Here is a 144179-nt window from a genome sequence, read left to right as displayed (position 1 = left end):
CCTCTGGGTGCTCCGGTTTCCTCCCACATGCCAAAGACTTGCAGGTTGATAGGTAAATTGGCCATTAGCAATTGCCCCTAGTATAGGTAGGTGGTAGGGAAATATAGGGACAGGTGGGGATGTGGTAGGAATATGGAATTAGTGTAGGATTAGTAGAAATGGGTGGTTGATGGTCAGCACAGACTCGGTGGGCCGAAGGGCCTGTTTCAGTGCTGTATCTCTAAATAAATAAAACTACACCTCTGATGGAAGACCTATGTGACGCCTGCTGCAGCTAAATTGCTATGAATGCCTACCCATCACAGACTATTCAACCTCACCTGGAGATACTTCGAGTGGCATCCAACTATTTGACTCTGGGATACCTCACCATACCAAAAACACCCGACCAGACCATGAACCTCAATTATTTTTAGTATTCCTTAAAAAACAGCTGTAAATCAAAAATCCTTTCTCCCCAGTTAACTGGTTTCTTTTTGAATGTGTGTGTGCATGAGGGTTAAGGAGTTTTTTTTTCATAATTATGATTTATCTCATGAGTAGTTAAGACCTATAATTTCTTTTCTAATATTGTTGTTGTTGTTTAAAGAAACCTGGTTTGGTGTGCTTTATTCTGGGGGGGAAAATTGAGTGTTTAATTTGGCTATTCTTGGTAGGTGGGAAACTTTATTTGATATGCTATTACCTGTGGAGTAGTGGGACTGAATTAACAGTGCATTATTTTCACCTGGGTAGTAACAATAGCATCAATGTTATTAATCCATAGCTGTATTTAGTGTGGTGCGCTAAACAACAAACCAATGCAACTCAGCATAGTTGGGATTTAACATCTTATATTATTTTGTTGAAATGTTGAAAGGATAAATTTATTATGCAATTAACACTGGTGTATTTTATTATTTTTCATATTAGTCCATACTGAGTGCCTACAGAATGTTATTCATCAGACAATATAAAGCATTCCCAAAAGTGATAAAATCACTGCTACAACAAAAGTTACTGACCCCACAAACTGCAGTTTTCAGGACTGTTAAACAGTTTTAAATTTTGACAAGATAAATTTGAACAATTTTGATTTTCAAAGTGATTGACAGTTGTTTGAAAGATGCTCTCCTGCTGGATCAGCAAGTTTAGATTGCAGGCAGTTGAACCATTCAAACTTGGAACGACACAGGCTCAATCTCAGTAGTAGAAGTGATACAATGGTCCTCAGCACCCTTTGGTTAAAGAAGAGCAAATTATCTAAAATTCCTGTTCCTGACTGCTATCCATCAACTGTGTTAGAAATGTATATATGTGAAAAGCAAGTAGAGGACAAGATCGAGCTCAGCATTAATGCTCTCCAGAATCAACTGGCTTGCCAATACTCATTGTTGAGGCTCGTGTTTAATAAGCACTTGGGCAAGGTATAAGAAGGGGTGGTTCAAATGGAGCAAACATTCACCTCAAGAGGAGTAGAGAAGAAAAATGAAGACGGAAAAGTAAAATGTTTAAGTGTTGGAAAAACATGGTTTGGGAAAATACTTTGGTTGTCAATCAGCAGTAAAGTGAACACACTCAGGTGTGTGTGGCAGGGCCAATTTACTGGTTCACACAACAGCTTGGCTAGGAGCCAAAGTTTCATTCGAGTTCCTCAGTGCAGAAGCAGGGCATCAGTGGAAAATACAAGATAATACAGGACGAACTATCCAAGTTGCAGAGGGAAATCTTAAATTACTTTAGCTTATATAAAAATAATCCCAAGGCAGAATTAAATATGGCTTAATTAAATAAAGAATTAAATAAAAATTAAAACAACTCTAGGGTAAAGTCATTATTAAGGAAATACACAATGCCCCTCTAAATTTCATATAAAGACTCCAATGGTGTCAGGAACACAGTTAAGGCTTTTGGAATTGCTGAGGGAAGTGAGCAAGGGTTGGCAGAGAAAGACACATATTTCAAAAAAGCTAACAAAATATTCACATTCCATATTAAATAAACAAAGGCTTTTTTTTCTCTCCCTGGAATTCAAAGCTAAGTCCACAGTCAGAGCGTGACGCTCCTTGTGTGGAAAGTGAATTTTAATTAGCATAAAAATAACTATACAGCATGAATAAAAAAAATCCTATATAAACTGCCATTATATTGGTGCTAAGAACAAAAGTGAAAAGAATCTTTGAACAGTATCATAATTGTAAGAATGACATTGTTTACCCAAATTACTAAGTCTAATGTTTGTCTATTTGAAATACAGTATTGGGACTAATGTTGGAAATGTGCGCTTACAACTGTCTTGTAATTATATTTTGACATGAGACGTATACTTCATTAGAACCCAACTACAATTGAATTATGCAGGCCCACAAAAAATGTATATTTGAAAGAGCTGCAATAAGAGGAGCCCAAATTTGGTTCAGTAATAGCCGTGAGCATATTTCTCATCAGAGAGCCTGTGAATTATTAAGATGTAGTCTGTTTTGAGGAAGTAGGAGCTGGGATAAGACTGTCCAGCTGCTGACGATGTCCTGTTTGATCTAGCCATTCACAGAACTCCTGCTCCACCAGGTTTTGAAACAGCTTGCGTTGTTCTCTGAAAAGAGCAGTAAAAATATTAGCAAAATTCTGAAAACATTCTAAATTTTACACCAAGACAAATCTGTTAGCCAGAAAGTAGGAATCCGTTCCGTTTCCCCAGGTTCAACAATTTATCAAGTAAAGCCCTTGTTCTACCAACCCCACCCACCCTACCATTTTGAAGTTTCACATGCAAATCAAAATTAAAGTTGTGCTACTGTGTGGCATTGCCTTCAGAGATTGGGTACGTTTTGGCAAACTCCCTTCATGGAAGGAAAAAAACAATTAAAATGAGAGTGGAAAAATGTATTTTCCAATCATTGAGTACAAAATCTGGATCACCTGAAACAGAAATTCAAGCCTGCTTTCTAGTAAAAGGGCTCAGACAATGCCAACCACAGTAACAAAAACTGGAGCAATAAAAAAAGCTTTCTGAATCTCTCAATGGAAATTCTATCATTATCCCAGGGTATCCATTACATACTGCAAAATATTGTGGGATGATTTAATTCCATTGTAGGAGCTGCCAGTGTTGAAAAAAAAAATGATAGTTTATAGTGAAGGACTAACAATTACACCATTATTACAGGTTGAGAAATTGCAATTAACAGGAAAGTCCAAAGCTAGTATATACTGTAATAGAGAACTGAACTCTACCGATAATATGGTTTAAATTTAATCTTTACAACAGGAGTTTTATCAAAAATGACAACCAGTGAATGTGGGACCATTCCAGAGATACATTCTCCACTCCACAGGTGCTTGCAGGTATTTTTTTTTTTTTAAATTCATTCACGGGATGTGGGCATCACTGGCTAGGCCAGCATTGATTGCCCATCCCTAATTGCCCTTGTGAAGGTGATGGTGAGCTGCCTTCTTGAACCACTGCAGTCCTTGGGGTGTAGGTTCACCCACAGTACTGTTAGGAAGAGAGTTCCAGGATTTTGACCCAGTGAGTGAAGAAACTTGTCCTTCTAGGTGGTAGAGGTCGTGGGTTTGGAAGGTGCTGTCAAAGGAGTCTTGGTGAGTTGCTGCAGTGCATCTTGTATATTGTACACACTGCTGCCATTGTGCGTCAGATAAGGTGGTGGATGGGTGCCAATCAAGCGAGATGCTTTGTCCTGGATGATGTCAAGCTTCTTGATTGTTGTTGGAGTTGCACCAGACCAGTGGAAAGTATTCCATCACTGACTTGTGCCTTGTAGATGGTGGACAGACACTGGGCAGTCAGGAGGTGAGTTACTCGCCACAGAATTTCCAGCCTCTGAACAGCTCTTGTAGCCACAGAATGTGTGTGGCTGGTCCAGTCCAGTTTAGAATCTCTCTTGTTTGAGGTGGTCATTGCCTGGCACTTGTGTGGCATGAATGGGCCTCAGACATTACCCTGAGGAACTCCTGCAGTGATGTCCTGGGACTGAGATGATTGACCTCCAACAACCACAACCATCTTCCTTTACACTAGGTATGACTCCAACCAGCACAGAGTTTTCCTCCTGATTCCCATTGACTCCAGTTTTGCTAGGGCTCCTTGATAACATACTCAGTCAAATGCTGCCTTGATGCCAAGGGCAGTCACTCTCACCTCACCTCTGGAGTTCAGCTCTTTTGTCCATGTTTGGACAAAGGCTGTGATGAGTCAGGAGCTGAGTAGCCCTGGCAGAACCCAAACTGAATGTCAGTGAGCAGGTTATTGCTGAGCAAGTGCTGCTTGATAGCATGGTCGACGACCCCTTCCATCACTTTACTGACGATCGAGAGTAGACTGATAGGGTGGTAACTGACTGGGTTGGATTTGTCCTGCTTTTTGTGTAGAGGACTTCCTTGGGCAATTTTCCACATTGCCGGGTAGATGCCAGTGTTGTACCTGTACTTGGACAGCTTGGATAGGGACGTGGCTAGTTCGGGAGCACAAGTCTTCAGTACTATTGCCGGAATGTTGTCAGGGCCCATTGCCTTTACAGTATCCAGTGCCTTCAGCCATTTCTTGATATCACGTGGAGTGAATCGGATTAGCTGAAGACTGGCATCTGTGATGCTGGTGACCTCGGCCCTTCAGGCTGAAGATGGATGCAAATGCTACAGCCTTGTCTTTTGCGCTGACATGCTGGACTCCCCCCATCGTTGAAGATGTACAAGACCCGGCACATGAGCCTGATTCATCTACCATATGAACTACAGCAGGCTCACGGGATAGCAGTAAGAAGTGGGAATGCCGGCCAATTTTCTCTCCTTCCTAGTTCAAGATACTGAGGGCAACAGTAGCAACCTTCCACACCCCAAATGAAATCAACTAACCCAGTCCAGGTCAAGGGGTGTATCTGAGACAGGTGCCACTATAGATATTGTGATCCTTGTCAAAACTGTGTGGATAACAGTGTCATATGGTGCAGTGAATAAATAAACTACCTTATCTTTACCGAGCTATACTGATCTGGAGGTTCCAGTTCAATATCAGTTTGTGGCAAGATAGCTGATCTCAGCTGGAGTGGCAGTAGAGGCACTACAAGTGGCCTCACTGTCCTTAGGCTAGTAAAGGAGAAAAGAAAAATCAGTGAGCACCCACCTTCTGATCATCAGTGTGAACGTCAAGCAAACGCAGATTTACAGGTTAATTCTGATGGTCGCACAGATAAAGACTCCTGACAATCACTGTTTTAGATTCAACATATGAAAAATGGCTACTTGGGCCACAAATCTGAGCGCTACTGGCATAAATAAAACCATTCCCAGCAATAGTCACTGTCTTCAGGAAATAAGATGGAAGAGACACTTATCTCAGTCAGGGACATAAAATCTATTTTCAGTGTACAATTACTAACCTGCTAAGTCCTGCTTCCTTAATAGTCTTCTGCCAATTCTGTATTTTCTGCTCTCTTTGTCTTACAGCTTTTTCATATGGTGATGGTAGTCCTCCAGGGATCTCCACAGTGTCTCCCTCTATTTCAAATGGAATCACAAATAAATAAAATTCTTTGGGGGACAGCAGCCGATAGACAGGCATTTCATTGTTGTCCACACCAATACACATTGGCTTATTCCAGTAATTGGGAATTGTGGCTATCCCTGTCCTAGCCATGTGATCCTCCAACAATGGATAGTAAGTATGGTATGGAGCAAATGTTAAGCTCATGTTCCCAGACATGATGAGAGGGTTGGTAGGTGTGAGACAGTGGAAAGTACACGAAGACGATGACGAGACTGAAAGTCTGCGGCAGATAGCTATAACTTTCACATCATCACAGCTATGGACGTGGATGGTTGTTTGAACAGGACCAAGAACAAAGGTTGTATTTCTGCACTTCTCAATACTGACAGACCTGCAACGAGAAAACAATATGCACATAAAGTACACCATGAATCTTCAAACGTATTCACCTTACTCCAATCTAAATTTTCTTCTTCCCCTTCCCAAAGATCTGAATCCCCTGGGAACAAGGCCCCTGCCAGTGCTGCTGTCGAGTAGATCTGATGGGAGTTTATGCATTCCCTGTGGGGACAATGCCTGGACTCCATTTTGTGCCACCACCAGACAAACCAGCTGTCATCAGGGATTCACAAGCTGGGAATCACAAGGACATGCACAAATCTAAATTGTATCACTTCAAGCTGCAACATGTAAGTACATCAATTGTCTGCACAATGCATCTCATTCACTTTAAATTCCTTGGCACTTTTACTGGCATCCTATGTGACTGTGACAAAGGTAAACTATCCCTCCTCGTTCTTCTCGACCTGTCTGCGGCCTTTGACACAGTAGACCACACCATCCTCCTCCAACGCCTCCCCACTCTCTCAGGTTCCGTTCTTATCTAATCGAAGCCAGAGTATCACTTGCAATGGCTTTTCTTCCTGCTCCCGCATCATTTACCTCTGGTGTCCCTCAAGGATCTATCCTTGAGCCCTCCTATTTCTCATCTACATGCTGCCCCTTGGCAACATTATCCAAAAGCACAGTGCTAATTTTCATATGTACGCTAATGACACCCAGCTCTACCTAAACCCCCTCTCTCGACTCCTCAAATGTTGCTAAGTTTAACCAACTGCTTGTCCAACATCCTGTACTGGATGTGCAGAAATTTCCTTCAATTAAATAGAGAAGACTGAAGCCATTGTCTTCATCCCTGTTCCAAACTTCGATTCCTCCCCCTGACAACTGTCTGAGACTAAACCAAACTGTTAGCAACTGTGGTATCATTTTTGATCCCGAGATGAACTTCTGACTACATATTTGTGCCATCACCAAGGCCGCTATTTCCACCTCCGTAACATCACCCGACTTGGTCCCTGCCTCAGCTCATCTGCTGCTGAAACCCTCAATCATGCCTTTGTTACCTCTAAACTTGAATATTCCTATGTGCTCCTGATGGGTCTCCCACATTCTACACTCTGTATCCCTGTGCTCACTGACCTACACTGGCTCCCAGTGAAGCAACATCGTGATTTTAAAATTCTCATCTTTGTTTCCAAGTCCCTCCATTGCATTGTCCCTCGCTATCTCTGTAATCTCCTCCAGCTCCACAACCCTCAGATATCTATGCTAATCAAATTCTGGCCTTGACTATCCCAATTTTAATTGCATCACTAATGGTGGGCTTGTCTTCAGCTGCCTAGGCTTAAGCTTTGGAATTCCCTCCCTACTTCACTTTCCTCCTTTAAGACACTCCTTAAAACCTACCTCTTTGACCAAGCTTTTGGTCATCTGCCTTAATATCTCCTTATATGGTTCATTGTCATATTTAATTTTAAAATGCTCTAGTGAAGTAAGCACCTTGGGACAGTTTATTATGTTAAAGGCAATATATAAATACAAATTGTTGTTGCTGAGTATGTAGGTACTTTACTTAAATTAATACATGACTTTTCTGATAATACAAAAGTAATGCAAAGTTCCTTACAGTGAAGTAATGACATCATTGCCTGACGACAAGTATTGACATAGCCTAGTGTTTTCTACATAATCATTTAAACATTGCCCAAAAAAAACTAAATAAAAACTAGAGTTTCACACAGTAGTAAAAGTATATTGACAGTACCAATAAATCTGTTTAATGAATCAGCTTTATTTTGTCAGTTTAAGACTAAAAATGTCAATTCTTCAACCTTTTTGTTTCATAAACATAAATCTCACCTTAAAGGAGATAGGAGATATATATAGCAGTCATTGCAACGATGAATTTTAACATGAGCTCCAACTAGTTGATCTGAGCTTTTAGCCAGGGTTTGCTTGTACACTTGTGTCATTACCACCACCTTGTGGCCTTTAGGTGCTGTATAGGTATTGCATGCAATCTTTGCCCTCTTTGTCGTACCTTCAACTTAGATAGAGAGAAAGTAGCTGAGTAATATTGTTTGGACTGTTAAATGTTTGAATGTCAAGTTGGTGGCTGGCATGAGCAAACCCACTTAACGCCATAAAATTCGTAAATTCAACTACACAATCTAAATTATAGATCTGATCACTTGGTCTCCTGTAAATTAGTTAAAATGCAAAATAGGAAAATAGTTAGCCATTGCAACTTGTGTTTCAGAAATCACATGGTTGTAATATAGTTACTCTAGTTAACTTGAGCACCAGAACTACTCACAAAAGATTCAACTATTCATTACAGTGATGTGTATAATATATTGATGCCAAGTTAATTTAGTTACTACCAGTAAAACAGGAAAATACTGGTTAAGAAAATAGGACCTCTATAAATGGATTAGTGAGTGAATTTATTTTTTAAAAGTCATTTTCGGGATGCGGGCTTTGCTTGCATGGCCAGCATTTATTGCCCATCCCCAGGTGCCCTTGACAAGGTGGTGGTGAGCTGTTTTCTTGGACTGCTGCAGTCCAGGTGGTGAAGTTATGCCACAGTGCTGTTAGGTAGGCAGTTCTAGGACCCAGCAACAATGAAGGAACGGTGACTATATGTCCAAGTCAGAGGTTGTGTGACTTGGAGAAGAACTTGGGAGTTGTTGGTGTTGTCATGTGCCTACTGACCTTGTCCTTCTAGGTGATAAACCATGAGATTGGCAGATGCTGTCGAAGAAGCCATGGCAAGCTGCTGCACTGTATCTTGTATATGGTACACACTGCAGCCTAGGTGTGCCAGTGGTGGAGGGAGCGAATGTTTAAGGTGGTGATTAGCGTTAAGCTTCAAATGTTGTTGAAGTTGCATCCATCCAAGCAAGTGGAGAATATTCCATCACACTCCTGACTTGTTCCTTGGAGATGGTGGAATGGCTTTGGAGGGTCAGGAGTTACGTCACTTGCCGCAGAATACCCAAATTCTGACCTACTCTTGTAGTCACAGTATTTATGTTGCCGGTACAGTTAAGTTTCTGGTCAATGGTGATCTCCAGATGTTAAGTGGGAGATTCAACGATGGTAATGCCATTGAAAGTCAAGAGGAGGTGATTATTCACTCTCATTTGATATGGCATTGCCTGGCACTTTTGTGGCATGAATGTGGCTTGCCACTTTTCGGCCCAAGTCTGGATGTTGTCCAGGTCTTGCTGCATGCGAGCAAGACTGCTTCATTATCTGAGGAACTGCGAATGGAACTGAACACAGTGAAACCATCAGCAAACATCCTGACTTCTGACCATAGAGCCGAGCATAAAAATCTAGACTGACACTCCAATGCAGTACTAACAAAATGCTGCACTGTCAAGGGTGCCATCTTTCAGATGAGATATTAAACTGAAGCCCTGTCTGCCCTCTCAGGTGGCCATAAAAGATCCCATAGCACTTGTGACAGAAAACACACCGGCCTAATGGAAACATATTAATTTTGTCACATGGAACACTATTTGAACTTTTACTGGACACTGAACATAACTTGTTTAAAAAGACCAGAGAGCTGAACAGCTGAAAACATGGCTGCACATTTACGAGAGACAATGGGAGTGCTCCCTGATTCAATTAGCGAGATGGGTTTTGTCAACAGTGATGATCAAAAGACATCGAGAGCCATTGCCTGTGTAAGAGCCGCCACTCCCCCTCCCCCTCCTCCCCCCCATGTGTGATTGCAGAACTTTTGAAACCAACAATCTTTGCAGACGATGCTATTTCAAACAAAGAGCTGGTCACAGCATTAACCTGCTGGCCAACCTGGGGACTTTTTGAATTGTGCCTGACAGAAAGGTTTGGGGCAGATTGCAATTTGAAGACAAAAAGAGAAGGAAGCTATCTCCTTGTCTCTCTCTCTCAAGCAAAGTTCTAGGGACCGACGGAAGCAACTTAAGCCTCATGACAGAGGACCTCTTCAGCCTTCTGGTACCAGCGAAACAAGTTTGCAAGTGTACACTGGGCCCCTGTGAGAACTGCAAGACTTAGCTCCAATCAAGGACTTTACATCCAAACTAAAGAAAGTAACTGAATTCCATTTACTACTCCAACCCCCAACCCTTTATTCTTTCTTCCCCTCTGTATCTATTTGTGTGTGTGTTTATCTCGTATGCATGCTAGCGTGGTTGCGTCGTGTATTTTAGTAATTTTAACTGAGTTAGAGTGATAAGGTTAATAAACTTACATTGTTCTTGTTCAAACCTAAGAAAGCCTGTCTGATTGCAATTGTAAATGAACCAACTAGAGAGCAGTGAGCAAGGACTCAGAGGTTAAGCTAAAAACATGATGTTTTAAAAGTTAAACCCTGTTATGGCCAAACCAGGAAAGGGGCCAGAAGGGAGCTAGAGACCCTTTCCTCACCCGGTCGTAACACACTATATTGAAGAGCAAGGTACTTATCCCTTGTGTCCTGGCCAATATGTTTTCCCTCAACCAACATCACAAAACAAGGTTATCCAGTCATTATTACATTGCTGTTTGTGGGAATTTGCTGCATGATAATTGGCAGCTGCATTTCCCATATTACAACAGTGACTCCACTTCAAAAGTACTTCATTAGTTATGAAGCACTTTGGGATGCCCCAGGATCGGCAGAGGTGCTATGTAAATGCAAGTATTTTTATGGTGGAGAGTAGGACATTGATGAAGCAGCTGAAGATGGTTGGGCCTAGCATACTATCCTGAGGAACTCCTGCAATGATGTCTTGTAATATTTGTATTTCTTAAAACAAAGCAGGATCCTTTTTAAAAGATTACTTACATTTGATTTTAAAAATTGTGTGTGATTAAATTAAAAGAGGCTTTACACATTTAAGTATTTCTCTCATTTCTGCCTCTCAGGCTGTTGACTGGGTTGAGTTCCACACGTGTCAGTGACCCTCCCATACCTTCTTCAAGTGATCCTAATTGAGTTAAGCCAGTGAGCTTTGGTAGTCTACTTCATCATGGAGGCCCAATAAAGAAATGACAAATGTTGTTCTCCAATATCCAAACACATGCCCTTTCAATTAAGGGTCATTGGCCTGAATATTGCGTTGTAATGATGGTGAAACTGCCTGTGTTTGCCGTCATTATAACCATGAAACTGACAATGTCTGGTGTTCACACATGCGCAGTTAAACACGAAAATCCAGAAGCTTCTGGTCAGTGATTCTCTGCTCCTTCAAAGGGTGCACTGTTGAATTTCCCACAGGCAGAAATCTTAGAAATCACAGGATCTAACGTGAACTTCAATTATTTATGCTATTCGCGACACTGTAAAAAGTCTGGAAAATGTTACATCTTGTTGGATAAGGTATAACTGAGTATTTCGCAGCCTACAAAGTCATAATTACTGCTCACCAACCTCTGACCCAAAAAACTAATTTCATATGTGTAATGTCAAATTTCTCCAAGATAAAAAATGCCATAGATTTTAAAAATAAAAATAAAGTTTATATTTCAGCTTCTATCTTAAGCCTATGTGTATGTCCCTATCATTACTTTGCTCTCTAATCAGTGCTTTTTACTTCTGTTTTGCTATCTGTGAGATTTCAATATGATTTAGCCTGCTTGATGACATCACTGCTGCTAAATGCCAGAGATCCCCAATAGCTGATGCTGGAATGAAATTAACGCTGGGAAGGGGGGGGGGGGGGGGGGGGGGGGAATAGCTAGATCTTTATGGGAAGCTTTTTTAGATCAAAGCTTAAATCTGTTCTTTTCTGGTTTGTATGGCATAGTATATCAGGTGATATGTTTATTCAGTGGGGAAGCTTTCCTCATCCAATCTTAAAAAAATATATAGCATGTTGATATGTGTAGTTGCATATCAAACATGCAAGGCAACATAATAGTTACCAACACAATACCAAAAAAAAAAAATTTCAAAACCTGAAATATTGTTCTGTTTTCAAACCTGCCCTGACAGTCAAGTAGATTTTTGGTGATATGCACTCTGGCAGCTTTTAATATTGTTAAAATTGTTTCCAAAATTCAGTTACACACAAGGCCCAATTTTCGCTCACTCAAAACCGACTTACACAAGTTAAAATCGGGCCCTATATGATGTCAAATTCATCGACAATTCAAAAAGGCAACTTTAGAAAGAATTAAATTCAAATTGTTTTTTTATTACAAAATGTATTAATTATTGAGTAAATTAGCTCAACACAAGACATATCACCATAAGCTAACTGAAATACTTTGAGCATGTGAAGGAATGCACTGAGTCCACTTCGATGGAGTATGCATCTACAGAATACTGAACTCAGGAATTTGGTGAGTGAGTGAGGGAATTTGGTGCAGTGGAGGGAAGAGGTGCTCTTCTGGTCTTTTAAAAAAGGAGCAGCCCAAGAGAGGGAGTGAGAACTGAGAGCTGAGGTCTAGAGGCATTATTTTGGTAAGCATGTAGGTGATTGGTTGATGAGTTTTACGGTTTTATTTTCTCTAAACCAGGGAAGTAGTTTAAACTAGGACTGGGGCAATACAAGTACTGTATTAAATTTATAGTGTAACTAGTTAAACTACTTAATACAGCTACAAATAATTGTTGAGTGGCATTTCAAAACTTGAAACCCTAATTAGTTAAATAAAATAGAATAAAGATTGCAGGGCAGGTGACGTGTTGCAGCTGTAGCATGTGGGAACTGGTGGACACTGGTGCGATCCACAGCAACCACATCTGTAGTAAGTGTCTGCAGTTTGAGGAACTTCGGCTCAGAGCTGATGAACTGGAGTCCGGGCTTCGGTCACTACAATGCATCAGGGAGGAAAAAAGTTACCTAGACATTTTGTGTTCGAGGAAGCAGCCACGCTTCTTAGGATAAATACTTCATTTGGTCTGTGGTCAGGGACAGGAGGGTGTGACTACCAGTGAAGCAGGCATGGGGATCCAGAAGGTAGCACTGGAAGAGTGTCAGCCCTTGAATTTGTCCAAGTATGAGATTCGTGCAGCTTGTATGGACGAGTAGAGACTGCAGGGAGGTTGAGCAAACTGACCACAGTACTGTGCAGGGGGCCATTCAAGTTGGGGGGGGGGGGGGGGGGAGTAAAAAGGAATGTAGTAGGAGTATTAAAGGACAGTATAGTTAGGGGGATAGATACTGTTCTCTGCAGCCGAGAGCATCAGACCCGAAGGCTGTGTTGCCTGCCCAATGCCAGTAGTGAGAAATGATGTTGGCTCAGAAGATCAAAACGTAAAATCAGTTTGGGTGGAGATAGGAAATAGCAAGGGAAAGAAGTCACTGGTGGGAGTTGTTTATAGGTCCCCTAACAGTGGCTACACTGTAGGACGGAATATAAATCTAGAAATAATTGGGCCTTGTAAGAAAGGTACCACAATAATTATGGGCAATTTTAATCTTTATGTAGATTGGACAAATCTAACTGGCAAAGGTAGCCTCGAGGATGAGTTCATAGCATGTATTTATTTGGGATAGTTTCTTAAAACAACATGTTGTGAAACCAACCAGGGAACAGGCTATTTTAGACTTGGTAATGTGTAATGAGACAGGATTAATTAATGATCTCATAGTAAGGGATCCTCTCGGGAACGGTGATCAGAACATGATGAATTTCGCATTCAGTTTAAAGGTGAGAAACCTGGGTCTGAAACTAGTGTCTTAAATAAAGGCAATTACACAGGTATGAAGACTAGAGTTGGCTAAAGTGGACTGTGAAAATAGGTTAAAAGGTAAGAAGGTAGATAAGCAGTGGTAGACATTTAAGGAGATATTGCATAACTCTCAGCAAAGATAAATTCCATTGAGAAAGAAAGACTGAGAGAAAGATGAACCATCTGTGGCGAACTAAGCAAGTTAAGCATGGTATCAAATTGAAAGAAAAGGCATACAATTCTGAAAAGATTAGTGGTAGGTCAGAAGATTGGAAAAGTATTAGAAACTAGCAGAGGATGACAAAATAAAACCGAGAGATTAAAATATGAGAGTAAACTATAAAGAAATACAAAAAGAGAGTAGCTAAATTAAACATTGGTCCCTTAGAGGATGAGACTGTGGAACTATGAATGGGAAACAAGCAAATGGCAGAGACTTTGAACAAATATTTTGTATCTGTTTTCACAGTAGAAGACACCAAAAGCATCGAAGACTGGCAGAAAAATCAAGGGGCAAAAGGGAGGGAAGAACTTGAAACAATCACCATCACTAGAAAAAAGTACAAGGAAAACTAATGGGACTAAAGGTTGACAAGTCCCCTAGACCTGATGGTCAGCATCCTAGGATCCTAGGTTGGTTGTAATCTTTGAAAATTCCCTAGATTCTGGAAAGGTTCCAGCGGATTGGAAAAGAGCAAATGTAACGTCCTTATTCAAGAAAAGAGGGAGACAGAAAGCAGGAAGCTATAGGCCAGTTAGCCTAACATTTGTCGCTGGGAAAATGCTGGAATCCATCATTCAGGAAGTAGTAGCAGGACATTTAGAAAATCGTAATACAATCAAGCAGAGTCAACATGGTTTTATGAAAGGGAAATTGTGTTTGAGAAATTTATTACAGTTCTTTGAGGATGTAATGAGCAAGATTGATAAAGGGGCACCAGTAGATGTAGTGTATTTGGATTTCCAAAAGGCAATCAATAAGGTGCCACAGAAAAGATTACTACACAAGATAAGAGCTCACGGTGTTGGGGGTAATATATTAGCATGGGTAGAGGACTGGCTAACAGGAAGCAGACAGCCTGGATAAATGGGTAATTTTCAGGTTGGTAAACTGTAACTGGTGGGGTGCCACAGGGATCAATGCTGGAGCCTCAACTATTTATGCTCTATATTCATGACTTGGATGAAGGGACCGAGTTTATTGTAGCCACATTTGCTGACGATACAAAGATAGGTGGGAAAGCAAGTTGTGAGGAGGACACAGAGTCTGCAAAGGGATATAGATAGGTTAAGTGACTGGGCAAAAAATTGGCAGATGGAGTATAATGTGGGATAATATGAGGTTATCCACTTTGGCAGGCAGAATAGAAAAGCAAAATATTATTTAAATGGAGAGAAACTGCAGAATGCTGCAGTACAGAGGGATCTGGGTGTTCTCGTACATGAATCACAAAAAGTTAGCATGCAGGTGCAGTAAGCAATTAGGAAGGCAAATGGAATGTTGGCCTTTATTGCAAGGGGATAGAGTATAAAAATAGGGAAGTCTTGCTACAACTGTACAAAGCACTGGTGAGACCACACCTAGAGTACTGCGTAAAGTTTTGGTCTCCTTATTTAAGGTGGGATATACTTGCATTGGAGGCAGTTCAGTGAAGGTTCACAAAGTTGATTCCTGGAATGAAGGAGTTGTCTTATGAGAAAAGGTTGAGCAGGTTGGGCCTATACATTGGAGTTATTCTCAATTCTATTCTCCATTCCAGTTTCCTTTTCCCCAACTCTCTGTCCCTCTCCACCTACCCTCTCTCCCCCTCTCCACCTACCCTCTCTCCATATCTCTCCGCACCCCCCCCCACCCGTGTCTCCAGTGTTCCCCGCACTGTCATTGTCACCACTCTGATTTCCCCCCCCCCCCCTCACTGTTCCCCCTTTCGCTGTTCCCTCCTCTCCCTCTCGCATAGTTGCAGAGAGTGGAACACTCAGGAGATGGCTGGTCAATTCTTTTTAAAAAAAAACAATTGCGCTGTCAATTTCACAGCTGACAGCTGCTGACATTGGGAACAGCCATTTCCCAACAGCCTTGGGGTTTTCCAATGGGCTTTTTAAAAAAAGTCAGAACCCATCAGAAAACCCCCCGAGTCTGTTGGTAAACAGCTGTTCCCAATGTCAGCAGTTGTCAGCTGTGAAACTGACAGCGTGATGTTTTTAAAAAGGTTGCTCTGTAAGAAGATGACAATGGGAAATTTCTCATCTCCAGTCACGGTGAGGATGAGAACGGCCCCGGGAACAGTTTACATCCGGGGGCAGGATGGAAACGTTTGGCGGGCTGGATGCTGGCCCGCGGGCCGTATGTTGGACACCCTGCTTTACAGTATAGACAGACTATACATCTCCAATATAAAAAATATATATTTTAAATGACCAGGAATGCAGTATACTGTTTAACACAGTGGACTACAGAACGATCGGGAATCACAGATGCTAATTATTACCCCAAGGTAATTCCAATTCAACTGAGCTGTTAGAGCTGCTGAGCAGAAGGCATGCGGTACATACTTTAAGCTAAAAGAAGGAAAAAGAGGACAAGTCACCGTTCAACAGCTCCCACACACTTCCTTACTAGTTATCACCACCAGTAAATGCTTGAGAGCAAACTTCCTGCTTTCACTTCCCAAACATGATAATTTATAGTGGTGAGAGATGGGAAGAGAGTTTAAGAGAAGAAAAGAGGAAACAAATTATTGGCAGCCTTGACATATTGTGGAAGTGTTTTCAGGAATTTGTAGCTAAAACTTTATGTGGGTCAGTGAAAACTGCATGAAGTACTACCTGAACTTCAAAAAATAGAACCTACACTTACTATCCACCTTTCCCCCCCACCCCCCAACCCACCCAAAAAAAAAGAAACTATATGTAAAACAACTTGTCACAAATATTTTGCTGTTTTGGACTAAAAGACAAACTCAGATTACAATGAATTCTCCTGTTTTTACTTTCAAGATCTAGTCTGGTTAAATTACCTTGCTGTGCCCATGCTAGTTTCTTCCCTTTTTGGAAGCAGACTGCAGTACCGAATGGATTTGGTCCCAGCACACTTCTCAACCAGGCCTGTAGTTTATGGAAACAGAACATCTTGGAGAGCCTGGAGTAGCCAGATGCAGCCAGAATTGGTTGCCAGAGAGCCAGTTCATGCACAGGATAAATTAATTCATTCCGACCTATACTACCTTCAATGAGAAAGTTCAATGCTTTAACTGCTTCTACAGATACCATACTGTCATGGGCTGTGTGGGCTGAAGCGGTGAGTTGCTCTGGGTCCAGTAGGAGCTCCAATAACTCTGACAAGTGGTTCAGAATAAATACCAGATGGTTATGGTCATCCATATTCTGGATTATACAAAGACAAAAAACAATTTTCAGCAATTTATGATGAAACATTTCAGTACTAGAATACTTTTTTACTTAAAACATTTTACTAGATATAAATTTTGTTTTTATTCATTCAGGGATGTGGACGTCGCTGGCTCGGCCAGCATTTATTGCCCATCCCTAATTGCCCTTGAGAAGGTGGTAGTGAGCTGCCTTCTTGAACCGCTGCAGTCCATTTGGGGTAGGTATACCCAGAGTGCTGTTAGGAAGGGAGTTCCAGGATTTTGACCCAGCGACAGTGAAGGAATGGCGATATAGTTCCAAGTCAGGATGGTGTGTGACTTGGAGGGGAACTTGCAGGTGGTGGTGTTCCCATGCATTTGCTGCCCTTGTCCTTCTAGTTGGTAGAGGTCGCGGGTTTGGAACAATATAAACAATAGAAAATATGTACGAGCTGCAGCTTGGAAAATATTCATGATTTGTTAAATTATAGCAAGTAATTTGGCACAGACCAATTTATGCTGGCAATTTCACAAAGAAACACTAAGGACTGCTGATGTAACAAGAAAAAAATCCTGGTTTTCTTAAAATGAGATTAAGATAAATTGCAAACTGAGAGGACGTTAAGTAACTTGCCAGCAGTACCTGATCAGAGTGTGCTTGGTGCTGACATTGGGTAACATAGGAAAAACATCAGTGCAAATGCATCTGTGTTTTACATGTGCAACAGTAAGTGCTGATAAAACATAAGAGATTCTGTGCCAAAATTAGGTTTCTTGATAGGGGGTGGAATAGGAAGATGGATATCAAATTGGCCAAGAGAGTAAACAAAGAGTGTTTTTAAATGGTGTAGCTTCCCAATGGAATTCTATCACAAGTAGGGTGCCCCAAGGTGTGTCGTTACATCCTCTTCTGTTTGTTACACTCATTAGCGATCTGGAGGAGGACATTAGTAGCACAGTAATTAAATTTTCTGTTGACACCAAATTATGTTGCGAAATCAGACCTTAAAAAGAGGATAACGTTACAAATGGATTTGGATAGATTGGAGATAGATGTTTGCAAAAAGCTTTCTGTACAACCAAATATGAAGCTGTCAACTTAAGTGCACTTAATTAGGGCATGAAACATAATATGATTGGTCTTGTTAAAGGTAACAGATGGGGAAAAGCAGGAACAGTGACCACTGACTGCTCCTTCAAAGCTTCCAAGAAAAAACGATTGTATTGTTTGAACCATTTATAAGAAAATTAGAACCATAATAATAGGTTTATATACGGCTTTATCTTCATTTAGAGTTGTATGTCCAGTTTTGGTGCACGCATTTCAGGAAGGACATTCTGAATTGAGAACTATAGATACTTACAGCATAGAATAAGGTAATTCAGCCCATTGGCTCTTTGCTATAGCAATGCAACAAGATCAGCAATGATCTTATTGAATGGCGGAGCAGGCTCGAGGGGCTGAGTGCTCCTAATTCACATGTTCATATGTAACAAGGACAATCCCCAGCCCAGAAGCATTGAGCTATAAAGAAAGACTTGATGTGGCAGATTTGTATTCACTGGAGAACTGGAGAGATCGAGGCAATCTGATCCAGGTATTAAAGATGGTTAAAGGTAAAAAGAACATTAAGGTGGTAGTGTATTTTGAATTGATGGAGAAAGGTAGAATATGGCTACCCATATAAACAGAGGAACCATGGAAGGCGGCTAGACGCCTGGAAGCTTTTCTTTTCCCAGAATAATTGACCCTATGGAACAGGATTCCAGAGGTAGTTAAGACTAATTCTTTACAGTCTTTCAAGGAGGCAACAGATGAACTTCTGAAAAAAAGAGGCCATTGTAGCATGAGGGAGGCAAGAGTCAATTATTTTGGATAATAATTAATATGTCTGGGACATACATGGGAACAGTGAGGATTTTTTGTAAGGAGCCCAAATTGGCTACGGGAAAAAGTAGGAGGCAAGCTCAGATGAGTCAAGGCTTTTTCTGGTCTTTGATACACAAAACAATAAAAAAGAGCTTAAAACACAAAACCACTCAGAAACTAAGCTTAATGATAAAACATCAATTTATTAAACTTTATTTTGTGAAGACTTAAAAGAAATACATCTAAAGTTGTCACGATATGGTTGACTAAAATTCATGTTTTACCTAAATAAACAGTAAACTGGTATAATCAAAAGTATAGCTTTTAACACTACAGGAAAATGTTAACTTTCTAACAGTTATAATCAAAAGTCAATAATGAACTGCAAGTATTTATTTGGACTGAAAATGAATCAAGTACTGATGGAAAATATCAGCAGTAAACCAGCATGCCCCATTTGTGAAAGGGACACAGAGAATTACTAACAATAGTTAGTATTTAGAGTGAAGTTTTTGAATGCAATGCCGAAAACTCCATTGCAATTACTGACAAGACAGTTTTTGACACAGGAAAATGCAGAATTGTTTCTTGACCTATTTTGCTAGATTTACTGCCCATTAACTAGAAAATTTAGTTCAATTTAGTGAAGTCAAGTTTATATTCAGTGTGTTGAACAGCTTTTTGTTAGACTAAAAAAAAATAGATTTATACAAAATTATTTCCTTGTTTGTGCACCAGCTCTTCATTTTCCAGGTGTATGCAGCATTTTACTTGTATTACAAAAGCCTACCTTGTTCTGAGAATTAGATTTTCCCTCCAGATCAGGTGATCGTGACCTGGGACTTGGCCATTCCTCTCCAATCAAGGATGTCCGTAGAGAAACTTTGTTCAGCTGCTGAACATACAGAAACAGCAGGAACTGCAGCGTGTCCACTGACAGCTATGGGGATAAAAGTTTCAATTTACATTAGTGTTTCTTAAAATCGTATAATATATAGATACTTTACATAAAGTATCTTGCAAATATATAATGTTTTTTGAAAACATTAGTCTTTATACGAACATACGAATTAGGAGCAAGAGTAGGCCACTCGACCCTGCTCCACCATTTAATAAGTTCATTACTGATTTCTCCACATTTCCACCTACCCCCGATAACCTTCCACCCCCTTACTTATCAACAATCTATCGACCTCTGCCTTAAAAATAGTCAAAGACTCTGCTTCCGCTGCCTTTTGAGGAACAGAATTCCAAAGACCCACGACCCTCTGAGAGAAAAGATTTCTCCTCATCTATCTTAAATGGGCGACCCCTTATTTTTAAACAGTGACTCCTAGTTCAAGATTTTCCCACAAGGGGAAACATCCTTTCCACATCCACCCTGTCAAGTCCCCTCAGGATCTTATATGTTTCAATCAAGTCGCCTCTTACTCTTCTAAATTCCAGCGGACACAAGCCTAGCCTGTCCATCTTTCTTTGTAAGACAGCCCATCCATTCCAGTTATTAGTCTAGTAAACATTCTCTGTACTGCCTCCAACGCATTTATATCCTTCCTTAAATAAGGAGACCAATACTGTACACAGTACTCCAGATGTGGTCTCACCAATGCCCTGTATAGCTCCCTACTTTTGTATTCAATTCCCTCGTGATAAACGATAACATTCTATTAGCATTCCTAATTACGTGCTGTACCTGCATACTAACCTTTTGCGATTCATGCACTAGGACACCCAGATCCCTCTGCATCTCAGAGCTCTGCAATCTCTCACCATTTAGATAATATGCTTCTTTTTTATTCTTCCTGCCAAAGTGGACAATTTCACACTTTCCTACATTATACTCCATTTGCCAGATCTTTGCCCACTCAGTTAACCTATCTATATCCCTTTGTAGCCTCCTTATGTCCTCTTCACAAGTTACTTTCCTACCTTTGTGTCATCAGCAAATTTAGCAACCATACCTTCGGTCCCTTCATCCAAGTCATTTATATAAATTGTAAAATGTTGAGGCCCCAGCACAGATCCCTGTGGCACACCACTCGTTACATCTTGCCAACCAGAAAATGACCCATTTATGCCTACTGTCTGTTTCCTGTTAGTTAACCAATCTTCTATCCATGCCAATATGTTACCCCATACACCATGAGCTTATATTTTCTGCAATAACCTTTGATGTGGCACCTTATCAAATACCTTCTGGAAATCTAAGTACAAAAGATCCACCGGTTCCCCTTTATCCACAGCACATGTAACGTTATAAAACCTATTAAAGCTCTATTCGTTATTCCAATGCAGTTAACATTGAGGCCTTATCACAAGTCTGATGCTGATTTCATTTTTTTTCTATTTATAGAGTTAATGTCATAAAATGATCCATAGTTAGAACTGCTTAATTATTACAGGAAATTAGACAAACTGAGTCTTATCTTCATGTAGCCTTTACTTCAAATCAGGTCTCGGTGGCCTCAGAGGACATATCCTCAATCTCTCCCAACGTTCCTCATATCTAGTGATACATATAATCATCTAATTTCCCAGATTTCTATATTGGCAAGATACCATGCCTCCATGCAGCCTCTTGCCCAAAATGCCTAGCCAATAATACTAATTAATTCCTCAATGGGGGAGCTGTCAAGATTTGCTGGGGCTGAGATTAGAAAATCAATCTGAATTCAACACCAGTATTAACCTTCACTCTTTTTGTAACGAAAATTCTCTGAATTGTTTTTTTTTATATAAGCACCAATTTGTAACCAACAAGATGAGAGCTACTACAGTATAATTCACTGTGACAACCACAGATATTGACTAATTCATCAGAGGTGCCAACAGTAATTAAAAATACTTCCAACTCTACAATTGTTGATTAAGAAAATGCACCATATGGTAAACAGCAGTTCTATGTGGACCAGGAAGCTTTCAGATACCAGCCCGAATCTGTGCCCGAGCAATAAAATTGGGTTAATGTGGAAGGATAAAGCAGCCAGGCTATGAAGATTAGCTAGGGATACTGCAAAATCAGCATTTCATCCATATATTGTAAATCATAGCTTTTTTACCAGGTCAGTGCCAGATGAATTATGGTATCTCTTCTATCACTAACTTCTACAGAATTCAGATAAAATGCAATTTAAAAAAATAAGAATTTTTTTTTTTTACAAACTTAGCTGTATTATGTTATCCATGAAAATTGATATTTGAAATTTATATTACAAATTTAAAAATTGAACAATTTTAAAATCCAATTTTTCAGTAAGACTTAGAGAAAATTTAATTAAGCAAGCAAAACTCCTTTAAACTCACCCCTCTCTGCCCCATCCTACCATTGCTAAGGTGGCAGCACACTTGATCAAAGATGTGTCCAACATTACAGTTGTTGCTCCTCCACCAATGGTCAGCAAATACATTTTTGTGGGTTTGGACAGACATTTTCATACCTACCCCAAGAGACTCACTGTTCCATCTTCTAGCTAAGAATGAATGAGGGCAACTTAATCTGAGTAATAGTGGTGGCTAGGATTAAAACTGAATTACCTGCCATAGATAGGAATCAAACTCTACCATTAGAGGTGTTGGGTTATTTCCACTCCATTGCAATTTTTTTGCTCGTTTTAAAAAGCTAATATCAACTGTATATAGAATAATGGATAAATGAGGTGTTCATAAGGCTGTCCTCTACACGAAGATACCCAGATAATGTTAGAAATCACAAAAGCAACATTTAGGAGATCTATAACTGACATTCTAATACAATCCTGAAATCACTCTGTGGGTTTCTTTTTAATAAAACACATACACAATTTACGGTATATGTGGAGATGTTATTCAGGTTTTGTGCCAGTCAGTGTAATCCATACTCGAGTGTTATTTATCACTACTTAAAGTTCATCAAGCAATAAATAATCAGATTACATGGAATTTCCATGTCTATCTTAAAATGTAAAGCTATGATTTCTCTATTGTACAAAAAATAATGAATTCCCCCCCCAAAAAAGAGGTCCATGCCTTGTTTTTCAGTTTGTCAATTTCCTCTTCCGACCTGCAATGAGATACTGCCTCAGCCCACTCCAGCCTCTCCTCTGCAGTTCTCTCAAGAAGACTGTCAAATGTTTCAAAATACAGCCACGCCAAATTTTCAGCCAGTTGCAACTTCCCACATGCAATGTGCCTCCACATGGGCCAGGAAAGTCTGGGATAACCACCATCTCCTCCTTTTGTTCGAACATATGTCGCCATCTTTCGCAGGTAGTGCATACTGAATTTTGAAGGAGGTGGGATCTGCAAGACCCCAACAATGAAAGTTTCATATTTTACCCAAAGACGGACACTTGGCTGCTCCATTTCTGTTGAAGAGGAAATATATTTTACTTCACAGGTTGGCTTTATGACTGCAACAGAAGCTAAAAAAAAAAATTACATCTTAAAAGAAACAATCAAGACTGACTTTGCTTCATTAATAAAATTGCCCGTATGAAAATGTTGGCTTCATTCAGTTCTATTCGATGAAGTCAGTTAATTCTAACTTTCACCGCTTATCTATTATCAAACCAATGACAATTCTCAGTTTTAACCATGAATAATCCTACAAAAACACCACAAAAATAGCCTACTTCAAAGCCAAGATTAATATTGCAGAACACTGAGATTGAAGTGACAGAAGACCACATAAATCGAGACGTAATGAATGAGGTGATGGCATGCTTCAGTTTTGAAAGCCTTCCAAGTTGTAGGAAGAAGGAAAAAGTGAGAAAGAAGGGATTCAATAGTTTTGAGGGTCTTGGGAAACATGAGTTCAATAAGAAACCAGTTGATTTCAACAATGAAGATTTAGGGAGAAGAAAACATGAACGTGACCATGCATTTGCAGCTTAGGAGCAACAAGAAAAGTTGCTGAAAAATAACCATAGCAAAATTAAACGGAAATACAAAAAAAAATTGGGAGACAACGTTGTTTCCCTCCAAGCTATGGCATGAGCTACAGCGACACAAATCACTCTCTGGGCCAGCCCTCGCACTGCCGCCGGTAACTAAACTCTTCCCTGGCCGGCAACAGGCATCGGCTCAGGGCCGCTATCCGGCCCCTCAATGGCTGCCACTGCCTCCAGGAGTCAGATCAACACCGTGCTCCGTACCCGCTCCGCTCACTGCCTACCAGTCAGGGTGTCCGAGGCCGGGCTCCAAGGCCAGGCCAGGCCGCCGCTCGGCCTCCGGTTCCCGCTCGCCCGGCTGGCCGTTGAGCGCGCTCTCCGCCGCCCTGCACTTTGTGCAGCTGCGCAGCTCCGACCTGTGCACCTGCAATGGGCGGCAAGAAGGGCCACAGCCCACAAGGAGCAGACGCAAAGCCAACATCATCCCGCAGAGCTTCTTGCATGAGGGAAGTGTCAAGAATGCACCTACACACCGGTGTGAGCTGACAGACATTCAATTACTGTAGTTGCACTCACCGCAATATGAACATTTCGCATAAACAAACTCAGGAATGTCTACATAGCTGTTGCAGCTTTACCAACAACTGGCGAATAAAATATGTCAAAGTACGTTACATAAAAGCTTAAATTTGACATTACTCAAAGTGCGATGCAGTTTAATTTCTTTCATTACAGTATGTGGCACTCTTAAGTGTAGTAAGGCACCTCAATTACAGGTTATATTTACAATGTACAGTTCCTGTCAAACACGCAGCCCGAGGAGTTTTACACGGGTGTACTTCAGCAGGAGGGCCTTAGCAGTGGCCTTTCCCCATTGAGCCTTTGAGGCAGTTAACCCAAGCTTCAGTGCATCCCCCTGCACATAGTCCTGGACCTTGGAGTGTGCCAGTCTGTAATATTTGATCATGGACAGCTTTTTGCATTGGAAGACCAACGATTTTTGGACAGACCAAAGACCACCAGTTGATGATCCTCCAGCAGCCATTGATGTTTGTCTCGGTGTGCATCCCTGAAAACAGCCCGTAGAGCACAAAGTCCTGTGTTATCAAATGATGGAGCAAGCTCAAAGGGCCGAATGGTCTACTCCTGTTCCTAAGTCCTATATTTTTATGATCCTGTATTATGGAGCTGCTCAGGATGAACCTTGACAAAAACCAATGCATTTCTTGCCAGACCTTTGCAAAGGCACTTTCCAAAAGAAGGTGGCTGACGGTGTCTTCCCCACTGCAGCTGCCTCGACGACACTGAGACTCTGGGCGTGCATTAAGAATCTGACAGTGCCCTTCTCACCATCAGCCAAGCTATGTCTTGGTGTGTGTTTGAAAGTTCTGGCGATGAGGCATTCTGCCAAATTACTTTGATGGTGCTCAGGAAACCATCCAACAGGATCCATCATCTCCTTTTCCCACAGGCCTTGAGGATATTATGTGCAGACCACTGCCTGATGGACTTGTGGTCAAAGGTGTTTTTCTGTACAAACCTTTCCACGAGAGACAGGTGGTACAGCATGGTCAAACTGATGGAGCGTTCTGTGGCAATGTGGCCAGACCCATCCTTCGCAACACTGGGGACAGATAGAACCTCAGCACTTTGTGTTTGCATACTAAGAGCTTGATGCAGCCGCACACAAAAGTGGCCATCAGGATGAGGGCAAAGTTGGGTAGGTTTTCCCCTCTTTATCTAGAGATTTGTACCTCATGTCCCTGCAGACATTGTCTATCTTCGATCTCCAGATATAGCGGAAGATGGCTCGAATGACCACCATCACTCATCTTGATAAACACAAAAATTTGGACCACCCCCAAAACAAAAATTAGAGATGTTTCATGAGATAACCTTCTGTAGTAATTTCACCTTCCCATGTTTGTGTTTCTGCTTGCTTATCTTAACTCTTGTTCAGGGAGTTGTCAAGGAAATATTGCGTAAAAAGAAATAAAATATAAATATTGTACCCACTCCAGTATAACAGCCCCTCCCCTCTCCTCCCCTTACCTGGACAGTCCAGTTCATTAGAGGATGATATGAATATGGATGCACAGGAGCTGCGCCCATTGTGATGCACAACATTTAGATAAAATAAAAAGGAGAAAATGTAAATGCTGGAAATCTGAAATAAAACCAGAAGTTCTGGAAATAGGTCTATAAATCAGGAGTCAATTCTGATGAAGGGGAGCACAACTGAACTGTCAAAACCTGTCTTTTCTTTTAAATATGCTGACCGACAATTTTCTCATTTTTATTTCACAATAGTTAGATGATTTCTCATTAAGTCTGAATTAATCCAAATCACAGGCTTGTGGGTAAGGAGGACCGTGGATTCATTTGGAGGAGTTCACTGAGTTTTGTTTACAAATCTAATGTTGCATTTGTATGTGTTTACATAAAAACAAAATCCATTTGATAAGCTGCGACAACTTCCATTTATATTACACCTTCAAAGTAGTAAAATCTCCCAAGATACTTCACAAAGTTGTGGTAAGAAAAAAATTGGGGAGATGACCAAAAGTAGATGCTTTGGAAGGTGGAGGAAAGGTAGCAAGGCAAGAGGAGTTTAGGGAGGTTGTTATAGAGTGTGGTAAATATGTGACAATAACCTCGAACAATAAATGAGACATGACCTCCTTTATATATACTCAGAACCATAGAAGTGTACAGCACAGATGGTGACCATTCTGTCCAGCGTGTCTGTGTCATCTCCTCACTAGGGTAATCCAAAACGAATCTTCACTAGTTCACTCTCTTCCCATAGTTAGTTTCTTATTTTCCCTCAAATATTTATTCAATTTTCCCTCAAAATCTTATACTCTAAGGGTAGTTTCCATTTTTCAGGAAGGAGGCTTTAACACTTTCTGGGCGAATAATGTATCTGCGAGCAAGATGTAAAACAACGCATAAACGTACACAGGGCTGTACATTTTCTAATGCAATAATATTTCATCATTTTGCGATCTCTTTATTCACTTTAGTTTTGTTTTATTGCTCAAATTATTGAAACCTATTCGTTAGTCAACGTGTTATAAAATATAATCTCAATAAATATAAATGCATTTTACAACTAAGATATGTAAATGAGAGTTCCCGCCTTATGTTTTTCAGTTGCATTTTTGACTTATTAAAATTCACCAACCTAATTTCCTGAACATACGCAAAAATACTTCCTCCTCCCTCCCTCCTCAACGAACCCATTTTCTTGCAAATGTGCCTATACAAGCGAATCAGAAGCCCAACAGCCGGATTAGAGGCTGGTCTCCTCCCCTTGTGGAGGTGTCAGTCATGAGGAAGCGGTGATGCTGTTGACGTGCCTCTGCTGGTAGTTGCCGCTCGCCAGCAACTTGGGCAGCTCACAAAAAAAAAACAAAAAGCGAAGGAGGAAAGTGAACAGCATGGCGGCGAGTGTGCGTTCAGTCTGTATGGTGCTGCTGTGCCTGAGCGGGGAGGTGCTGACAGGGTGAGTGCATGATCTAAGGGACATCTCCAGCTCAGATTCCTGCTGGCTTTCCCCACCCTCGCTTCATGTGAATGAACATCGCGGTACTGACGCGCGTTAGACCGGCCCCAGTGCAACCACCGGCTGGGAACTTGTTCAGTTGTCCTTCAGCAAAACTATTGCTGGGATTACCCTGGCATTCCACTTTAGTAAAGGAAGGTGTGTTGATTTAATTGTGCGTATTTTATTTTATTTATATATCTTTTGTGGGAGGACAGGCGGGATTTCTACAAGATCCTGGGGGTTTCTAAAAGCGCCTCGGTGAAGGATATCAAGAAGGCTTATCGCAAACTGGCGCTGCAGCTGCACCCCGACAGAAACCCAGACGATCCGGCAGCGCAGGATAAGTTCCACGATTTGGGGGCTGCTTATGAGGTACGGAGCCGGGGCACGCAGTGTGTGGGGGGTGGGCTGTTGTGAGTATATACAGTGTCTGTGTAGCTGGGTGAGGAAAGGTCAGCTGCAGGTACATTCGGCCTTTCTATATGTAGTGTCTCAGTTACTTTTTTAGTTCTGAGTTGTAATGATGACAAATCAGGGAGACTGTGTGGCTTCACCTCATTGGCTACCAGCGAGGAGGTGAGAGGTCGCTCACCATAATTTAATACAGCAGCTGCCTCCAGCAGTCTGTTGCAAGATTCTCAACTTTCATATTGTTTGAATTACACTTTTGCAGGTCTCATACTTTGGGCTTAATGTGTGAATTTGCTTAGGCTCCAGTTCCTTAAACAATATAACTATTAAACAGTATTTTGTTTCCTAAATAAAAACAGAAAGTGCTGGAAATACTTTGCAGGTCAGGCAGCATCTGTGGAGAGAGAAGCAGAGCTAACATTTCAGGTCTGTGACCCTTCATCAGAACTGACAGAGTTAGAAAAGAATTAGGTTTTAAGCAAGTGGTGCGTGGGGGTGGTGGGAAGGGGGAGAGATATTTTGGTGGGGAAGAGAACAAAAGGTAAGGTATGTAATAGTGCAGAGGGCAGGAGAGATTAAATAACAAAGCTGTCATGGGACAAAAGCAAAGAGGGTGTTAATGCTGTGGTGAAAGACAAAGCATTAGTCCAGAGAGAGTGTTGATGTTAATACAGTTTAATAAGTTATGAGATGAATTTACAACTATTTAGAAATGCACAGTTTTTAATAGTTTAGGGCCCCCTGTCTGCAGCAGTACTGCTGGAGTGTAATTGGTTAAAGTCATGTAGTCCACCAGTTAAGAATGCTAGTAAGCTTAGATGCAACATCTGCCCATTCACATCAATTCATTGCTCATAGTGGGGTCTCCTCTACGTCAAGGAAACCAAACGCAGATTAGCTTTGCTGAAAGACCTCTGATCTGTCTGCAGGTGCAGTCCTGATCTCTCCGTTGCTTACCGTTGCAATTTTCTGTCCCACTCTGACCTCTTTATCTTGAGCTTAACTGAAACAGAGTAGAAGGCTAAATGTAAGCTTGAGGAACAGCATCTTTTTCTACTCAGCACTTTACAGCCCTCTGGCTTTAACGTTGATAACATTTCAAACCTTAACTGTAGCTGTTATTGTCTCTCTGGTAGTAGATGCAGGTATTGTAGAATGGGTGTGCTGGCATTTCTGGGGCAAGGAGCAAGTTGGTATTTCGGGTGGTGTTTGCCTACCCCTGGTGTCCATGTCTTGTTTCCCGCGTAGACTGCCAAGAGCCTGCTCAGCCTTGCTGTTTTTATGCTTCCTCTTAACACAGCTTCCTTTAGTTATTCACACGCGGTTTCTCATATGCCTTTTATTTCTTTGATTTCTCTCATTGTGCTAGCTTTTGTCTCCTGCTGATATCACCTGCCATTCATATAATCTACTATTCTGCACCTAAGCATTTCACAGATCATTCTTTTCATGCATGTTTTCTTTCTCCCTTCCTTTTCCCTTGTTCTGTTCCTTTTTTTTAAATGATCATCTGTAATATCTTCCAATCATGAGGAAGTGCTTATTGACTGACTTCTGTTTCTCATCAAATGCTGCCTGAGCTGCTAAGTATTTTTAGATTTTCCTGTTTTTGTTTTCTAGTAAAGCTTCTTGCAGCCTCTCCGGCTAGGATAACCCTACCCATTGAGACATTGGCTTTTAGGATTATCTGGAGCTAGGTGCTAAGGATCCCTGCCCAGTGACAGGCCTCCCCTCCAGGTTTCATTCATGACTCAGATATTGGATTACTGAGTCTGCCACATAGGATTGAGTTTGTTCCAAATTTCTATCTCAAGGTTATCTCCGAGCCACCTCATCCCAGAGAAACTTCATCCCCCAAGGTTCCCTTAGAAAGTATATGTGAAGAAACCTGACTATGAAAACACATTTATAATTAAAGTGTACCTTGAATTTTTATGTGTCAGAACACTTATATGATGTGCTGAAGAAAATTTGATTTTTTTTCTGAAAGTAAGCATGCATACACAATACAGTACCTTACTGAATTTGGCATACCTCCTGGAAAAAATTAGAGGAGGAGGGAATGAATGAGGTTAAAATTTCTTCACTCATTCTCTAAGATTAATAATTTTTAATATAAATATCTACATCTGTGTATGTATCTCACCTATACCATTACTAATTAATGCCTAGAATAGAGGTAGTTGAGTTTGGAAGATGGCCAACCAGAATGCCCAATACCCACATTTTGTGTGCTTATTAGAAGCATGAGCAAATCAAAATATACAATGTTAAATTAGGAAACTGACCTCAATTTAGAGACGCAGAAATAAATTGAACTGGTGAGAATAGCCTTCACTAATCCTATGTTACTTAATGATACTGAATGACTTATATGATGTTGCAGCCCAGAAAATGTTCTTGGGTGTTTTCTTTCCCTTGCAACATCCAATCATAACTTACTTATTCTGGTGCAATTAACAGTTCTGTGATCTCCTTGTTCTCTAACCAAGGCCTTTTGCCGTGTTGATTTCTAAAGTTCGTCTTTAATCAGATTGTGGGGTATGTGCTAAAATGGGAAGCATGGCAGAAACATGGGAAACGCTGAGTTCACTTGTAAGGCTTACCAGTTCCCTTTGGGTAGAGGATGGAGTTTTCTAGACTGTTTTGTAGAGACATGTTTGTAAAGTCCTGACTTGCAATGCTGGATTTCTGTTAGTGCAGTACAAAATTCTTAAGATTAATTTTCTCTTAATGCACCCTGCCATATAAGTAGGACGCATGCAAGCTCATCTGCTTTGAGTTGGAGATAAAGAGGATGATTTTCAGTTTAGCTTCCCAAATTGTAATCTGCTATCAATGGTTACAGCACAGAAAGAGGACATTTGTACTATTCTCTCCATACCAGCTCTCTGCAAGAGCAACTCATCTAGTCCCACTTCTCTGCCCTTTCCTTTGCCCTGAAAATGTTCTCTCTTCAGATAATTATCGCATTCTCTTTTGAAGGCCTCGATTTAATCTGCCTCCACTACACTCGGGCAGTGCATTCTGGATCCTAACCACTCGCTGTGTTTTTAAAAAAAAAAAGTTTTTCCTCATGTCACTGCTTTTGCCAATTACCTTAAATCTGTGTCCTCTGGTTCTCGATCCTTCGGCCACTGGAAACAGTTTCTCTGCATCCACTCTGTCCAGACCCATAATGATTTCAAGCACCCAAATCTCCTCTTGATCTTCTCCAAGAAGAACAGACCCAGCTTCTCCATCCTATCCATGTAACTGAAGTTCCTCAACCCTGGAACCATTCTCGTGAATCTTTTCTACACCCTCTCTAATGCCTTAACATCCTTCCTAAAATGTAGTGCCCAGAACTGGGTAAAATGCTCGAGTTGAGGCTATACCAGTGTTTTCTACAGGTTTATCATTTCCTTGTTTTTGTACTCTGTGCCCCTAATTATAAAGCTGAGAAACTTTTATGCTTTATTAACTGCTTTCTCAACCTTCCCTGCCACCTTCAATGATTTGTGCACGTATACCCCTGGGTCGCTCTTTTCCTGCACCCCCATTCGAATTGTATCCCTTAATTTATATTGCCTCTCCTTGTTCTCAAAATAAATCACTTCACACCTTTCTGCATTAAATGTCATCTGCCACTTGTCTGCCCATTCTACGAGCCTGTCTGTCCTCTTTAAGTTTATCACCAACCTCCTCACAGTTCACAATACTTCCAATTTTTGTCACCTGCAAATTTTGAAATTGTGCCTGTACACCCAAGTCTTGGTCATTAATACATAGAGAAAAGCAGAGATCCCAACACCAAGTCCAGGGGAACCCCACTATATCCCTTCCAGTTCAAAAAAAAAAAACAACCATTCACAACTACTCTCTGTTTCCTGTCACTTAGCCAATTTCATATCCATGCTGTGACCGTCCCTTTTTCATGCCCTGGGCTCTAACTTTTCTGACAAGCTTGTTATGTGGCACTTTATCAAATGCATTTTGGAAGTCCATGTACACCACATCAATCACATTACCCTCATCAACCCTCTCTGTTAATTCATTAAAAAAACTCAAGTTAGTTAACCACAATTTACCCTTAAATCCATACTGGTTTTCCTTAATTAATTCACATTTGTCCAAGTGACTATTTATTTTGTCCCAAATTATGGTTTCTAAAAGCTTTCCCACCACTGAGGTTAAACTGACTGGCCTGTAATTGCTGGGCTTGACCTTACAGCCTTTTTTGAATAAGGGTGTAACATTTGAAATTCTGCACAGTAAAACTAATTAGACCCTACTAAATTCCCTCTTATACTGACCCCACCTAATGCCTTACTATTTCCTACTCTAGTGCTCCCTGTCTCTCCCAATTCTTTGTGCATCTTGGTTTTCCTGTTTAAATTTACCTGCTAGTTCACACACCCTCTTGAATAGCACTAGCAAATTGCCCCACAAGGACATTGGTCCCAGCTCTGTTCAGGTGCAACCTGTCTGGCCTGTACACATCCCATCTCCCCCAGAACCAATTCCAATGTCTCAGCAATCTGAAGCCCTCCCTCCTGCACCATCTGTCCAACCACACATTCATCTGCCCCATCCTCCTATTTCTATACTGGTGCAAGTAGTACTGGGAGTAATCTGGAGATTACTACCTTTTGAGGTCATGCTTCCTACTCTCTTTCCTAGCTTCCTAAACTCTGTCTGCAGGACCTCACCCCTCTTTCTACCTATGTCATTGGTACCAATATGGGCCACGATTGCTGGCTGCTTATCCTCCACCCTCAGTGTTCTGCAGTTGCTCCATGACACCCTTGACCCTGGCATTAGGGAAGCAACATACCATCCTGGATTCAAGTCTGGGGCCACAGAAATTCCATGAATGTTCCCCTAACTATAGAATCCCTTTTCACTTTTGCTTTTCCAATCTTCCTCCTACCTCCCTGTACAGCTGAGCCAACTGTAGTGCCATGGCCTAGACTCTGGCAGCACAGCCCAGAGGAACCATCAGTATTCAGAATAGAATACTGGTTGGTGAGTGAGATGCACTCAGGGCACTACTGCATTACCTGCCTGCTGCTTCTTGATTGCCTGGCAGTCACCCATTCCCTCCCTGCCTACATACCCTTGAGCTGTAGGTGATTACATCTATAAATGTGCTATCCATGAAACTCTCAGCCTTGGGGATGCAGCACAGTGACACCAGTTGCTGCTCAAGCTCCAAAACGCAGAGCTCGAGCTGCTGCAGCTGATGACACTAACTGCACACATGGGTACCCAGGACATGAGAAGTGTCCTGGAGTTCCCACGTAGAGCAGGATGTACACTCCACTAGTCTGAGCTGCCCTGCCATGTCTCTATTTATTAGGCTATTAAACTTAAATAAGAAAAAGTCTCACCAACTACTTGACAATCAGCTGCTTTTTCTAAGTGGCATCACTTTATAGGGAGGCTAACTAAAATGTTTTTACTCAACTCTTACCTAAAAACCTTAGAATTTAATTCGCTGAAAAATTCAGAATTCTTTAGTTTTACTATCCCCTATTATTTAATTTTTAAACTTTATCCTCTGGATCTGATTGACCACTGATTTTAATTATATGATAGTTTATAAAATCTACTTTAGAGTAACGAATCGATCACGTCTCACTTTATAGTTGATTTAGATTAAATTTAAAAGCTTACCAGTATACTCACCCCAGCCTCTTTTCTGTTCCCTGCTCTTTTTTTTTCTCTCTTTCGCTGCATTGATTATGATGTCACTGTGATGTCACTTGTTTTGTCCCCGCCTGCTCCTCCCCTGTTTTGGTGACTGGGGATTCTCCCTCCCTGCAACTCCTTTTTTAAAGGAGGGGATGGAAGGGGTCGTTGACAGTGCTATCAATCAGCACTTGCTCAGCAATAACCTGCTCACTGACGCTCAGTTTGGGTTCTGCTGAGGCCACTCTGCTCCTGACCTGATTACAGCCTTTGTCCAAACATGGACAAAAGAGCTGAACTCCAGAGGTGAGGTGAGAGTGACATCAAGGCAGCATTTGACTGAGTATGGCATCAAGGAGCCCCAACAAAACTGGAGTCAATGGGAATCAGGCAGAAAACTCTCTGCTGATTGGAATCATACCTAGCACAATGGAAGATGGTTGATTGTTGGAAGTCAATCATCTCAGTCCCAGGACATCACTGCAGGAAGTCCTCAGGGTATTGTCTTCAGCTGCTTCATCAATGACCTTCCCTTCATCATGAGGTCAGAAGGGGGGATGTTTGCTGATGACTACACAATGTTCACTATTCTTGACGACTCAGATACTGATGCAGCCTGTGTCCAGATGCAACAAGACCAGATATTCGTGCCACACAAGTGCCAGGCAATTACCATCTCAAACAAGAGAGAATCTAACCATCTCCCTTTGTTTATTGGCATTACCATTGCTGAATCCCCCACTATCAACATTCTGGGGTCACCATTGACCAGAAATTGAACTGGACTGGACCAGCCACACACATGCTGTGGCTACGAGAGCAGATCAGAGGCCAGGAGTTCTACGGCGAGTAACTCTCCTCCTATCTCTCCAGTGCCTGTCCACCATCTACAATTCAGGAGTGTGATGGAATACTCTCCACTGGATGGGTGCAATTTCAACAACACTCAAGAAGCTCAACACTGTCCAGGACAAAGCTGTCTGCTTGATTAGCACCCCATCTACCACCTTCAACATTCATTCCCTTCACCACCAACACACAGTGGCAGCAGTGTGTACCATCTACAAGATGCACAGCAGCAACTCACCAAGTCCCCTTAGACAGCACCTTCCAAACCCGCAACCTTTACTGTCAAAAAGGAGAAAGGCAGCAGATATATGGGAACACCACCTACGTTCCCCTCCAAGCCACACACCATCCTGACCTGGAACCATATCGCTGTTCCTTCACTGTCAATGGGTCAAAATCCTGGAACTCCCTTCCTAACAGCACAGTAGATGTACCTGCACCCCAAGGACTGCAATCGTTCAAGAAGGCCTCTAGGGCAATTAGGGATGGGCAATAAATCCTGGCATAACCAGCAGTGGCCACATCCCATGAATGAATATAATAAAAAAAAAACTAGCTGGCCACCTCCCTTGATGCTCTGCTCTGAATGGGGTTTCTCCTGCACTGCAACTCTTTTTAAACTGGCTGGCCAACTTCCTCGGTGCTGTGTGCTGATGTATCATGCGTAAATATTTTCAGAGTTTGCTTCTGTGGATTTAGGTAATGCTGAATGGGGTCTTTATTTTGAAAGAATGTTTCTCTTGCGATAGTAGCTCAAATTGTAGTGTGCCTCTAAGATTTTACTCGAGCGTCACTCACGCAGGCTGTGCAGAGGTTAATGATCACTGAACTATATTTTGATAGGTTTTGTCTGATGAAGAGAAGAGAAAACAGTATGACTTGTATGGTGAAGAGGGTTTAAAGGAAGGTCGTCAAGGTTCCCACGATGACATATTTTCACAGTAAGAAGAGCGCTTCTTTGCATTTTTAATATCTGGGTTTAAAATACTCTAGTGCTATGCTATGTTTGTGATCATTCTCCACTTTTAACTTGTGATTTTGGTCAATTTGCATCTGCGAACTTCAGTTTTCACTGGATTCCAAAGGAATATTGAATTTATTTTCACTTGCTATGGAAATAAGTTTTAAATCGCCACAGTTTAAGTTTGATGGAAAGCGCAAGGCTAATCCTTAAACCGGAGGTCATTGTGTAGTGATCAGGCATGAGAACTATGGGTAATTTTACCTCCTTCCGTGTCCTAGCCCAGCAGCACTGCAGCTGATTGTAGCATCCCAGCTGAGATCAGTTAACTTAGCTGAGACAAAGAACTGAATTTGGAACCTTCTTGGTCTTTATGGATCAGAAATGATAACTTCACTTATGATCCATCTGTGGAAGCTATAATGTCTGTAAATGTGGGGAACAAAAATTATAATTTAAAAGGGAGATTACTGAGACTTTGTTTTCATACACTATTTCTTAAATTTTGCACTTTTATTAACTCATCATATTTTTGACATAGCTTCTTTGGAGACTTTGGTTTTATGTTTGGAGGAGGCCCAAGGCATCAAGACCGGAACATTCCTCGAGGAAGTGATATTGTAGTGGACCTTGAAGTTACACTTGAAGAAGTGTATTCAGGCAATTTTGTCGAAGTAAGTATTTTTAAAAAAAACAAAAATACAATACTTAGTAATTGCTGTATTTGTGTAGCTATTCTTTACATATCTGTTGAATATTCAACAATCAGTTTTGAGTGATTACCTCTGGACACTTTGTCCTTATCCATTTATCAACATGTTTCAGGTCACTACTGGCAGCTCATAAGTTCTATCTGATGTTTGAACTTTACTGTTATTTTAGAAGCGAAAACTTTCTAATTTTTTTTTTAAAAGCCATTAATAGAATTAAGATCAACTATCTTTGCCCTCCATATAGTTATAGTCCAGAAAGCCAGAAGGATAGACGGAGTAGATTGGCTCCAGTGCTAACATTTATTTAGAGCGCTATGTTACAAGCATACACCTAACTCAACCACCCCTTGATTTCATTAAGTGTCTTTTTGCTCAAGTGAAATCCTAATTAATGGACTCCACCTGCATGTAATTAAACACAATTAATGTAGAATTAACACGACTATTTTGTATAAACAAAGAGCATTGACAGTAGAATTGACTGGGTCATTAATGCTGACAATGCAAAATTAACGTAGTTGAATGACAAATCATCAAAATATTATGACCTTGAAATGACCTTATATAAAGTTAGCATACTTCAGTTTCACTTAAAGTAAGTTGTGAAATTTGAGGCCCCTCCTTTTGATACATATTTGTGGTTATACAATGCTGTTGTGTTGGTCGTAAAAGCAAAACTGTTAGTGGACAATGTTTAAACAAAAATCAAGTGTTTTCACTGGTGTAAAAATTGTACTTCCAGGTTCTTAAAAACCTGCAATCAAATGCAACTTATGCACTAACTTTTGCAGTAATCAAAGGAAACTGTTATATGTACAATTTTCCCGACAACTTGGGCTGTTTCTGCAAGGAGACCAAGATTCCTAAGAATGAAAAATTATGTCCTTATGCCTGCCATGAATGGAATTGTGTGTCACGGTTGCACTTTTAATAAGGTATAACGAACTGGATTCCACGGGGGATGCCCAGCACACGTTTCATTCTATTCTGCCATTTGGTAAATATCACATTGTCAGACCATTGTGTTCATGCTACAACTGGCAGAATTATTAGCAAGTATAATTACAAATAAAAAGAAATACACAGTACTAATGGTGCAATAAACGTAGAGTCCGCCAACAGAGTATAACTGTCCTATTTGTGACAGTTCAGTAATGTGCAACACTTGTGAAGCTGCCAGTCTTTCATTGACTTGCTGATACAATGCTTGTGTGGGTGAGACAATAATCCTGCCTACTCCTGGAGTCAGTGTCAAAATATACAAAGCGAGATAAGGTTGAACTCTGAACTTGAACACTAGCTGATGTAAGAAGAAGCTTTTTTTTGTCACCAGTGTTAAACTTTAAGATATTCGCAGTGTTCGTTTTGAGATGAACCCATTGGGTAAGATTGGAGAAAATGAATTTATCTACCTCTCCTGATACCATAACTTTGCATTAGTTAATGTATCAAAAGAGGCTAATCCAGATATCAAGTATCATCTAATAAAACTTCTGAATGCAGACAAAGTTATCTAGGACAAATCGCTCTTTATTGAAAAGTGGTTGAAATGAGAGTTTTGATTATTGCTAGCTGTGTTGCTCGAGAGACAAAGAAGCTCTTTCAGACAGGCAGCTAATCACAATCCTGTCTTTAATTCACATTACTCTGTCTATCTAAAGTCCCATAAGCAGGTGTATAGTATTCTAAAAATCATTCTTGTAATGTTTTAAGAAAAGTTAGAACTGTTGAAATAAACTGCAATTTATATCAAAAGTTACAATTGGGAACACTTGCTGTGTTCAGATGGTGAGTTGAACAGTGGGAACCACCCACGTCTCACCACCTGGTCGTAAAATTATTTATATTTAAATTGCACTGTTTCTTATCAAAACAGATGGAACACTACTTGTCTGTTTTCATCTCCCTCTTTCTCAACAATAGATCATTCAGTTTAAATGTGTTGCCTAATTCAGCACATTTCTAATTAGCTGAAGAAACATTGGTGCCTTTGTGGAAATGAGACCTCTGAGGACCTTGTTTGTCACTGTTGCTTCCTCTTTACGTTATGGTGGTTAAAAGGCAGGGTTAGGAGTGTGTTAAAATGATATAAAATAGTTGTAGATCTTCATTCTTGATTTTTCAGTATCTTGAAATTCAATGTTGCAGACTATGATACATCCCCTCTCATGTTTCACTGACATTGGGAGTGCAAGTGACAGTACAAGCATGTATTGCTTACAGTAGGATGATTCATACCTCTATTGTTTCTGGTTAGAAAAGCATGAACATAGTCTTGCTTCGACCACTGGTGCCCAACGGAGAAGGACCTCCTATTCTTATTTTTTTTAGTTAATGCATTTTAACACCAGATGTATTCTAAAAATGTTGCTATGGGAGATGTAGTTGTGTAAATTGTTCTTTGTTGTTGCACCTGTGATCTGTTGTTAGGTTACAAAATTGCATCTCTGTCATTAATCTGCTATAACTGTGTACTTGAGCAGTTTTGGGAAGGAATAGTTCTTTGGTCATTAAATTAACTTTGAGCGTGAATGATTTTTGACATGGAATAGAAATTACACTGCACCATAAGTCTACATTTTCTCTTTGCTTCATACTGTAATTTGACAGACATATTTCACAATGTACTTTAGAAACATATATAAAAATGCAAATATGTGATTAAGGTATCCTCATTCTGCATATCACTATTGATGTCTTGTAAATATCAGCTCAGATGAAACCAATTTTCTTATAAACTGTAAAATCAAATTTGTTTACTTATTAAATTGTGCAAGCATTTTAAAGGTTTCCTTTTTTTTCCTGCCACCCCATCCACCCACCTTTTTTCCTCAAAGCATGACTCTGCTGGAGAATAGTTCAACAGGCATCCTCTAGTACTTCACTAACAAATTTTTTTTTTAAACCTGTTTGTCTCGATTATGTTATTGGACAAATTATTTGTAGCCCAGCAGGTGTGCTAGATGTGATTGGTAGTGAGGATATAATCTTTCTCTCTTTCCACTCCCCTGCTCTCCCTAACCACCGCCCCCCCCCCCACCCCAAAAAAAACATGGGGACCTAGAGATCAGTTGTACTCCTTCCCCACCATCACCATCCTGGCTGAGTGTGGCTAACTTGCCAGAAACCTGTAACCTTCCTGATCCATCTGGCTCAGTGCCATATCGCGTAGTTCATGAATCCGTTGGGCTAGCAAGAGAGGGAACAGTTGACTTCACTATCTTTATAGCACAATACTATGATTTAGACAGTAATTTGTACTTTGTAGAGAAAACAATGGTTTATGTAGTCGTCTGTGAAGCTTTTTAAACTATTTGGTGATCTTATGATAGTATTTTCAAGGACTAATTGTAAGTGTGACTAAACAGCTGTTGTGAACGTTACAGGTTGTAAGAAACAAGCCAGTTGCAAAGCAAGCTCCAGGAAAGAGGAAATGCAACTGTAGACAGGAAATGAGAACCACACAACTGGGCCCTGGAAGGTTCCAGATGACCCAGGAGATGGTTTGTGATGAATGTCCTAATGTTAAGTGAGTATTTTAACAATTTCAACTTTATATTCTCTTAATATCTTATATTCTGGTCATGTGAGCCACATGGAAGATGGCAGGATCCCCAAAGACACATTGTACAGCGAGCTCCCCACTGGTATCAGACCCACCGGCCGTCCATGTCTCCGCTTTAAAGACATCTGCAAACGTGACATGAAGTCCTGTGACATTGATCACAAGTCGTGGGAGTCAGTTGCCAGCGTTCGCCAGAGCTGGCGGGCAGCCATAAAGGCTAAAGTGTGGCAAGTCGAAGAGACTTAGCAGTTGGCAGGAAAAATGACAAAAGCGCAAGGGGAGAGCCAACTGTGTAACAGCCCTGACAAACAAATTTTTCTGCAGCACCTGTGGAAGAGCCTGTCACTCTAGAATTGGCCTTTATAGCCACTCCAGGCGCTGCTCCACACACCACTGACCACCTCCAGGCGCTTACCCATTGTCTCTCGAGATAAGGAGGCCAAAGAAAATTCTCTTAAGAATGATAGCACAAATTACAAAAGAAATGGGACTGATTAAGTATTTTATTCAACAAAAAGAAGCAATTTTTGTTCCTAGATAAAGTGCATCTTTGGACAGCACTATAAGGCCACTGTTCATAGAATCATACTGCTGCTTAACACCTACTCATTTTATCTTCCATGACTCTGGTCATATGACAATTTTGGTATTACAATTTATCAAAGTAAAGTATAAAATTGAATCCTGAAGTGTTTGGAGTAGCAGTTTTTTTTATTGGAAAAAAACTATTTTATGGTTTTTTTCTTAAATACCTTTACTAAGTGGGATCTATTTTCTAAACGTAACCTGTCCCAAATATATATCAATAACATTTGACATTATTTTGTTGTATTAAAGTACAGATATTTAATAAACCCCTGTTTTTTTTTAATGCATACATTCTCTTTTCTATTTAAATCCTAGGCTTGTAAATGAGGAGAGAACACTTGAGGTGGAGATAGAACCTGGTGTTAGGGATGGAATGGAATATCCTTTCATTGGAGAAGGTATGGTTGTGGGATACTAAATCTTGGCCCTATTTAAGCCAGCACTGAACAGCGAGCTGTGTGTGAGCTCCTTGGCTATTGTTATTTAGGCATGCTTTACAAAGTAATGGGATTGTAAGGGATTTTAAGCTGACATGGTTTTCCTTTGTTTGAAACTAAAGGACATGATAACCTGGTTAGTGCCTCAAGATTTGCTTGGCAGAAAGAAGCCTCTATCTGTCCATTTTTTGATCACTTCATCTTAAAGGAGGAGGACAGGGACTGCAATGTTGCTTGTTTGGCTGGCTGAATGGACAAATGGCTTTTCCTCCCACATCTGCACAATCACCTCTAGAATATCCCATGGTTGCACCGTCTTTCCTCCAACCGTGCCTTGTTTATATATGCTGCCCCAAGGAACATTATCTGGATAATGAGCTCAGTTTTCACATGCATGATGGCAACACCTGGATCTATCTCTCCTCCACAACCTGAACCATGACCACCTCTTTGATGTGAGATTGCTTGTCTGACATAAGGTTCTGGATGAGTCAGAACTTCTCCAACCTAATATAAAAGCAAAATACTGCAGATGCTGGAAATCTGAATCACAAACAAGAAATGCTAGAAATACTCAGCAGGTCTGGCAGCATCTGTGGAGAGAGAAGCTGAGTTAATGTTTCAGGTCAGTGACCCTTCATCAGAACCTACCTGATATTCTCCAAACTAATATTGAAGACACCGCAGCCACTTGACTTGACTTTCACCAAATAAATTCCACTCTCCTCCCTAGCTGCTTGCTGAGGTAAAACCCAATAGCTTTATAACCTGGGGGAGATGAGTTTCAAATCCCATATCTTGTCCGTCACCAAAACCGCTTTCTTCCATCTGTACAACATTGTCCACTTATACCTTTACCCTCCCTGACACTGAAACCTTTATCCATGCATTAGTTGTCTCTAGCTTCTATTTCCAAAATATCAGTGATCCCCTGAGCTCCATCTCATTCAAAACTCTGCCAACTTGTATCCAGATCTGTATCAAGTCCTGTTTGCCTGTTGCAGTGCCGTTGCTAACCTCAGCTTCCTCAATGTACTGAATTAGCAAATCAACCGCAGTTTGTCCTTGCCTACCTACTCCAGCTCACTTCAATTTCCTTCAGTCCAGGAGCTGTCAGCCTTTCTGTGCTGATCTTGCCTTGACATCACTTCACCACCAGAGGCAGAGCAGTCAGTTGTCTCTGTCCTACTCTCTGGTTCCTTCCTAAACCACTTCATCATGCTACTTTTCTCTGCTTTCAAAATCCCCTTTTTAAAAAAACTATCTTTTCAACTATACTTTCGGGTCACCTCTCCTATTAGTGTTTGGCATCTGTTTCTCATCTGTGATGTGCCTTAGGATGTTTTACTTTGTTAAAGTTGATACATAACTATAAGCTATTACAGACATAAGTTATTATAAATCTAACATCCAATGTTGTCGTCGGCCAAGCAAAAGAGGAAGGTCATATTTTATTCCCAATGTCTGCTGAGTTAACAACATTTAGGATGCAAAGAAGGGAAAAAGTTATTAAAAGTTCCTAGTCGATTGCTGTCAGTGACCCTGCACTTGAAAATATTATGGTGTCTTCCATCATAAATAAACCTACTGACATTTTCGGTGTGAACTCGTGTTAAACATGGCCACATGACTAAGGTAGTAGAGAGGACAAAATTGGATTTCTTGCCTGAGAAATGAGAACCAGTTAAGGGCAATTTGGTGGGGATCTTAGACACTCCTTTTCCCACCTGATTGAATTTTTAGGCAGGCCTTTAAATGCATCTTTTTAAAATTTGTTCTTGGAATGTGAACTTCACTGGCAAGGCCAGCATTTATTGCCCTTGAGAAGATGGTGGTGAGCCACCATCTTGGACTGGTGCAGTACACCCACAATGCATTTTTCTGTAGTGGTTTCATACAACTGAGTGACTTGCTAGGCCATTTCAGAGGGCTGTTAAGAGTTAGCCACATTGCTGTGGATTTGGAGTTACTTGTAGGCCAGACCAGGTGGGGAAATTAGGATGGCAAATTTCTTCCCCTGAGGACATTAGTGAACCAGATGGGTTATTTTACAACAATCTGGTGGTTTCATGATCTTTAATGAGACCAGTATTTTATTCCAGATTTATTAATTAATTGAATTTGAATTCCCCCAGTTATCATGGGATTTGAGCCCATATTTCTGGACCATTAGTTTAGCCTCTTGTTTACTATTCCTATAACGTTACCAGTATGCCCACCATTCCTGTTCAAGGCAAGCAGGCAACTGTTTGAATATGCAAATTGGGCTCAAATACTTTTAGTAAGGCCCCAGTTTCAATTTTCATAGAGAAATGTGTGGAGCATGTAAAGTGTATGCTAGTTCTAGTTTTTACAGGCATTGAGTGGTCTAACCAGCGATCCTTAAAGGGACTGCTGGAGGCCACTCAAAAAATAGGCTTTTGCTTTTCTTAAAGCTCGGGAGAAGTATTCATGCTCTTTCCTGGTCCAACAAAAATCTTCTGACCACTACTGGCCTATTCTAGTCTCTCCCACATGGGATGTGCTCCTCCTCCCTTCCCCCTTACCAAATGAAGTCGATGATAAAACCGAAGTTATACATTAAAATACTGGCTTCAGATTGCAACATAAAGCCTTTCCATAAAAAGGAACCCAACAGCTGATGAACAGTGGATTAATGGGAACCATTTTATGTATCTAATATTAACCTTTTAGCCAGTCTGACAAAAAAACAGTCAAATGACTACAACTTCCTGTTCCTCACCTCTGTCTTTAAATAGCCAGTATGTTTGTACACTGACTTGTCAATAGGTTAAGGTATCAATTGGCTATTCACCAAATGTTTTAAAATATGTATTTTAATCCCTGCTCTCCCAGAAAAGCAATCTAACTCATTGTCTCCTTAAGTCAGAGGAGAATGCTATGGACCACAAAATTTATCTATGGTGCGGTTAATGGTGCTCTGATTACTGACAGGAAGTGAACGTCTGGAGAGCAGACTGCTTCTGTTGTCTTCCACACCCCATCTTCCTCCTTTTTTTGAGATGTAGTGCTTCATTACATTGTAGTCTTGTGTATCTCAACCTAACTGAGATCTGGCAAAAATAAGTGAAGAAGATTGAATGTCTGCTGAGACTCTGATTCGTAATGTGCTGGTGGTAGCGAACTCTGTGTTGCACCAATTCTGTTTCTGGACCATTGGTAATCTTCAACTATAATGAGTTTATTTTCTCATCGGAGCCCTGATTTTTTTCGAACGTGAATGTAAAGGAAATTATGTAGGTGCATAATGTTGCAGTAATGTAAAGAAAAGGATAATTTGTATTTCTATCCCCTTTCACATGCTCAAAGTCCCAAAGTGCATCACGGGTAATTAATTACTTTTGAAGTGTTGCCCTTGATTTTCTGTAGGTTACATGGCAGCTGGTTTGTATACAGTAAGGTCCCATAAGCTGCAATGAGATAAATGATGAAATAACTTGTTCTAGTGGTGTTGGTTGAGAGATAAATATAGGCTAGGACGTAGGAAATTTTACCTGCTCCTATTTGATCAGCGTCATGAGATCTTTTACATCCAGCTGAAGAGGCAGATGGCCTCAGTTTAATATCTCATCGAAAGATGAACTTTCTGATGACAATGCAGCAGTCCCTGAAGTGACAGTCTAGTTTACATACTCTAATGGGGTTTCTTTCTTTTTTTTGGGCCTCCTTATCTCGAGAGACAATGGATACGCGCCTGGAGGTGGTCAGTGGTTTGTGAAGCAGCGCCTGGAGTGGCTATAAAGGCCAATTCTGGAGTAACAGGCTCTTCCACAGGTGCTGCAGAGAAATTTGTTTGTTGGGGCTGTTGCACAGTTGGCTCTCCCCTTGCGCCTCTGTCTTTTTTCCTGCCAACTACTAAGTCTCTTCGACTCGCCACAATTTAGCCCTGTCTTTATGGGGTTTGAAGTCATGATTTTCTGCCTTAATTGACAGTGTTACTGCTGAGCCAAACTGGCACTTAAGCTGTACCAAAAATTTTACTGGATGAAGATATATGTGCATGTGTCTGTTTTTTTTTTAAACACTTAAATTAAAGTAAAAATTCCAAAACTGGGTTTAGTTCCTTTCATGATTTTGAAAAATGTTGACAGAAACTGTTGGCAAATAGTTTCAGCAAGTGGGTTTTGCATTTATAAAACTGGTACCTTTTAATGTGTGGAGATGAAGTACATTCTGTTTTCTGTACAGGTGAACCTCACATAGATGGAGAACCTGGGGATCTGAAATTCAGAATAAAGGTTTTAAAGTAAGAAATTCTTTGATTTACTTCTATATAAGAGTAATGACTCAAGTGGTGAATTTCCTTTTTTTGTCAAAGATAGTAATTTTCCTTTTCATTCAAGAATAGGGACAGCTATGAAGCTCCAGTGGTAAACGATTGGATGTCCCACCCAAACCCCTGCAACTTTCAACACTAGGTTTAAAGCTTCTTCAAACTTGCCCACTTATATTAGCTGAATTGGTGCAGGTCTCGTTGCATCACTAGATGAAGCATGACATGACATTTTATAGAAGAAATTTAGTGAAATATCATGTAGGAGCTTCCAAAGGCTTTTGTACAAAAATCCATAATTATATTATCCTGAATAGCCAGTATGATACAGTATAAGCAATTGAAAATGTTTTGCATCTTTTAGTGTGGATAAAGTTACATGAATGTCTTCATATATACCCAACTAAATGGTTGTTACAGTAAGTATGCGAAGCAGCATCCATTGTAATAGCAGTGTAGCTTCAGGGAGCAAGTTGATAATTCAGCTTTGTATCTCGGATGTACCTCCTCTGAGGTAATCCCTTGAAGATTGCTAGTGTAAACTCTGTACTTAAACTGCTCCATTCCTGACAGAAAGAAGAATGAGCATGTTTTACTTTATTGTAAGAATAACTAGTTCATCTCCCTTGGCATTTCATGGATAGTCTAGGATCTGAAGCATTGTTGTGATGTTTAGCTATTGAGATTGAGCTGCATATAATGTGACCTGTCTCTTTAAGTCACTGTTACAGTGCTTTAAGTGAGGTTAGTTACAACAACAGCTTTCATTTGTGTAGCACCATTAAACTCGTAAGTCATCTAAAATAGGAGAAAATAACAGAGCAGGTTAGGAGTGTGGGAAGGGGAATGACCAGAGGCATGTTCAAAAAAGCTTTAGAAAGTGGATAGATGGTTAGAAAAGTGAACAGTTTAGAAAGAGAGTTTGAGTTTAGGTCTGAGACAGTTGAAGGCTTTACCATCAAATGTCAGGGACAGGATGCACAGAAAGTCGAGTTTGGAAAAGCAGAGAGCTCCTCCTGATACACTGGGCTGAAGAAAGTTGCAACGATAGGGAGTGCTGAGGCCATGGAAGGATTTGTAATAAGAATGAAGAGTTTGAATTAAGTACCATTGGAGAATGGAAGCTGATTGAGGCCAGTGGATCTTTGCTTGAGTTGGTGTCCATTTGGAGTGAAGCTCAGAAGACTGAGAAAAGGATTCACCAAATTTATCCTGGAGTTGGTGGAGGTGGATGAATGCTTTTGCAACAGGTATGCAGTAAGAGAAGCGGAGGTGATGTTGCAGAGTTGGAAGTAGGTGGTCTTTGTGATGGCTTTGAATCTCTGTTCAAAGTCATTTGGGATACAAACTTTGTGCACTGTTAGGTTTGACCTGTGTGAGGAACCAGGGAAGAGGCACTTTGTTTTTACTCATTTTGAGTTGTAGAAAGTTCTGGCTTGTTAATATATATTAATGACCTGGACTTGGCTATAGGAGATATAGTATCAACGTTTACACATAGAAAGCTTTGAAATGTGAAGAAGATAATAGCAAAAGGTAGTAGTCGTGAGGAGGACATAGACATACTAGTGAAATGTGTAACCAGGTAATTGTGGGCACTACAATTCAGAAAGAATGTCAAAGCCTTGGAGAGGGTGCAGAGGAGATTTACCAGATTGGTACCATGGATGAGGGACTTCAGTTATGTGGAGACTCAAGTTAGGGTTGTTTCCCTTGGAGTACTGAAGGTTATGGGGAGATTTAATAAAGTTGTTCAAAATTGAGGAGTTTTGATAGAGTGGATGGGGAGAAAGTGTTTCCACTGGCAGGAGAGTCAGTAACCAGATGTCACAGATTTAAGATAATTAGCAAAAAGAAAAATCAGGAGATAATTGGGAACATTTATTTTGAGTTATGATGATCTGGTATACATTACCTGAAAGGTTGATGGAGACAGATTCAATTGTCCCTTTCAAAAGGGAATTGAATATATTCTTGAAAAGGCGATATTTGCAGGGCAATGGGAGTAGAGCCGGGAAGGAGGGCTAATTGAATAGCAGTTTCAAAGAGCTGCACAGACCTGATTGGCCAAATTATCATTTTTGTGTTCATTCTATGAATTGAATTATTTATTTGTATATTTATTCATTCATGAGATGTGGGCATCACAATGCCAACATTTATTGCCCATCCCTAATTGCCCTTGAGAAGGTAGCAGTGAGCCATCTTCTTGAACCTCTGCAGTCCATGTGGTGAAGGTACTCCTGCAGAGTTGTTAGGGAATTCCAGGATTCTGACCCAGCGATGATGAATAGCGATATATTTCCAAGTCAGGATGGTGTGCAACTTGGAAGGAATCATGTAGGAGGTGGTGTTTCCACTTGCTTGCTGCCCTTGTCCTTCTAAGCGGTAGATGTCACAGGTTTCGGAGGTACTGTCGAAGAGGCCTTGGCAAGTTGCTTCAGTGCATCTTGTAGATAATACACACTGTCGCCACTGTGCACCAGTGGTGGAGCAACAGAATGTTTAAGGTAAAAGCAAAATACTGCGGATGCTGGAAATCTGAAACAAAAACAAGAAATGCTGGAATCACTCAGCAGGTCTGGCAGCATCTGTGGAAAGAGAAGCAGAGTTAACGTTTCGGGTCAGTGACCCTTCTTCGGAACTGACAAATATTAGAAAAGTCACAGTTTATAATCTGTGACATTTCTAATATTTGTCAGTTCCGAAGAAGGGTCACTGACCCGAAACGTTAACTCTGCTTCTCTTTCCACAGATGCTGCCAGACCTGCAGAATGTTTGTGATGGATGGGTTCCAATTAGGCAGCTGCTTCATCACATGGACTGCTTTGTCACCGGCAACCACAACTTACATTTATATAGTGTCTTTAATGTAATAAATGTCACAAGGTGCTTCACAGGAGCATTATAAAGCAAAATGTGACAATGAGCCACATAAGGTTATATTAGGGCAGATGGACTTGCTCAGAGCTAGGTTTTAAGTAGGATCTTAAAGGAGCAAAGAGAGGTGGAGAGGTTTAGGGAGGGAATTCCAGAGCTTGGGGCCTAGGCAGCTGAAGACATAGCCACAAATGGTGGACCAATTAAAATCAGGAATGCTCAAGACGAGTGCACCTATCTCAGAAGGTTGTGGGGCTAGAGGAGATTACATAGATTGGGAGGAGCAAGGCCCATGGAGGAATTTGAAAGCCAGGATGACAATTTTAATATCAAGATTTTGCTTGACTGGGAGCCAGTATAGGTCAATGAGCACAGGGGTGATGGGTGAACAGGACTTGGTGCAAGTGAGGACACAGGCAGCAGAGTTTTGGATAATCTCAAGTTTACGGAGTGTAGATGTGGGGCCTGGCCAGGAGTGCATTGGAATTGTCAAAAGTCTAGAGGTAACAAAGGCATGAATGAGGATTTCAGCAGCAGATGAGCTGAGGCAGGGGCAGAGTTGGATGATGTTGCACATGTCGAAATAGGTGCTCTTAGTGATGGTGTGGCTATGTAGTTGGAAACTCATCTCTGATCAAATATAACACCATGGTCGCGAACTGTCTAGTTCAGCCTCACAGTTGTCAAGGAGAGGTATGAAGTCAGCGCTAGGAAACAGTCATGGTGGGGAGCAAAGACAATTCCTTTAGTCTTTCCAGTATTTAGTTGGAGAAAACTTCTGCTCATCCTGTACTGAATGTTAGACGAGCAGTCTGACAATTTAGCAACAATGAAGGAGTCGAGTGAGCTGGTGGTGAGGTACAGCTGGGTGTTGGCAGTGTACACGTGAAAACTAACTCTATTTTCAGATGATGTCTCTGAGGGGCAGCATGTAGATGAGAAATAGGAGGGAGTCGAGGATAAATCCTTGGAGGACATGAGAGGTAACGGGTGTGGGAGTAGGAGGAAACCACTGCAAGTGATATTCTGGCTATAATTAGATAGATAAAAATGGAACCAGGCGAGTGCAATTTCACGCAGCTGGACAATAATAGAGAGGCATTGGAGATGCATGTTGTGGTCAGCAAGGTCAAAGATTGCAGATAGGTCGCGAAAGATGAGGCGGGATAGTTTACCTTTGTCACAGTTACGTAGTATGACTTTTGTGACTGATGAGAACAGTTTTAGTGCTATGGCAGGGCGGAAACTTGATGGGAGGGATTCTAACATGGAGTTCAAGGAAAGGTGGGTAAGGATTTGGGAGGTGACAACCTCTTCAAGGATTTTGGAGAGGAAAGGGAGGTTGGAGATTGGGCAGTCATTTGCAAGGACAGTGGGATCTATTTTTGAGGCGAAGGGTGAAGACCGATTTAAAGGCAGGAGGGACAGTATTTGAAGCGAGAGAACCATTAATGGTATCTGTTGCCATGGGGACCAGAAAGGGAAGTTGGATGGCCAGAAATTTACTGGGAGTAAGGTTGAAGGAGCAGGTGATGGATCTCATGGACAAGATGAGCTTAGAGAGGGCTTGAGGGGAGATAGAGAAACTCGGGAAAGATGTGGGTTTAGGGCTAGGGCAGGAGTTAACGTTTAGAGAAAGTTTGGACCGGTGGGCTATTGGGAGGGAAACAGCAAAGGCAGCTGATTGGTTTCAATCTTAGTGACAAACAAGTCCATGGGCTCCTTGCACTTATGGTTGGATGTGAAGGTGGAAGAGAGTGGGATGAAGGCTTTAAGAGGATGTTTTGCAGTAGAAAAAAGCCAGGGATTATCTTTACAATTCAAGATGATCGTGGAGTAGTGAGCATTCCTGGATGGATGAGTTTCTTGATGTTCGAGCTATAATCATCCTGGAGAGCAGAAAGTATTCCATCACACTCCAGACTTGTGCCTTGCAGATTATGGAAAGGCTTTGTGGAGACGAGAGGTTTTTTTATTTGTTCATGGGATGTGGACATTGCCGGCAAGGATAGCATTTATTATCCATCCCTACTTGCCTTGAAAGGAGAAAGGTGAATCAGTCGCCTTCTTGAACCACTGCATTCTGTGGTGTAGCTACACTCAGCGCTGGTAGGGAGGGAGTTCCAGGATTTTGACCCAGCGACAGTGAAGGAACATTGATTATATTTCCATATTGGTGTATGACTTGGAGAGAACCATGCAGGAGGTGATGTTCCCACGAGTCTTCTGCCCTTGTCCTTCTCGGTGCTAGAGGTTGCAGGTTTGGAAAGTACTGTCGAAGGAGCCTTGGCGAGTTGCTGCAATGCATCTTGTAGATGGTATACACGATGTGCCAGTGATGGAGGGAGTGAATGTTTATGGTGGTGGATAGGATGCCAATCGACCGGGCTACTTTTGTTCTGGATGGTGTCGAGCTTATTGAGTGTTATTGGAGCTGTGTTCATCCAGTCAAGTGGGGAATATTCTATCACGCTCTGGATTTGCGTCTTGTATATGATGGACAGGCTTGGAGGAATGGGGACATGAGATACTCGCTGCAGAATTCCCCGCCTTTGACCTGCTCTTGTAGCCAATGTATTTATATGGCTACTCTAGTTGATTTTCTGGACAATGGTGACCCCCCAAAATGTTAATGGTGAGGAATTCAGTGATGGTGATGCCTTTGAATGTCATGGGGAGATGGTTAGATTCTCCCTTGATGGAGATGGTCATTGCCTGGCACTTGTATGGCCCAAATGTTACTTGTCTTGCTACATGAAAACTGCTTCATTATCTGCGGAGTTGCAAATGGAAGTGAATACTGCAATCATCAGCGAACATCCCTACCCTGACCTTATGATGGAAAGAAGGTCATTGATGAAGCAGATGGGGCCTAGGATCCTGCCCCAAGGAGCTCCTGCAGCAATGTCCTGTGGCTGAGATGATTGGCCGCCAACAACCACAACCATCTTTCTTTGTACTAGGTCTGACGCCAACCAGTGGAGAGTTTTTACTTCCGATTCCCATTGAAACCAGTTTTATTAGGGCTCCTTGGTGCCAACTCAGTCGAATACGGCCTTGATGTCAAGGGTAGTCACTCATGTTTCGCCTTGCCTGTGGAATTCATCTCTTTGTCCATGTTTGGACCAAGGCTGCAATGAAATCTGGAGCTGAGTGGTGCTGGTGGAACCCAAAGCCAAGTGCTGTGGCTTTGATGATTGAGAGTAGACTGATGGGATCGGGGTGAGGGTTGATGTAATTGGCCAGATTGTATTGCTTTTCATAGACAGGACGTAGCTGGTAAATTATCCACTTTGTTGGGTAGATTTCAGTTGTTGTAGCTGTACTAGAACATCTTGGCTAGAAACACGGCTAGTTCTGGAGCACAAGTCTTCAGCATGACAACTGGGATGTTGTTAGGGGCCCATAGCTTTTGTTGTATCCAGTATGTTCAGCCGTTTCTTGATGTTACATGGAGTGAATTGAAGTCACTGAAGACTGGCATCTGTGATGCAGGGGACTTGAGAAGGCTGAGATGGATCATTAACTTGGGACTTCTGGCTGAAGACGGTTGCAAATCCTTCAGCCTTCTCTTTTGTACTCACGTGCTGGACTCCACCATCACTGAGGATCGGGATGTTCCTGGCACCGCCACCTGTTGGTTGTTTTAATTGACCACCACCATTCACGTCTGGATGTGGCAGGACTCTAGGGTTTTGATTTGATCCAGTGGTGTGGGATCATTTAGCTCTGTCTGTATGCTACTTCCACTGTTTAGCAATTATGTAGTCCTGTGTAGCTTCAGCAGGTTGGCAGCTCTTTTTTTTTTTAGGTATGCCTAATGCTTTTCTGCGACACTCATTGAACCAGGGTTGGTCTCCTGGCTTGTTGGTAATGTCAGAGTAAGGGATATGCCAGGCCATGTGGTTACAGATTGAGGGTATACAGTTCTACTGATGGCCCACAGCGCCTCATGAATGTTCAATTTTGAGCTGCTCGATCTAACCCTTTTAGTACTGTGGTAGTGCCACACATGGACGCTGTCCGTCATGTGACAAGGGGATTTTGTCTCCACAAGGACTGTGTGGTGGCACTCCTACCAATCCTGTCATGGACATATGTATCTGTGACAGATTGGTGAGGTGGAGGCGGTCAAGTAGGTTCTCTCACCACCTGCCACAGGCCCAGACTGGCTGTTATGTTCTTCAGAGCTCAGTTAGTTGTGGTGCTACTGGGCCACTCTTGGTGATTGCAGTCTCCCACCCAGAGTGCATTCTGTATGCTTGCTACCCTTCATGCTGACCACTTGGAAGGAGCACTGAGGAGCGCTGGTTCATCAGTTGAGGGAGTGGGTAGGTGGCAATCAGCAGGAGGTTTCTTTGCCCATGTTTGACTTGACGTCATGAAGTCTCATGACATCCGGAGTTGGTTGTTGAGGATACCCGGGGCAACTCCCTCCTGACTCTATGCCACTGTGCTGCCACCTCTGGTAGGTCTCACCTGCTGGTGGGATAGACCATGCCCAGAGATGGTGATGGGGGAGTCTGGAACATTAGCTGAAAGGTATGATTCTGTGAATATGAGAGAGTCTGTGAGTAGTGACTGTTACTTAACCAGTCTGTGGGACAGGTCCCAAGATGTTGGTGAGGAGGACTTTGCAGGGTTGACTGCTGGGTATGCCTTTATCATGTCCGAATCTGATGCCAAGTTGGATGCCAGGTAGTCCGTCCGATTTTATCGCTTTTCATAGTGGTTTGGTAGAACTGAGTGGCTTGCTAGGCCACTTCAGAGGGCAGTTAAGAGTCGGCCATATTCCTGGATTCACAGACCGGGAAGGGCGGCAGACTTCCTTCCCTCGAGAACATTAATGAAACAAATGGGTTTTTAGAGCAATCTGGTAACTCCTTGGTCACCATGACTGATCTTAGGTTTTTTTTATTTCCAATTTAATTAACTGAATTTAAGTTACCCAGCTGACTGGATTTGAACGCATGCCTCTGCACCATTCAGGCTCCTGGATTAGTAGTCCCGTAATATAGATACTATGCTACTTTTTAAAAATTCATTCATGGGATGTGGGTGTCACTGGCTAGGCCAGCATTTATTGCTCATCCCTAATTGCCCTTGAGAAGGTGGTGGTGAGCTGCCTTCTTGAACCGCTGCAGTCCATGTGAGGTAGGTACACCCACAGTGCTGTTAGGAAGGGAGTTCCAGGATTTTGACCCAGTGACAGTGAAGGAATGGCGCTATTGTTCCAAGTCAGGATGTTGTGTTGCTTGGAGGGGAACGTGCAGGTGCTGCTGTTCCCATGCATCTGCTGCCCTTGTCCTTCAAGGTGGATGAGGTTGTGGGTTTGGAAGGTGCTGCCTAAGGAGCCTTGGTGCGCTGCTGCAGTACATCTTGTAGATGATGCACACTGCTGCCACTGTGCATCAGTGGCGAAGGGAGTGAATGTTTGTGAATGGGGTGCCACTCAAGCAGACTGCTTTGTCCTGGATGGTGTTGAGCTTCTTCAGTGTTGTTGGAGCTGCAGCCATCCAGGCAAGTGGAGAGTATTCCATCGCACTCCTGACTTGTGTCAGGATGTGAGTTACTTGCCGCAGGATTCCTAGCCTCTGACCTGCTCTTGTAGCCATAGTATTTATATGGCTATTCCAGTTCAGTTTCTGATCAATGGTAAGCCCCAGGATGTTAGTGGGGGATTCAGTGATCGTAATGCCATTGAATGTCAAGGGGAGATGGTAAGATTCTCTCTTGTTGGAGATGGTCATTGCCTGGCACTTGTGTGGCGCGAATGTTACTTGCCACTTATCAGCCCAAGCCTGGATATTGTCCAGGTCTTGCTGCATTTCTACATTGGCTGCTTCAGTATCTGAGGAGATGCGAATGATGCTGAACATTACGCAGTCATCAGCGAACATCCCCAATTCTGACCTTATGTTGGAGGGAAGGTCATTGATGAAGCAGCTGGAGATGGTTGGGCCTAGGAGACTACCCTGAGGAACTGCTGCAGTGATGTCCTGGAGCTCAGATGATTGACTTCCAACAACTGCAACCATCTTCCTTTGTTGTAAGTACGACTCCAACCAGCAGAGAGTTTTCCCCGATTCCCATTGACTCCAGTTTTGCTAGGGCTCCTTGATGCCATACTCTGTCAAATGTTGCCTTGATGTCAAGGACAGTCACTCTCGCCTCCCCTCTGGAGTCCAGCTCTTTTGTCCATGTTTGAACCAAGGCTGTAATGAGGTCAGGAGCTGAGTAGCCTGTGTGGAGTTTGCAAGTTCTCCCTGTGTCTGCGTGGGTTTTCTCCGGGTGCTCCGGTTTCCTCCCACAAGCCAAAAGACTTGCAGGTTGATAGGTAAATTGGCCATTATAAATTGTCACTAGTATAGGTAGGTGGTAGGGAAATATAGGGACAGGTGGGGATGTTTGGTAGGAATATGGGATTAGTGTAGGATTAGTATAAATGGGTGGTTGATGTTCGGCACAGACTCGGTGGGCCGAAGGGCCTGTTTCAGTGCTGTATCTCTAATCTAATCGAAACCCAAACTGAGCGTCACTGAGCAGGTTATTGCTAAGCAAGTGCTGCTTGATAGCACTGTTGATGATACCTTCTATCACTTCACCGAAGATTGAGAGTAGACTGATGGGCCGGGTTGAATTTGTCCTGCTTTTTGTGTACAGGACGTACTTGGACAATTTTCCACATTGCCAGGTATATGTTAGTGTTGTAGCTGTACTGGAACAGCTTGGCTAGGGGTGCGGCAAGTTCTGGAGCACAGGTCTTCAGTACTATTGCCGGAATATTGTCAGGGCCCATAGCCTTTACAGTATCCAGTGCCTTCAGTCGTTTCTTGATATCACAGGGAGTGAATCAGATTGGCTGAAGACTGGCATCTGTGATGCTAGCGACTTCAGGAGAAGGTCGCCTTGTTATCAAACACTTAATAGGGCGGCACAGTGGCGCAGTGGTTAGCACCGCAGCCTCACAGCTCTAGCGACCCGGGTTCAATTCTGGCTACTGCCTGTGTGGAGTTTGCAAGTTCTCCCTGTGTCTGCGTGGGTTTCCTCCGGGTGCTCCGGTTTCCTCCCACATGCCAAAGACTTGCAGGTTGATAGGTAAATTGGCCATTATGAATTGCCCCTAGTGTAGGTAGGTGGTAGGGAAATATAGGGACAGGTGGGGATGTGGTAGGAATATGGAATTAGTGTAGGATTAGTATAAAATGGGTGGTTGATGGTCGGCACAGACTCGGTGGGCCGAAGGGCCTGTTTCAGTGCTGTATCTCTAAAACTAAATACTGGGTAAAGAGTCAAACAGCACAGTGGATTAGATAGTAATTGTTTAGGAATGTTTCTGTAGGTTGGTAGTTGCAAATAAATCTCCAGCTGTTGCCCTCGACAACATACAAGTTTATCTAAGTCGGGGAAAGCCAGCTGGAATTGACTAACTTTCCCTAATTTTTTAATGCTTTTCATACCTTGAGGTGTGATATCTCAACTGTGGTGCAGGCTAGATGCAAGACTTGTGCTTGCAAAAATGTTGTCATTGCTATAATTGAAGATAGAAAATTATACTAAGAAATTATTTAATAAAAAAACAGTTTTGTTCTTATTTGTAACTGTCCTTTGTTTTAGGCACCCAATATTTGAAAGACGGGGTGATGACCTCTATACTAATGTCACAATTTCATTAGTGGAAGCACTGATAGGTTTTGAAATGGTTATTTCGCATTTGGATGGTCACAAGGTAAGAGGATTGTAATTCATACATGGCTTTAGAGAAGGAGGCCATTTGGTCCATCGAGTCCATGTTGGCTCTCCACTGAGCAATTCAGTCAGTCCCACTCCCCTGTTCAATCCCTGTAGCCCTGTAAGTTTATTTCCTTCAAGTGCCCTTCCAATTTCCTTTTGAAATCATTGGCTCCGCTTTTACCACCCCCGTGGGCAGCGAGTTCCAGGTCATTACTGCTTGTTGCATTAAAAAAGAAGTTCTTCCTCACATTCACCCTGCATCTGTTGCCCAAAACCTTAAATCTGTATCCCCTAGTCCTTGTACCATCAGTTCAGGAGAATATGTCCTTGTCTAACTTATCTAAGCCTGTCATAATCTTGTACACCTTGATCAATTCTCCACTCAATCTCCTTTGCTCCTGGGAGAACAACCCAGCTTCTCTAACCTAACCTTGTAACTAAAAAAAAAACACCCCATCACTGGAACCATTCTGGTAAATCTCCTCTGCAGCCTTTCAAGGACTCTCACATCCTTCCTAAAGTGTGGTGACCAGAACTGGACGCAGTACTCTAGTTGGGGCCTAACCAGAGCTTTATAAAGGTTGAGCATAAGTTCCCTGCTTTTGTACTCTGTGTCTTCATTTATGAAGCCCAAGATCCCATATGCTTTGCTAACCACTCTCTCAATATGTCTCGCCACCTTCCAAGATCGATGTACATGCACCTCCAGGTCCCTCTGTTCCTGCACTCTCTTTAGAACAGTGCCATTAAGTCTATATTGCCTCACGCTTCCCTTTCTGTCAAGATGCATCACCTCGGACTTGTCTGTATTAAATTCCATCTGCCACTTGTCTTCCCATTCTGCTAACATATCTATATCCTGTTGCAGGCGGTTCGTATCATCCTCGCTGTTTACCGCACCTGCAAGTTTGGTACTATTGGCAAATTTTGAAATTCTACTTTGTATTCCAAGATCCAAGTCACTTATATATAGCAAAACAAGCAGTGATCCTAGCTCTTTATTTGTTAACATTAATCAGAATTGTCTTTGAGACTAGAGAACATTGTGTGCTTGATGATTTTTGACAAATTTAGTACAGTTGGTAGATCATGCAAATTTTTGCACAAATTTTATTACTGTATAATGTTCACAATTATGTCTGTCATGATTCCTTGAAGTAGTAAATTTATGTACGTTGTAAGCCTACACTTAAAGTTTTATGTTTATCTCTTTAGAAAATTGTTTTTGATTGTGTTTTGCCTCTTTTTTTCAGGTCCATGTAATTAGAGACAAGATTACAAAGCCAGGTGCGAAAGTATGGAAGAAAGGAGAGGGTTTGCCAAACTTTGACAACAACAATATTAGAGGTTCCCTAATAATAACATTTGATGTGGAATTCCCTAAGGAACAACTTACTGGTGACCAGAAGGAGGGCAAGTATTAATTTGTTAAATAGTTCCCTTTCTGTCGTCAAACAACATCAGAATCTAGCCATGGCATAATATTGAACAGGCCTTTTTTAAAAAAAAAAAAATTTTTTTTTTTGAATATTCACATAGAAATAAGTATTGCTATCACCAAATGGTAAAGGGAAGGAAGTACCCAAGAAAGTCAGGCCCTTGCTGTGTCATTTTGATCGAGTGATATTCTTTACTCTCCTCGCCCTACTCCATTGTAGATATGGCCTCCGTTTTCACCTGTATCCAGTACGAGTAAACACTGGGTTCAAATCCACCACAGGATCATTTACAACATTCAGTGGGAGGAACACAGGGATTGCTAGATGAGAAAGGCCATGGTCCATCTAGTTTGACTTCTGCCTTCTTAATACTTACATTATACAACAATAATGAAGTTGATGATGACCATGGCTATCAATTGACTAATGAAAATTTGATTCTTTGACGTCCTAGCTCTGACCATTAATTCTCCTTATCAAATCCTATACAGAAGTAGATAGTCCAACCTGTTTACACTGGACTAGTAAATTCATCTACAACTATTGTTTAAAAAAAAAAAAATCTTTAATCTTATTTCAGCTAATATGACCATGCATCCTGGTCCTACCTAATTCTGTATGAAGGTCAAAAGCTGCTGATGGTCTTTACAATCATTTGTTCTAATTTTAATTTAATTTTGTTTTTTAGTGTTAATGAAGTAAATCTAAATTATTACTGGTGAAATTCAGATGGATGCCTTGCTTAGAAGATTCAAAGTTTAAATTTGTGTAAATAGACCTTTTATCCCTTTAGACTTTAGATTCTTATTGTTTGTAGGCAAAGATCAGCAACTCTTGCAGAGAAATATTGGTGCTGATTCCTACCAATCTGAGGGCAGTGTATGGGTTCACTAACGCATTGAGGTGTATTATTACTCTGGAAAAATGTTTGCTTAAATCAATACAGATTGTGAACACACAGCTTAATTATTGTATTTTTCATCCTCTAGGTGTAAAGCATTTGCTTAAACAAGGACCAGTGAAGAAAGTCTACAATGGACTTCAGGGATATTGATGTTCTAAACACAAATGAAACAGACTTTCATGTGATACTGAAAATTTAATTATTTATTATCTGAGGTTTCTAATGTTGAATGTATTTTTTTGGGCTGGGTGGGTAGGGAATTGCTAACCTTTTTAAAAACTGTGTGTTACATTCTAAGCAGCACAAGATGGTTTTTAAAAAAATTTTGCCCCTTTTTCTCTATCTCCCCTCCCACCCCCCACCCCCCCCCCCCAAAAAAAGGTTGATGTTGGACAGAACAGCAAAGATATTGGCATTTAAGATGAAGAGATGCCTTTCACTGTTTGTAACAAATGGCAAACTGTAAACTTCTCTTCAGCTTAAGGGTGTTCTGTTGCTTGTAAAATGTTTGTTACGGCTGTTCAATTTTGATTGTTGCAAGAAACAAGTATACAGGTTTCAGTACACTTGCAGCTTTATAGAAATTGTTCAGAAGTACTATCATTTAGATTTCTGTTATGTTTTTGAGATGTGGGGGCCAAGTACTGCTCCAGAGGTTAATGATTTGGCTTTTGTAATACCTGATGGAATGTGAAGAATGCAACATTATTTTGCTCAGATATGTCATTTGGGTTTAATCTATTGCCACTTTAAAGGGCTGTGAATTGTCATTGAAATTTTCTGAAACTAGTTTTTGAAGGAACAGTTCAGGTATGACTGCAGCAAAGTTAATCATTTACTGTACAGCGTACAGTACATGAGTAAAATTGTCATGGAAAGATTTACATTTGTGGAAATGCAGACCGTAACAACAGCATTGTTGTAAGGTGCAATTCATTAATTAAAATTGATTGGGGAAGAAAATGCATCCTGTCCTAGGCAGCAAGACCTTTGCATTTCATTTTTGTGTATACATTGTTTCAATTGGGGAATGGAGTATTGAAGTCATTTGTTTCTGAAACTAAATTGTCCAAAAAATGTTAAGTTCAGCCAAAAAACATGAAACAAGATGGATTCTACCATAGTTCAGCCACTAGAAGAGAACATTGACTGAAATAGTCTACACAGACATTGTGACAGGATTTTTCTGCTTTCTTTATAGCACCAATGAATATTCTTCACAAAACTATAGCTAGACTAAAATAATAAAATGACATATCTTGATTGGAATAGAAAGATCCTTCAGTCAGGCTTTAATTTGGTTATAGCATTATATAGTACATAAAGGACAAGGTGCATAGTTTGAAAGGATAAATGTAATTCAGCTGTATTTTCATGTGATGCTCCATTTATGTTATATCCAAACAAAATAGTATCTCTTGATTATTTAATTGAAACATAAAAATAAGCAATGGGTTTGAGCATCCTGTTTTCATAGTCCAAGATTGCAAAATGTTGATCTGCTATTCGATCTGCAAAATGCTATATGTTGCTGTTGATTGTTTTTCAAAATTCATATTTGTGTACTTCCAAATTCAGCCAATTGTTTTCTTTGAACTTATACTGTTCAAGATTTGATAAACTGTTTTTCCATTAATTCGTAGTACCAAACAAGAATGCAAAGAAAATTTATTTTAAAACTTTTTTGGTGTGGAAAGCAGACATTCTTTAAAAACCCACAGTGCTCTGTTAGGGCAGCTTTGGGAAGCCAGCATTTTCACAATTAAAATCATTAAATGTGCATAGAAAATTTTACAAAATATAGTTTTAAATCTGGATAATACAGCTATTTTAGCAAAGGTGTATCTAGTCCAGGTTGCTTTTGAGGTCATCCCACAGTGAATATACCCTGCTTACAAATTCAGGCTTTTTTATATATGAACAAACAGAACCACACATTCCTTTTGTTTGACAAAGTTTGGGTTTTTCCAATGTGCTTAAAATGTGTGAATAAATTAATAGGTAGATGATGTAGTTGAACACACTGTACTTGTAATTGCAAACAGAGGTCAGGAAGGCACATTATATCTATTCTAGTACAGCTCAGCTACTAAAAGAGAAAATTACAATTTATTTTTACTAAATAGATGAGTGTTTGCTTGTATAATCTGTATATTGGTAACTTTTTTGAAACACAGATGTATCTATTATTAAAACCAAGGGCCAGAAAATATTTTTTGTTTTCAAACTAAGTAGAGTGCTTGATTCGCAGATCTTGTGTTGCCAGTCAATCCAAGTTTTAGGAAGGAGCAAGTCTAAGCTGTAACACAAATTATGATTGAGCAGAGAAAAGGCTGATAGGGAGGAAAGTAAATATAAATGTGTGGTCACTCATGAGGAAAACTGGCTTCCATTTGTCAGGGGCAAACAACTATGTAATGTAAAAACTACGGATGCCTTAAATCTGCATAAATCTAATAACTTGCTGTCACCTAGACCCACTTACTAGTCTGGGCTAAATAAATGAAAGTCATGCAGGCCCCCACTTGCCAAGAATGAGGCACATTAGTTTTGCCATATGAACATTGCTTTTGAACTGTTGCTGGAGCTCGGAAATGATTTGTTGAATAGATCAGCAGTGGCTGGAGAAAACATTTGCATACTAAGAGATGGTGCTTGTGCAGACGAGGACCATTCCTTGACACATTCAACCCACAATGGATGTTGATCACTGGACAGTGAGAGGGTGGGGAAGTGCATTCCAGGGTCTGCTGGGGTAATGCAATCTACAGGGGCCAGAACTGGGTTAGACCAGCTGTTCACATGTCTAACCGGCTGTTCCAAGGTTTTTTGAACGAGCCACAGCGAGTTTGAACTCAAAGACTGTTTGCTCCTGGACTGAGAATATCTCTCCTGTCTGCTCCTGTCTCTTTCTCACAAGCCTCTGAATCCACTGAAGACACATGAACCCCAAGAGAGAAATGTCTCCTACAGTGAACAAGGTTTAAGAATACTGGGCTCCAACAAAAAGCAAGATCTACCTATAACTCTACAGTGAGCTCGAAGAACTGTAACAAAACCTCTTCAGCTATTGCCTCAAATGTTTCCACTTTATTTTTCTTCTCTTTTCTGTCTATTTGCATAGGTGTATCGCGTATGCTTGCTAGCTTGGGCGCGTCTTGTAGGCGTCAACCGAAATAGAGCTTAAGTTCAATAAATTTCAACTTTTCTTCTTTAAACCTAAGAAAACCTGTTTGTGCTGGTTTCTTTGCCTTATAATTGAAAAGCTGTGAACAAGGATTCACCAAGGCGGAGCTAAAACAGTGTGTTTAAAAATAAAACCCTGTTACGGTAAGACCAGGTGAAGGCTGAGAGGGTCCCCTAGACACCTTTCTCACCTGCTCGTAACAGAAATTTGGGTGCAAGCGTCTGGAATTGACCCACAGACAAACAAGAGAAATTGGAAGTGGGAAGCCAAATTGTTCCCAATCAAAAAAGAACAAGATTTCAATACCGGTTTTCTTGTGGTTGTGTGTGTTGGAATATTAACATGCCTGTGGCTGAAGCTAGTCGCTCCCCAAGCCAGAGTGAAGTAACTTGGGATGAGTTAAAAGCACTGTCTATGGAGGTGTTGAGAAAAATGGCTGAGCAGTGTGGGATCACTGTACGTGGCAAGGCTAGGAAGTCTGAACTCCTAAGTTTAGTGGCCAAACATTTTTCCCTTGAATCTGAAGAAGCAGAAACAGGGTTAGAAGCAGACTCCGACATTGTTAGCAAAGATACTATTGGAACAGAGGAAACTTGAATTTGAGGAAAGGAAAAGAGAGGCAGGAGAGGGAGAATGAAAGAAAGCCTTCCAGAAGGACCGTGGAGACAGAGGCAGGACAGACAGAGAAAGATCCTTCCAGAAAGAATGTGAAGAAAGAGCGGTGATGCCTTGAGTTAAGTAGGGGGTGACAGAGTAACCCCGGTGAAAGCATAGTCAATACGGAGGAGTGTAATTCAGGGCTGGGTACAAAATTGTTAAGTCTATCTCAACTAATCCCAAAATTAAATGAGGAAGATGTAGAGGTATTTTTTGGTCTTTTGAGAAACTGGCAAGGCAGTTAAAATGGCCAGCTGAGACCTGGCTTCTTTTATTACAAAGCAAGCTAACCGGAAAAGCCCATGAGGTTTATTCCGTATTGCCAGATGAGAGTTATAACTTATAAACTGACACGCTATCCTTGGGGCAGATGAATTAGTACCTGAAGCCTATCGCCAAAAGTTTAGAACCCTCAAGACGTGAGTTGATCAAACTTAACTGGAGTTTGAAAGAAGTAAACAGCTGCCTTTTGACCAGTGGTTGCGGGCTCTTAAAGTACAGCTCAGCTATGAGAATCTCAGAAGTAATTCTGTGAGAGGAATTTAAACTCTCTCCATAAAGACCCATGTAGAGGAGCAGCAGGTTCAGAGAGCCCAGCAACTGGCCGATGAGTTTGCTTTAATTTATAAGTCGCTCTCCCAGGGGCGAACTTTTCTTAATCACCCCCATAAATCCAAAAGGGACAAAGGGTGGGAAGGTGATAGGAGCCAAAGTAGTCCTGGGAGAGAAAGAAAAGCAGGAGCACAGGGGTCCCTTCTCCAGCCAAAAAGGAAGGTGCTGTGAGTCGAAGTAAGACCCGGAGACCTGTGTGCTTCCATTGTAATAAAATGGGGCATTCAAAAGCAGACTGCTGGAAACTAAAGGGAAAACCTGTAGGATTAATCAGGGCACACCTGTTCAGTGAAGAAGGGACCCTGATGGAAAGCACAGCAGAACAAGCTGTGGCTTTAACTGCAGTAAGAGTGAGATCTGGGAAATCTACTGCTGCAAGTGCAGGAAAATTTAATAGGATTCCTGAGGGTTATCAAGATTTTGTGTCTGAAGGGAGAGTAACCCCTTGAGTGGGGCAAGCAAGCCCATTGTAATTCACGGCCACTAGATCCCTTTTACTGGGAAAAGGCCTGCCCTTCCCTGCCACTGCCCCCCCCCCCCTCCCCCAGAGAGTGTAGTGTATGCCTGTACCTGTGCAATGGATGCACCTGGAGTGCAACCTAGTTTCGGGACTGGTGACTGTTGGGATTGTCCCTAGTTTGCCTGTCGGCGTTGACCTCCTAAGTAATGATCTGGCGGGGGTGAAGGTGGTAGACCCCAAGTAGTGAAAGAAAGACCGCAGGAGGTCAGAGACAGGGCCATGACAGGAGACGGACCCCTGCAGTAATGCTGAATCTGTCGTGGATCAAGCCATGATCAAACCAGCTCCCCCAGAGGAGACTGCAGGCAGATAACTAGGTCTGACTGAGACTTTCTTTGGAAAGTTAAGAGATCCAGGGAATGAATTAAATTGATTTTCCCCAGCTGAGGCTCAGTGAGCCAACCCAGTATTGTGAGAGTTAGCACAGGCTCCCCAGTCTGAAAGTGAAGCAGAGGGAGTCCCTTATTGTTACTATTTAAAGAATGGGGTACCGATGAGGAAATGGAGTTCTCCTCACAGACCTGAGAGCAAGGAGTGGACAGTAGTTCGCCAGGTAGTGGTGCCGCAGAGAAATGTTAAGAAGGGCCCACAAGACTACAGTGGCTGTAAATGCTGGTATATGAAAGACCAAAGCCCGCATAAGGGCAGCGCAGTGGTTAGCACCACAGCTTCACAGCTCCAGGGACCCGGGTTTGATTCTGGGTACTGCCTGTGCGGAGTTTGCAAGTGCTTCCTGTGACCGCGTGGGTTTTCGCCGGGTGCTCCGGTTTCCTCCCACAGCCAAAGACTTGCAGGTTGATAGGTAAAATGGCCATTATAAATTGCCCCTAGTGTAGGTAGATGGTAGGGAATATGGGATTACTGTAGGGTTAGTATAAATGAGTGGCTGTTGGTCGGTACAGACTCGGTGGGCCGAAGGGCCTGTTTCAGTGCTGTATCTCTAAATAAATAAATAAAGACAGCAGTTTGACTAGCCAAAACTCCACAATGATGTGGTGGAGTATTGCAGGAGTTGTCACGTGCCAGGGTGAGGGGAAACTCCAACCTACAGTGAAACCTGCACCCCTAAGTCCTGTACTAGTATTAGGAGGACCCTCCAGCAGAGGGCTGGTGAACTGTAAGGGATCCCTGCCGACAACAAAAGGGGACAGGCAGGCACAAGGCTGGCAAAAGGTTAAAAAGGCGAGGGGAAAAAGTGAACAATAGGGCAGGTTAAAGGAAGTCCGGGAGGAATCCCAGATGAAAACCTCTACTGTCCGGTCAGCCAAACACGAAACATTCGAAAAGTTAAACCCCACATCCTCCTATGTAAATGCAGACACTGGAAGCACCCACCAGAGTTGCTAACAGCATTTACAGGAGCCTGCAAAACAAAGAAAGACCTCTAGGGGCCATAGAAACCATAAGGGTGATGCCTCGCCTAGTCGAAGTGCGACAGGGGTGTTCAGTAGTCTGCACGAATACCTGCAGGTAGGCATGCCCCAGAGGACAAAGGGGAGATTAGCAATGACTCCTCCCCCCTACAGTCAGAAAAAAGAAATCCACCCATCCCCTAAAGTCAAAAGCCTTTGCATGACTGAGCAAAGCATTGAAGGAGAGTTCAGGATAGACTCGCCCACTACTGACTCTCCTGGAAAAAAAATTCCAACTTAGGGCTAATTAAACATAACCTTCTCAAAGACACTAGGCAGCCATAGAAATGGGAAAACTGAAGAAAAACCTCCCCAAAGAACCACATGTTTATTGGGATGCCAAAAGGGCAATTAAAGCAGCACTGCCACCAAGAAAAGACAGGCTATAATAAGTTTTAAGATTTATGAATGAATGGGAGAAATGCATGTTTATTTTCTCTTGACCCTTTCAATGAAATGCGCTTTTGTCAAATCGCGTTTCATTCTGTTGGGTGTGGAGGTGTCATGCAGGCCCCCACCTGCCAAGAATGAGGCACATTGGTTTTGTCACATGAACATTAAATTTGGACTGTTGTTGGAGCTCAGAAATGACTTGTTGAACAGATCAGCTGTGGCTGGAAAAAACATTTGCATACTAAGAGACGGTGCTTCTGTAGACAAAGGACCATTCCCTGACACATTCAACTCACAATGGATGTTGATCACCGGACAGTGAAGGGGTGGGCAAGTGTATTCCAGGGCAAGCTGGGGTGATGCAATCCACTGGGGCCAGGACTGGTTAGACCAGCTGTTCACATGGCTAACTGGCTGTTCCAAGGTTTTTTGAACGAGCCACAGAGAATTTGAACTCAGAAAGACTGTTCGCTCCTGAACTGAGATGGTCTCTCCTGTCTGCTCCCATCTCTTTCTCACAAGCCTGTGAATCCACTGAAGACACATGAACCCCAAGAGAGAAAAGTCTCCTACAGTGAACGAGGTTTAAGAAGAATACTGGGCCCCAATGAAAAGCAAGATCTATCTACAATCAAGGACTCTACAGTGAGCGCGAAGAACTGTAACAAAACCTCTTCAGCTATTGCCTCAAATGTTTCCGCTTTATTTTTCTTCTCTTTTCTTTCTCTATTTGCATATGTGTATCGCATATGCATGCTAGCGTGGGTGCGTTGTGTATCCATAGGCGTCAACCGAATTAGACTTTAAGTTCAAGTTTAATAAATTTCAACTTTTCTTCTTTAAACCTAAGAAAACCTGTTTGTGCTAGTTTCTTTGCCTTATAGATGGAAAGCGGTGAACAAGGAATCACCAAGAGGGAGCTAAAAACATTGTTTGTTTAAAAGTAAAACGCTGTCACGGTAAGACCAGGTGAAGGCTGAGAGAGACCCTTAGACACCTTTCTCACCTGCACATAACATGACTCAATTTCACTGAATTCTGGCCCATGCAGTGCTCTTCTGAAGGGTACGTTTATGCTGCAACTGTCCATGTGAATGTAAATGCAACCAGACCTAGTGTTGTGACTTGATCTGACACCAGAATGAAGTGCTGAGATTTCATGGAGGAGGGACTCTCACTCTATTTAAATTTATAGTCAGTTCAGGTCTTTATACACTATCTGCACTACAAGTTTAGCATAGGTGCAAAGAAGTTTTGGCTTCCTATTGGTGCCTGACTTGCAGGGTGGCATGGAATTGGACCATGAAAGAATGAGACAGATTTGAACATCAACTAAAATGTATGAAGTTGTAATTTGTGTGCTTGCATTTCACCACAAAAATAATTTTGTGATCAAAATAATTGTGAAAACAATTACACCAACTCAAAACTCTTGAGCACAGTTGTAGTTGCTAACTAAGTTATTATGCATGGTTTGATCTGCAACCTATGCTGCACTGCATTGGGAAGTACCAAAATGTAGGCTTATTGTATAGCCAGACTGCTCCTTTTTACTGAAGTTTTCTAGTTAAAGACAAATTCTACAGCTAGTAATTAAATTTTAAGTGATTCTGCCACTACCCAGACTTAGATATTTAATCAAACTAAGCCGATTTTTTAATATTTAGGGGAATAAAGGGCTGTCAACGTTCAAACTTTTGTGCCCAAGAGCAAAATGCTGGGTATTTGTGGAAGTACAGTTCCTGCCAGTTAGTGCATTTCACAGCTGACAACGGCCAGCTTCAAATTGCATTATGCAGCTGCTAATCTGAAACTGTGACTACATTACTCTATCCTCATGGCGAGTTGCTTGTTGCCGACTGCGGTTTTTTTATTTGTTTATATCTTGAATTGGTTACTGGAAATTGTATCCGAGGATAAAAATTTGTCACAATTCTGTAGAAGTGATTTTGTGGTCTTTTATCACATGCTTAGTCCTCCCTCCTTAAATCCTAATCTTGCACAGTCACTATGCCCAAATACTGGAGGATAATAAAAGATGTTTGTTTTTAAAAAATGGCTTACTTGGTAGAATTTGCCAATGTGTAGAGGTTATCTCGTCTCTGGTTTAGAGAAACTTTCCATTATGGACCTTGTTAGTTTCAGTTTGTATACAGATGCTGTTACAAGTTAGAAAGAAAGAGTTTGCATCTCTGTAGCACCTTTCATAACCTCAGGATATCTCAACGTTTACAGCCAGTGAAATACTTTTGAAGTCACTATTGTAATGTAGGAAACTCAGCAGCCCAATTTGCACACAGCAAGTTCCCTACAAGCAGCAATGAGATAATGATCAGATAATCTGGTTTTAGTGATATTGAGGAATAAACATTGGCCTCGACAAGGGGAGAATATTCTTGCTTGTGCAAAGGGATCTTTTACATCCATCTGATGTAAGCTTGCTTATCTGACATCCAGTACTGGATGAGCAGAAATTTCTTCCAATTAAATATTGGAAAGACCAAAGGCATTGTTTTCAGGCCCTGCTCCAAACTCCATTCCCTAGCTACCAACTCCATCCCTCACCCTGACAGTTGTCTTGAGACTAAACCAGACTGTTCACAACGTTTATGTCATATTTGATCCCAAAATGAGCTTCCAACCACATATTCAAGCCATCACTAAGATCACCTATTTCCACCTCTGTAACATTTCCTGACTTCACCCGTCTCAGTTCATCTGCTGCTGAAAACCTCATTCATGCCTTTGTTACCTCTAGACATGACCATTCCAATGCACTCCTGCTGGTCTCCCAAATTCTACCCTCCGTACACTTGAGGTCATCCAAAACTCTGGTGCCTGTCTTAACAGGTTCCATTTGCCCAGTGCACCTGTGTTCGTTAACCTACATTGCCTCCCAGTCGAGCAACACATTAATTTTAAAATTCTCATCCTTGTTTTCAAATCCCTCCATGGTTTGGCCTCTCCCTATCTCTCTAATCTCCTTCAGCCCCGCAACCCTCAGATATCTGTGCTCATCTAACTCTGGCCTCTTGAGCATCCCTGATTTTAATCACTCCACCATTGCTATCTATGCTTCCAGTTGCCTAGGCCCTAAGCTCTGGAATTCCCTCCCCTTACCTATCTGTCCTGCTTTCCTCCTTTAAAACCTCTGACAAAGCCATCTGACATAATATCACCTTATGTGGCTCAATGTCAGATTTTGCTTTATAATGCTCCTGTGAAGTGCCTTGGAACATTTTATCACGTTAAAAGTACTATATAAATATGTTGAGGGGGCAGGTTTAACATCTGAAAGACACCACCAGCCAGTGTAGTGCTCCCTCAGTACTTACTGAAATATTACCCTTTTGTACGCTCAAGTCTCTGGAATAGGACTTAAAACACACAATCTTCTGAACTCTGAAGAGTGCTACACCGATCAAACTATTATATAGTTGCCAATCTAAAGTTGTAAAGAAGTGGGTGTATAGTGTACACTCACCGTTTTGAGAGAGATGTGAGCACCTATCCAAACCTAATCAGCTACGTATTTCGACAATTTTCAATCTATCTTAGATCAGCCGCCTTTCCTATTACTGAACACTTTCTTTAATTGGTTATAAAAATATTGAAAATGAAAAATAAAAACACTTTTATTGGTTCTATGATTTTTTTTCTTTCGGGTTGTTCGCAGCAAGCATGTCCAGATTAGTCTTTAATTCCTGGAAACTTCAGGACAATCTTGAAAGGTTGGCAACCGTATATTACACTTAAAGACAGTGTCAATTCTAGGTTCACTTATCATCACGATCTTCGTTGAAAGAAAATGTTTCGTATGTCAGTTTTGAAATAGATTCACAGTCAGTTAATGCCGTGGTTCTTGAGCTGAAGATTCATTACTCTATGTTTACGTCTAATATCACGCATTCAGCAGGGATATTGCACTAGAGGCGAGGAGTGGAGTGAGATTTTTCACTGGACGTTAGTCACACTGTAAAAGCTCACTGATCCTAAGTGTGCTTCCCCCTTCCAGCACCTTATCCAACTGTCCAACCTCATGTGTGAAGCCGGATGATGAACGTTGTGAACTTTAAACCCACTGCCGGTTTGGTTCGCAGCCTGCCTGTCCCTTGAGTCACCCTGCCAGGGAGCGTGATTGCGTCATCGCGTTAACCTCGCACGGAGCCAATAGGATGCGCGTTTGTGCGACGAACAGGCGGGAAAATGTGGGTGTCTCCGAGCGGATTAGCGGCGCGCGACAAGGAGACGGTTGGGATTGGGACAGGAGGAGCGCGCGCGCGGGCGGGCGGTGTAAACAACAACAGCGGCAGCTGGAGCTCCAGTGCCCAGAGCGGCGGGACCATGGATAACTTTCAGAAAGTGGAGAAGATCGGAGAGGGGACCTATGGAGTGGTCTACAAAGCAATGAATAAAGTCACAGGAGAGATGGTGGCACTGAAAAAAATAAGACTGGACGCGTGAGTTAACAAAATGAAAACTAATAAAATAACTCATTGACAGGTCACTTTATGAAGCGTCTAGTATTTTCTGCTGGCACAAAGCCCGTGTACTTTTTGGTTGTCTGACAGCCCGTATTGTTAAACTTTTGAAATCTCGCATTTTATATACGCACACATACATTAATGTTAATGCTCATCTATGTTTGATGCACATTAATATATGTTTGGGATTTGTGTCACTGCAGCGAAAACCAAGGAGAATGGCACTGAGCAAAGGAAAGATCACTAAATATGCTACCTGGAGATGCCTTGATATAGTCCATGTTCACTTTGTAGCTGCATACATCTACTGTCCTACCATCAGAAGCTTTTCTCCCAAACTGACGTCAATGTGCCATTCACAGACCCTTCATCTTATTAAAAAAAGGATTATTCGTCTCCATTCTAAACTTAGTGTAATTATAACTTCTTAAAACATCAGCTTTGTAACTATCGACAAAGATCAAACTTTGGTAATTTGTTACAAAGTACATATACCCACTTGTTCAAGCTGTAACCTCCAAAGCAACATCTGAAGAAATGTACAGGTCTGTACTGCGACAGGTTAGTTACAGTCAGAGTAATACCCTATCCATTGGTTACACATTCTCTTAAAAATGGCAAGAATACATATCTTGATATGCATCATTTGTAAAGAATATAATGCACATCCTGATAATCAAACCAGCATTAGTGACATCAGCACTGTTAATGCTGATTATTTCACATTGCAGGTAGAGCACAATAACAATTTGGATAACACAGAAACAATAAATACAAGGGAGTACATTAAGTTGATACTCCTATTTTAATGCTCAGATGATTTAACTAAAGTTTTGCTCTCAATGTTTTAATATGAACTGCTTAATTCAATTGCTGCTTGCTAATTATTCCCAAGTATCCATTAAGATCTTTTGGGCTGGGTTTTACCAGCCCCTTGGCATTGTGGATCGTGGCAGGGAGGCATATAAAGTGCTTGTGGGAGGGAGCCGTGATGACGCATGAGGCCGCGTCAGATATTAGCAGTGGTGACGAGGCCTCGGTGTGGCTGCAGGGCCTTGATCAAAATGTGGAAATGAGGTTACTTAAAATGCAAATAAGCGTACCTGCTGCTGGCGGCTGTCCCTCGTGGATCTTACGGTTGCCAATCACAACTTGCGCGCCTTCAGAACTCCATATGGAATTCCGAGGTGAGAAACTGGTGGGGAGAGGGGAGGACTAAAATTATCAGGGCCGGGGGTGGGGGGGAGGGGGAAAATGTATTTTATGGCTGTGGGGATGGTGGGAAGGGGTTGAAGGGCAAAAGTGACGAGGTTGGGGGGTAAGTTCATGGTGGGAATAAAATTAATGTCTGTCAGATTGGCATATAAAACAACTATTGGGGTTGGGAAAGGGCCTACTGATTTATTTTTATTTAAAAGGTAATTTTCCTTTAAAGATTCAAATCTCATGAAGGGCTTGAAGCCCTTTAAAAATGGCGCCTGCGGGGTGGTGCCGGATACCGTTACCGGGGACATGGCTGCCCCCTCTATGTCATCGGGGCGGCTGCTCCGCCCCCTGCATTTAAATGAGCTTCTTGCTGTTCAACTATGTTAATGAAAGATTCATTAAAGCAGAGCCATATAAAAAGGAAATCTCATTATTTATGACATCTATAGGAAAACATAATTTGTTTTTTGCAATACTGCTACAATATGAGAAAAAGACCTCCAAATGTAACTTATAGCCATGAAGAATTTGATCGAGCCAGGACCAGCAACAACTTGCGTTGGTGTGGAAAAACATCCCAAGGCACTTCAAAGTAGCATGAGGAAGATGGGCATAAGGCAAAAAAAAAAGAGATTTGGTGTGTTGACCAAAAGATTGGTCAAAGTGGTGGCTTTTAAGCAGGATGTTAATGAAGAAGGGAAGGTTGTGGAGATGGAGGGGTTCAGGTGTTCCAGTGCGTGGAATCTAGGCAACTGGAAGCACTCTTGGTAGTAGTGATGCGAAGGGAGAATTGATGTTGAGGAGGCTGGAGTTAGAGGAGCAGAGAATTTGGGATGTTTGTAATGGGGCTGGAGGAAGTTAAGGAGAGAGGGTCATGGCGATTTAAAGAAAAAGATGAGAATTTTAACTTTGGTTCTGGGTCTCCCAACACCTCACTGTAGGTCATTGAGTAAAAGGAAAACAGGACTTGGTGCAGAATAGAATAGAAGCAATAAAGTTTTTGTACAGCTGAAATCTATGGAGGATGGGGGCCAGTCAGGAGATTATGGTGGTAATCAAGTGTCGAGGTGATAAACGCTTGAAGCTTTCAGCAGCAGACGAACTGAGGTCGGAGCAGAGCTGAGTAATGTTACAGTGGAATAAATAAGGAAGCGATGTAATAGGGACAATCTTGGGTTTGAAACTCAGCTTGGAGTCGAACAGGACGCAGAGGTTGCAGAGAATCTAGTTTAGTCTGAGACATTGGCCAGAGAGGGGCGATGGAGTGACAAACAAAGCAGTTAGGTGCATTTGTGGCAAAAGTGGAGAAATAGTTGCAGGGAGGGAGGGCTCTGCCTACATGAATCACTATTCCTCCTAATTCAAAGTTGGTAATTAAAATTATCTACTGATTACATTTTTTTCGCACTTTGCCATAACATAACATAACATAAGAGATAGGTGCAAGAGTAGGCCATTCAGCCCTTCGAGCCTGCTCTGTCTTTCAATGAGATCATGGCTGATCTTCTACTTAAACACAATTTTCCTGCACTATCCCCGTAGCCCTTGATGTTTTTAGTATGTAGAAATCTATTGATCTCAGTCTTGAACATACTCAATGACTGAGCTTCTACAGCCCTCTGGGGCAGAGAATTCCAAAGATTCACCTCCCTTTGAGTGAAGAAATTCCTTCTCATTTCAGTGCTAAATGGCCTGCTCCTTATTCTGAGATGGTGTCCCCTGGTTCCAGACTCCCCAGTTAGAAGAAACATCCTTCATGCCTCTACCCTGTCGAGCCCTGAGAGAATTTTGTATGTTTGAATGAAATCACCCATCATTCTTCAAAACTCCAGAAAATAAAGGCCCAATCCATTTAATCTTTCCTCATAGGACAATTCCTTCATCCCAGGAATTAGTAAGGTGAACATTCGTTGCACTCCCTTTATGGCTAGTATATCTTTCCTTGGGTAAGGAGACCAACACTGCACATAATATTCCAGGTGCAGTCTCACCAAGGCTCCATATAATTGCAGTAAGACATCTTTACTCAAATCTTCATGTAATAAAGGCCAATATACCGTTTGTCTTCTTAATTGCTTGCTGTACCTGCATGTTAGCTTTCAGTGACTCATGAACCCAAGTCCCTTTGAAATTCAACACTTCCTAGCCTCTCACCATTTAAGAAATGCCCTGTATTTCTGATTTTCCTACCAAAGTGGATAACCTCACATTTCTCCACATTGTATTTCATCTGCCAAATTGTTGTCCACTCACTTAGCCTCTCCAAATCCCCTTGAAGCATCTTTGCATTCTCCTCATAACGTACACTTCCATCTAGTTTTGTGTGATCTGAAAACTTGGAAATTTTACATTTAATCCCCACATCCAAATCATTGATATAGATTGTGACTAGCTGGGGCCCAAGCACTGATCCTTGAGGTCCCCCACTGGTCACAGCCTGCCAACCTGAAAATGATCCATTTAGTCCTACTGTCTGTTTTCTGTCCATGAACCAGTTTTCAATCCATGCCAGTATATTCCCCCCCCCAATCCCCTGTGCTCTAATGGTTATTATTTACATTGCTTGATGCAATTTATTGGGCTAAATTATCCTGTAAAAATAGCAGCATGTTAACAATGCATGCCATTGTTAATGTGCAAATCAGCCAGCAAGTTCAGGGGATTACGAAATACACTATAAATTGTGAATCTCCACAATTTGCTGGGCAATTTACGCTGCTCCACCCTTTGCTTCAGACAAATGGCATTTTCCCCAATCCTCCCTGCTATTTTTATGAACTTGATGGATTTATGCATTACACTCACCGCAGAAAGTTAGGGATGGTAATTAATAGTGTAAGTAACCTTTTACCAACGTAATTGTTAATGTAATGCAAATCAACCTCTCTGTCCCAGGATGGGTACGGTTTTAAGGTAATTGGCAAAAGAACCAGAAGTGACATGAGGGAAAAAAATTTACAGGTCTAGTTGTTATGATCTGGAATGCACTGCCTGAAAGGGTGGTGGAAGCAGATTCAATAGTAACTTTCAAAAGGGAATTAAATAAATATTGAAGGGGCAGCATTTCCAAGGCTTTGGGGAAAGTGCAGGGAATGATGCTAATTGGATAGTCCTTTCAAAGAGCTGATACAAGCATGATGGGCTGAATTGGTCCACTTGTGTGTTGATCATTCTATGGTTTAAACTAATAAGAGACATTGCTGTGCCAAGGATGTAAAAATTGATGTAAAAAAAATTAAATTCTTTCTCTCTTTTTCTATCTTAATCCAGTCTTTCTTTCCCCCTCTTTATTTCTTATTGCTGTACCTGATTTGACTCTAATTCACCCTCCTTCTCCTTTTGCTCAGTTTTTTTCTCAATTCTTAAATCTTGATTACTGAGATAGACTGTTGGTCCCGCCGTTCACTGAGTTCCCTGATGCTCCACATCGTTATTCGCTCGCAATTCCAGCAAGTTACAGCACAAAAATTTTTCGAACTGAAGGGTGCAAGCAAAGGTCTAACTAATGGCATACATTGTGCGATTTCCTGCTCCAGCAAAATTCGAGCCATTAGATTATTTAAAAAAAATTGTGCAGAAAACAACTTTGAATTATCAGGAGTGGACTGTATCCGATTAGCAATTTGTCTATCTGGAGGATGAAGGTGGCTAGCACATCGCAGGCTGTACCCATAGGTCCTTTCACCAAGCAGAAGCCAATCATCATGTAGGTTTTGAAACTTTGACACTTCCTATGAGACCTATTGAATGGTGCTATTTGAAGACCAGCTATGAGAAGACTTGCTCACTTATCCAAGGTTTGGAACCTAGCATGATTGGGTTACAGAGAAACAATTAGATAGATGCTCCATACCTGCAGCTGGTGGAGTATGGGATCTGTTTTTTTTTGAGGGGGGTAAGGGGTATACTTGAAGATGCTGGGGTCGGGATGGGTGCAAGATGACATGGAAGTTTGGAATCAAGCCACCCGTATATGGCATACAATGATCTGATACCTCAGGCAAGCAGGTCAGTGTGCTATTTATTGATAACTGACCAGCCAGTCTAGTTAATTAATGGGACCTGGAGATGTAGATCTGTCACTGGCAGAGGGATTCTCCCAACTTGGCTCTAGATAACTATGCAAGCCAGCACTCTAATGAGCTGAAGAACCGGTGGGAAATTCTTTGCTGACAGGCTGCTTGATTTTACTTGATTAAAAGCTAGCAATGCCTCTATCAAATATAAAATATTGTTAATAGTTTTTCACCAAAGTAAATAAAATATACTCATCATATCGCCATAACTAGCAGCAAGAGATTAGAAACACCTGCACATAATTCCAGAGTAACAAAATCCTCAGGAAATTATTTTGCCTTTTTAATTATTGACATTTAAAGTATCCCTTTCCTGACTGTGATGTTTAAAATGTAACATTCAAATCCTTTATATAACATAAAAATATGAAGATGTGAAAAATATATATAATTTCTAAAGTATGTAGGGCAGAATTTTAAACTGATAGACCTGCTTGCAGTGGGGGCGGCCAACAGCGGGTTGGGAAACTGGAAGATGGTGGAATGGGCTTTGTCATGGCTTTTTAACTCAGCCACAGCATTAACATCCAGTTTCCGGTTTCCCTACCAATCAGAGTGGGCAGGTGTCATCATGATCTGCACCTGTCTGTTCAAGCCTCACTATTTAAAAGGACCCTGGCAAGGTTCAGAATGGATCCATGCTACAACTGCCAGGACATTGACAGCAACTACAATGATGATGTTTCAACATAGGAAGGCTGTCCCCTTCTCTGAGGCATCACTGGGGGTGAAGAGCAACAAAGCCCCGGAGTCAGCGGAATTCCACCCAAAGCCTTGAAGCATGGTGGCCCTGCCCAATACACCAAGCTCCATGAGTTACCTGCTGGGAATAGGCCAGGATTCCACAGGATCTTTGTGATGCTGTTATCATCACCTCGTACAAAAACAAAGGAGAAAAATCAGACTGCTCCAACTACTGTGGGATAACCCTCCTTTCTATTGCTGGAAAGATCTTGGCTAGAATACTTCTCACAGGCTTGTGCCTACCATTGTGGAAGAAAACCTCCCAGACAGCAAGTGCCGTTTCAGAGCAAACGGAGGCACCACAGAGGTGGTATTTGCACTCAGACAATTAAAAGAAAAGTGTCGCGAGCAAAACAAAGGCCTGTACGTCACTTTTGTAGACCTCACCAAGGCACTTGACACTGAGCAGAGATGGACTTTGGAAAATCCTTGAAAAACTTGGATGCCCACCCAGGTTCCTGGTCACGGTGAAGCAATTTCATGAATATCAGTATGGGACAAGTCAAGCAAAACACGTGACCTCTCGAGTCCCTTCCAAATCTCCAATGGCGTGAAGCAGGGATGTGTGCTGGCCCTGACCTTATTCACCATCTTTTTCAGCAGGCAACAGAAGACCTTAAGGAGTGAGTTTACGTACGCTTCTGGACTGATGGAGGCCTTTTCAACCTCAGGAGTCTTCAAGCTCACACAGACACAAGAAAAACTAATTGTGATCTTTTCGCCGATGACTGTGCTCTTCTGGCCCACAGTCAGTCAGACCTGCAACGTATAACAACACGTTTTTCCGAGGCGGCACAACTTTTCGGACTAAAAATCAGTTTAAAGAAAACTGAAGTCCTGCATCAGCCTGCACTGCAAGAAGAATACAGACCACCAAGCATCGTCATCGAGGGAACCGAGCTTGAATGCTGTCAAGCAATTTACCTATTTGGGAAGCGTCATCTCATTTGATGCCACTGTAGACAAGGAAGTGGACAATAGGCTTTCAAAAGCAAACAATACATTTGACAGACTGTACAAACGAGTGTGCAGCAACCACAGTCTCTGAGTACAGACCAAACTCAGAGTGTACAAAGCTGTATTCCTCACCTCACCACCCTTCTGTATGCCGCTGTCTTGGGTCCTATATGCCGACATGTACGCCTTCTAGAGCACTTCCATCAGCACTGCCTCTGCAGCATCCTCAAGATCCGCTGGCAGGACCACATCACAAACTTTGCAGTCCTGGAAACAGCCAACATCACCAGCATCGAGGCCATCCTCCTGCAAAGCCAACGGCGTTGGGCAGGTCACATTGCCCCAATGGATGACAGTCGCCTGCCCAAGATCGTGCTGTATGGAGAGCTGACTACTGGTCAAAGGAACAGAGGGGCCCCACGCAAACGTTTCAAGGAATCCCTGAAGAATTTCCTCTCTGTGTGCCACATTGACCATTGCCAGTGGGAAGCGCAGGCCATAGATCGTGATGCCTACAGATGCTACATCAGGAGTGCAACATACACCTTTCAGACTGAGCAAAGAACAAGCATAAAAGAGAAAAGGAGAAGGATAGATCCATTTGTCCCCAGCAGCGACTACACCTTCACTTGCACCCACTGTAGGAGAATCTGTCAGTCACAGATAGGCCTGACGAACCATGAGCGGGCCTGCAACCGATGAGTACAACCTTCCTAAAATATTCGTCCGTGAAGAAATGACGAGAGAGGTCACGCTGCAGGCTATTAGGGCCTGAAGAGAGATAGTCTTCCCAGCAGACAGGATGAAGAGGCCTCTAAAACGAAACAGGTGTGAGTGGCAGGAGTATAGTCTGTCACTCATGGATACATTGCAGAAAGAGGTTCCACAACCTCATCAGGGTGGGAAAGATGAGTGGTATTCCACATTCAAATGCCAACCCCCTCATTCTGACTTCGCTAGCGTTCTCCTGCACAGCACTCCATGGAACAACACAACTTGCTGCTCTACTCATTCCTCTTTCCAGGCACCTCCTCATATCCCTGAACAGCCAGTGCTGACACGCACCCTAATCTCATTGTCAACTTATCCTTCACAGTCACCCTCCACAAATGTTGTCCCTCCATCCTCATCACAATCCACTTCTCACACTCATAACTCTCTATATTCCTTACAGAAGAGAGCGCAAAACTTCAAGGACAGGCAGAGAACCAAGGGTGGCCCTTCAGTAGACGCCACCCTGACTGCTATGGAGGATTATGCAGTAGAAACCGTCAGACTGACAAAGTCTTTGGCTATTGGAGATGGAAAGATAGGGGTCTGCTAGATCCCTGGTGACAGAATTAGATATCAAACTGTCAAATGGTAAACAACAATCACTCATTGTAACTGAAATATGATAATCTGCACAATGATGACTTTGAACCCTTTTCCTTTGTCATTTCTAATTCATGTCTTTTATTTTCCACAGGTCCTTCAAATGTGATGTAGAAGATGGCACAAGAGGAGTCCTTAGAGGAGATTGCACACTCTTAGGAAGCACTGTCACATGACTCATGTACACCCTGTACCGGCTCAGATATACATACCTAAGTGGGGCCTCCAAGGCAGGTAGCTGGATTGTCACATGGTGAGTCACACTTCACAACTGAATAGATGCTGGCGACAAGGACAGCAGTGGAGAGACCCCGTTGATGGGTGCAGGACCCTCCAAGCTCTGTTCAGATGTATGCAGATGCTGATCCTTTGGGGCCATTGACTGAGAGAACTATTCTGGAGCAGCTACAGAAAATGTCTGTGGTTCTGTCAGCATTTCCAGAGGCACTGCACACCTTTGGAGAGAGATTGGTGGGGTTTGTCTCAAGCAGGAGAGCCATGATGTCTCAGTCCTTTGCAATGGCTTCATGGAAAGAGTGGCCACCTTCATGGAGATGGCAGGCAACCGAGTGCAAGCTAGCCCTGAGCAATAGCTTGCTCACTCAGTCTGCCAGTTTAAGTAGAGTGGAGGAAAGCCTTGCCTTGATCCTTCAGTGCTTACTGAATTGCAGTAAGGTGTTGTCCAGTTCTTGGTTATTAGGAAAGAGCGGGTGGGCTATGATAGGAAGATGGAGAAAGGGCACGTGGAAGTGGGGTCTGTGCTCAAGGTGCTCCCACTCCTCCCCCTCCTTGCCTCCCCTCAGTCAGAGCCCAATATGCTGACTCCTGTCCCGATGGCTGAGCCTGCCCCTGCACATAGGCAGGTGGGGCACTTTTTGGCAGTGTTCTTACAGGCTTCAAAACCACGGGCATCTGAGCAGTCAGAGCAGGGAAACAAGCAGCCTGCCTCTAGCTCTGCTGAAGCCAAAGGGGTAGCATACGTAAAAGTGATAGGAAATGGAAAAGAAAGAAAGGGAAATAACATGGGTGTTTAAAAGTGTGTTAATGTGCCAAATTCATTGTAAATGTTTATGCACCATAAAATTTATTTCAAGTCTTCATTGTCCAGTCATCTCCATTGTTGCCAAATGGACATCAGCCTTGAGGTAAATGGTGTGACAGGAGTGAAATGGAAGGATTATTGACTGTGGGAATGCTTTGCGGTGGGGTATGGGAGGTGGTGCCAGGTGGGTTGGCAGTCGGTTCAGCATTGGTCAGCCTTGTGGCTGCACAGCCTCAGATTAGCTGAATTGTACCTGTATGATGCTGTCTCGAGCATCTTTGACAACTAGGTGAGCGACTGTAGGGACCGTGGCCACATCAGCCTCCTCCTGTTACCCCTCCTCCTTATCTGAGGATGCAGCGCAGTCACCACCTTCCTCCTCCAACAGCTTCAGTCCTCTCTGCTGTGCCATGTTGTACAAGGCACAGCACACCACCATCATTCGGGACATCCTTGTTGGTGCACACTGAAGAGCACCCCAGATCAGTCCAGACACCTAAATCATATCATCAGTAGCCCAATGGCTTGCTCATTAACCACTGTAAGCTCATGTGCTTCTATTGCACCTTTCGTGCGCATCAGTGGTCGGGCTGCTCACAGGTGTCATCAGCCATGTTCTTAGCAGGTATCCCTTGTTTCCAAGGAGCTATCCCCTAAAACAGTATGTTGAAGAACCAACTAGGGATTGGACTATTTTAGATTTAGTATTATGCAATGAGAAAGGGCCGATTAACAACCTTGCTGTAAAGGAGCCATTAGGAAATAGTGACCACAATGTAATAGAATTTTACATTAAGTTTGAAAGAGATAGAGTCTATTCTGAAACTAGGGTCTTAAATCTGAACAAAGGAAGGTATGAGGGGCAAGTTGGGTTGGGAAAATACATTAAAAGATTTAATGGTAGACAGGCAATAGTTAGTACTTAAAGAAGTATTACACGGTTTACAACAAATATACATTCCTTTAAGACACAAAACCCAACAGGAAAGGTGAATCAACCGTGGCTAACAAAAGAAGTTAAGGATTGCATTAGGTCAAAGGAAGTAGCTTATAAGGTCGCCAGAAAAAATGGTAAGCCCGAGGATTGGGAGCAATTTAGAGTCCAACAAAGGAAGACCAAGAAACTGATAAAGAAAGGGAAAAGAGATTATGAATCTAAGCCAGCTAGAAACATAAAGGCAGACTGTAAAAGCTTCTTTTGGTATGTGAAAAGGAAACGATTAGCAAGGACGAATGTGGGTCCATTGCAGGCAGAGACAGGAGAGTTTGTGGTGGAGAATGAGGAAATGGCGGAGAGATTAAACAACTACTTTGTGTCTGTCTTCACAGAGGAAGTCACAGAAAATCTCCCAGAAATACTATGGAACCAAGGGACTGGTAATAATGAGGAACTGGGAGTAATTAGTATCAATAAAGAGGTAGTACTCAAAAAATTAATTGGATTGAAAGTTGATAAAATCCCTGGACCGGATGAGCTACATCCTAGAGTATTGAAGGAGGTGGCTGTACAGATAGTCGATGCATTGGTAGTTATATTTCAAAATTCTATAGGTTCTGGAAGGGTTCCTGCAGACTGGAAAGTAGCAAATGTAACCCCACTATTTAAGAAGGGAGTGAGAGAGAAAACAGCGAAATTGCAGACCTTTTAGTTTGACATCAGTAGTAGGGAAAATATTGGAATCTATTATAGAGGATGAGATAACAGGACACTTGGAAAATAATGATATGATTGAGCAGAGTCGACATGGATTTGTGAAAGGGAAATCATGTTTGACAAACGGAGTTTTTTGAGGATGTTACTTGTAGCATAGATAAAGGAGAACCAGTGGATGTAGTGTATTTGGACTTTCAGAAGGCTTCTGATAAGGTCCCACACAGGAGGTTAGTAAACAAAATTAGAGCACATGGGATTGGGGGTAGTATACTGCAGTGGATTGAGAAAACAGACAGAAAGCAGAGAGTAGGAATAAATGGGTCATTCTCAGGATGGCAGGCTGTACTAGTGGCGTACCGCAAGGCTCAGTGCTTGTGCCATTGCTGATTACAATCTATATAAATGACTTGGATATGGGGACCAATTGTAATATTTCCAAATTTGCAGATGACACAAAACCAGGAGGGAATGTAAATTGTGAGGAGGATGCAAGGAGGCTTCAAGGGGATTTGGACAGGCTTAGTGAATGGGCAAGAACATGGCAGTTGGAATATAATGTGAATAAGTGTGAAATGATCCACTTTGGTAGAAAAAAACAAAAAAGCAGAGTATTTCTTAATTAGTGAGAGGTTAAGAAGTGTTGATGTCCAAAGATACCTGGTAAGAGACCTGGGTGTCCTTGTTCATGAGTCATTAAAAGCTGGTACGCAGGTGCAGCAAGCAATTAAGAAAGCAAATGATATGTTGGCCTTCATTGCAAGGGGATTTGAGTACAGGAGTAAAGATGTATTGTTTCAATTGTATAAAGCATTGGTTAGACTGCACCTGGAGTATTGCCCCTTATTTTTATTTATTTATTTAGAGATACAGCACTGAAACAGGCCCTTCGGCCCACCGAGTCTGTGCCGAGCAAGAACCACCCATTTATACTAACCCTGCAGTAATCCCATATTCCCTACCACCTACCTACACTAGGGGCAATTTACAATGGCTAATTTACCTATCACCTGCAAGTCTTTGGTGGTGGGAGGAAACCGGAGCACCCGGCGAAAACTCATGCGGTCACAGGGAGAACTTGCAAACTCCGCACAGGCAGTACCCAGAATTGAACCTGGGTCCCTGGAGCTGTGAGGCTGCGGTGCTAACCACTGCGCCGCCCACACTAAGGAAGGATATACTTGCCATGAAGGGAGTGCAACGGAGGTTCAACGGACTAATCTCTGGGATAGCGGGATTGTCTTATGAGGAGAAATTGCAGAAACTAGGCCTGTATTCTCTAGAGTTTCGAAGCATGAGAAGTGATCTCATTGAAACGTACAAAATTCTTACAGAGCGTGATAGGGTGGATGCAGATGGGATGTTTCCTCTGGCTGATGAGTCTAGAACCGGGGACACAGTCTCAGAATAAGGGGCAGGCCATTTAAGACTGGGATGAGAGGGTGGTGAATCTGTGGAATTCTCTACCCCAGAGGTCTGTGGAAGCTCAATTGTTGAGCATGTTCAAGACAGAAATCAATAGATTTCTGAATACTAACGACATCAAGGGATATGCGGTAGTGGGGAAAAATGGCGTAGAGATAGACGATAAGCCATGATCTGTTTAAATGGCGTAGCAGGCTCGACGGGCCGAATGGCCTACTCCTGCTCCTATTTCCTGTGATCTGTTTGGAGCTTGAAATATCTCTGGGAGACTTGACTGGCACAGAATTAAGTCATCGTGGCAGCTTCCTGGATATCTTGCACAAACATGTATGATTATCTTCTGTTCGTTACATTGATGGAGCGGAATCCCTTTCCTTTGACGAATACTGCTGGTTGATCTAGGGTGCCTTGATTGCCATATGGGTGCAATTCATGACTCCCTGTACTTTGGGAATCCAGACATTGCAGCAAATCTGAGCACCCTCTAGTTCTGACTGCCCTCATCAGTTGCAAAGTGGATGTAAATGGTGGCCCAGTGAGACATGGCATTGGTCACTTGGGGGATGCACTTGTGCGCAGCAGTTTGTGAAATCCTGCAGATGACACCAGCAGATCCCTGGAAGGAACATGAGGTGAATAAGTTCAGGACTGTGGTGACCTTAACCACAACCTGGTCTACTGGGCAGGAAATCTTTCTCCAGGAGGTGGCAGATTTCAGCAATGACTTCCTGAGAAAGTCTGAACCTCCTGAGGCACTGTTGCTCTATGTTGGGGGTATTACCATCTGCAAGTTGCATCTCTGTGTTTATCCCCTCTACCCTGTGTTACGACCAGGTGAGGAAGGGGTCTCAGGCTGTCCTTTCACCCCTTCTCTGGTTTGACCACAACAGGATTTATCCTTTTTAACACTGTGATTGAACTTACCACTCTCAGTGAGCGCTTGCTCCTGTTCCTCTAATAAAATTGCAAATGAACCAATCAGACAGGTTTTCTTGAGTTTACACAAGAAAGATGTAAGTTTATTATTCTTATCACTCTAAACTGGTTAAAATTACTAAAATATGCTATGCATCCATGCCCACATTCACACAAGAGCAACACACACACACAAAGATTACAGAGGGAAAAACAGAGTTGGGAGGTATGAGTAGAGTCTAATAAATGGAATTTAAATACAGTTCAGTAGTCCCAGTGTTCTTAGTTGAAATTGTAGTCCTGAAGTCCTCGCTGGGCCATGGGCACGGTTGCAGTCTTGCTTGTATCCGAGTTGTTGGTTGTAGGGGTCTGTATTTTTTGCTTTACCAGCTGCAGCTGGGGCTTCTCTGGATCTCTACTGGAGAGAGGGAGATAGATAGCTTTCAGTTACTGTTTGCTTTCTGAATCATAACTCGCAATCTCCCAGAGTTGCCTAAGCAGTCATATGACATGCCCACCTCTTTGTGTTTCATTAAGGTTCTTCTGGAATTCTCTCTGAAATTTAAGGCTCTCTCATCGGGCTGTCCAGACATACTTGGTGGTGGGGGGGGGGGGGGTTGGGGGGTTGGCTCTTTCAAAATCAATGGGCGTCGATGGCTCTTGACGACTACATTAATAAGGCTATCTCTGGTAATTGAATCAGAGAATACCTCATTGTTGTGGCTAGGCTGAGTCAATCAGGTTTGTCTCCAGTCTAATCCTTTGATGTTTCAAATGCAAAATGTCCGTGGCCATCTTGGCTGCTAACTATTCTTTTAAAAAGGTTATTGGTAACAATTTCCAGTAAAAGTTTCAGGCAAAGTTCCAATCGATGAAATTAATATTTCCCATTTGCGCATGTGGTGTTTTCATAACACCTGTGAAGCAACATATGACTGAGGAGACGGCAAGTGTTGGTCCTGCTGCTGGTGACGCCTTTGGTGTTGCTGGTGCTGCTGCTTTTGTTCCTCAACAGAGGTCTAAAGTAGAGTTGCATAAGCTGTTCCCTTGCTACTGTGAAGGCTGGCAGTTGGGAAGTGCAGATCAACGTCAAAAAAGTCCAAGTAGCAGAAATGACCTCCAAAGTCTTGGAAATCATCTCCAAAACAGCAAAAGCACATTCTCAGAACAAGTCCTGTGAGTAAAAGCCTTTCACTTAGACAAAGAAGCAGCTGTCCATGTTCAGTACTTGAAGGCTTTCCAGCCTGTCAATTTCTCAGCCCCATCAATCCCTGCTGTGCTCTTGCCTTGTTGACCCTGGCAAGTTTCAGACAACCCAGGAAACCCGTGCACTGGATGTTAAAGCTAGAATGCAGGGCAAAATCTTCAGTTAATTGCCTTTTTGCATATTTAAATTGCAGATCTGCCTGTCACACTGGGGTTTCCCACACGCCTAAAAATGCATATTGGTTTAATGTGGAAATCAACGGGTTCATATCAGATTCCTGACACACTGGCAATTTTTCCTTCTTTAACCCCAGGCACACAACTACATCTGCCCTCTTGCCCTTACAGGTTAAAATTCCCCCTGTAGTGTCAAAGACCAAAAACTTACGATAATGTGTGTAGTATACACAATTCTTACAAAACCTTATTTCCTACTCTCAGAATTTTGTCATATTTTCCGTTAACTATTCTAAGTTCTTTTTCCACATTTATCATGGAACCTACCTATGTAAACTTGATATACTGTAAGTACACTCTTCTGCCATTAGAGGAGCTGTGGGACTTCAGTTTAGCATCTCCTTTCACCTCAGTCTGTGCTGCAGAGAAACTCCTATTCCCAACCAAATACATGTCCTTGCTTCCCAATTTGTTGCAATTATTGCTATTTAATCATGGAAGTAATATCAAATAAAAGTATTATGTATAAATAAGGATGGAATATATGACTTTAAAATGGGGTAAAATATATCTGTGTATTAAAGATCCAATTATCCCCAATGTTGTAACTCTGCTTCAGCTGAAGACTGCACTTGCTCTTGACTACATGTGTGCAACGCATGGTGGATCACCTAAATATATAAATTTGTCTTATAAGAACGCTAAACTTATAAACATAGAAAGAGTAAAAAAAAGTCAGAGGAACAGTGGGGTCAATTAGGTACCAAAAAGGAGATCTTGTGGAGGCAGAGTGCATAGCTCAGGAACTGAGTGAGTACTCTGCATCTGTCTTCACAAAAGAAGATACTGCCAATGTCACAGTAAAGGAGGAGGGGGAACAAAGAAATTAGATAGGAGGAAAAAGGATACAGAGGAGTAACTTAAAACGTTGGTGTTTCTCAAAGTAGTAGTCATCCAGTCATAATGAAATGCATCCTAGGCTGCTGAGAGAAGCAAGCGTGGAAATAGGTGAGACTTCAGTCACAATCTATCAATCCTCCTTCGATATCGGTGTAATGCCAGAGGACTGGACGGTTGAAAATGTTACATCCCTGTTTAAAAATAAAAGGGAGAGTAGATAAACCCAGTAACTACAGGCCAATCAGCCGAATGTCAGTTTTGGGGAACGTTCTAAAGAACATAATCTAGGACAAAATTAATTTTTACTTGGAAAAAGGTGAGTTAATAAATGACAATCTGTATGGCTTTGTTGGAGGCATATCTTGTCTGACAAGCTTGATTAAGTTCTTCGTTAAAATAAGAGAGGTTGATGAAGGTAGTGCAGTTGATGTTATGTATGTGGATTTGATAAAGTATCCCATAATAGACTTGTTGACAAAATTGAAGCTCATGGGATTAAACAGGCACTGGCATTGACAGCATTAATACAAAATTAACTATGGGACAGAAATAGAGAGTAGTAGTGAATGATAGTATTTCAGAATGGAGGGGAGTATACTGTGGTGTCCCCCGGGGGTCGGTAATAGGACCTCTGCTCTTTTTGATATATGTTAGTGATCTGGGCACAATTTCAAAGTTTGCAGATTGACACAAAACTTGCAAATGAAGTAAACAGGGAGGAGAAAAATAGGACACTTCAGGAGGACATAGACTGCAGAAATGAGCAGTTACGTGGCAGATGAAACTTAATGCAGTGAAGTGTGGTGATGGATTTTGGAAGGAAGAACAAGGAAAGGCAATATGAACTAAATGGTACACTATTTCTCCTCAAATGGTATTACCTTAACAAACACCATGCAACCTTTGATAGCTTTGAATAATTTTATTCTGTTATCATGTGGCTTTCCTCACTATTCAGGTTTCCCTTTGCTATACCTTGGGAGCTCTAGCCATTATTAAAATAGTTAAAAATGGGGAAATTAATCATTAGACCATATTGAACTTGCTTGTTGGAAAATTCTCTCTAAAAATCACGAAGATTGAATTTCAGTATAAAGTATTAACACGAAGGCAAATAAAGCATTGCTGAAGATCACAGCTGGACTCTGAAAGTGACAGAATGTGAAATGATGTGCTCAGATTTCAAACTTGTTTTTTTATTTTGTAGTGAAATGGAAGGAGTGCCAAGTACTGCTATACGAGAAATATCCTTGTTAAAAGAATTAAATCATCCAAATATTGTGAAGTAAGAAAAGTTATTTTTGATTTTTTTAGTCAGGTTATGCATTGCTCTGTTGGACAAGGAAATATGAATAGCTCAGAATAGGCTATAAATTAAAGCATTGTAAGCTGCTTCATTTACTGCTTGTTAATTTTTTTTTGTATATTTGATAGGTTAAATAAATGATAGTTGGTAACTTCTGGGAGTTGCCTAGCTGTGGAACCATTCTTTATTAACAAACTACTCCTGTTTGGATAACATCAGAAGTTCAAGGCAGCACATGTTTGATATACCCACCAGATTGCTGAATCCTGTCATTGATAAGAAACTTGTGGGAAATAGCCAAGTGTTGCTAGTAGGGTTTAAAAGTAAGATTTCAGGATAATTATGTTCTATGGTTAATAATAAAAACAGTTGCTGTCACCAATATAATAAAAAGTAGATATGTTGTACCTTATACATACAGTTGTTGGAGGCAATGTTGCCTCCAAAAGGTTTGGTGATCTCTTTTGTGCCAAACATTTATTTTTCCCCTGAAGTTGTTTTAAGTTTCTATAAAGTGCAAGACATCAAGGCCACTCGTATTACTGAAGACACCCATCTAGCAGAATAGAAGAACCAAAGCTTGTCTCTGTTATGCAGTTCTCTCACCGTCAAACTCTCTCCCTCTCGACCTTTCTTAGCTCTATTTTCTTGCTTTTACGATAGTTATTGTACCCCGGGCTTGTTGCTTTTGTTCTTTCAAAGCTCAAATATGTTCTTCCTATCATCTGCATTTCCATTGTGTTAAAATCAAGATTTGTTGCCTTGTCTTGTACTCTTAACATTCTTTGCTAGCAATTCCTTCTTACATTCAATTTTCCTTTCCTCCTACATTGTATGGTTGGACCCCAAACCTATTGAAGAAGTCCAAACCAAGGCCCATTCAGTAGAACCTAAATTTATTTGCCAGACATGTAGGACACATACACGAATGTTTCTTGTCTGTCTGAATCCTGAAGGCTTCTCCCGTTATATTCGCCAGCCCTTCACTTTTAATTAGCAGTATGTATGAAGTGCTGGTGCTTATTTTGTCTCTGCCCACCTGACTGTGGAGAAACTTAGCAACTGATGAAGTAACTGGTTGGTTTTGCAGTCAAGAGGTCACCCACTCTGCACACTAGCACTTTAATTCAGATCCTAATTTTAAATGGCGCAGGCTTGGAGGGCCGAATGGCCTGTTCCTGTGCTGTATTGTTCTTTGTTCTTAAACAGTGCTGGTCCAGAGCACATCTTGACTACGACCAGTGCCTGCTCTTGATCATTATACAGTAACACCGGCAGGAATAGTTTTTGTGGGCATTAGCTGAGAACAAGATCAGGTTTGACTGCGATGCTCTTGTTGATAAATACCCTGCTGATGCTCACTATCTGGGTTCATACATGAAGAATGGCCAATTGGGTGACTAATCGGAAGGCTGCCAACACGTATTTGGAACTGTGCAGCAGAATGAGCCAATGGTTTCAGAAAAGGATAGAAGAAACCTAAGGGCAGGTGGGGAAAAAGACTATTTTAGCTCAAGTTTTTATGTATTCTTCTTGTTATCCAGAACAAAACAGAGTAGGTATAGCAGGATTCCAGAGCAGCTCACTGTTGTAGAATATAATTTTGCTTCATGCTGCAATTCTACAACTTGTTATTGTTTAAAATTTTTGATATGAGACTGCAAACATGATAAATGCCTATTTTTCATTTCCATTTCACTGTAACAAGAATATTGTGATGAATGTGCTAAAGCATAGTATTGTAATAAACAGTCATGAGTAATATATATTCTCTTGCCCTAGACTGTTAGACGTTATCCACAGTGAAAAGAAATTGTATTTGGTGTTTGAGTTTCTGAATCAAGATCTGAAGAAGTACATGGACTCTGCTCCACCTACTGGACTCCCTTTGCAATTAGTTAAGGTAATTAAGAATTTAACTTAAAATTCATTTGTAGGATTATGTTTTCCATAATTTACACAGGCTAGTCCAGTCATGTGGATTTTAATCACCCAAATGCTGTTGACATTCATTTCTACACATTTTTGATTTTCTTCTCCCCCTGGCACCCCCACTTCAGTGATTCAAGCTGGGCACCATTTTCATTCTGAGAGGACATTCAACTGACTTTTTCGCAGGCCTTTGCCAATTTTTACCTTAAGGCAACCACAAACAGATACGCAGATGAGTTACTTTTTTTCTTTCATCGATGTGGGCATCGCTGGCAAGGCTAGCATTTATTGGCCATCCCATCCCTAGGTGCCCTTGACAACTGAGTTGCTAGCTAGGCCATTTCAGAGGGCAGTTAAGAGTCAGCCACATTGCTGTGGGTCTGGAGGCACATCTAGGCCATGCCAGGCAGGACAGCAGATTTCCTTCCTTAAAGGACATTCGTGAACTAGAAGGGTTTCTATGATGACAGTTTCATGACATCATGACTGAGACCAGCTTTCAATTCCAGTTTTTGTTAATTAATAGAATTTATTAATTAATAGAATTTAAGGTCCACCAGCTGCTGTGATGGGATTTGAACCTGTGTCCCCTGGTCATTAGCTTGGGCCTCTGGATTGCTAGTTCAGTGACAATATTACTGCACCACTATCTCTCCCGTTTGATTGTTTTTTTCTTACATTATTATGCCTCACCATTGGCACAGTCACAAGAAAGAGTAAAACAAAATCTGGAACCTGACATGCAGGGAATTATGGGAATGAACCTACATCATTCAAGTTAGTTAAACACTATTTGCCCTTAACAAATCCTTGCTGACTTCCCTTAATTAATTCATATTTGTCAAAATGATTGTTCATTTTGTCCCAAATTAGCATTTCTAAAAGCTTTCTCACCACCAAGGTTAAAGTGACTGGTCTGTAGTTGCTGGGCTTGTCCTTCCACCCTTTTTTAAACAAGGGTGTAACATTTGCAATAGGTGGAACTGGAATGAGGAACAGAAATTGTAATTAACTAGTGTCAGGAGAAGATGCTGTAGAGCCACAGGAGATTGCAAGTTAGGCTGGAGCAAAACCATGAAGGAATTTAAAGATGTGGATGAAATTTTTTTGGAGAAACTGTGGGGGCTAAGAACACTGGATAATAAATATTTGCTTCTTCACTTGGGATGGGGTACAGGCTTTGTTGGAATTGTGTAGGTTGCACCCAAGCTAGCTAGGCTGTTGATAAAGATTACAATCACTATTTTGACAAGGTAGGAGAGTAAGCAAGAATTATTCTGGACATAGAAGTGGGTGGTCTTGAAAGAATGAAAGACTTGCATTTATAGAGTCATAGAGTCGTACAGCATAGAAACAGGCCCTTCAGCCACTGCATCCATGCCAACCATAATGCCTATCTATACTAATCCCACCTGCCTGCATTAATTCCATATCCCCCTATGCCTTGTTCATTCAAGTACCTGTCCAGATGCCTCTTAAATGTTGCTACTGTTCCTGCCTCCACCACCTCCTCAGGCAGCTCATTCCAGATACCCACAATTCTTTGTGTGAAAAATTTACCCCTTTGATCCCCTTTAAACCTCCTCCCTCTCACCTTAAATCTATGCCCTCTAGTTTTAGTCACCCCTACCATGGGAAACAGACTCTGGCTCTCTACCCTATCTATGCCTCTCATAATTTTATATACCTCTATCATGTCCCCTCTCAGCCTCCTTCGCTCCAGGGAAAACAGACCCAGCCTATCCAATCTCTCTTTATAATTCAAGCCCTCCAAACCAGGCAACATCCTTGTGAATCTTTTCTGCACCCACTCTAGCTTAATCACATCTTTGCTGTAGTGCGGCGACCAGAACTGCACACAGTACTCCAAGTACGGCCTAACCAATGTTGTGTACAACTGTAACATGACGTCCCAACTCTTGTACTCAGTGCCTCGGCCGATGAAGGCAAGCATGCCATACACATTCTTCACCACCCTGTCCACCTGTGTTGCCACTTTCAGGGAACTATGTACTTGCACCCCAAGGTCTCTCTGCTCAAGATCACTCCCCAGGACCCTGGCATTCACTGTATATGTCCTGCCCTGGTTTAACTTCCCAAAATGCATCACTTCACACTTTTCTGCGTTAAATTCCATTTGCCAATCCCTTGCCCGCTTTCCCAGTTGATCTATATCCTGTTGTAACCTTAGACAACCTTCTTCACTGTCCACTATACCACCAATTTTGGTGTCATCTGCAAACTTGATGTCTCAAAGCGCTTTATAGCCAATGAAATACTTTGAAGTGTAGTCACTGTTTAAATGCAGGAAATGCAGTTGCCAATTTGCGGACAGCAAACTCCCACAAACAGCAATGTGATAATGACCAGATAATTTCTCTTTAGTGATGTTGACTGAGGGATAAATATTGGCCAGAATGGATGAAATGTGGCATCTGAAACTCAGTTTGGAGTCAATCAGGGTACGAAGGTTGCATATCAGTAGATTCAGTCTGAGAGAGCAAAATAGAGATTTGAAGAGCTCTTCACTCATTAAGGAAGTTGTTCTGTGCACTTTACAATAAGCCATTGTCAGGAAAACGCAATATGCCAAATGAGAAATATTAATTCATCAGTTGGAAACTTACATTAAACTTTTGTTGGAAAAAATCCGACAGTCAACTTTAAAAAAAAACTGACAACAAAGATGGCCACCGCAATTTGCACCTGAAATACCAAAAGATCCAATTGGAGACGCACATCTAACAAGAAGCCCAGCCAAGACAATGCTTTGGCTAACTGAGTAGATTATCCAGATCACCCTCGTTAGCGGGACATTCAAAGCCATTTTGAGGCATTCATGAGTGGAGACATCCTTCCAGAGGATAAACATTGACATTGCCACCTGGTTTTAGACTTTGGACCTCATTAAAAATAAAGGGGATTGAGTGAACCATGTGACCATCTCCCCAGGCTGTGTAAAACTGGGAGCTTTGGTACACACAAAAGAGACACACAGTAACTGTGCAGCAGCAAAAAAGGCTGTGTGCCTCCCTTTCTCTCTCTCTCTTTCTCTCTCTCCAGAAAACATCAATTTTGAAAATCGTCTGCGACTGTGGACCCTCCAAGTCTACAGATTGTGTTATGAAAGTGCTTTTTTAAAAATATTTTGTGGAGGACTGAAGTGATTCCATAGATGCTGGACTTTTTTTTTGTAAAGGGTCACTGGAAGGACTCTGTTTAAAAACATTTACTGGATGTCACATGTCTTCACCTAAGTAAATAACGGGTGCCTTCTGACTATGGGAGTTGTTTACAAGAGAAGTGACATGTTAATATTTATGGTACTCAAGAGTGGGTTTAATTTTTTGAATACTGTTTTGAGACAGTTGGATTTGTAGCCTGCTAAAAGAAACAACCGGCTTATCTTTTCTTCACCTCTGAGAAACCCTGAAAAAAATCCAGTGTGTGATAGCTGTAACGCCTGATGTCGCATGTCTCCTGCGAAGCTTTAGGAAGACTTCCTCTCAACATCTCCTGAACGAACTGCTTCTGAAAAGATCCCAGTGATCCATCTACATGTACTTGGATGCCAGACTGTATGCCATCTGGAACATAACATATCTTATCCCTTTTCTTCAAGAATTAATAAGTACTTTGGCCAAAGCATCTTTATTTTTCCTTTTAACCTGTGTGTGTGTTGGGTATTTAGAAGGGAATATATAAAAATTTGTATATTTACTGTCATATTTCAAACTGTGTTAAAGCTTCTTCCCAAAATCCACAAATAGGACTGTCCCGGCAGACCCATTGTTTCAGCCTGTTCCTGCCCCACTGAACTTATTCTTCCTATCTTGACTCTATCTTTTCTCCCCGGTCCAGTCTCTTCCCACCTACATCCGTGACTCTTCTGACGCCCTAAGTCATTTTGACAATTTCCAGTTTCCTGGCCCTAACCGCCTCTTCTTCACTATGGACGTCCAATCTCTCTACACCTCCATCCCCCACCAGGACGGTTTGAGGGCTCTCTGCTTCTTCCTTGAACAGAGGCCCAACTAGTCCCCATCCACCACCACCCTCCTCTGCCTGTCTGAACATGTTCTCACATTGGGCGGCACAGTGGCGCAGTGGTTAGCACCGCAACCTCACAGCTCCAGCGACCCGGGTTCGGTTCTGGGTACTGCCTGTGTGGAGTTTGCAAGTTCTCCCTGTGACTGCGTGGGTTTCCGCCAGGTGCTCCAGTTCCATCCCACAGCTAAAGACTTGCAGGTTGATAGGTAAATTGGCCATTGTAAATTGCCCCTAGTGTAGGTAGGAGAATGGTGGGGATGTGGTTGGGAATATGGGATTAATGTAGGATTAGTATAAATGGGTGGTTGATGGTCAGCACAGACACGGTGGGCCGAAGGGCCTGTTTCAGTGCTGTATCTCTCTATGACTCTATTACATTCTATGGCATGCACTTTAGAACTTTTTTTTATTCATGGGATGTGGGCATCGTTGGCAAGGCCTGATCTATTGCCCATCCCTAATTACCCTTGATAAGGTGGTGGTGAGCACGTTCTTGAACTCCTCCGGTCCTTATGTGAAGGTACTCCCACAGGGCTAGTAGGTAGGGAGTGCCAGGATTTTGACCCAGCAATGTTGAAGGAATGGCGATATATTTCCAAGTCAAGATGGTGTGTGACTTGGAGAGAAACTTACAGGTAGTGGTGTTCCCATGTTCCTGCTGTCTTTGTCCTTCAGGGTAGTAGGGGTCTCAAGTTTGGAAGGTTCAGTTGAAGAAGCCTTGGCGAGTTGCTGCAGTACCTCTGGTATCTGGTGCACATTGCATACACGGTGTGCCAGTGATGGAGGGATTGAACGTTTAAGGTAGCGAGTGGGGTGCCAGTCAAGTGGGCTGCATAGACCTGGATGTTGTCGAGCTTCTTGAGTGTTGTTGGAGCTGCATTCATCCAGGTAGGTAAAAAGTATTGCATAACACTCATGACTTGTGCCTTGTAGCTCGTGGAAAGGCTTTGGGGAGTCAGGAGGTGAGTCACTTGTTGCAGAATTCCGAGCCTCTGACCTACTTTTTGAGCTACTGTCTTTATGTGGCTGGTCCAGTTAAATGTCTGGTCAGTGATGAATGTTGATGGTGGAGCATTCCACGATGTTGATGCCATTGAATGCCAAGGGGAGGTGTTTAGACTCTCATGTTGGAGATGATCATTAATAGCACTTGTGTGGCACGAATGTTACTCACCATTTATCAGCCCAAACTTGAATGTTGTCCAGGTTTTGCTGAATCAATGATAATATCCCATCATATTAAGCTGATCATGTTTCAATAACAAAGAAACGCTGATATTGATTTTAACTTTAGCTCAAATAGCAGCCTTGTATGCAGGCTGAAACCTATTCTGAACTGGACATGTTCAGCATAATTTTATTGTGCAATGAGATGAGTACATATTAAAGCAGGAAGTGGCAGATTATTTTGTATATTTAAGTATTTGGTTATATGATACCAACACATCTGTGTGCTGATTAAATAGTTGGCAGTATTTTGTCTGATCCTGTTTCTTTCTTCTCAGCCCCAACCACTTTCTCCCTGGTTCTGACTTATTACTTGGTGATTATAGAAACATAGAAAATAGGAGCAGGAGTAGGCCATTCAGCCCTTCGAGCCTGCACCGCCATTCAATACAATCATGGCTGATCGTCCAAACTCAGTGCCCTGTTCCCACTTTCTCCCCGTATCCCTTGATTCCTTTAGCCCTAAGAACTATATCTAACTCTTTCTTGAATATATTTAATGATTTGGCCTCAACTGCTTTCTGTGGTAGAGAATTCCATAGGTGCACCACTCTGGGTGAAGAAATCCCTCCTCATCTCAGTCCCAAATGGCCTACCCCTTATCCTCAGATTGTGACTCCTGGTCCTGGACTCCCCCGCCATCGGGAACATCCTTCCTGCATCTAGTCTGTCCAGTCTTGTTAGAATTTTGTAGGTTTCTATGAGAGCCCCTCTCATTTTTCTAAACTCTAGCGAATACAAGCCTAATTGACCCAATCTCTCTTCATACGTCAGTCCTGCCATCCCAAGAATCAGTCTGGTGAACTTTCGCTGCACTCCCACCATAGCAAGAACATCCTTCCTCCGATAAGGAGACCAAAACTGCACACAATACTCCAGATGTGGTCTCACCAAAGCCTTGTATAATTGCAGCAAGACATCCTTGCTCCTGTTCTCGAATCCTTTCGCAATGAAGGCCAACATACCATTTGCCTTCTTAACTGCCTGCTGCACCTGTATGCTTACTTTCAGCGACTGGTGCACAAGGACACCCAGGTTTCGCTGCACCTCCCCCTTTCCCAATCTATTGCCGTTCAGATAATAATCTGCCTTCTGTTTTTGCCACCAAAGAGGATAACCTCACATTTATCCACATTATACTGCATCTGCCATGTATTTGCCCACTCATTCAATCTGTCCAAATCACACTGGAGCTTCTCTGCATCCTCCTCACAGCTCACACTCCCACCCTGCTTTGTGTCATCTGCAAACTTGGATATATTACATTTAATTCCCTCATCTCTTCTTTCTCTTTCTGTGAGGCAACTATGGAGTGACCTCTCCATGGCACATGCCTGGGCGAATGTGTGGAGGTTGAGAGTTGCCCAATCGTCAAAACCCCCTTCTCGGCCTTTCTGGTGGGGTCCAAAGGAGTGCAGAGCACGACGTTTGGCACCGGTATGGCTGCAGGAACTGCCGGAAACATGCCAAAGGTGACACATGACCGTCTACGGGGTTCTGCTCCGGATTTTCTGTTAGGGTTTACTCCCTTAGCCTTGGTCTCTCCCGAGACGCCCACAAGGCAGTGGGGTTGTTAGGGCCCCTACACAGGTGTAGGGTGATGCCGGTGGGAGGAGGGGGTGCAAGGGGGAGGGGTGGAGGGAAGGGGGTGCGAGGGGGAGCTGGGAAGGGGGCTGTAAAGGGGTAGGGGGGGTGCAGGGGAAGGGGGTGCAGGGCGAAGATGGTGCGAGGGGGGGGGCTGGGAAGGGGTTGTGAGGGGGGTGCTGGGGGGGTGGTGAGCTGAGAGAGTGGAGCTGGGAAGGGGAAGGGGGGGGTGGAAGGGGAAGTGGGGGGAAGGGGAAGTGGGGGGGGGAGAGGGGGTGCAGGTAATAAGCCATTTCCTCAGTTCCCACCATCAACGCCTGGAAATCTCCTCCGCGTCCTTCGGGAGGTGAGCAACATCCTCGGGCGCCGGTACCAGCATTGCCGACAGTGCGCTGCAGATGCTCTCCGAGCCATCTCCCGCGGGCGCTTTGAAGTTGCGGCCGAGGAGCCGTTTGTGGCTTTTTGGGTGCTCGGGGCACCTTTTCGCAAGGCTTCCCTAGGGTCCCGCTGCTCCTTCTTCTCTTCAACGGACTTACCGCACACCGTGGCCGCGAACACTGGACGGTGAAGATAGCAGGATCGGAGATCAAAGTATCACCAACTGCACTTTTCAGTTTCATCCGGACTGTGATCAATTTCGTTGAGAAAACAAAGAGCAGGTATGGCTGGGGGAGGGCAGTGGGCCCAGGTAACATAAACTAGCTGTTAGCTTGTAGTTAGGGCTAAAATGAACTGATTAAGGAGCCAGGGGAGTTTAAACAGTTTAAGAGGGTAGATTTGGGGGAGAAAACACTAAGAATGGGAGCAGATGGCCATGGATAGAGTTGAACAGCAAGGAAGCTTCCTAGGGAGCTTACAGCCCAGGAGCCATCATTCAATTCCCTCATCTATATCATTAATATATATTGTGAATAGCTGGGGTCCTAGCACCGACCCCTGCGGTACCCCACTAGTCACCGCCTGCCACTCAGAAAAAGACCCGTTTGTTCCTACTCTTTGTTTTTTTTTAGAGATACAGCACTGAAACAGGCCCTTTGGCCCACCGAGTCTGTGCCGACCATCAACCACCCATTTATACTAATCCTACACTAATCCCATATTCCTACCACATCCCCACCTGTCCCTATATTTCCCTACCACCACCCTATACTAGGGGCAATTTATAATGGCCAATTTACCTACCAACCTGCAAGTCTTTTGGCTTGTGGGAGGAAACCGGAGCACCCGGAGAAAACCCACGCAGACACAGGGAAAACTTGCAAACTCCACAAAGGCAGTACCCAGAATTGAACCCAGGTCGCTGGAGCTGTGAGGCTGCGGTGCTAACCACTGCGCCACTGTGCCGCCCTGTCTGCCAACCAGTTCTCTATCCATGTCAGTACCTTACCCCCAATCTCATGTGCTTTAACTTTGCACGCTAATCTCTTATGTGGGACCTTATCGAAAGCCTTCTGAAAGTCCAAATACACCACATCCACTGGTTCTCCCTTATCTATTCTACTAGATGCATCCTCAAAACTTTCCAGTGGATTTGTCAAGCATGATTTCCCTTTCGTAAATCCATGTTGACTTTGTCCGATCATGTTATTGTTTTCCAAGTGCTCTGCTATTACATCTTTTATAATGGACTCTAGCATTTTTCCCCACTACTCATGTCAGGCTAACCAGTCTGTAATTCCCTGTTTTCTCTCTGCCTCCTTTTTTAAATAGTGGGGTTACATTAGCTACCCTCCAATCTGTTGGATCTGTTCCAGAGTCTATAGAATTTTGAAAAATGACCAGCAATGCATCTATTATTTCAAGGACCACTTCCTTAAGTACTCTGGGATGTAGATTATCAGACCCTGGGGATTTATCAGCCTTCAATCCCGTCAATTTCCCTAACACCATTTCCCTACTAATACTGATTTCGTACAGTTCCTCCTTCTCACTAGACCCTATGTTCCCCAACATTTCTGGGAGGTAATTTGTATCCTCCTTTGTGAAGACAGAACCAAAATATGTATTTAATTGGTCTGCCATTTCTTTGTTCCCCTTTATAAATTCTCCGTTTCTGACTGTAAGGGACCCACATTTGTCTTCACTAATCTTTTTCTCTTCACATATCTATAGAAGCTTTTACAGTCAGTTTTTATGTTTACTGCAAGCTTACTCTCATTATTTTTCTCCCTTCTTAATCAATCCCTTTGTCCTCCTTTGCTGAATTCTAAATTGCTCCCAATCCTCAGGTTTGCTGCTTGTTCTGGCCATTTTATATTTCTCCTCTTTGGATCTAATACTAGCCCTAATTTCTTTTGTAAGCCACAGTTGAGCCACCCTTCCTGTTTTATTTTTGCGCCAGACAGGAATGAACAATTATTCCAAGCCTTCCCTTCCCCAAATGGTTATCTATGTGTGAACCCAGACACTGTGGCCCTGTTATTTACTGGGACTTGATTTCCAAGCAGCAGGGAAGGAGTTCGAACTCCACAGCGTGCGTGTTTATTTTTTGGCAGGTTCACTGCCCAGAAGCCAGCCTGATTGACAGGCTTGGCTCCTTACTGGGCGGGAAATGTTTCAGAAGAGGCTGCAGCCCAGGAACTTGCAAACTCCACACAGGCAGTACCCAGAATTGAACCCGGGTTGCATTGATGCAAGAAGTTACTCAGGGAAATGTCATACATACTTCTAACTCAGGATACCTCACCAGTTGCATCAGAAACTGAATAACATAAGAAATAGAAGCTGGAGTAGCCCATTCATCCCTTCGAACCTGCTCCACCATTCAACAAGATCATGTCTGATCTTCTACCTCAACTTCACCTTCGTGCTTCATCCCCGTATCCTTAATTCCCTTGGTACGAAAAATCTATCAACCTTTGACATGAATATACTCAATGACTGAGCATCCACAGCTCTCTGAGGTAGAGACTCTCAGCCCTTTGAGTGAAGAGATTTCTCCTTATCTGTCCTAAATGGCCAACCCCTCATTCTGAGACTGTGACCCTGTGGTCTAGATTCAGGGGAAACATTTTCTCGGCATATATCCTGTCAAGCCCCTTAAGTATGCTATATTTTTCAATTAGATCATCCCCTATTCTTCCAAACTCTGGAAAAATAAGCCTAGACAACTCAATCTCTCCTCATAAGGCAACCCTCTCACCCCAGGAACCAGTCAATGAGTCTTTGTTGCACTCCTTCTGCACTAAGTATGTTTATTCTCAGATAAGGAGACCAAAACTGCACACAGTACTCACCAATGGCCTGTCCAATTGTAGTAAGACTTCTTTATTCTTACCCTAATACCTTTTGTTACAAAAGCTAACATACCATTTGTCTTCCTAATTGCTTGTTGTACCTACATGTTAACTTTCTGTGATTCCTGTACAAGGACACACAGGTTCCTCTAAATGCACACATTTCCCAGTCTCTTACCATTGAAAAAATATTGTTATATTTTTCGACAAAGGTGGATAGACTTCATACTTAGCCGCATTGTATTCCATTTGCCATGTTCTTGCCCACTCACTCAACCTGTTTATATCCCTCTGCAACCTCTTTGCGTCCTCCTCACCGCTTACTTTCCCACCAAACATTGTATCATAAGCAAACTTGGCCACATTACACTCAGTGCCCTCACTAAGTCATTAATGTAGATTGTAAATAGCTGAGGCCCTTGCTTATGCCCATTTCTTTTATAAATTATTTTACTTTAGGATCATAAAACTGACCATGACTCTAGTGGTTTCTAAATTCAATTTATTGCTTGAATTTTAGTATTTAGACATAGAATAAGTGGCTTACAATATTGTGGCTGAAAGTTCCTTTTATTTGCAATCACACTACAGGTGATAGGTCCATAGCTGAATGTGTCAGTCAGTTAATCAAGCTGTTGCTTCTCGTTATTCTTGTAAGGTCCCTGACTTTAGCCAAATTCTTGCACAGGACAAAAAGGGCAACAGACAATGGTTTCGGTGCAACAAGTCAACAGAATTTATTAAGTAAATGCTTAAACAAAATACTTAACAATAGGCGATAGTAGACAAGCCAGTTTCGATCCTTGCTTCTCGAAACTGCCTGGACACAGGTGATGTTGTTTTTGGTTCTGCTCTGATGTTTCTTCTATTCTGGCTTCTTCTGTGTGAGTTCTTCTTCTCCTTGGTGTTGTTCCGGTGCCTCTGCCTGTGCCTATGTGAACTGTGATCCTGAGGACCCTGCTTTTATATCTTTTTTTCAGAGCTCCCAATGTGCCAAACTGCACATACTCTGCAGCTCTACACCTGTTTCCTCTTCCTGACCTGATACCTTTTTCCTAACTTGGCTTAATTTGATTGGCTTCTTTTGTCTCTCCCCAGACTCTCTGGCATATTTCAGCGACCTTTTGCAGCACTTCAGAAGAATTTAAACCTTCATAAAACAATTTTTTGAACAAAACATCTTTAGAAACTACTAATACAAAAAACCTTTCAGTAAAAAACCGTTTCATAAATGACTTTAAATATATTTTACAGTCTTTCCAATCAAAACATGAATTTAATTATATTTACACCTTTTTAGTCAGAACATGAATGTAAACATATTTTACACTTTTCTTCCCAAAAATATACTTTATTCATAAAAATGTGCAAAAATTCCTTACAAAACAGTAAAAACAGTTCAAATTTCACATCTCAGAAAGTACAATAGAGATCAGATTTCTTCGATACAGAACAACATGAAGTGCCTCACAATTCTTGCCATTCCATTTTAAATGCAATGTACATTGGCATTATGTAGTAAAAAACATGTTGGTGCATACAGCCCGAGGGGTTTTACACAGGTGCCAGCCCCTCGGTTAACTATGGCGGGAGGACCTTACATAGTGGCCTTTTCCCATTGAGCCTTTGCGATGGCTGCCCCAAGCTTTAGTGTGTCCCTCAGCACATAGTCCTGGACCTTGGAATGTGCCAGTCTGAAACACTTGGTTGTGGACAGCTCTTTTTTCTGGAAGACTAGCAGGTTTCGGGCAGACCAAATTGTGGCCTTCACCGAGTTGATGGTTCTCCAGCAACAGTTGATGTTTATCTCGGTGTGTGTCCCTGGGAACAGCTGTAGAGCACAGATTCCTGTTATGGAGCTGCCGGGGATGAACCTCAACAAAACCACTGCATCCCTTTCCACACCTGCTTTGCAAAGGCACATTCCAGAAGGAGGTGGGCAACAGTCTCTTCCCACCACAGGCACCTTGAGGGCAGCGTGCGGAGGCAGTGAGATTCCGGGCATGCAGGAAGGATCTGATGGGAAGCGCCCTTCTCACCACCAGCCAAGCTATGTCTTGGTGCTTGTTGAAAGTTCTGGTGATGAGGCATTCTGCCAAATGACTTTGACAGTCTGCTCGGGGAACCATCTGACAGGATCCACCATCTCCTTTTCCCGCAGAGCCTTGAGGACATTCCGTGCAGACCACTGCCTGACGGATTGGTGGTCAAGGTGTTTTCTGCACAAACCTTTTCACAAAGGATAGGTGGTATGGCACGGTTCAACTGAATGGAGCATTCCGCAGCAATGTGGCCAAACCTATCCTTCGCAACACCAGGCACAGATAGAACCTCAGAACGTAGTGACACTTGGTGTTTGCATACTGGGGTACCACATACAGCTTGATGCAGCTGCACACAAAAGGTGGCCATCAGCATGAGGATGTTGGGTACTTTTTCCTCCCTTTATCCAGGGGTTTGAACATCGTGTCCCTGCAGACACAGTCTGTTTTTGATTGCCAGATAACGCGGAAGATGGTTCGGGTAACCGTCACGGCGCAGGAGTAGGGTATGGGCCAGACCTGCGCGATGTACGGTAACAACATGAGCGCCTCGCACCTGATGACCAGGTTCGTACCCATAATGAAGAGAGAATGCTGCTCCCACATGCTCAGTTTATGTTTTACCATGGCTATATGCTCCTTCCAGTTTTTGGCACACGCCTTGGCCCCTCCGAACCATATCCCCAGCAGCTTCAGGTAGTCTGACCTGACAGTGAAGGGAACAAAGGATCGGTTGGCCCAGTTCCCAAAGAACATGACCTCGCTCTTGCCGCGATTTACTTTAGCTCCCAAGGCCAGTTCAGACTGGTCGCAGATGCTCATCCGTCTGCAAACGGACCGTGGATCCGAGCAGAAGACAGCGACGTTCCCCCATGTACAAGGAGGCTTTGGCTTGAGTGCCTCTGCTGTCTGGGATTGTCACCTCTCTTATGCCCACATCCTTCTTAATGGACACAGCAAAGGGTTCAATACAACAAACAAACAAGACAGGGGAGAGAGGACAGCCCTGCCTGACTAGAGTTTAATCGAGAAACCTTCTGATTCCCACCCATTGATGTTTGTGTAGAGCAGTTGGATCCAATTGTGGATTCCCTCCCCAAACCTCATTTTGGAGAGCATGTCCATCATATATGTGTGTGATAGCCTGGCAAAAGCCTTCTCCTGGTCCAAGCTGATGAGGTAGGTGTTCCTCCCCCCGTCCCATACATCGGCGATCCTATCTCTGAGTAGCGCGAGGCTGTCAGAGATCTTCCTGCTGGGTACAGTACAGGTCTGATCGAGATGGATCACCAACTCCAGAGCAGACTTGACCCGACTTGCGATGACCTTGGACAGAATCTTGTAATCTACGTTGAGCAGTGACGTGGGCCGCCAATTTCTGATTTCTGCCCTCTCCCCATTCTGCTTGTAGATGAGGGTGATGATGCCTTTCCTCATGGATTCTGACAGGCTGCCATGCAGAACCATACTCTCGTACACTTCCGGCAGGTCTGGATTGATCCAGTCCCACAGAGCCAAATGCAACTCGACCAGTAAGCCATCGCTTCTGGGAGTTTTACTCGTCTTGAGGGACCTAACAGCCTTTCTCAGCTCATCCAGAGTTAGCAGTTTGTCCAGACTCTCCCACGTTCTATCACCGGAGGTCCTGGAAGGCAGATGACAGGAAGGACTGGGAGGCCATGCTGTCCATGGGCTTCACGTCGTACAACCCAGCATAAAACGATTTGCTAATCCATAGTATGTCGGACTGCGATGACGTTACCGAGCCGTCCTCTTCCCTCAGGTTGCTGATCAGAGTTCTCTCTGTGTACCTTTTGGAAGAAGAAGCGCGAGCACGTCTTATCCTGCTCAACAGAGTGGACTCTGGACCGGAAGATGATCTTGGATGCCTCCACAGCAAAGAGCGAGGCCTGCTGGCTCTTCAGCTCATGGAGATCCTCCTTGACCTCGACGCCCATCGACTGCAGCTGGAGCAGATTTTGCATTCTTTTCTGGAGTCGGGTCATTTCCCCCTGTCTCTCTCTAGCCCTCTGAACACCTTTGAGGATGAAGAACCTCTTGATGTTCGCCTTGATTGAGTCTCCGGCACACTGGTGGGAAGCAAAGAGGGGTTCGCCAACCTTTGTAATTTTTTTTGAGCTCCTCTATGTTCTCTGGGGTCAGCAGTTTTACATTCAGCTTCCATGTCCCCCTGCCAACCTGCTGGTCATCCTGTAAGTGACAGTCAGCCAATAGGAGGCAGTGGTCAGAGATAAACATCGGTGGATCTGACCGTGAATGCACAGGACACAAAAAGGAAGTCAATCCTGGAACGGGCAGACCCATCCAGTCTTGACCAAGTGTATCTCCGCTGCGCTCCGTCTGCAGAGTTTCTGAAGATGTCGTGCAGCTTGGCATCTTTTACTGTTTCCATCGGAAATCTGGACGTAGCGCCCAGTTTGCTGACATCACTGCCAGATCATCCAGCTGCATCGATGATGCAGTTGGAGTCACTGCCTAGAATGACTGGCCTGGATGTTGTCAGCAGCAGTGGGAGCTGCTGGAGGACAGTCAGCCATTTGCTGTATTGGACTGGGGCATACACGTTGATTATCCGGAGTGGACCATTGTTGTACATTATGTCTGCGATGAGGAGGCGACCGCCCACCACCTCCTTAACTTCGGAGATGGTGAAGTTGCCTCCTCGCGGCAGAATACCCAGGCCAGAGGAACGGGAATTATTTCCCCCTGACCAGATCGATGGCCCGTGGGACCACCATCGTGACCATTGCCGGTAAGGGCTGAGGTGCGGTCTCCCACGCTCCTGCAGAAATAGTAGGTCGGCTTTGACCTTGGCAAGGTAACCCAAGGTCGAAACACATTGCGTAGTGGAATTAGCACTATGCACGTTAATGGAAGCAATCTTCATACCCATTTAAAGCTGGATGTCGCTTACCACACCAGGTGTCTTTACTGGTCCCAATCCTTGGGTATTTTCCTGCATACCCATAGTGTACACAAGCGGTTGCACGTTCGTTGGGCTCAGAAAAAACTCCCGGTCACTCATGGAGGGGTTTGTTCCGCTGGGGTGACATCGGGGGGATCTTGTAGGCAACAAGGTTTGGACTGTCCTCTGCTGATGGCATCTTTCCCCTCTGTTCCTCCTCAAGGACGTTTTTGCTCCCAGCTTCCCGGAGCTGGAGTGCGCTGGATGCTTCGCTGCTCTCGGTCTCCTGGAGCTGGGGTGCGCTGGGAATCTCACTGGGTTCAGTAACTTGGGGTTGGGGCGTGCTGGGCCCATCGCTGCTTCCAGTGCCACGGAGCTAGGGGGCTTCTATCTCCTTTGCGTTCAGCTGCTTCTTTTGCGGGTATCGTCTTTCCGGCCCTTCCTCGTCCGATGAGGAGCAGCTGCCGTGGTCCGCCTCAGACGGTAGCCTCCTCTTGCCACTGGTTTGGGTGGTGACCTGTTCCTTTTTTTGGGGCTTCTTCTTTGTGGTTTTCCTTTTGACCACTTGCCACTCATCCAGTTGTCCCTGTGTTGCCTCATCCTCCATTGACTCTGTCTGTTGAGGAGGAGTTTTGCGGCATGCGGTAGGTGTTGAGTCGCTTGTTGCAGCTGCCTCCCCTTCTTAGATGGATTTTCCTCACTGGGGGTGGGGGGGGGGTGGGGTGGGGGGAGGGTTGCTAGTCTCCTTCACAGCACCAGGCGCATTCACCGTTCCTTCCTCCAGCCTTTTCTTGGAATTTGCTGCCTGTGGCAGTGCTTGGAGCAGGACTTGTAGAGATGGCCTGCCCCACCAGACAGGTTGCAGCACTTACTCTGCTTACAGTCCTTCGTCTGATGGCCGTCCTGCCTACATTTCTTGCAGACGACTGTGCCACAGTTGGCTGCCACATGATCAGATTTGCCACAGGTACGACAAACTCTGGGCTGCCCTGCGTAGACCAAGAAGTCTTGACTTCCCCCAATAGCAAAGCTGGAGGGAGGATGGATAATGGCTCCGTTGACATCCACCTTCAAAGTCACCTTGACTTGTCACTTGCTGGTCCAAATCCCAAACGGCTCCTTGACCTCAGTGTTGCTCCCGGCCACCTTGACGTACCTGGCGAGGAAAGTGAGCATATCCATGACAGGAACGTGAGGGTTGTAGAGGTGGATTGTCACCATCCGGTTCCATTACGATGGCAGCGTGAAGAGTGGCTTTGCTGTGAGGATCGACAGCAGCACCTGGTTTTCTCTCTCCTTGAACCCCTTCAGGAGCTTGATGCATCCCGCCATGTTAGAACTATAGAAAAAGTACAGCACAGAAGGAGGCCATTCAGTCCATCATGTCGACGCCAGCCGAATAAAAGTATCCACCGAAATCCATAGCCCTGCAGGTTACAGCATCTCAGGTACATGTCCAGGTACCTTTTAAAAGAATTGAGGGTCTGTGCCTCCACCACCATTCCTGGCAGCAAATTCCAGACACCCACCACCCCTCTGGGTGAAACGGTTTCCCCTCATGTTCCTCTAATCTTCTACCAATCACCGTAAATCTGTGCCCCCTGGTAACTGACCTCCATGCCATGGGAAACAGGACCCTCCTGTCTACTCTATCTAGGCCCCTCATAATTTTGTACATCTCTATCAAGTCACCCCTCAGCCTCCTCAGTTCCAGGGAAAACAACCCTAGCCTCTCCGATCTTTCCTCATAGCTGCAACCTTCAAGCCCTGGCAACATTCTGGTAAATCTCCTCTGTACTCTCTCAGACCAATTATGTCCTTTCTGTAATGTGGTGACCAGAACTGCATGCAATACTCCAGCTGTGACCTAACAAAAGCTCTGTACAGTTCCAGTATCACATCCCTGCTTTTGTACTCTATACCTCGGCCAATAAAGGAAAGCAATCCATATGCCTTCTTCAGTGAGTGGGCAAATGCATGGCAGATGCAGTATAATGTGGATAAATGTGAGGTTATCCACTTTGGTAGCAAAAAAAGGAAGGCAGATTATTATCTGAACGGCTATAAACTGAGAGAGGGGAATATGCAGCGAGACCTGGGTGTTCTCGTACACCAGTCACTGAAGGTAAGCATGCAGGTGCAACAGGTGGTAATAAGGGCAAATGGTATGTTGGCCTTCATAGCGAAAGGATTCGAGTACAGGAGCAGGGATGTCTTGCTGCATTTATACAGGGCCTTGGTGAGGCCACACCTGGAATATTGTATGCAGTTTTGGTCTCCTTATCTGAGGAAGGATGTTCTTGCTATAGAGGGAGTGCAGCGAAGGTTTACCTGACTGATTCCTGAGATGACAGGACTGACGTATGAGGAGAGATTAAGTCGGTTCGGATTATATTCGCAGGAGTTCAGAAGAGTGAGGGGGGATCTCATAGAAACCTATAAAATTCGAACAGGACTTGACAGGGTAGGTGCAGGAAGGATGTTCCCGATGGTGGGGGTGTCCAGAACCAGGGGTCATAGTCTAAGGATACGGGGTAAACCTTTCAGGACTGAGATAAGGAGAAATTTCTTCACCCAGAGAGTGGTAAGACTGTGGAATTCGCTACCACAGAAAGTAGTTGAGGCCAAAACATTGTATGTTTTCAAGAAGGAGTTAGATATAGCTCTTGGGGCAAAAGGGATCAAAGGATATGGGGGGAAAGCGGGAACAGGTTACTGAGTTGGATGATCAGACATGGTCATAATGAATGGCGGAGCAGGCTTGAAGGGCCGAATGGCCTACTCCTGCTCCTATTTCCTATGTTTCTATGTTTGATCACTCTATCCACCTATCCTGCTACTTTCAGGGACCTGTGGACATTCACTCCAAGGTCTCTCACTTCTACCCCTCTCAGTATCCTCCCGTTTATTGTATATTCCCTCACTTTATTTGCCCTCCCCAAATGCAATACCTCACACTTCTCTGGATTGAATTCCATTTGCCACTTTTCCACCCACTCAACCAAAACATTGATATCATTCTGGTCCACAGCTTTCCTCCTCACTTATAACTACACAGTCAATTTTTGTGTCATCAGCAAATTTCCCAATCATGCCACCCATATTTAAGTCCAAATCATTACTTTATACCACCAACAGCAAGGAACCCAACACGAAGACCCGTGGAACACCACTGGAAACTGCTTTCCATTCACAAAAACATCCGTCGACTACTGCCCTTTGTTTCCTGTCACTGAGCCAATTCTGGATCTAATCTGCCACATTCCCCTGTATCCCATGGGCTTCCATTTTACTGACCAGTCTGCCATGTGGGTCCTTGTCAATTGCCTTACTAAAATCCATGTAAACCACATCCACTGCTCTACCCTCATCAGTCCTCCTTGTCACTTCCTCAAAAAACTCAATCAAGTTAGTAAGAAATGACCTTCCCCTAACAAATCCATGCTGACTATCCCTGATTAATCCATGCCTTTCTAAGTGACAGTTTATCCTGTCCCTCAGAATATATTCTAACAATTTACCCACCACCAAGGTCTGACTGACTGGCCTATAATTACTGGCTTATCCCTCGCACCCTTTTCAAACAATGGTACAATGTTCGCAGACCTCCAATCATCTGGTACCTCACCTATATCTAGTGAGGATTTGAAGATGATGCTCAGCGCATCAGCTATTTCCTCCCTGGCTTCCTTTAACAACCTGGGTGGCAATCCATCCAGTCCTGGCGATTTATCCACTTTCAAGAATGTCAGACCCTCAAGCATGTACTCTCATTATGCTTATCATATCTAATATTTCACACTCCTCTTTAACGACAATGTCTGCATCAACCCTCTCCTTTGTGAAGACAGAGACAGAAAACTCATTAAGAACCCTGCCCACATCTTCTGCATCCAAGCATAAGATCCCCTGTACATCTGATAGGCCCTACCCTTTTCTTAGTTATCCTCTTGCACTTAATGTACTGATAAAACATCTTTGGCTTTTCCTTGATTTTACCTGCCAATAATCTTTCATGTCCTCTCTTTGCTTTTCTAATTTCCTTTTTTACTAAACCCACTTTCTATACTCCTCTCGGCTTTCTAATGTATTAAGATATTTGTGATCGTCATAAGCTTTCTTTTTTTGCTTTAACTTACCCTGTAAGCTTTTAGATAACCAGTGGGCTCTAGATTTGGCAGTACACCCTTAATCTTTGTGAGGACATGCCTACACTGTGTCTGTAGTATCTCGCTCTTGAATGCCTCCCACTGGTTTGCCACTGATTTTCCTTCAAGTAGCTGTATCCAGTTCATTTTCGCCAGGTCACCTCTCAGTTTCGTAAAATTTGCCTTCCCCCAATTTAGAACCTTTGCTTCTGTTCTATCTTTGTCCTTTTCCATGATTATGCTAAAACTAACTGTATTATGGTCACTATCTCCAAATTGGTCACCCACTGTTACTTCATCCACTTACCCAGCTTCATTATCGAAGACTAAATCTAGAATTGCGTCCCCTCTCATTGGGCTTGTTATGTGCTGGCTAAAAATGTTCTCTTGAACATAGTTCAAGAATTTTGTGTCCTCTGTGCCCTTCACACTGTTTGTATCCCAGTTGATATTGGGGTAGTTGAAATCCCCAACTATTATTGCCCTAAGGTTTTTGCACACAGAAATCTGCCTACATATTTGTTCTTCAATCTCCCTCTCACGATTTGGGGGTCTATAGTACACTCCCAGTAATGTAGTTGCCCCCTTTTTATTTCTGAGCTCCACCCATATGGCCTCGTTTGATGATTCATTTCGCATATCATCCCTCCTCAAAGCTGTTATTGATTCCTTAACTAATAATGCTACACCCCCTCCTTTTTTATCTCCCTCTCTATCACACCTGAAAACTCTATATCCAGGGTCGTTGAGCTGCCATTCTTGCCCCTCTTTAAGCCAAGTTTCCGTTAAAGCAACAATATCGTGTTGTCATGTGTCTAGCTGTGCCCTCAGCTCATCAGCTTGATTCACTATGCTCTTTGCATTTAAATAAATACCCTTTAACACTGCCAAATTCCTGTGTTGCGCACTTTTTAACCTTTGCTTCTTCTGCCTTTCAGAGTCACTGGCTAATTTTGCTAATTTTCTGCGTCCTGTTCCCTGCCCTGAAATTGTCCTAAGACTGCGCACAGGTTCCCATCCCCCTGCCAATCTAGTTTAAACCATCCCCAACAGCACCAGCAAACCTTCTTGCAAGGATATTTGTCCCAGTCCTGTTCAGGTGCAAACCATCTGGCTTGTACAGGTCCCACCTTCCCCAGAACCAGTCCCAATGCCCCAGAAATCTGAAGCCCTCCCTCCTGCACCATCTGTCCAGCCAAGCATTCATCTCGTATATTTTCCTATTAGTATACTCAGTAGCACTTGGCCTTGGGAGTAATACGGAGATTACTACCCTTGTAGTCCTGCTTGCTAATCTCTTTCCTAATTCCCTAAACTCAGCCTGCAGGACCCTATACCTCTTACTGCTATATGGTTGGTACCAATGTGGACTACGCCCTCTGGCTGTGCACCCTCGCCCTCAAGAATGTTCTGTCGCTGCTCAGTGATATCCATGACCCTTGCTCCAGGGAGGCAACTTACCATCCTGGAATCACATCTGTGACCACAAGAACGCCTATCTGTTCCCCCAACTATAGAATCCCCTACCACTATTGCTCCCTTGTTCTTTTTCCTCCCTCCCTACACAGCTGAGTCACCCATGGTGTTCCAATCATGACCCCACTGTATTCTACAGAGGAACCCTTCTTCCCATCGGTGCTCAGAACTGAATACCGGTTAGAAAGTGGTATGCCCTCTGGGGACTCCTGCAGTACCTGCTCTGACCTTCTTGTCTGTCTGGCAGCTATCCAGTCTCTCTCTGACTGTGCTCTAAGCACCGGGTTGACCACCACCTGAAACGTGCTATCCACAATGTCCTCCACCTTGCGGATGCGCCACAGTGACTCCAGTCGCTGCTCGAGCTCCGAAACCTGAAGCTTCTGCAGCCGGAGACACTCCTGCAGCCGTGTTTGTCAAGGACACGTGGTGCGTCCACGACTTCCCACATACCACAAGAGGCACATTCCACTTGGCCTAACTGCCCTGCTATTACTTAGCTTTACAATCAATTATTGCTAGTGCAAAACTTACCAGTTCTTGAACGTCACATCGAAATAGCCACTGCTGGGGAAGTCCTGCAGGGAGAAGATGTCTGCAGCTTGGAATCTACAGCGTCCAATCAGGATTTTCTTAATGAAGAGGGCGTAGTCGATGGTGCACCTCCTTCACTATCTTTCACCACCACTGTAATGGTGTTAAGCACCCCCTGACCTGGAGCTCTGTTGTTGGTTGCAGCCATTTTTTGCTTGAAGCTTTCCTGGGACAGGCACTAAAACCCCAACCAACAGGAAAACAACAACCACGGTAGATCTCCAATCCCAAAGGGCGAAAACCCGTAAAAATAGCGCCGAACCCCCCCCCCCCCAAAAAATCCAAAACCACCTGCAGGCAAAAGATTTATACAATCTGAAGAGAAACCAGAGAAATATATTTTACACCTTCCCACGCTCTTCCTATCGACCATAAGGGCTAGCCCCAATCATTCTTGTGCTGCAGGTTTTATACCTACAGTGGGGTTTACTGGAATGTTCATTTCAAGTGAGACGGATGCCCAAATACACATCTATTTGCTTCGAGACACTGCCCACTTCCTCCTCTGATTTCCACAGTTCTTTTGTAGTTTCGACCAGTTCTCAATTCCTTTTTGTTTATCTAATCAGAATAGGCCCCCGCAAGTCTCGACAATGTATAGTGTGCAGACAGACATAAAACCTCTGCTAATCAATAGTTTCATCCTGCGGGCAAGCACAATGTGCTGATCACAAGGTTGATTGAGTTACAAGCTGGACATAACAACGTTGCTGATCAGCAGTTTCATCCTGTGGGCAACACCAAGTGATTTGACTTCTTGTTTCCACTGAGCACACACTGTGCTAATTTCCCCTTATCCATCCTACTAGTTACATCTTCAAAAAACTCAACAGATTTGTCAAACATGATTTCCGTTTCATAAGTCCGTGTTGACTCTGCCTGATTATATTCTGAATTTCTACCCACTGAAAAAATTAATATTTTTTCTTTTTCCTTCACTTTGTTTCTTAGTTTATAGTAAGTAGTTTAGTTTGTTTAAATGGAAATGGCATTCATTTGAAAAAATGGCTTTGAAGTCAAAGGTCTAGCAACAAAATTCTATAATGAAACAATGGGGCCAATTTTCATTTTTATGTTTGAGTCTGTGCTAATTTGGATAGCACTGCTTTAAAATCTGCTTGATTTTCAAGTATACATAGCACTCAGTTTTTTGGCCTAACATCATTTGCATAATTATTCACACTCCAGATGGAATCATATGGTTCTAGAGATAACACCATTGGAGGAGAGGATGTTTAATCAAATTTACAGGTGGAACTATTAAAAATAGTGCCACAAGGAACAGAAAAAAAATTAGAAAATCTGTGTGCCATCCTACAAGAATTAAGTTTTGAGATACATTACTTTATTATTTCAAGCACTTTATTGTTTGTTCTTCTGTTCTATTGGTCTGTCAATTGCAGAAACCAGCTTCTTGCACTAACTTCCAGTGATCTTATTTGCAGCATTCAGGTTTATTATTCACCTTAGGCATGCCGCCTCTTAGAGTATTTTATGCATGTCACATTTCAGTTTATAGGAAGCATGGGCCTGTCTGTGGATGCTGTTTGTGATTGACATAGAAATTTTTTTTTTAAGCGAATGCTTGAATTATAATGACTGCATTGAAGGTAATTTCACACTTCCTCTCTGGAGGAGAGGGCTGCTTAACTTATCTGATTAAAACAGGCATTCAGGTCTGTGTGATATTTACCCCAGAGCCATTGGAGCAGCTCTGTTATCTCAATTATGTGCTAGTACAGTAATATTTTCCTGGATTTGTATTGCAATGACAGGAATTGGGTGATACAGATATGGTAATTTGCCTGTTTGAATAGTTTATTTCTGAATGCTGAATATTCACATAACAAAACACCTCTTTTGGCAGAGTTATCTGTTCCAGCTGCTGCAAGGTGTTGCATTCTGTCACTCTCACAGAGTCCTTCATCGAGATCTAAAACCACAAAACTTGCTCATTAATGATGCTGGTGCAATCAAATTAGCGGATTTTGGATTGGCAAGGGCTTTTGGAGTTCCTGTGCGCACTTATACTCATGAGGTAATTATTAAGATCTATCCAGTTTTGGAAATGGTTCATAAAGTTAAGACTTGGATATTAATTTTTACTCCCATTATAATTTTATAGATTTATCCCCTTCTTACACGTGACATTTTAAAAAGTTGCTCAGCCAGGTAATATGAACTTTTGAAAATCAGAATGCTGCATGATTTTACAAAAAAAATGATGTTATGAGGCTCATAAAAAGGAAGCACATATTTATTAGCATTTCCATTTTTAAGTTCTCATGAATTCTAGCTACTTCAAATGGTAACAGGGCTTTAAGCCCTAATACTAAATTGAGAATCTATTTTAAGTAATTTTGGTCAATTTCATTGAAGTCTGTTTTTTTCTGCAATGCCGCTGTTGCTCTCAGCATCAGACTATAATTGTAGCAGTAAAAAAGTAATATTTAGTGTAAGGGAAGCAGAAATGTTTTAGGAACAAGGAAAGACTATTAGGCCTGCAAGGTTGTCCTTTTTCAGAGATCCTATTCTTGCTAAGAGGAATTTAGGGAATTGCATCCCAAGTTCCCAAAAGGAAGCAAGTGCAGGACTGAAAACTGGCACTACAATGTTGTATCCTACCAACTTTCCCTTAAGCTGTGATTCCCTGTGGAGAGCAGAAGATTGGTCAACCTTTTATTATAACGCTGAAAAACCCATTTATTAAATAATATGGATGTTTAGTAGTTAACTGCTAAACCATTAAACTGCCAACTAGGAGACTTTTGCGATAGCTCAGTAGATAATCCATTCCTTGGTGACGTATTGAGGCCTACAGACTAGAACAGTCCTGGAGTTGATTCATGGTCTATGTTAAGTCAACTGATCTCAATCATCTTTAACAGTGGCATAATCCCAATTGCATCCATCAACACTAACCTATCAAAGAGAAAAGTCCTACAATTGGTTTTAGCATCACTGACCTAGGAAGAAGGAAAAAAGTGACCACGGTTTCCACTCTTAATCATTTATCAAAAATAAATTGTGCCTGTCTGGTAATTATTGCAGGAACAGCCTCAGCTGTGATGCTTCCTGAAATATTATGGAATCATTCTCTGCATGAGTCAACACTGTTAAAAGGAGTCAAAAATTAGGAAAGCTAAACATTATCCTGTCCTCATGAGAAGTCCACAAATCCCTGAAAATAGTTAGTGTTCCAGATGCGTAGTGATTTGTTTATTTAGAATGGATTGTGTCTTTATTTAATAATTCTAAATGGAAACAAAGCATCAGGAAAGATGAAAAGCTTATTTTTCTTAATAGGTAATACTTATTTAATTATCTAATAGCAGGCTTCACCTCTTCATTACCAAAAGGTTTGGAACCACAGAAGTCTCAGTTTAAACAGCACTAATTTATCATAAATTGAGATAGATAGTGCCAATTCTACTGTATTCTTGACTCCCTGCTCCACAGAAAACTACAAGGTAGTGCAAAGAGAGACTTCATTACTCTATTTATATAATCAACTTTTGAGCTTCGTACAGACCTCAGTCGCCTTAAATATTTATATTTATAATTAATCACTGAAATCTGCTGATAGTTTATGGCTCTTGAATACTTCTAAAATTTATAATAGACACTGATCAGTCATGTATACTTGTAACATATTTATGTTGAAATCACTTGGGTGAATTGGACTTTCAAAATGTTTATTATTCTTTGATTTTATATTCTTATTTATTTTATTTTTAGGTTGTAACCTTGTGGTACAGAGCACCAGAAATTTTAATGGGATGTAAATTTTACTCAACAGCAGTGGATGTTTGGAGCATAGGATGCATCTTTGCAGAAATGGTATTTATTTCAGAAATACGATTAATTTATAAAGTATATTTGTTTTGTAAATTTATGCCTTCCTGGTATGTTCAGAAGATTGTTTTTTTATTTAAAGCTTAAAAGGCAGATGAGAACATGTTGTACAAAAAAATGACAAAGTATCTCATGACTGAAATGTCATCTACCTATCTATTAAAGGTCTTGAATACAGTTTGCATTTTCTGTACATATTAAATTTTCTTTCTGTGTCATGCTTTGGTAATGGAAAGACCACGGGCAGGACTTTTGTTTTGGGGTTGAGACCCTGATGTCGGGATAAAATGCAGGTCCCGACTCCGCACCATGTCGGAAATAGCCACCCAACATGATTTCCAAAGGAATTGCCAATTAATGGCCAGTGGGGGCGCTTGCTGTCCACTTATGGATGCTGGGTGGGCTCCTAATACTGCAGGGCCAGTAGGAGGCCCTCCAGCATTGAGAGAGTGGCAGCCTGCCGATCAGGTAAGACAGAGAGAGAGAAGACGCCTCAAGATGGAGGCACCCTCTCAGCACTTTTAAAAGTTTTGAAGATAAAAATGGCCACAGCTGCCAAACGCCAATGTGGAGGGGGATCCCCTCCAGAGGGTGGCTGCAGCCACAGCCGTGGCCATCCATCTGCACCAGTGTAGGGGCTTTAATTTATTCCGGAGCTTTGGCCCCCCCACCCCCAGTCTGCCACTTCCTTTCACTATGTGTTTCAGCCACCGTGAGAGGCCCACCTGCCAGCTGGAAAATTCCAATTGGCACTTGAGAGGGTCCTTAATAGACCTCTTAATTGCTTCCATTCATGGATGGGTAGCCGTTGCACCTCTGAGCCAGCCTTCTTGAAAATGGTCCAGAGGTGGGAAGATGCCGGCAAACCAACACGATTTTTCTGCCCCAGCAGCATCTGGTCACACCTGCACAGCCATTTAAAAATCTGGCCCCATACATCAGCATGTCACAATGGAAAAACCCCATGTAAACATTTATATTGCAAAGTTCCTATATCAACATGTTAGCATTTCACTGTCATTTTGTTGCTGGACAAATTAAGTCATTCAGATTGCATCTTAAAAAACATTTTGTTTACTTTTGTTTTCAGAAAATGTCTGATGTCTGATTAGATATTTTTACAGTTGGAAACAGCTTTCACCACTCCTGAGAATGTGCCGATTACAAAAATTTCCCTGTGTGCAATCTATGCACTATGTGTATATGCCAATGCCCTGTACAGTTGTAGCAAGACTTCCCTCCTTTTATACTCCATCCCCCTTGCAATAAATGTCAACATTTCCATTTGCCTTCCTAATTACTTGTACCTGCTAACTTTTTGTGATTCATGTCTGAAGACACCCAGATCCCTTTGTACCACAGCATTTTGCAGTCTCTTTCCATTTAAATAATATTCTGCCTTTCTATTCTTCCTGCCAAAGTGGACAACCTCACATTTCCCCACATTGTATTCCATTTTCCAAATTTTTGCTCACTCACTGAACCTATCTATATTTCTTTTCGGATTCTTTGTGTCCTCCTCACAACTTGTTTTGAAACCTATCTTTGTATCATCAGCAAGTTTGGCTACAATACACTCCGTCCCTGCATCCAAGTCATTAATATAGATCATAAATAGTTGAGGCCCCAGCACTGATCCCTGTGGCACTCCACGAGTTACAATTTACCAACCTGAAAATGTCCCATTTGTGTTGACTCTTTGCTTCCTGTTAGTTAGCCAATGTTCTATCCATGCTAATATATTACCCCCAACACCATGAGCTCTTAACTTGTGTAGTAACCTTTTACGTGGCACCTTTTTGAATGCCTTTTGGAAATCCAGATACATGACATCTACAGGTCCACCCTGCTTGTTGCATCCTCAAGAAACTAATAAATTTGTCAAACATGATTTCCCTTTCGTAAAACCATGTTGATTCTGCTTGATTGTATTATGATTTTCTCAATGTCCTGCTCCTACTTCCTCAATAATGGATTCTAGCATTTTCTCAATCACAGATGTTAGGCTAAATGGCCTATAGTTTTCTATGTTCTTTCTCCCTCATTTCTTGAATAAAGGTGTTACATTTGCAGTTTTCCAATTTGCTTGGATCTTTCCAGAATCTAGGGAATTTTGGAAGATTACAACCAATGCATCAACTATCTCTGCAGCCCCTTCCTTTAGGATGCAAGCCAGGTGACTTGTAAGCCTTTAGTCCCATTAGTTTTCCTAGTACTTTTTCTCTAGTGATAGTAATTGTTTAAAGTTCCTCCCTCCCTTTTGCCTCTTGATTTTCTACTGTTCTTGGGATGCTTTTAGTGTCTTCTACTGTGAAGACGGATACAAAACACTTGTTCAAATTCTCTGCCATTTCCTTGTTTCCCATGATATTCCGTCTCATCCTCTAAAGGATGAACGCTTACTTTAGCTACTCTTTTCCTTTTTATATATTTGTAGATGCTTTTAGTGTTTGTTTTTATATTTCTTTCTAGTTTAATCTCATACTCTAATTTCTCCCCCTTTATTTTTGTTTTAGCCATCCTTTGCTGGTTTCTAAAATTTTTCCAGTCTCCAGGCCGACCACTAATCTTCGCAGTATTGTACGGCATTTCTTTCAAGTTGATACCATTCTTAACTTCCTCAGTTGGCCATGGATGGTGCGTCCTTCTCATTGAGTCCTTCTTTCTCAATAGAATATATTTTTGTTGAGAGTTATGAATTATATCCTTAAATATATGCCACACCTTCTCCATTGTCTTACCTTTTAACCTATTTTCCCAGTCCACTTTAGCCAACTCTGTCTTCATACCTATGTAATTGCCTTTATTTAAGTTTAAGACACGAGTTTCAGACCCAAATTTTTCAACCTCAAACTGAATGTGAAATTCTATCATGTTATGATCACTTTTGCCTAGAGGATCATTTACTATGCGATCATTAATCCTGCCTCATTACACATTACCAAGTCTAAAATAGCCTGCTGCCTGGTTGGTTCCAGAACGTATTGTTCTAAGAAACTGTCTCAAATACACACTATGAACTCATCCTCCTGGCTACCTTTGCCAATTTGATTCGTCCAATCGATATGAAGATTAAAATTGCCCACAATTATTGTGGTACCTTTCTTTCAAGTCCACGTTACTTCTTGATTTATACTCTATCCTACAGTGTAGTTATTGTTTGGTGCCCTACTCCCACCAGTGATTTCTTTCCTTTGCTATTATCTCCGCGCAAACTGATTCTACATCTTGATTTTCCGAGTCAAGATCATTTCTCACTACTGTGCTGATCTCATCCTTTATTAGCAGAGCTACCCCACCTCCTTTTCCTTTCTTCCGATCCTTCTGAAATGTCAAATACCCTTGAATGTTCAGTTCCCAGCCTTGGTCACCTTGCAACCACGGCTTTGTAATGGCTATCATTTCATACTCATTTATTTCTATTTGTGGCATCAATTCATTTTGTTATGAATGGTGCATGCATTCAGATAAAAGAGGCTATAATTCTATCTTTTTACCATTTTTTCCTCCTCTGACCTTATTTGCTGGGGCACCCCTATGTTTATACGTTCTGTTCCTTCCTATCATACTCTGGTGATCAATACCATATTACTATCCTGCACTATTGCCTCGTCCTTTCTCTTTAATGTTGCAAATCTCCCCTCATGTGAACCTGCCCCCCCAACCCGCACCAATTAGTTTAAAGCCCTAGTTATACAATTTGCCAGGATACTTTCTCAGCTCAGTTCAAGTGAAGGGTGTCCCAGTGGTACAGTTCCCTCTTTCCCCAGTACTGGTGCCAGTGCCCCATGAATTGAATAAAAGCAAAATACTGCAGATGCTGGAAATCTGAAATAACAAAGTGTTGGAAATACATAGCAGGTGGAGAGAGAAACAGAGTTAACATTTCAGGCCTGTGACCTTTCATCAGAACTCTGATGAACTACCTTCAGTTCCAACTACTGAGGAAAGTGATGGTTCATCTGTGGATTGCAGCCAGAGCCAAGGCCATGTTACCACAGCTGGCTCAGCTGCACAGGGAGACACAAAGAATACTGGAATAGCAATAGTTACAGGAGATTCGATAGGTGGGGAACAGACAGGTGTTTCTGTGGCTGCAGTCATGAATCCAGGATGGTGTGCTGTTTCCTGGTACCAGGGTCAAGGATGTTACTGAACAGCTGCAGAGCACCCTGAGGGAGGAGGGTGAACAATGGTCCACATTGGTATCAATGAGACATAGAAACATAGCGACATAGAAAATAGGAGCATGAGTAGGCCATTCAGCCCTTTGAGCCTGCTCCGCCATTCATTATGATCATGGAGGATCATCCAACTCAGTAACCTGTTCCCGCTTTCTTCCCATACCCTTTGATCCCTTTAGACCCAAGAGCTATATCTAACTCCTTCTTGAAAATATACAATGTTTTGGCCTCAACTGCTTTCTGTGGTAGCGAATTCCACAGGCTCGCCACTCTCTGGGTGAAGAAATTTCTCCTCATCTCAGTCCTGAAATGTTTACCCCGTATCCTTAGACTATGACCCCTGGTTCTGGACTCCCCCACCATCGGGAACATCCTTCCTGCATCTACCACTCCCTTCAGGCAGAATACCCAGGGAGGATGGAGAGCCTGCCTGGAAAATTCAAATAACCCTCAAGTCAGAAAATCATCTTGGACCAGGGATACACACTTGTGGCAGTCAGCAGTCATGCCACGACACAGTTCAACTGTCATAATGAATCAGTGGAAAGTCTAGGTTATTGAATTTAGTAAATATGCACAGAAAGAGAGATTATAAATTGAAATTAATTTTAATGAGCTTGTTGCGCCTTAGAAATAAAGGAAAGTTGGAATAAAAACTAAAAATCTGCGCTGGAACAATTTAAGCTTAAAATTATTATAAACATTATTCAGTGAACTCTATTAAATTCACCTCAAAATTATAACTCAAACACAGTTCCAGAGAATGTGAGCAGAGTTTAAAATTTTATTGAGACAGGTAAACCTGAGCCATCAGGAGATGGGCATCTGCATATGAAGGATTCTGTTCTAAGCAATGTTGTAGATTGCTTTGGGCAGCATCAACATCACCTTTTAAAGGAGAAAATTACATAGGTAGGAAGAGGGATGTGATCTTGCAGAAACAGTTTGGTGAGCTAGCTAAGAAATTAGCAAGCAGGACCTCAAAAGTCGTAATCTCTGGATTACTCTCAGTACCATGCACAAGTGAGTATAGAAATAGGAGGATAGTGCTGATAAATGCATGGCTGGAAAAATGATGCAGGAGGGAGGGCTTTAGATTAAAGGCCTGCTACCCAACTTGAACTTGACGACATGTGTTGGGTTCGAGTCAGGCTGGGCCGCTCTTCTGGGTCCGGCCTTCGGGCTCTGGCTGGGTCGGGCCGGGTCCGGGTCGGACACACAGCAAGGTAAATGTTAGAAGTTAAAAACTTAACTGAGCTGCGAGTTCGGGATGTAAAGCAGGGAAACTCTGAGTCTGCGCAGTGAGCGTCTCTATGACATCATCACGCTCATGCTGCAGCTTCCGGCCGATTGGGAGTCGGAAGGTAAGTGAAGGGAACATTACGGTGGTTGGGTTGGGGTGGGTCTGGCTTGGGCTCGGGGGGAAAATGGAGGGACTCAGGCGGGTTGGGCTTGGGTCCCATGTGGTTCCGTCAGGTGCAGGTTGGGTTTTTTTTGGTGACTTGAGCAGGCCTTTACTTTAGATTCCTGGGACATTGGAACCAGTACTGGAGAAGGTGGGACCTGCACAGGCTGAACGGGTTGCACCTGATCAGAGCTGGGACAAATTTCCTTGTGGGGTGATATGCTAGTGCTATTGGGGAGGGTTTAAACTAACTTGACAGGAGTGTGGGAACCAGGAGGAAATATCAGAGAGGAACACCAAGGTGCACAGAACACTGGGAGCGATAGATAGCACTAGAATAAGTTATTAGGTGGTGTCAGAGTAAGGGAGAAAGTAATAAAGTCTAAATCAGGGTTAATGTGCGTGTATGTAAATGCTTGGAGTGTTGCTAATAAGATTGGTGAGTTACAGGTGCTGATTGACATGTGGAAATATGATGTTGTGGCTCAAAGAAGGGCAGGACTGGGTATTAAATATTCTTGGATACAAGATGTTCAGGAAAGATAGAAAAAGGATAAACGGGGTAGGGATAGTGGTATTGATTAAGGAGAGCATTGCAGTGCTGGAGAAAAAGGATGTCCCAGAGGGGTTGAGGACAGAATCATTTTGGCTAGAGCTAAGGAACAAAAAAGGTGCAGTTACATTGTTTGGTGTTGTCAAGAGGCCACCAGTGGGAAGGATGTGGAGGAACAAATTTGGAAGGAAATTAGAGAGTTGTAAAAATTATAGGGTAGTTATAAGGGGGAATTTAATTATTCAAACATAGATTAGGATAGTAGTGGTGGAAAGGGCAGTGAGGGATAAGAGTTCTTAGAGTGTGTTCAGGAAAATTTTCTACAGCAGTATGTTGCCAGTCCAATGAGAAAGGCACTGCTAGACCTGGTTCTTGAGAATGAGGTGGACCAAGTGGATCAAGTATCAGTAGGAGAGCATTTAGGGGATAGTGATCACTGGTTATAAGTGATAAGGTTTAGGCTGACTATGGAAAAGGACAAAGAACAATCCAGAGTAAGAATAATTAACTGGGGGAAAGCCAACTTCAATGGGGTAAGAACTGAGCTGAGGCGAATAAATTGGAGTCAAATGTTGGCAGAAAAAATGGTAGCTGAACAATGGACTACCCTCAAAGAAGAGAGTTCGGGCACAGTCAAGGTATGTTCCCTCGAAGGGGAAAGGTAGGCTAAACAAATCCAGAGCCCCCTGGATGACAAAAGGGATGTAGATTAAGATAAAGAAGAAAAAGTGTGCTTATGACAGATGCCAGGTAGAAAATACTATTGGGAACCAAGAATAGCTTTGCATCTGTCTTTACTAAGGAAGAAGATGCAACCAGGTAATGGTGAAAGAGGAAGCGTGGGTTTCCTCTGGGTGCTCTGGTTTCCTCCCACATGCCAAAGACTTGCAGGTTGATAGGTAAATTGGCCATTATAAATTGCCTCTAGTATAGGTAGGTGGTAGGGAAATATAGGGACAGGTGGGGATGTGGTAGGAATATGGAATTAGTGTAGAATTAGTATAAATAGGTGGTTAATGGTCGGCACAGACTCGGTGGGCCGAAGGGCCTGTTTCAGTGCTGTATCTCTAAATAAAAATAAAATACAAAATAAAGGAGGTAATTCAGACAGTAGAAGGGTTTAAAATTGATAAGGAGGAGGTATTGGAAAGACTGTCTGTTCTTAAAGCGAATAAGGTACCTAGACCAGATGAGATGCATCCAAGGATACTGAGGGAAGTGAAAGTGGAAATTGTGGAGGCACTGGCCATAATTTTTCAGTCTTCCTTCGACTTGGGGGTGCCAGAGGAAAAGTGCAAACATTGCACCCTTGTTCAAAAACAGGTGTAAGGATAAGCCCAGCATCGACAGGCCAGTCAGTTAACTTTGGTGGTGATGAATGTTCTAGACACAATAATTCAGGACAAAATTAACAGTCACATGGACAAATGCGAGTTAAAGAAAGCCAGAATGGATTTATTTCTTAAGGGAAAGTCATGTTTATTTAACTTGCTGGAGTTTTTTGAAGAGGTAACAGAGAGGGTTGATGAGGGCAATGCAGTTGATGTGGTGTACATGGACTTCCAAAAGGCGTTTGATACAGTGCCACACAACAGACTTGTGAGCAAAGTTATAGATCATGGAATAAAAGAGACAGTAGCAACATGGATATGGAATTAGCTGAGTGACAAAAAACAAAGAGTAGTGGTTAATGGATGTTTTTCAGGCTGGAGGGAAGTTTGTATTGGAGTTCCCCAGGGGTCAGTGTTAGGACCCTTGCTTTTCCTGATATATATTGATGACCTAGACCTTGGTGTACAGGGCACAATTTCAAAGTTTTCAGATGATACAAGACTTGGCAGCATTGTGAACTGTGAGGAGGATAGTGTAGAACTTCAGAAGGACATAAATAAATTGGTGGAATGGGTGGACAGGTGGCAGATGAAGTTCAATGTGGAGAAATGTGAAGTGATACGTTTTGGTGGGAAGAACAAGGAGAGACAATATAAAATAAAGGGTACAATTCTAAAGGGGGTGCAGGAGCAGAGGGACCTAGGTGTATATGTGTATACATCATTGAAGATGGCAGGACAGGTGGAGAGAGCAGTTAATAAAGCATACAGTATCCTGAGCTTTACTAATAGGGGCATAGAGTACAAGAGCAAGGAGGTTATGTTGAACTCGTATAAGACACTAGTTCGGCCTCAGCTGGAGTATTGCATCCAGTACTGGGCGCCATGCTTTAGGAAAGATGTGAAGGCATTAGAGAGGGTGCAGAAAAGATTCACGAGAATGGTTCCAGGGATGAGGAACTTCCGTTATGAAGTTGGATTGGAGAATTTGGGACTGTTGTCCTTGGGGGAAGAGAAGGCTGGGAGGAAATTTGATAGAGGTATTCAAAATCATGAGGCGCCTGGAGAGAATAGATAGGAAGAAACTGTTCCCACTCATGAAAGGATCAAGAGTGAGAGGGCACAGATTTAAAGTAATTGGCAAAAGAAGCAAAAGCGACAAGAGGAAAAACTTTTTCACGCAGCGAGCAGTTAAGGTCTGGAATGCGTTGTCTGAGAGTGTAGTGGTGGCAGGTTGAATTGAAGCATTCATAAGAGAATTGGATTGTTATATGAAAAGGAAGAATGTGCAGGTTTACGACAAGGCGGCAGGGGTGTGGCACTAGGTGAAATGCTCATTAGAAGATCTGGTGCAGCACAATGGGCTGAATGGCCTCCTGCTCTGTAACAATTCTGTTTTTGAACTACCCCTCACTTGAATGGCCTTCTGCACAACCGTGCTGTGGTCAGTTTGCTTATCCTCCCTGCAGTCCCTGCTCTCACCCACACAAGCTGCAAGAACATCGAACCTATTGGACAAGTGGAAGGGCTGAGGCTCCTCCATTTCTACCTTCTGGGTTCCCATACCAGCCTCATTCATAGTCACACCCTTCTGTCCTTGACCATGGACCAAATCTGAAGTACCTAGCCTAAGGGGTGTGATTGCCTCTTGGAATCAACTGTCCAGTTAACTATCCCCTTCCCTGATGCATTGCAGTGTCCGAAGCTCAGACTCCAGCTCATGCCGAAACTCTTCGAGGTGCAGACACTTACTGCAGATGTGATTGTTGTGGATCACACTGGTGTCCACCAGCTCCCATGTGCTGTAGCTGCAACACATCATCTGCCCTGCCATCCTTATTGTGTTTTATTTAGTTAATTAGGTTTCATGTTTAGAAATATCACTCAGTGAATATTTGTAGCTATATTTAATAGTTGAGCTAGTTAAAGTACAGAAGTAATACAATACTTGTATCTCCCCAGTATCAGTTTAAACTACTGCCCGGGTTTAGAGAGAAAATAAAAGCCTTAAAGCTCACCGACCAATAATCTACCTGCTCACCTAATTAATGCTTCTGGGCTTCAGCTCTCAGGTCTGTTGTCTCCAGCTCCCTCACTCGGATCACTCCTTGTTCCATAAAAGACCAGAGCAGTACCTCCTCCCTCACTGCACTGAATTCCCCAAGTTAAGCACTTTGTTTCTCAGGATTCAGTCGAGTTGGACTTCGTGCTATTTACTTACTCTCCTGTATTTAGAGTACCTACAGTTCCAGAGATCTGAGTCAGACCCTGTTGACTAGGAAACCAGTTCTAACTAGCGACCTACTTAATTAACTGTGCAGCTGCCTCTAGCAGGGAGCTTGTTTTTCACTGACTAAGATTGAAAGTAACTACAATTTAATATTTAAGTTAAATGCTAAATTAAAACTTGACTAGATTTTAGAAGGAGATCACCCTTAAAATTCCCTCACTTACCAAATTTCATGAGCTAAGCACTGTCTCGCAGGACTCAGTTGAGCTGGACTTTGTATTTTAAAGTAGAAGAATGTGGCTTTTCATTTCTTGAAGATTTGAGTCATTTTTCCCAAAAGACTTTGAATAAATGGCGGATTTACTTGCTCGGGCAAATTTGACATTACTAACAAACTATTAATTCTGACAATTTTCGTGATTGGAACACATGTGAGGCTTGAGTTGTTTTTTGTCTAAAACTTGGAAACTGATGATGAATATTTGAGGCAATTTTAGTTTTTTACGGAATGTTGTATTTATTAGAGAAAGTCGGGAGTCATTACGGTATAGAAGGAAGCCATTGAGTCCATGCTGGCTGTCTGTAGAGCAATCCAATCAATCCATTCCCCCAACCTATCCCCGTAGCCATGCAAGTTTATTTCTCTTAAGTACCCACCTAATTTTCTTTTGAAATCATTGATTGTTTTTGCTTCCACCACCCTCATAGGCAGCGAGTTCCAAGGCATTACCACTCCCACATTTCCCACATGCCACCTGCATCTCTTGCCCAAAATCTTAACCCTGTGTCTCCTAGTCATTGTACCTTCAACTAATGGGTATAGCTTTTCTTTGTCCACCCTATCTAAACCTGTCAGAATTTTGTACCCCTCTATTAAATCTCCCCTCAATCTCCTTTGCTCCAAGGAGAACAACCCAAGATTCTCCAACCTAACATTGTAGCTAAAATACCTCATCCCTGGAACCATTCTGGTAAATCTCCTCTGCACCCTCTCTAGCACCCTCACATCCTTCCTAAACTGTGGTGACCAGAACTGGATGCAATACTCTAGTTGGAGCCTAACCAGAGCTTTATAAAGGTTGAGCTTAACTTCCCTGCTTTTGTACTTAGTGCCCCTTTATGAAGCCCAAGATCTCATATGGTTTGCTAATTACTCTCTCAATATGTTCTGCCACCTTCAAAGATCTATGCACATGAATCCCAAGGTCCCTCAGCCCTGTACACCATTTATAACTGCCATTTAGTCTGTATTGCCTCTCCCTATCCCTTCTGCCAAAATGCATCACCTCACACTTCTCTGCATTAAATTCCATCTGCCACTTATATATAGCAAAAAACACAGTGGTCCTAGTACTGACCCTTGACTGAACCAGTCTGAAAAATAATCATTTATCACAACACGCTGTTTTCTGTCCTTAAGCTAATTTTTTATCCAAGCTGACACTGACCCTCCTATTCCCTCAATTCTGTTCACCAGCCTTTAATGTGCTACCTTGTCAAACGCTTTCTTAAAATCCATATAGACAATATCCATTGTTTTTCCTTCATCAACCGTCTGTTACTTCATCAAAAAATTCAATTAAGATTAGTCAAGGACAATCTTCCTTTTACAAGTCCGTACTGACTCTCCTTAATTAACTCAAACCTCTCCAAGTGCCTGATTATTGTTTCTAAAACATTACCCATCACTGAAGTTAAACTGACCAGTTATACCCCTTCTTGAATAATTTTCCATTCTCCAATCCTCTGGCACCTCCCGCATATCTAGGGAAGATTGTAAGATTATGGCAAGCCCTTCGGTTATCTCCACTCCCACTTCCCCAAGCAACCTGGGGTACAAGCCATTCTGACCAGGCAACTTATCCACTCTAAACATAGCCAGCCTTTCCAGTACATCCTTCCTGGCAATTTTCATCCCATTTGTTATTTCTACCATCTCTGTTGCTACCAATATTTTGTCAGCATCCTAGTGCTTAGTAAACAGTGATACAAAGCATTCATGAAGTATTCTAGCCTTGTCTTGCGCCTCTAAGCATACGTCACCTTCTTTGTCGCTAAAGGCCCCACCCTGCCTCTCACTATCAGCTTACAATTTACATGCCGGTAGAAGATTTTTGAATTCCGTTTTACAGTAACTGCCATTCTATTCTCATCTCTCTTTGCTAGTCTTATTTTCCTCTTCACTTTCTCTCTCAACTTATTGCATTTGGTTTGGTTCTCACTTGAAGAATTCACCGGACATGCATCATACACCCTATTTTTTTTTGTTTCATCATATTCTCTATCTCCCTCGTCATCCAAGGAGCCCTGGCTTTGTTTCCTTACTTTTCGCCTTTGTTGGAATGTATCTAGCCTGTACCTGAAACATCTCCTCCTTACAGATTACCTACTGTTAGTGTTTTTCCTGTCAATCTTTGGCCTGTGACCAGTGATATAATGCAGGGATTAGTGCTGGGGCCCTTGTTGTTTGTAGTGTATGTGAATGATTTAGACGTGAATATAGGAGGTATGATCAGTAAGTTTGCAGATGACACGAAAATTGGTGGTGTCGTAAATAATGAGGAGGAAAGTCTTAGATTACAGGATGATAAAGATGGGCAGAGCAGTGGCAAATGGAATTTAATCCTGAGAATTGTGAGGTGATGCATTTTGAGAGGACTAACAAGGTAAGGGAATATACAATGGATGGTAGGATCCAAGGAAGTACAGAGAGTCAGAGGGACCTTGGTCCATAGATCACTGAAGCAGCAGCACAGGTAGATAGGTGGGATACTTGCCTTTATTAGCCAAGGCATAGAATATAAGAGCAGGGAGGTTATGATGGAGCTATATAAAATGCTAGTTAGGCCACAGCTGGAATACTGTGTACAGTTCTGGGCACCACACTATAGGAAGGATGTGATTGCACTGGAGAGGGTGCAGAGGAGATTCATTAGGAAGTTGCCTGGGCTGGAGCATTTCAGCTATGAAGAGAGACTGGATAGGCTAGGGTTGTTGTCCTTAGAGCAGAGAAGGCTGAAGGGGACCTGATTGAGGTATACAAAATTATGAGGGGCATTGATAGGATAGATAGGAAGAAACTTTTTCCCTTAGCAGAGGTATCAATAACCAGGGGGCATAGATTTAAGGTAAGAGGCAGGAAGTTTAGAGGGGATTTGAGGAAAAATGTTTTCACCAAGAACGTTGTTGGAATCTGGAACACACTACCTGAAATGGTGGTAGAGGCAGGAACCCTCACAACATTTAAGAAGTATTTAGATGAGCATTTGAAATGCCATAGCATGCAAGGCTACGGGCCAAGAGCGGGAAAATGGAATTAGAATAGATAGGTGCTTGATGGCCGGCGCAGACATGATGGGCCGAAGGGCCTGTTTCTGTGCTGTAAGACTCTATGACTCCATTTCACCGTGGCTAGATCCCCTCTCATTCCATTGAACTCTTACAGTTTAGAGCAGGGGCGTCCAACATCTGGCCCGCAGGCAGGATCCGGCCCGCCAAAGGTTCCCATCTGGCCCGTGGGTGTAAACTGTACCCAGGACCGTTCCTCATCCTAGCCAGGGGTCCAAGACTGGAGATGAGAAATTTTCCATTGTCTTCTTCTTGCACATTGGCTTTTTAAAAAAAAAAAATCATATCAGTTTCACAGCTGACCGAGGGAACAGCTGTTTCCCATCTACGGACAGTTTCGGGATTTTTTAAAAGCCCGCTGGAAAACCCCAAATCTGTCTGAAGTTTGGAAATGGCTGTTTCCGATGTCAACAACTGTCAGCTGTAAAACTAACTTGATTTTTTTTTTAAACTGATCAACTATCTGCTGAGCATTCCCACTCTCTGCAACTGTCAGAGAGAGAGAGAGAAAGTGGGGGATAGAGAGAGAGAGAAAGTGGGGGACAGAGAGAGAGAAAGGGAGAGGGGGACCGAGAGAGAGAAAAAGAGGGGGACAGAGAGAGCGGGTGAAGAGAGAAAGAGGGGCAGACAGAGAGAGAGAGAAAGGGGGGTGGAGAGAGAGAAGGGGGACAAAGAGAGAGGGGATGGCAGATAAAGAGAGAGTGGGACAGAGAGGGAGGAAGAGAGAGTGATCAAGATCACTTTTGACAGAATGACATCTATCCAGAATACTCCGTATCACTACAAGTGTGCGGGCAAACATTGACTACTTGTGCAAGCAAAAAATGCCAGATATCTCACTAAATCAATGTCCAACATAGTAAAGAGAAAGTAAGTCAATAAATTAGTCTTCTCATTTAAATCTTCTTCACAAAAATGTACATTTGTTGCTGTTTTGATTAATAGTAAGATAAATTTTAATGCCTTTATCTTCTGAAATTGTCCCACCCGCCCCCCCCCCCCCCCCACCATGTAAGACAAAAATAGTAATGTGGCCCCCCACACAAAAAAGGTTGGATAACCCTGGTTTAGAGGTTCTACTTTAGATTGTTCCTTGCTGTACTACATTACTAATATAAATCTTATGATATAATGATCACTGTTACCCAAGTGTTCCCTCACATTTGGTCCATCTCATTCCCCAGCATCCGATCCAGTAATGCCTCCTTCCTAATTGGACCGAGAACATACTAGTCAAAGAAGTTCTCCCCAACACATTTCTGAAATTCCTGTCCTTCCTTATTCTTTATTGTAACATTATCCCAATCGTTATTTGGATAATTGAAGTCCCCCAATATCACCAGTCTATAGTTCTTGCACATCTGCGATTTCCCTGCAGATTTGCTCCTCTGTCTGTCTCTCTCTCTCACTATTTGGAGGCCTATAGAATACTCCAGTAGCGTGATCATACCCATTTTGCTTCTCAGCTCTAACCAAATTGATTCTGTCCTCCCCCCCACTCAAGGACATCCTCTATTTCCAAACTTCAAAGATCTATGCAACCTAACCTTATAGTTAAAATCCCTCATTCTTGGAATCATTTTAGTAAATCTTCTCTGCACTCTCTTAAGGACCCTCACATCCTTCCTAAAGTGTGGTGACCAGAACTGAATGCAATACTCTAGTTATGACCTAACCAGAGCTTTATAAAGGTTAGGAACATAGGAAATAGGAGCAGGAGTAGGCCATTCAGCCCCTCAAACCTGCTCTGCCATTCAGCTACATCATGGCTGATCTTCAACCTCAATGCCATTTTCCCGCACTATCCCCACGTACCTTGACATCTTTAATATCTAGAAATCTATCAGCATAACTTCCCTGCTTTTCCAGTCAATAGCCCAAGATCCCATATGCTTTGCTAACTAGCCGCTCAATATGTCCTGCCACCTTCAAAGATCTATGCACATGAACCCCCAGGTCCCTCTGTCCTGTACACTATTTAGAACTGTACCACTTATTCTTTATTTCCTCTCACCAGCCCTTCTGCCAAAATGTACAAAATTTTGAATTTTCTAATTACAGACATCTCTCTCCACTAAGCCTGTTCGATCCTTCTTCCGCCTTTCCATACTGCCAGGTGCCAACAATCCTTCTCAGAATCTCCACCCCCACAATTTCTGATCCTAGGACCCCATCTCACCACTTACAAACCCCTAGACCACATTCCAGGAGCTCTGTAATTCTAGAACCACCTCCAATGTTCCCAGATTACAAGACCTGCCCCAGTGCTCCCAGATCTTCCCTCTCCAGTGTTCCTCTAAATGCTTCCAATCTCTGGAATAATGCTGAAAGTACTGCAGGCCCCAGGATCCCCATCTCACTGCTCCAAGATGCAAGGGCCACCCTAATGCTGATGTCAGTGTCCCTGGTAATACTGCACGGCATAGCATCCTGTTCTTATAAAACCTCCGACTCTCAGTGTATAATAGTACAGAAACTCTGCTGATAAATAAAAATATTGAGTATACAAAGTTCATATGATTACTTTCTTTCTCATATACTTTTTCACCTGTGGGGAAGCAATTCACAAGTGATGTAAATGATTGAGCGATACCACTAAAAGTTATGTTGGACTAGAAGGTATAAACTGTAATAAAAACAAGAAATGTTGGAAATACTCAGCATGTCAGGCAGCATCTGTGGAGAGAGAAGCAGAGTTAATGTTTCAGGTCAGTGACCTTTCATCAGAACTGGCAAAGGTTAGAAATGTAATAGGTTTTAAGCAAATAAGGTGGGGGTGGGGGGAAAGAGAACAAATGGGAAGGTGTTGATAGGACAGGGTCACACCTTCCTTTTTGTTCTCTTTTCCCCCCACCCCTACTTTATTTGCTTAAAACCTATTACATTTCTAAACTTTGCCAGTTCTGATGAAAGGTCACTGACCTGAAACATTAACTCTGCTTCTCTCTCCACAGATGCTGCCAGACCTGCTGAGTATTCCCAGCATTTCTTGTATTTATTTCAAATTTCCAGCATCTGCAGTATTTTGCTTTTATTTTAAGGTATAAACTGTGACTCTACTGTACCAGAATGTTTTGAATGGTAACTAGCAGATGTTTATGGAATTGTATGCTAAAGTGTGACAGAAACTAAGTGTGATGCCGACAGGAAGCGCCAGCTATATGTAAGATGTTTAATATATTGTAGCTGAAACACTGAATAATATAGGTCGCAGTATATGTATTATTTCCAGATGGCATCCTCATTATAAATGATCTCTGCGATTATAATAAATCATTACTGCATTATGTCATTCCCAGTATGCTAGTTTTTAAGTTGTCATTCAATCCTAAATTAACTTTAACATTTAAGAGTATTATTTCAGAGTATCCCGATGGCTCAGTGTCTAATGGTATTGAGAATATAGGCGAGAAAAGATTACTGGTCCTTTCTGCATTGGCTGGTTTGAACTACAGCTTTAATATGTGCATTACAGTTGGCCTCAGCATCACCAGGGATGGAGGTTAGGGAGGGAGGGTGGGGTGGGAAAAGCAAGGGTTCCTTTACTGGATCACTATCTAGTGACAGCTATTAAAAAACACTCTTATTAATCCGTACTCGGATTTTAAGTAAGAACAGGTTTGGGCTTGAATATAGCTTCCTCTGTGGTCAAAAAACCTGCTGACTCTATCTAATCTCACACATGAAGAACAATCTAAATCCGTCAGGTGAAGCACTGGGATGCTGTTGGAACCGTTGGAACTGTATAACAACATCAGTTATCATTTTCAACTGAAAGAGTAAAAGGAGGGGAAAAGATTCAATATAATTTCATAAACCTATGTCCAATAACAGTCACCTGTATAATTTATGTGAATTCTTTCTTCAATTAAAGGTCACAAGAAAACCTTTGTTTCCTGGAGACTCTGAGATTGATCAGCTTTTCAGGATTTTCCGCACACTTGGTACCCCAAATGAGTCTGTGTGGCCTGGGGTTACACAGCTACCTGACTACAAAGCAAATTTCCCTCGGTGGATCAGACAGGATTTCAACAAGATACTCCCCAATCTGGACATAGATGGCAAAGATCTACTGATGGTTGGTGGTGCACCCAAATAAATAACTATTTTAACTTTTAAATTGTAACAGCTGTGCATATATATTTGTAAAGTAGTGTAGATATTGGCACCAACAATTAAGGGATGGGTTTGTATCAGTGCCCTTATACAGCACCACTGAAACCATAATTTTTTGTGGTAGATTGACCTGATAATTTCAAGTGCTGGATTCAGGCTCTGGTCTTCAGGGACAGGGGTTTGAATTGCACTTCTGTTACTTCATGTTGTTCAATGGTGTAAATTACAGAAATGTTCACTTTTAAAAGTGGAGTAAATGAGCAGAGACACTTAGGTATGTAAGTCTTTAAAAGTGGGAGGTCAAGTTGATAAAGCTATGAGAAAAAGCAGTTGAGATCCTAGGTTTTATAAATAGGGGTAGATTTTGACTGTGCAGTAGTGTAAAATGAGTAATAGCGAATTGGCAGTCCGTTTTACATCGCTCCCAAGTTTTACTTTCATTGAAGCATGGTCAAAATCTGCCCCATAGAGTGCAAAAAAAAGGTGATCTTGAACCTGTACAAATCATTGGTTAGGTTGCAGTTGGAATTGTGCCTATTAATGAGCACCCATAAGAATGTCCAGGGCATGAACAGGGTACAGAAGAGATTTACTATGATGACACCTGGGATAAGAAACTTCATAAAGTTAAGATTAGATTTGACAGATATTCAAAATAAGATACTCAAAAAGAATTTTGACCAATACATAAAGAAAAATTGTGTCTGCCTGTAGGTGAACCAGTAACTATGAACTTTGTTTCAGCAAAAGAATAAAGGGAGAGGTTAGCAGAATTTTTTTATGGAGAGGGTTGATAAGACATGCAATACCCAAATAGAAACAATGGTAAGGCAAGATCCATAATAACTTTTAAAAGGAAAATAGTTAAATATTTGAAAAAGAGATCTTAAAGGGTATGAAGAAAGGGCAGGGGAATTGGACTAGGTGGATAGTTCTTTCAGAGAGACAGCACAGGCTTGACTGGCAAAATGGTGTCCTTTAGTACAGAAAGATTCTATAATTTTAAGGTTCATGGTATGGTGGTACTGGAAAACACCTTAAAGTAGCAATTAACTGTACTCAGGTTTACTCATTCTTTTTAAATTCTTCACTGAGTTACAAGTCAAAGATTTGTCTAAGGCTATTACAAGCAGAATGCCATGCCAAATTCTAGACATGAGGGGCTGAATTTTCGTTCTGCGATCAGATGCATTTCCGGGTTCCAAGCCTGCATCTCATTGGCACCTGATGGCCAATGCAATTTTTAATATGAAGGCCAGTTAGTGGCCAGAGTGTATACTTACCATCCAATTAGCAGTGGTGGAGGCACGGAGTAGGCAGGAGAGCAATGAGGCGGGCACGATTTAAAGGCGAACTGGCAGTCATTATTGTGGTTGCCGCTTTTAGAGGAAGCTTGATTGGAGGTGGCAGAGGAAGTGAGGGGCCACAGCATGTTGGGGAGGACCTGGATACAGTGCCGCAAATGCTTCAATGACCTTCTGTGGACTGGCAAGGTGAGTGCAATGCTGCACCCAGATGACACGCCTGCACTTCTGCAGTCACAAGCATACACACGAGATGAGCAGCCTGAGGGCGTATAGTCCCCCAGAACAGTCAAAACCTGTGACCAAGAGGATTACAGAACCATGGGAAAAGATCACATCACTAGCAAGTGCGCAGGATGCAAAACCGAAGATAGTAAGATCACATGTATTAGCGCTGCTGGAAGTAACAAAGGAGGGCACTATGGTCCTAACTCTCACCCTCTTGACCTTGCAGGAGAAAAGAGTGCACAACACAAGAGAAAGGACTCAGTCCAGAGGTGGTGGTGTGCCACATCTAGCCATTCTGACAGCCATGGAGGAGGCAGCCCAGCACGTGAGGGAGTGGGTGATAGCAAGATGGGAGTCCATGCAAGGCATGGTGAAAAGATCTGATCATCTTCAGGTGACAGGGATGGAGCTTCCTTCTCCCTGTTGCCTTCCTGCCACGGCATTAGGTCTAATGGGCTACTTTGGTTCTGCGGAAACAGCTGCTAACATATGATTTAGCTTAACTATCTTCTTATGTCTCGCACAGGGACAGATGTGGAGGAGGAGCTAAGGCAGGGCAGGGGACGTCTGTCGTCATCTGCAGAGGAGGAAGAAACAAGCGAGGCTGTACTGTCACACCAGTCAAGCGCATCCTCCACCAGTGCTGATGCATACACCTTGGTGGGCCCTCTTGGATTTTAGAACGGGTGGCACAGCGTGACCAACACTTCATGAGTGAGCAGGGGGAGGTGTAGGAGGCAGAAGCAGCTGTGGGAAGATCCCCATTGCTGAATGGAGGACAAACGCAGACATGCTCAGTTGGGTGTAGAAGCACAGCCTCAGGAGTTGTATACAAGGGTGGTATCCTGGATTAGCAGTGGGAGATGTATGCCTACATGTCAGAGTTCCCTGAGGCAATGTGGAGTCATGGAAGCAATGGAGGAGTCCATTCATCACATGAGCACTGTCATGTCTCAGGGTTTTGAGCACGTGAGCTCCTGCATTGAGAGAGTGGCCAACCTCAGCGGCATCACTCTGAGTGTATGCAGGAGCCACGTGCTGACATACACAGAATATATGGGACATTCTGTAGCATTGACCATTCAGTGGTGCTAATGGCATAAAGATGTTAGTGTTGTGTCCCTAGTGGTGGTTCCCTCGGTTACATAAGCACTCTATCAAAGGGCTGAGGGTGTCGGAGATGATGTTGTGGGGCCACCCCTCAGGGAGCTCCATCATCAGAATCTGATACCTTGACCTCTCTGACTGCGGAAACATCTACTCAGCAAGCTCCTGTGACAGAGGCTGTCCCTGTATTGCCTTCGGTGGAGCAGCCTGTGGAGATTCACCCATTGACACCTCTTAGACGAGCTCAACCACCACAGACATTTCAACCACAAGCAGCCATAAGCAAGCAAGCTGCTCCACCTCATCCACAGCCACAGGGGGAGCACCCCTTAGGACTGTTTGCGAGTGAAGGCCAGGGCGCCAGTAAATTTCACGTTGAGGTTCACTGGAATGACATATGTTCTGTTTACATATAGTTATGAGAACTCAATACAATGGATGTGGTGTTGTCTGATCCAAGACCTCTGTGTTTCCAGTCTTTGATGAAATCAAGGTTAAAGGAAGCAAGACGTTGGGGAGTGAGGCAAAGGGTTGTGCTGGCTGTAAATGTGTGGTTGGTTGGTGGTGACTTCTGCCTCATTTATTGTGGGAAGCAATTGAATACTTTGCGTTGTGTGGATGTGCTATCTTATTTAGATTCATAGGCACTCCTCCATTGCCTCTTCCGAGGAAATGTGCTGCTCCACCCTCTTCAAGGTCCACATTTCCTCGGGGCGCCATGTTATGGAGAGCAGAGCAGATAACCACAATACGAGACACCCTTGAGGTAGGGTGCTGGAGGGTGCCTCCCACCTATCAAGGCACTAGAACTGCATCTTCAGAAGTCCAATGGCTTGCTCAGTGGTGGTCCTGGTGATGAGATGGCACTGGGTTTTTTTTTTTTATTTATTTTTATTTAGAAATACAGCAGTGAAACAGGCCCTTCGGCCCACTGACTCTATGCCAGCCAACAACCACCCATTTATACTAATCCTACATTAATCCCATATTCCCTACCACATCTCCACCATTCTCCTACCACCTACCTACACTAGGGGTAATTTACAATGGCCAATTTACCTATCAACCTGCAAGTCTTTGGCTGTGGGAGGAAACCAGAGCACCCGGCGGAAACCCACGTGGTCACAGGGAGAACTTGCAAACTCCGCACAGGCAGTACCCAGAACTGAACCCGGGTCGCTGGAGCTATGAGACTGCGGTGCTAACCACTGCGCCACTGTGCCGCCCAAAGGTTGTAGCGCCTTTGTGCCTCCATTGCAGCGACTCGCATTGGTGCCAGTAGCCATCTGTTCAGGGAATATCCCTTGTCCCCTAATAGCCATCAACAGAGTCTCTCGGGTCCAATGAAGAGCTGCAGCAACTGGGATTGCCTGAGGATGAAGGAATCATGACTGCTGCCTGGTACCATGCACATACCTGCATGATATGCTTGTTGTGGTTGCAGACCAGCTGGACATTTAAGGAGTGAAATCCCTCCTCTTGAGGAATTTCCCTGGCTGCTCAGTCAGTGCCTTGATGACCACATGAGTGCAATCGATGACCCCCTGCACCTGAGGAGATCCAGCGATAGAGGCGAATCCCAATGCCCTCTGTGCCTATGTTGTGTTATCTATTTGGAACTCTATGTAAGATTCAGTGCTCTCGAACAGGGCATCTGTGACCTGCCTTATGCAATGATGGGCAACCACTTGAGAAATGCCATCCAGTTCTGCAACCGATGCTTGGAATGACCCAGATGCAAAGAAGTTCAGAGACACTGTGATTTTTACAGCTACTGGCAGGGTGTGTCATGAGACTTACTAAGCCTGAGGTGATCTTCAACAAGGGCACAAAGGTCTGAGACCAGTTGCCTGGATAGGCACAGCTTCCTGTGGCACTGATGCTCTGGCATTTGTAGGAAACCTATTCTTTGTCGGTACACCCTGTTGTGAGGGTATCGCCTGTTAAATTTCAGAAAGCTTGTTATGGAAGTATAATGCTGGAGCCTATATTTACTCAGTTTCACATTTATTGTGCAGAGTAAAAGGATTATAAACATGTAGCTCCTCACTGAAAACCCATCACCAGTCTCAGTGAGTTTCTGCTTATAAGTGCTCAACTAAGACCCCAATTAACACCCTTCACTTGCATGTAATCAAACCAATGACACACAATTAACAGATTCCCTTCTTTCTTTCACAGTACAATTTGGATTAATATGCGCAAACAACATTTTAAAATAAATTCCATATTATGCACAAAGTATTAACATGCTCAAGGAACATTTCAAAATAAATCAAAAATAAATTCCATATTGGGTACAAAGAATTACATTGTGAGAAGCCCCTCCTCAAGCACCCCTAACAGTTTCTTTGTACTAGCATTTCTTTTTGTGAAACAATCGGATAGCTGATGACTTGCATCTACCCATTTAAGTTTGGAAATTTCCCTTCTGTCCTGCATTTGTTTCAATCCAGCAAGAACAATATCTAGTCTTTACTCACTCACACTTTTTGTAGAGTGTACATTGTCCCACAAAGAACCATTATCCACATAACATTTAATGGGTATCCTCCCTTCAGTATGTTCTCTGTTCAGAATTTCACCCAAAATATTTGACAAATAGAATCCCATATCCACTGCCTCCACAAGAGCCAGTGTTTCCGCAGCTAATGTGCTTTTAACAACTCGTTTTATTTTCTTAGCCTCCCAAGCTAAAAGACGACATTTCCCATTTTCACCCATCAGAAGTATTATGAAGCCAGCTGCACTCTAATACCCATCAGCAAGATTAGCATGTGAAGCATCACTAAAAATTATTAGCTTCATGTTCTTTGGGTCACCTAAGGATGGGAACTTCAGTACACATTTCTCCAGATTTAGCTTTTCAACGTTTTATTTGCCCTTAAAACATTCTCAACTTTCGGATGTTTCATCATCGTGCTTAACTCCAGCACATCAAAACTAGCATCAGGCCTCGTCTGAGAGCACAACCAGTTTAATTGACCCACAAGGCTTTGCAATTGCTCAGTATCTGCTTTAGATAGATCATCAACTTTCTGTGAAGACCTAACACGATTAACCTGGATGGGAGTAACACTCTCTAAATAGGATTGTTAATTCAAACTTATTCCAGACTTAGTCTGCTTAATATCTAAACCATTATATTTAAAGGCCCCACAAGCCTGACTCCCAATCTTAAATTCTGCCCTAACCTTATTAATAAAATTTTTCTCAAAATCTGTAGTACCACCCCATAAGAAATCGTCAACGTGCATGATGAAGATGATTATGATTAGAGATACAGCACTGAAACAGGCCCTTCGGCCCACCGAGTCTGTGCCGAACATCAACCACCCATTTATACTAATCCTACACTAATCCCATATTCCTACCAAACATCCCCACCTGTCCCTATATTTCCCTACCACCTACCTATACTAGTGACAATTTATAATGGCCAATTTACCTATCAACCTGCAAGTCTTTTGGCTTGTGGGAGGAAACCGGAGCACCCGGAGAAAACCCACGCAGACACAGGGAGAACTTGCAAACTCCACACAGACAGTACCCGGAATCGAACCAGGGTCCCTGGAGCTGTGAGGCTGCGGTGCTAACCACTGTGCCACCCTAGATGCCTGAAAGTTTCCCTTTATGATACCAATGCAACATTGCAGGATCTGCTTTTAGTTAAACACAATGAATTTTCAACAAAACAGATCTCACTGAGAAATACCACACCCTGGAAGCATCATTGAGGCTATATATGCATTTGTTCAGTTTCCATAATTTTCCTTCTGCATCTGCTGCCTCTTTAGATGGTTTCAGGTACACGTCTCTGAAAAGTATCACCTTGCAGAAATGCGGCTTTTATGTCAATGGATCTACACACCTATGAATATGTAGCCAAAAAGATTTTCAAGATTACTTTTCCAGCTGTGGGAGGGCCTACTCTAACATCGGTATCACCCAGTCGCTCTTCAAAACCCCTCGCAACTAGCCTCGCTTTAGCCTTATAAGTTCCATTGGGAAGAACTTTTTCAGCACAAATCCATCTCTGTGACAAGGCTGGCTATCCCCTGTCTGGTACCTCCGAATAAACTCCACACTCTCTCCAGCTCTCTCATTCCTTATGTTTTGTTTCTCTTATTAGTTTATCCTCAGGGCTATTGGCAGCCACTAAAACGTCACGATCATGAGGACTTCTGCTTCTAGTTCTGTTCCGAGTCTGCCCTCTAGCCGTTGTTTCATTGTGGAATCTGTTCAAACTACGGCCTCTATTAGCACTTTGATGTCTTTCGAAACTACTGCTAGAAGATCTCCCTCACACTTTATCGGAGGCTCTTTCTCCAGTACGTGATCGCTTCCTTATGCAAGAGTCACTTCCAAACCCACAATCAAAACTTGCACTGCGCTTTCTTACCTGCCACTCTTTCACCCCATTCTGCCAGTCCATGGCTCTGGCTTCTTGACGATCATCTTGAACATTTAACCAATATTTAAACTTGCCTGTAGATTTTCCTGCACATCCCACAATTGTTGCATCCCTCCATTTATTAGACCCCTCTGGACTATATGTCACTTGAGCACCTACTCGAGGCAATTGGCCTTTGGATGCAATAGCTGTTTTCTGAGCATCATGATCAGTCACATTCCTATCCGACTCTTGATCTACCTCATTCTGTTCCTCAGGACCTTCATCACAAAACACATGAGGTACAAGGTGCCTCTTTTCCCTCTATCAGCTACTCAGATTCTGAGATTTTGTAATAAACTTGATTAATCGTGAGTAATGAACCTTAACAGTTTGATTTCCATGCTTGATAGCTACTGTCTTACCATCTTGACCGATTACCTTAACAGGGCCCTTCCATTCCCGATGGCCCACTCTTTTATTATACACCAAATCTCCTGAACAAAATTCCACCTCAGATGGCCTTATATGATGCCTCAGAGCTCTGCAAGTTTTCTCAGAGACCTCAGTCTTGATGAAAGTCCGTCTTCCTACATGTAAAGCATTCAAATCTGTCAAAAAAAATTGGAACTAATTGTAGTACCTTCTAGAGCAGGAGGACTATCGTACAGTACAGTACAATTTGGGATCCTGACTATAGACCAATTGATAGGGATTATATCCTGTAACTATCTAAAGCGAATTTTTCGCATGAACTGCCTATGCCAGGGCACTTGTCAATTTGCAGTTTGGCTACCCAGCTAAGATTTTATGTAACATTTCATCAACCACTGCATGATTCCTTTCACAAAGCCCATTGCTAAAAGGACTTTCAGCTGCAGTATTCATAACCATAATGTTCATGTTTTCACACATATCTGATAACTCATCATTAGCAAATTCCCCTCCATTATCAGTCAGAAACTTAGCTGGTGCCCCAAGTCCAGTCCCTATCCATTTCTCCATAATTTTGTCTATGATCACCCTTTTGTCCTTACTATTTATTATCGTAGAAAGACTAAATCTAGTTGCTAGGTCTATAAAATGTAGAATGAAAACATTCTTGTCTTTGTCCCATACCTTTAAATCCACGGCAACTACCTCGTTAAAGTCACGTCCAATGGAAGGCTGACAATAGGACATGATGGTGTCCTCTGATACTTATTACAAATTTCACACTTTTCACTAATTGCTTTTATTATCCTCGTATATTCTTCATCAATCACACCTGCATCTTTTAGTAGGGTTTTTAATCTCTGACAAGAAGGGTGAGCAAATTGTCTGTGTAACTTTAAGACAATTTGCCTTTTATTTCTCTGATTCTTAACACCTGATGCCATCAATATTTCTCTAACACTCTGACTAGAAACATCAGGTTTTGTTAAGGGGATACAATAATGCCCTGACTGGGTAAATTACAAATTCACTGGCTTCCCAAAAACAATTGCCTTATGTACTTATGCCTGCTTCCAGTATCTGGATTATTTCTAAATCTAGTAAACACTGAATCCCCCATTCTGTGTCACCACAAAGTGCCCTGCTTGTTCTACCAGGACTGCAGGAAATGATTTTTCCCAGGAATTTTTTAAGGCAGCAGATATTTGGTCTAACAGGGAGTCTTTGTCCAAGAACCGAACCCCAGTTAGAACCAGGAGCCTGTCCGTATGTGACACCCTAGCACAATCTAGCAATTTAAATGCTAGCACTGAACCAGGGATCTCCAAATTCAATTTCCTCGATCTTCTATACAGTCTGTTGAAGTCCATGATATATTCCTCCTTTAAATAACCATCTGTTTTCCGAAATCTATCAAAGTCTGACCATATCTCATATGCATTCAATAGAACATCTTTCTTGTAAATTTCATCCAATAATTCTAACAGAAGATCCAACATCAGTAGCCAACTGATGAGCATCCAGTTCACAAAACACTTTACTTCTGATTTTACTTTTGGTAGGAAGTGACATCGCCAAAACCATACCTTGTTTCCTCTTTGGTAGAGATGTAACCCGTGTCCACGTATCCACTTCATTCTTCCACTGGTCAAATGGTTCAGCCTCCGAGAACACCGTAGGGTAATTATACCCTGACAATTTACACTTGCTTTCTGCCATATTTTCCACAATAGGCCTTGAGATTTTAGTTTTCTATCCAAAGAAAATTTCCTAGATTCCAACCTTCAGCTTTAGGTAACCATCCTCTGCTACCATGTTAAATTCCAGAAAGCCTGTTATGGAAGGATAATTCTGGAGCCTATATTTTCTCAGTTTCACATTTATTGTACAGTGAACAAGGATTACAGACATGTTGCTCCTCAATCCAACCCATCACCAGTCTCAGTGAGTGTCTGCTTATAAGTGCTCAACTGAGACCCCAATTAACACCCTTCACTTGCATATAATCAAACCATTGACACACAATTAACAGATTAACATTGCCTTTGTTGTCTCCCAGCCTCTTGTTCCTCATCTCTGCATCTTGCATGGCCAGGGGTCTGCATCTATTGCTGAGGCTGCTCCTCATCACCGCTCATCTCAAATTTGGAATAGCTAATCCCATTTGCAGGAATGGCCTTTCTTGCCTCCAGCTGGACTATGCCGCCATGAACCCTGCAGTCTTACATTACCACACCCCCACCCACGCCACCAACTGCTCACTAATCAAACTCTCAAGGAGCACTGATGACATGATGGTCACTGTATGGCTCCGAATGAGGTAATTCCTGAGCCTTCTCCCTCTTATGCAGTATTCTGACTAACACCGCCTTCCATGACTGGTTCCCAGCTGTGAAACCGCCTGCTCCTCATGGGTGGGCTGCTGACCATTCATGTTTGCCGTGCCTCTACTCACAAATGTGAATTGCCCCTCAAAGAGCTGGCACTTAGCTCGTTTGCATGCCAAATTACAAATCCTCTATTTTCGGGCAACTTGCTGCTTTCTGGTTCCTGACTCCAGTTTCAATATCACAGTGTGTCAGAACCACATTGGGAAATAGTCATGCCTCTCGCTGGCATGATTTTCTGGGCCCAGCTGTCTCCATACCCGCCTCTGACACCCTACAAAAATTCAGTCCAAGTTCTGCATATAAAAAATGTGAAATATTTGTCAATAGTAAATTTAGTGACTCTGGAATGGTAACTGAAAAGATCTGCAATCTAATATATTACTCAGTCTAGAAACCAAAGAATAAGGATCTTGTATATCTGTGAGAGAAACAAATACCCCTTAGAGCATGCTGTAACTTCTTTCTTTTATACTGCTTCAAGCACAGTGTAACCTTTTAAATTGCGTTTGGATGTAGATAAATGGTATAGTGAGAAATTTCCAGTGTCCAGTTCACTCTGATGGATAGAAAAGAAGAGCACATATTTTGACAATCTGAATACTAGTTATCCTTTACCTGAGAAGAGTCCTTCCTTGTTTCTTAGAACCACAATGTGAATGTTAGTCTGGTTAGATTCAGTTGAGAAGCATTTTGTTACTTTTCCCAAATTTTCATTTCCTGCTGTCGGATTGTTTGCCAGCAGTTCTTTCTGCAGCTTTCCATTCATCATTTTTCATATAATTCATTAATTAGGCTCTCAGTTGCACAGTCCAACAGGCTGTCTTTGCTCTGCAGTCCTTGATAAAATAAGACTTCTGATATAGTTATTTTTTGTTACTTGCTTATCAAAGAGCTAATTTACATATATTCTTGGTTATCAGTCAGCTCTGTGGAGATGTATTATGTGCTGGTTAATTTCTTAATTATCACAAGCGATATTATTATTCAAAGACTAGAAGTTTTCCTGTTACTTTTAGTAACCAATCTGGGAAACATCGATTTTAAAACATTTCTTTCTCATTTATAGCAAATGCTCCAGTACGATCCTAACAAGCGGATTTCTGCAAAAGTTGCTATAAGTCATCGATTTTTCCGTGATGTTACCATTCAACTACCACATTTACAGCTGTAAATATTTGGTGGTGTTCACTTGGAAGATAAAGCAAGCTTCTCAGTTTTCTTTCATTTCCACTTTAATGCACTATTTTCCTAGCAATACAGCTGTTTATCAGAAGATGAAAAATTGTACTTGTAGAGTATTTTGGCAAAAGCTGGACAAGTCTGTTGCTAAGTTAAAACAATCAACCATAAACTCTGAAGGCAATGACATGTAAAGATGTATGTATGATATGTATGATACTGGGTACAATACTTTGGTAAGTTTAAATTCTGTTATAGATTATTATAGATTCTATAAAATTTGAATCCATTGTTAGATTTGAAATTCCATTTTTTGTAGAAACATTTTGAAATATCACAGGGAAGAGGTTGATATTTTACAACAGATATAAATCAGTATGGAATACAGGAATTTACTTTGTAGAAAAGTGTTTTTCAAAAATGAGCTCTTTGAGATTTTACAGCTTGTAATAATTTTAATATTCTGGGTTTTTTTTGTTCCCCAATTAAATGCATTTTTACAGTAGGCTGATAATCATGATGGTAGACCACTGAGCCTCAAATTGGAAGACCAATCCTAATCTCACTGACATTCAAGTTCATTTGCTGTCAGTGGGCAAGTTTTATCAGTTCTTTCTTGAGCTTCCCAGACATTCCCATCAAGTTAAAGGAGGAACCAGAAATTGTGGGGGGTGGATGGGGGTTGGCGAGGGGGAATTTGATTGCATATTTCTATCACCCACTTAAAAGTGAAAGTACTGTATATAATTAAAAACATAGTTTGCTACTGTTTCAGTACCAACTTTTCATAGTCTATCTTTCATAGTCACTTCTAAAATCCCAGTCGATATATCAGTCTTATTTTTATCAGCAGTGTTTCTAACCACTGAATTGCAAATGTCAGTTGTGACACTGCAGAAGTTTGATGTCTAGCTGCCTCGCTTTTCGGAGCCACCTGGGTCCTTAGTTCTTGTACACATGCCTGTTTGCCTGTTCATCTATCCCTAATGTGAAGGTTGTTCCAGATGAACAGAAACTGAGGGTCCAGGATCCCACTGACCATGCGGTGCATACAGCTTTGATGTATCAAACCTCCATGTACAAAGGATACGACAAGGGTAGTATTCTTATATTTTAAAAATGAATATCTTATGTAAGCCAGAACAAAATATACGTCAAGTTAGTTTGGAAGCAAATGTAACTCGACATTCTGCAGGCCTTGTTTTTTTTTTCATTTTTGTCTCATTTTAGTTATTTTCTTTTTAAGGCCATGCTCTGCACTATTCCCAAATAAAAGACGACAATACTACTCCCTAGTCAAGTTTTGAAGTTGTCTAAGATAAATGAATGGTTCAATGAGAAAATACATCACCTAATTCAGTACTGAGCCATAGATTAGGAAAATCCCACGTTTGATCTGTGGTCTATGTTGCATTCACTGATTTAAGCAGTGATTGTTGTGGGGCATTACAGTTGACCTTACAGATTCTCAGACTAGGGGAAGGAGATATCCACTCGGATTCTTGCACCTGTTCACTGTCCATTGTTCCAAAGTACGTGTATGGACAATGAGTGAGTACAGGCTTAAACTTTTTAAGCCCTTGAAATGATCATATGAAGTCACACATGAAGAATATTTGTTGTAGCAGAGGACTGTTGCTACCCGTGAAATTGTACCTGAACGTGAGTTACTATGCTTAGTAGAAAAGGAAATGAAAGAAGAGAAAGTGGAAAGAATAAATAACGAGCAAGTGACCTCATATAGGCTTTTGCCTGAAACCAATGTTGAGAAAGTGTATGAATTGTGGTTGGGATTGCTCCCTCGGATTTTTCTCTCCCTTTCTGTAAGGATGTGACTGAAATCCTGTTTAACATCTCTACATGACATTGAATTATTTTCTTTAATTCATGGTTTGCTATTGTGTATTTTTTTCCTAATTTATAAGTTGACCAAGTTGTGTTTGAACGGTATTTTACCATGTTGTTTACTGCAAAAGGATTGATTTTGATACTGGAATAATTGCAAAAATAAAAGGTAATGATTACAAAACCTGGTTTGTTAACAAATAGTTGTACAAGTTATTTAATATTGTGATCATTTGTTTTCCAGACTGCTGAATATGACAGTATCTGTATACAATGAAAAACTAATGGCCTTTTAATTGCTAATACCTTGAACCGAAATTTTGTAGTTGTACGAAACTTTATTTATACGATCAAAGTGCCCCGAGGACAGTTTTCTAAGTTGACTGGTGAGATCACAAAGAATCCGTACCTTGCACTAGAACAACAGCAGACATTGTATTACATCATTAAACTATGCCAGGTGGAGCAGTATCTCTGAAGAGTAGCACCTGACAATTTTTTTCCGTGTCCATTTGCTTTATCAGTGGATGATTTCTTTTATGTCATTAAAATATGTATAGTCCGAGGTGCAATGAATGTTGAATGCAGTTTCTGGCTGTACAATAAGCTACTGTCCTTCAGCTTACAGATATTTCCTGGGTGTACGTAATGTCCTCAGTTTCCAGTTCCAGTCCAAACATTCTAAAGTGAGACAACTCATATGTGCAATTTTTTGATCAATACTTTGGTATGCAGCCTTCAACTACATTAATACCTATGTATAATGTGTTGTTAAATAAACATTGTGTGGTTTTTGATTCTGATTAATATTTTTCTTAGTACTGTATAATCTATTTTTAAAAATGATCTAATCTAGAGAGTCCTTGACTAGAGACCAAAGTAGTAAAAATCACCTGTGGTAACATTTTCAGACATGGACTTGTAAAGTTTTGTTGCTGGATTTCTTCTGATTGAAGTTAAAAAGAAAAACTGAATATCTATAATTGAAATAAAATAGCAGTGCTAGAAATAGGCAGATGGTAAGTCATCAAGTGAAAGAAAAAGATCAAGGGCAGAATTTTAAGCAGACCATGGGGACAGGAATGGAGGCGGGAGAGGGCATAAAATCAGGATGGGTCATGTTGGACAGGAAGTCCGACGTCGTGATGTCCCATCCCAATTTTATTGATGGTGGTAAAGATGGAGGGTGGAGTTTGGACGGTGACATGGCTGGCAGGTAATCAAAATCA

General features: G+C 42.3%; 3 protein-coding genes across 9 annotated transcripts; 2 read left to right on the top strand and 1 right to left on the bottom strand.

Moving 5' to 3' along the window:
- Positions 1 to 877: 877 nt before the first annotated feature.
- Positions 878 to 26849, bottom strand: tbccd1 (TBCC domain containing 1). Of its 3 annotated transcripts, none has more exons than XM_068035752.1 (7): positions 26778 to 26849; positions 22728 to 23065; positions 19513 to 19662; positions 16502 to 16868; positions 7685 to 7871; positions 5376 to 5873; positions 878 to 2572 (listed from the first exon to the last, which is right to left on the bottom strand). In XM_068035752.1, the coding sequence occupies exons 1-7, from the start codon at positions 26791 to 26793 to the stop codon at positions 2443 to 2445; spliced, it is 1686 nt and encodes a 561-aa protein (XP_067891853.1). In that variant the 5' UTR covers positions 26794 to 26849; the 3' UTR covers positions 878 to 2442. The 3 variants fall into 3 exon arrangements, with proteins under 3 accessions (XP_067891853.1, XP_067891855.1, XP_067891854.1); XM_068035754.1 differs by lacking the exon at positions 26778 to 26849 and adding an exon at positions 23875 to 24042 and having other exon boundaries at positions 22728 to 23122; XM_068035753.1 differs by lacking the exon at positions 26778 to 26849 and adding an exon at positions 23875 to 24041.
- A 50-nt stretch (positions 26850 to 26899) lies between these two features.
- dnajb11 (DnaJ heat shock protein family (Hsp40) member B11) lies at positions 26900 to 59271 on the top strand. The gene is made up of 10 exons (XM_068035755.1): positions 26900 to 27098; positions 27356 to 27512; positions 34917 to 35014; positions 35576 to 35708; positions 39134 to 39276; positions 40216 to 40298; positions 44547 to 44604; positions 55129 to 55240; positions 56499 to 56658; positions 57674 to 59271. The coding sequence occupies exons 1-10, from the start codon at positions 27034 to 27036 to the stop codon at positions 57736 to 57738; spliced, it is 1074 nt and encodes a 357-aa protein (XP_067891856.1). The 5' UTR covers positions 26900 to 27033; the 3' UTR covers positions 57739 to 59271.
- A 9298-nt stretch (positions 59272 to 68569) lies between these two features.
- On the top strand, positions 68570 to 143747 carry LOC137372183 (cyclin-dependent kinase 2-like). Of its 5 annotated transcripts, XM_068035746.1 has the most exons (7): positions 68570 to 68829; positions 85734 to 85811; positions 87615 to 87735; positions 110915 to 111085; positions 112786 to 112887; positions 129828 to 130031; positions 140993 to 143747. In XM_068035746.1, exons 1-7 carry the CDS (start codon positions 68576 to 68578, stop codon positions 141095 to 141097), a joined length of 1035 nt encoding a protein of 344 aa, XP_067891847.1. In that variant the 5' UTR covers positions 68570 to 68575; the 3' UTR covers positions 141098 to 143747. The 5 variants fall into 5 exon arrangements, with proteins under 5 accessions (XP_067891847.1, XP_067891851.1, XP_067891848.1 ...); XM_068035750.1 differs by lacking the exon at positions 85734 to 85811; XM_068035747.1 differs by lacking the exons at positions 129828 to 130031; positions 140993 to 143747 and adding an exon at positions 113993 to 114182.
- Positions 143748 to 144179: the final 432 nt, after the last annotated feature.

Source organism: Heterodontus francisci, chromosome 7, assembly GCF_036365525.1.
Source record: "Heterodontus francisci isolate sHetFra1 chromosome 7, sHetFra1.hap1, whole genome shotgun sequence".
Classification (NCBI taxonomy): Eukaryota; Metazoa; Chordata; class Chondrichthyes; order Heterodontiformes; family Heterodontidae; genus Heterodontus; species Heterodontus francisci.
This window is presented reverse-complemented; position numbering and strand designations above follow the sequence as displayed.

Bases quoted from the DNA above. Each gene is read 5' to 3' on its own strand.
- tbccd1 (XM_068035752.1), bottom strand. The intron at 5,874-7,684 runs GTGAGATTTATG...TTCTCGTTGCAG, and splicing joins TATCTCCTATCTCCTTTAAG to GTCTGTCAGTATTGAGAAGT. The intron at 2,573-5,375 runs GTTAGTAATTGT...TGCTCTTTTCAG, and splicing joins AAGGAAGCAGGACTTAGCAG to AGAACAACGCAAGCTGTTTC.
- dnajb11 (XM_068035755.1), top strand. From the start codon at position 27,034: ATGGCGGCGAGTGTGCGTTCAGTCTGTATGGTGCTGCTGTGCCTGAGC. The intron at 44,605-55,128 runs GTAAGAAATTCT...CCTTTGTTTTAG, and splicing joins TTCAGAATAAAGGTTTTAAA to GCACCCAATATTTGAAAGAC. The intron at 56,659-57,673 runs GCAAGTATTAAT...TTCATCCTCTAG, and splicing joins TACTGGTGACCAGAAGGAGG to GTGTAAAGCATTTGCTTAAA.
- LOC137372183 (XM_068035746.1), top strand. From the start codon at position 68,576: ATGTGGGTGTCTCCGAGCGGATTAGCGGCGCGCGACAAGGAGACGGTT. The intron at 111,086-112,785 runs GTAATTATTAAG...TTTTATTTTTAG, and splicing joins TGCGCACTTATACTCATGAG to GTTGTAACCTTGTGGTACAG. The intron at 130,032-140,992 runs GTTGGTGGTGCA...TCTCATTTATAG, and splicing joins ATGGCAAAGATCTACTGATG to CAAATGCTCCAGTACGATCC.